The following is a 140,236-nucleotide window of genomic DNA, read 5'->3' as shown; positions in this document are numbered from 1 at the left end:
CTTCCTCCTATCATGACACTTCCTGTCTGCTTGTGAATGAATGTCTGGGCCAATATTGATGCATTCCAGTGAGAAAGGCATTTTAACCATCAGAAATGCTTCACCATTCCTTTATTTCCCAAATGATCACTGTCCTGGGTCATGGGGGTAAATAATCATTCAAGAGTGATAAGGTTAGGGGCAGCTAGGTGGCGCAGTGGATAGAGCACTGGCCTTGGAGTCAGGAGTACCTGAGTTCAAATCCGGCCTCAGACACTTAACACTTAGTAGCTGTGTGACCCTGGGCAAGTCATTTAACCCCAATTGCCTCACAAGAAAGAAAGAAAGAAAGAAAGAAAGAAAGAAAGAAAGAAAGAAAGAAAGAAAGAAAGAAAGAAAGAAAGAAAGAAAGAAAGAAAGAAAGAAAGAAAAGACAGGTTTGGTTCATGTTTAGGACCTCCCCTCAAAAAGGGGAATAGAAAGGTTCTCATTGTGCCATGTAAACTAGGTTATGACATAGTTATTTCCTCCACACACAAGAAATTCCAAACACAAGAGACCCACACATATTCACTCACTGAGAATTAAAACCCTAGTTGGGTGGGGTCTGGCCCAAGATGGAAGAGCATGTTCCCTGAGGGTTAGGGATATCTCATCAATCAGCCTTGACCTTCTACAGGGGTTGGGCCCTATATGAGGAAATAAAAAGCCTGGATCATAATTAATAATGGGTTATTAATATAATAGAAAATAATAATTGTTCTCATCACTAAAGTTTCCTTCACAAAAGTGTTTTCTTCTTTAGGCAAAATACTTACAGTTCCTTAAACTGATAACATAAGAATACATACATACATACATACATACATCCCATGGAGTAGGTTCAGAGCTGCCCTGCCTATTTCTAGCCCACCTTGTGTACTGACTTAGTGATAAAGGATTATGTCGAAGCAGGACCTTTGCTGGTCTCTTACCCTTTCCATGTCTGCAGAGGAGGGGCTGCATCAGTTTAAAGCAGAAAGGCAACATCTGGCTTGCTCTCTTACTTTCTGTCTCTGGAATGTATGAGGACTTGAAGACTTCTAGCCCACTTCCTCATTAAATGTCCACCCATGGGGGTTGATTTTCTCTTGTCAGGGGCATCCCCTTTTACAAAGGCATTTAAAGCATTCAGTATCTCCATTGGGGGGTCTTTGGTTTTCCAAGAGAAACTACTAATCAGTGATTTATTATTAGCCAGTCTAATTAATCAATTGATTATCAATTACCCAGAAACTCTGTCTCTTGGGTTTTCATTTATCACAACAAACTGATCAGTCAGTATGGGTTAATAGGGGGAAAAAAGATAACCCTAGGTCTCTCTAACACAGGAAAAACTGCATGCTGGGAGATGCTGTTCTGTAAAGTAGGATGGAACCTTTTGGCTTGCCAGCCTCTCTCCAGAAGAGAAGATATCTATGACTGTGACTCCTGACAGGCAAGTGAAAAGATACCTTCCTGTATTTCCCTTGGCTTAAGGTGGAGGTGAGACTAGACTTCATGCTTCCACATGGGGAGTGTTTGACCTGAGTGTTGGCCTGGAAGTTCAGGCTCTTGGAGTTTAAGGGAGGTTTTCTTGTTTTGGTGAGGTAAGGAAGAAATGGAGATGCTCTGCTAGTGGAGTTCATCATAAATATCTCCTCTCTCCATAGTCAGATAGGACACATCTAGGGCCAAGGCAAGAGTCAGGTCAGATTGTACTAAACTCCCCCTGGCCTCAACCCTTACATACTTCAAGAGAACTCACAGGAAGGTAAGATTTTCCCTTCCCTTCTTTCTCAAAAGAACATATATAAATCCATAGCTTGTCTCTTTTCATGAAAGTTGTTTTCTTTCTGTTTAATCAGTGTTAATAATGACTGTATAAAGCTAGAGGAAGGGAAGGATCAAATATTAAGTACCTACTTTGTGGTAGACACATACTACTGTATGGTAAGTGTTTTACAAATATCATCTCATTTGATCCTCACAGCCCTAGGAGGTTGATGCTATTATCATTCCCTTTTGTTTTTTGGTTTTTTTGGGGGTTTTTTGTGGGGCAATGGAGGTTAAGTGACTTGCCCAGGGTCACACAGCCAGTAAGTTTCAAGTGTCTAAGGCCAGATTTGAACTCAGGAACTCCTGAATCCAGGGCCGGTGCTTTATCCACTGTGCCACCTAGCTGCCCCTATCATTCCCTTTTTATAGTTGAAGAAACTGAGGCAGAAAAAGGTTAAGTGACTTACCCAGGGTCACACAGCTAGTAAATGTCTAGATGTCAGATTTGAAATCAGGACTTCCCGACTCTAGCCCAGCATTCTATCTATTGCTCCATTATAACCGATCTGGTTTAAGTGCTTAATTATTTGCAAAATTGTTTATTTTTGTTTAATTATTTATGAAAAGAGAGTTACCAAAAGAGAGGAAAAATTATTTTAAATATACATATTATAGATACATCATATATTATCACATATATCACAGATAATATAGATATATTATAAATAGATATAGGTATTATATACATACATACATTTATACACATATACACACATTATTTATATAATTTTAATGTTATATATTTATTTTACATAGTATATATAGAAATAATATATGTGAGTATATGTTTGTGTGTATATATGTACATAGGGATTTTATATGTACATACATGTGTATATGCATATATATATGTATATGCATGTGTATATATGTATGTGTGTGTGTGTGTATATATATATATTCTCTTTCCTCCCCCCTATATATATATATATTGGGGGGAGGAAAGAGAATTTAATATCTTCCTACCAAAATCATCAGGATTCTGTCTTGATTGGAGAGTCAGGCTAAATACAAGAATATATTAATGGTTGTATTTTATAAAGTCCTCAGAGTAAAGTAAAGTTGAATATTGGGTTTTATGTTGACAAAAGTATGGATCATAAATAAGTAGATAGAAGGGATAGAAGGATGTTGGGTCAGTGTAGAACAGATTTTCCCTCAGAGGCAGGAGCCTCAGACAAGTTTCCTCTCCTCTTTATCATCTCCTGGCAGAGTCACCAGCCCCATCGAACCCTGAGTCAAGCCTAGATAACAAACATTTATTAAGAACTTACTGTGCAAAGTGGAAAACATAAATTACCATAGGGAAAAAACTGCTGGGAAAATTGGAAATCAGTCTGGCAGAAATTAGGTTAAAACCAATATCTTACATCTTTCTAAAAGGATACAAGACCTCAGTATTAAAGATCATACTAGGGGCAGCTAGGTGGCGCAGTGGATAGAGCACCCGTCCTGGATTCAGGAGTACTTAAATTCAAATCCGGCCTCAGACACTTAACAATTACTAGCTGTGTGACCCTAGGCAAGTCACTTAATCCCAATTGCCTCACCAAAATAAATAAATAAATAAAAAGATCATACTATAAAAAAGATTAGAAGAGAAATAGATCATATACTTCTCCTAGGTATGGGCAGGAGAAGTTTTCTTAACCAAACAAGAGATAGAGGTGATTACAAAAGATAAAATAGATAACTTTGATTATATGAAACTGAAAAGCTTTTATACAGACAAAACTAATGCACCTAGGATAAGAAGGGAAGTGGTTGAATGAGGAAGTATCTTTTAATCAAATTTCTCTGATAAGAGTTTAGTATCTGACATATTATATATTACTGATAATCATTTCCCAATAGATAAATGTTCAAAGAATATAAACAAATAGTTCTCAAAAGAGGAACCAGAAAGTACAACCACATAAAAAAATGTTCCAAATCATAGAAATGCAAATCAAAACAATGCTGAGGTTTGACTCACCCTGAAAATTAGCAAAATGACCAAAAACTGGCAATAGTCAATGCTGGAGGGGTTGTGGAATGATAAATACACTAATGCATTGTTGGTGGAGTTGTGAACTGTTACAACCATTTTGGAAAACAATTTAGAATGAGGTAAATAAAGTGACTAAAATGTCCATGACCTTTGAACCAGAAACTCCATTACTGGCCTTATATTCCAAGAAACCTTTCTATATGCCAGGTACTCAAGCCACTGAGTGAGAAGGGAGATGAAGCTATTGACCAAAGGAAGATCTTACCCCTCAGGAAGGTTCCATATGCACAAAAATATAGGTAGCAGCAGTTTTTGTAGTAGAAAAAGAAAGATTGTACATATATAACCTGTATCAGATTTCTTGCCCTCTTGGGGAGGGGGAAGGGAAGGGAGGGAGAAAATTTTGGCACTCAAAATCTTAGAAAAATGAATATTGATATGTCTTGATCAACCATGATGGACTTGATTCTTCTCAGCAATATAACAGTACAAGATAGTTCCAAAGCACTCATGATGGAAAAGGCTCTCCAAATCCAGGAAAAGAAAAACTGTGGAATATGGATGCAGATTGAACCATACTATTTCTTTTGTTTTTGGTGCTGTTGTTTTTCTTTTTTTGAGGTTTTTCCTTTTTGCTCTGATTCTTCTCTTATAACATGACTAATGAAGAAATATGTTTAATGTTATTGTACATATATAACCTATATCAGATTACTTGCTGTCTTAGGGAGGGGAGGAGGGAGGAGAGGGAGGGAAAAAAATTTGAAAATAGAAATCTTATAAAAAACAAAAGTTGAAAACTATCTCTACATGTAACTGGAAAATAAAATACTTTTATAACTTAAAAAAAGAATGAAATAAAAAAAAGAAAAATGAATGTTGAAAACTATCTTTACATGTAACTGGAAAAAATAAAATACTATTAAGATTGGGGAAAAAAGAAAAGGGAAAGAAAGAAAATACATATCCATTAAATGGGGAATGTCTAAATAAGTTATAGTATAACAACAACACAATGGTTGACATTGAATGCTATGAAATGATAACGACCAAGCTTGGCCCCAAAAAAGAGATATGAAAAAGCATCTTCCCCCATTACTTTGCAGATTCAGGGATGAGATATCACATGTAATGCCAGACTTTTTAAATGTGTTGGTTAATTTTACAGAATTGTTTGCCCCCTTTTATTATTCTTTGTTATAAGGAATGAGCCTCTTTAAAGGATACACTGGGAAATTTTGATGATGCAAAAAATTAAAGATATTAATAAAAATTTATCTCAAGCAATTATTATTGTAGGTCATCTGCACTCCTGTCCGTGCAATGAATGATTGGCTTCAGTGATGCTGGATCCTAGCAGAGGGGGCATGGGATTGACAAGGGAATGATCTCCCTGGGTAGTCATGTGCTCACAAGCATAGCATTCTTGATGAGACATGCAATAACTTCCAGGGCAAAGACAACAAGTATGATAGGTTTAACCAATATGATACAAGCAATAAAATCCAGCAGTGTTATGTCATACAAAACTATATCCTCTGGAAAATTGGCACCCTTTCTTCAAGAGGGAAGATGAGGGGAAAAAATGAATGCAAATGATCTTATCAGCTAATTTAAAATGGCAACAGACATCTTGGATGACTACACCTGAGAAATCTATTTTAATTATAATCCTGAACCCAGTAAGCCATATCACTTCTGTGGTTAGGGAACAGAGGGAGGGATGTTAGCAATGATGGAACAGAATAGTGGATTGTCCAGAATTCAAAAGGTGAAAAGGGTTGGCTAAGCATTGTAACAAGCACATTAAGAGATGGAGAAGGCAGTAAATATTTTACCATTGAAGAGTCCTCTTCATTTGGGGATTCTTTGGGGGATAGTTTAAGTTCAATGATGTGTAGCACTGTTGTATTGAACTTAACCAGCTCTTCTGGTTGGCTTCCTTCACATTGCAAACCCTCTTCCCCTAGGTCCTTAAGTATTTAGCAAGATGGATTAGTCCCTTCCAGAGGAGGAAATAGACAATTTACTATTTTTATCCACCCCCCCCCCAAAAAAGGAATGGTTTAATAGTTTATAATAAACTGCTTTAGAAAAGTTGGAAAGAATATCTAATTCTTTTTGATAACTCCCTCCAACTTTGTTCAAGATTAGGGCCAGAGAAGATTGCTTCTCATTTGGGTTCTAGGGACCCTCAATTTCCTGTGGGTACCCACTCCTATTATTAGGATTGAGGAAGGTATTTATATGGGTAATATACAAAACAAAAAATATCCATAACACTTATTTTTAAAGAGAAAGAAAAAACACAAAAGATTATGGGGAAAACCAGTAAAACTTTTGGGAAATACTTATTTGGATTACATTGGATTCGATTTGTAAGGCAGCATAGCGTACTGCAAAGCATTTGGATTTAGAAGAGACCAGGATTTTAATTCCATCTCCGATCTCATTTGAATTAGAATCACTGCTGACCCTTAGTTATATTACCATGGGCAAGTTACTTGAAGCTCAGTTTCCTCATCTGTAAAACTGAGATAATAATTATAATAATTTCTATTTCACGGGGTTGGTGTGAACCTCAAATTGCAATAATGTATGTAAAGAGCTTTGCAAACCTTAAAGCGTTCTTTGTTTTTAGAAACGGACACAGTCACACAGGTAAAAGTGAACACAGATACACCCACTTCCACAAATAACACCCATTTACATTCACATATGCTCTAATATTCCGACATCCTCATAGGCAGCATTTACTATGCAGGTCCGGAAAACGACGCAAAGAGGTACCTGGTTTGGACTTCTCAGCTGCAGCTAGACACTGTCCCCTGCTGGATGCTTTAGGCATGGCACCCTGCCTGTTCTGGGCCTTTCCCCATTTCCACGAAGAATGGGGAAAGGGAAGCTTTCTTCAGCACTGAGTCACCCGTAATATCTGTACATAATGAAGGAAAGTCTAGGAGTAGGAGATGAGGGTGAAAAAAGATAAATTGGCTTGTTGGCTGCAGAAGTTTCAAAACATTGCTCTGAGACTGGGGATCCTGGACTCCTGGGTTGCACGTCAGACCCTACCCCTGGGACTTAGTTTCTCCCTCCTGCACTTTAAAGATGGGCTGGTGATGTCACTTTGATAAAACGCTTAGCAGGCCTCGGGCCCGCTATATAAAATATAGTTTTATATGCAATGTCAATCTTTGACCAGGAGAGGGCGTTAAACAGCATGTTCTCCCCTCCTTTTCCCCATTTCTCATTTCTTTTTTTTAAGTTTTATTTTTTCGATTAACAAGCATTCCTTTTCTCTACCTCACATCCTCCCCCACCAACCGAAAAAAAAAAAGAAGAAAAACAAAACACTTAATCAATACAAATTAGTCAAGCAAAACAAATCCCCTTCATTGGCCATGTCCAAAAAGTGTATACGTCTCATTCTGCACCCGGAGTCCATCACCTCTCTGTCAGGAGGTGGGTAGCATGCTTCGTCATCAGCCCTCTAGAATCGTTCCCACTTTTTTCCTTTGCCTATTCGACTCCCCTCCCTTTCTCTTCCCTCTTCTCCCTTTACTTCCTCCCTTCCTTCCCCACCCCCAAACGCCTTCTGGAGGCGGTGCCGAAGACGCTGGCGGGAGGGAGAAGGAGCGGCGCAATTCCCCAGGGCTGGAAGTGGCGCCACGCTGGGTAGTGAGGACTCTAGAGTACAGATTTATAAACCCGGAAGCTGGGCCGCCTAGTTAGAGATTAACTAGCTGGAAAGACTTCTTCCTTCCCTCTCACCACTCATCTCCCCCACCCCCCTGAGTCTTCTAGTCCCCTAAGGCCTACGTAGTCTTCAGGGGTCTGCACTGAGAATGTCTGCGTAGGAGGGAAGGAAGGAGAGGAGGAGAAAAGAGGGCAGCCTCTTTGTCGCCCAAACCCTGGGGACTTTAAATGCATTAATACCCAATACTACAATTCCTCTGCTTAGTAACAGTCTCTGTCCACGTCTCACCTTCTGATCTCCATGTCCTCTGTATTTCAGAGGCAGTCCTCTGCCCACTCCCTTCTGTGTTAAGAGGAGGATCCAGAGATCAAGATTATATGGTCAGAACAAATCCCCTGTGTTCATCCTTTTGAGGCAACTTCAAAAGGTGGGGGTGGGATTGCTGACTGATCCTTCCTCATCCCATGCAAATCAATCCTTTCCTCTCCTTTCCACTTACTTTGAGCTATTGAAAACCAAGTAGCAAGTACCTACCTCTTCCTGGATTTTTGAACCTTATCTGTGCTTCAGTTTTTCTCTCAGTAAAATGAGATTTAGATCTAAGCAAATGGAGCCTTCAGTGCTTTAATTAAAACAGTTACAAGCAAAATCAATATAGTAAAGGATATGTCTGGGAAAGGCCTCTAGACATTTGCTGAAAGTGTTAAAAGTAGATCAAGGGAATATCAAACATAACATATTTGAGTTTCAGCAAGGCACTTGACTGTCTCAATATCTGGATGGAGAGACGCAGGCTGGATAATATTACAGTTAGATGGGGTTAGAATAGTTGAACAACTGGATCCAAAGATAGTGGATTAATTGTATCCATATTAATCTTGAAAGATGTCTTTAATGAAGTCACACAGGGCTGTTTTGGGGGGTCTTGTTCAACCTTTTGTCATGGGAGGATTATGGGCCCTGGTCACCCCAACAATTCTCTGGGGGTTCAAGGAACCTTTTCCTTGAAACCTCAGGGGTTTTCCCTTGAAATCAAGTAGGCCTCTCCTTGAACACAATCAAGGACACACACACTCACCTAACAGAGATAAGCGGCACAGATTGGACTGAGCATGCTCCAGGACCATCACCCCACATTCCAGTCCTCCTAAGCATCTGGATGAGGTAATCCAGGAGAAGACCACCTGGAACCGCCCATCAGCAGACTGCTTAGACCCATCAGGACAAAGTTGACACCCACCACCAGATCTCTCACGAGGGATTCTTCCTACCACAGCGCAACTCGGGAAGACCACCAGCCCCTCACCCAATAAGAGACTCTTACCAACCCCCCATCTAAACCCTATAAAATGGCACCCCACAAGTCAGTTGGGGGGAAAGCGTTTTGTTCTGGCAAAACCTTCCTCCTGGCCGGTTTCTCTTGTACCCCAATAAACCTGTTCTCTTATTCCTGATTAGGTCTTGTGCGAGAGTGTAATTCTTTACAGAGGAATCCTAAGGACCCACGTGCTTTCTCCTATCGGTTTCCCCTTATCAGTATGTAGTATGACTTGTGTATCAGCTTATTTAAATAATTAGCTCCTTTTTAAGCCTAGGGCCACCTAGATCCACATGGTTCCCTCGTTGCCTGCTTTTTGAGAGTTTTATTAGTCAAAAAAGTTAATAGTAAAATCACAATCATCCCAAGTTGCCAGTTAGGAAAAGTCCTAACATTTCAGAAAAAGTTTGGCTTAATTTATATTTAAATCTATTTCTAGTTAACACTTGGTCTCTTTGTGAGGCAACAATCAGGTTAGCAGAAACATTTATGTAAAGAAAAAGCACAGTATATTATAGTATTTGTTGATAGAAAGGAATTTTCTTGGAACTTGGATATGAACAAGTCCTCCAATCAGAATAAGCTTTCTGTTAGATCTAGTTCTGGTGTGTTCAATTCCCACCTAACAAAGGTTAACTATTCTCAAGTGGGGATGGCCAATCAGTAATTAATGGATTCCCCACCCTTGGAAAATACAGCAGAAAAAGGTAAGCTGCCTTTGGATGCATTAATAAAAACATATAGTCCAGAACAGGGGAGATTAGGGTTCCACTGTATTCCTTCCTGCTATCTTATTCACTTCTGGGTACCATGTTTTAAAAGACACTGACAAACTGGGTCAAGTCTCTAGAGGATGACCAGGATAGTGAGATGAAAGGGTTAAAGGAAGAAGCTTTAAAGCAAGAACAACTTATTTGGAGAAGAGAAGCCTCAAGGAAAATATAATGCCTGTTTTCAAGTATTCAGAAGGGTCCTCCTATGGAGAAGGAATTAGACTTGAAGTATTTATCTCCATAGGAGGACCCTTCTGAATATTTGAAAGCAAGCATTGACTGGGGTCAGTGGTTGAAAAGAAGAGAGGGATATTCGGCCTGTTATAAGAAATAACTTGCAGAGTAAAATGAGCAGAATCAGGAGAATATTGTATATTGTAACTGCAATTTTGTTAAAAAAATAACTGTGAATGACTAAACTATTCTGAGTAATATGAACATTTAAATCTATAAAAGACTTTTAAGGAATGTGTTTCATGGTTCCATATAGATATCTATAGCAAATGTTGGCTTTCTCTAACTCAGGATGGGGAAAGAGGGAGGGAGACAACTCGGAACTTAAAATATAACAAAAAATACACATAAGATAAAAAATTACTGTCTAATAACTAGACTTACCCAATAACAGAAGAAAGTGACTCATTCTTAGGGACATTGAATAGATTTTTGGGTTGGCCAGCGGATTTGACTTTTGAGGTCCCTTCTATTAAACCCATCCCTCTTTTTTCCCCATGGTGCTTTAGTTTGGGAAAAAGAGCAGGAGTGTGTTTTCAATGGCAAATTTCAGGGCTGGACATGAAGATTCCTGGGGAGGGGATGTTGAAAGAGGCCCATTCAGCTTTCTGTGGGCTGTGAGCCCTCTAGTGGCTATCTTTGATAAAGCAGGTCTTGGGGGGGGGGGGAGGACAGGAAAGTTCTTTACCAACAAGGCTCCTCAGAGTTTGGTCCTTATAAGTAAAGCAAGCATACCCATGTCATTTCCACAGATAATTTTAATTGAATGCAGTTTTCTAATAAATATGTTTTGTTACCATATATTTTATGGGATGAATATAGGATAATAGATTTCAGAGTTTGGAGACCCTTTGAGATACTGTAGTCCCACTGCCTTAATTTTGCATATGGGGAAATTGAAGCAAAGATCATTTATCCAAAGTCACACAGGAAGTAAATATAAGAGCTGTGATTCAAACAGAAGTACCATGATTCCAACATCCTCTGACTCCAAATCTCATATGTTTTCCAGTGCATTATACTGTTTCATACCAGAAGAGCACTTTCTTTCAAGGGGCAGCTAGGTGGTACAGTGGATAAAGCACTGGCCCTGGATTCAGGAGGACCTGAGTTCAAATTTGGCCTCAGGCACTTGACACTTACTAGCTGTGTGACCCTGGGCAAGTCACTTAGCCCTCATTGCCCCGCCCCCCCCAACCAAAAGATGTTTCTTTCATCTTGTGTCTTTATGGAATTCCATTAAATCTATCCCAGCCAGGTAAAGTTGTGTCTTTCATATTTTTGTCATTATTTTTCAGTTGTTTCAGTCATGTCTGACTCATCATGACTCCATTTTGGATTTTCTTGGCAAAAATACTGGAGTGGTTTTGCCATTTCCTTCTCCAGCTCATTTTAAAGATGAGGAAACTGAGGCAAACAGGGTTAAGTGATTTTTCCAGGATCATACAGCTAGTAAATGTTTGAGGATGGAACTCAGGTCTTCCTAACTCCAGGCCTGGAACTCTATCCACTGTTCTACCTAGCTACCCCAAAGAAGGAACTTCTACATTCTTCTCCCCCTTCTCTTTGCCGGTTTCTGTTTTTAGTGTCAATTGTAGTGTCTTAGATTCAGAGCTGGAAGGGACTACAGAAATAATGTTACTCAAAGATTCCTAACCTGGAGTCCATGAACTTCTTGTGTGTTTTTTTGTTTTTGTTTTTGTTTTTTTAGTGAGGCATATATGTGTGTGTGTGTATTTACATCTTTTGTTTGTAACAAATTCTCTTATGAATGTATCCTTCCCTTCCCTATTGAGTAATCTTGATAACAAAGAATTTCTTTTTTTTAAGTGAGGCAATTGGGGTTAAGTGACTTGCCCAGGGTCACACAACTAGTACGTGTTAAGTGTCTGAGGCCAGATTTGAACTCAGGTACTCCTGACTTCAGGGCCAGTGCTCTATCTACTTCGCCACCTAGCTGCCCCCAAATAATTTCAAAAAGAAAAAGAAACAGCTGTCTGCAAGACCAACCAATATATCAATTGTGTCCAATAGTATATGTAATATTCCACATCCATAACCTTCTGCTTCTGCAAAGAAGGGAAAACAGTGAATTTTCTAAATTCTTCTCCAGAGCAAAGTTTATCATCATAATTTTGCAGTATTCAGTTTCAGGTTTTTTTCTTTCTATTTCTATTCTTGTCACTGTGTGTGCACATGTGTGCCTGTATGCCTGTGTGTGTGTTTCTGCTTCTTTTTGCCTTATAGAATCATAGATTTAAGAATTTGGAAGGAACTTCAATAACCCATACATACAAAGATGGAATATCTACTATAATATACCCACCAAATAACTGTCCAGCCTCTACTTGGTCTTCCCATGTTTCTCTAAATTCTTAATATTTGTTACTTCCTTTAGCAATATTCCATTATATTAATGTATCACATTTTTAATCATCCTCCAATTGATGGATTTCTTCTTTGTTTCTAGTTCCTTTCTACCACAAAAGTGCTGTTTATATATATTTGGGTATGTATGGGACCTTTCTGTATGTCTTTGACCTTGCTGAGATATATGCCTAGCAGAGGTATCTCCTGAAAGGATATGGGCATTTTAGGCGTTTTAAACAATAATAATTCCTTATTCCTTATTTTTATTTTTATTTAATAGGACTTTATTTTATCCAATTACAGTATACAATTTTCAACATTCATTTTTTAAAAAAAGATTTTGAGTTCCAAAAATTTTTCCTGGGGCGGCTAGGTGGTGCAGTGGATAAAGCACTGGCCCTGGATTCAGGAGTTCCTGAGTTCAAATCTGGCCTCAGACACTTGACACTTACTAGCTGTGTGACCTTGGGCAAGTCACTTAACCCCCATTGCCCTGCAAAAAAAAAAAATTTCCCTTTCTCTCCTTCCCCCTCTCCAAGACAGCAAGTAATCTGATATAGGTTATGTGTGTGCAATCATGTAAAACATATTTTTACACCTAAATGCTTTTGAAAATGACTAGATCAATTCACAGTTCCACCAACTGTAAATCAGTGTGCATATCTATCCAAAGCCACTAAACCTTGACTACTTTCATTTTTTGTCATCTTTGCCAATGAATTGAAGGTGCTATGAAAGCTCAAAGTTGTTTTGATTTGCATTTCTCTTGTTATTACTTATTTGGAGCAATCTTTTTTTTTTTTGAGCAATATTTTGTATAGTAGCTTTTGGTTTGCAATTCTTGTGGGAATTATTTGTTCAAGTCCTCTGACCACTTATCCATTAAGGAATGTGCCTTTTTCTTGTGTTTGTTCTTTGTATAGCTTGGATATCAGACCCTTATCAGAGACATTTGATACAAAGATTTTGTTCAATGTGCACCTCTTCTTATACTAATTGCACTGATTTTACTTATGCAAAAGTTTTTGAATTTCATATAAGAGATTGCCTCATAGTAGAAACAGCTAGTGGTGCAATAGATAAGAGTGCTGACCCTGGAATCAGGAAGAGCTCAGTTCAAGTCCAGCTTCAAACACTAACTGTGAACCTAGACAATTAACCTCAGTTAATAGAACCTACCTTTCAGAGAGGACATAGTAGGCATTATATAAATGTTTATTCTATTCATATAATTGAAATTATCTCTTAGACCCCTTCTATCACTTCTTTGGTTAAGAACTCTCCAGCTGGGGAATGGCTGAACAAGTGGCATATGATTGTGATGGAATACTATTGTACTATGAGAAACGATGGACAGAATGGTGTCAGAAAAAACTTGGGAAGTCTTACATGAACTGATGCAAAATGAAGTGAACACAACCAGGAGAACATTTTATACAGTAACATCAAGTTGTAATGATGATCAGCTGTGGAAGACTTGGCTACTCTGGGGGCAGCTAGACAATGCAGTGGCTAAAGTATCAGCCCTGGATTCAGGAGAACCTGAGTTCAAATCAGGCCTCAGACACTTGATACTTAATAGCTGTGTGACCCTGGGCAATCACTTAATCCTCATTTCCCCAGAAAAAAAAAAGACTTAGCTACTCTACTCAAGATAATGATAGAAGACAATTCCAAAGGACCCTTTATCCACCTCCAGAGAGAGAACTCATGAATTCTGAGTGCACATTGAAGCATATTTTTTCGCTTTATTTTTCTTGTGTGTGTGTGTTTTCTTTTACAACATGGCTAATATGGAAATATGTTTTGGATGACTTCACATGTATAATCATATTGTTTGCCTTTTCAAGAGGTGGGGGAGAGGTAGGAGGAAGAGAATTTGAAACTCAAAAAAATTGTAAAATTAATGTGAAGTTTTTAATGCAATTGAGAAGTATTTGATGAAATAAATAAATATATACATATATTTTTTAAAAGAATTCAACACACACAAATTCACACAGCCATAGCTATGACATAACACGATCTTATTTTTTTTAATTTACATATGCCTTTTGAGCTTGTGACATGTTAGTAAGGAAAGAAATAAGCATTTATATAGCACCTGCTATGTACCAGGCTCTGCACTAAGTGCTTCACAAATATTATCTCATAGTACAAGATGTTGGTCTAAACCTTTTCTTTTCTTTTTATTTTGTGCTATGGTACTTGTGGTATTTGGGCTGTGCTAGTACTGAGTATGTTTATGCCAGAGTTCCTGAGTTATTGCATTGGCTTTCTAATGGATGCTTCCTGCCTCTTTTCTCTGCCCTTTCCATCTAACAATCCCATCACTTTCATATTTTGGTTTTTTTTTTAAGTGAGGCAATTGGGGTTAAGTGACTTGCCCAGGGTCACACAGCTAGTATGTGTTAAGTGTCTGAGGCCGGATTTGAACTCAGGTACTTCTGACTCCAGGGCCGGTGCTCTATCCACTGCGCCACCTAGCTGCCCCCCATCACTTTCATATTAATTATATTCCTTAAGCCTAGATTTGGAATGTCACTACTCTTCTCAAAACTACTTCAGAAGTCCTGAGTCCAATTTAAACTCCTTTGCCTGGCATTCAAGGCCTTCTGAAATTAAGCATCACTTTCCTCTACACTCAGAATGCTCCACCCAGACCAAGCCAGACTGAATGGTTTTCTCTTCCCCTAATACAATTTACATTATCCTACCTCTCTGCCTTTGCATACTTCTTTTCCTATGCCAGGAATCTCCTCCTTTCCCCAAAACAAACTAAAATATCATTTCTTCCAGGAAACTTTCCTAAGTTCTCCCAGTTGCCAACAACCTTCTCCCCCGAGATCTCACATAGAAATTGATCGGTACTTCTCTAATGTGCTGATTATGCAATGTTGTTTATTATTTACCTACTACATATGTATCTATGTTTGCATTTTGTCCTCCCAATAGACTAAACTCCATGAGGGGAAGAATTATGTCTTTACAAAGAAATCAAAGCTATCTGTAGTCATATGAAAAAATACTCTAGATCACTATTGATCAAAGAAATGCACCCCTATCAGAGTGGCAAATATAATTTTAAAAAAGGAAAATTTTGGATGTTGGACGGGATGTGGGAAAGCTGGGATGCTAATCCACTCTTGGTGGAGTTGTGAACTGATCCAGCCATTCTGGAGAACAATTTGAAAGTATGCCTAAAGGGCTATAAAACTGTGCATACCCTTTGATCCAGCAATACTACTGCTAGGTTTATATCCTAAAAATACCCCCCAAAAGAGAAAAAGACCTATTTGTACAAAAATACTTATAGCAGCTCTTTTTGTGGTGGCTAAAAATTGGAAATCAGAGGAATGCCCATCAATTGGGGAATGACTAAACAAGCTGTGGCATATGATGGTGATGGAATATTATTGTGCTATAAGAAATGACAAGCAGGATGATTTCAGAAAGGCCTGAAAAGACTTGTATGAACTGATCTATAGTGAAGTGAGAAGAACCAAGAGAACATTGTGCACAGAAACAGCAATATTATTTAATGAAGAACTGTGAATGACTTAACTATTCTCAGCAATACAATGATCTGAGACAATCTCAAAGCACTGTTGATGAAACACACTATCCACCTCCAAAGAAAGAACTGGTATTGATTGAATACAGACTGAAGCATGCTATTTTTCACTTTCTTTCATTTTTTAATTTTATTCAAGTTTTCTTGTACAAAATGACTAATATGGTAATGTTTTACATAATTGCACATGTATAGCCCCTATCTGATTGCTTACCACCTCAGAGAGAGGGAAAGGGAGAGAAGGAAGGAGGGATAAAATTTGGAACTCAAAACTTTAAATAAAAACGTTTATTATTTTTAAAAAATAAAAAACTGTCTTTACATCTCCCCCAGTACAGTTTTATACACAAAAGGCACTTAATGCGTGTTCATTAAAACGACTTGTTTGTGTATACTTATGGGGCCAGACTCCAAATTATTGTGTTGTTTTTCTCACCTTGAGTCAATATCACTTTTGGCCTAACCTGAGAGGGGTTTTGTTTGGAGTTTTTCACTAATTAACAATAAATTAATCAACAAATATGGTTGGTCTAAGTGCTTCCTCAAAATGGACATTCTTGGAATATATGAACTAGTCATGGGATATAAATATGATGAAATACTTTTGTTCTGAACTCTTATACTATTCTGAGCTCTTATAAGCATAATTACCAACCAGCAGTCCAGAAGACTGATGAGCAAACATGCTAACCCCCTCCTGATAGAGAGGTGAAGGACTCAAAATGCAAAATGAAACTATTATTTTTTAGCCATGACCAATGTAAAAAGTTGTTTTCATTGATTACAAATGTTTATAATGGGATTTTTTTCTTGTGTTCCCAGTGGGGGAGGGTTTAGGAGGTAGGAGGGTGAGAAGGGGGACCTTGGCTGATACGTGCATGTGTGTATGTTGGGAACCCTGATCAATACAATGACCAATGACAATTCCTGAGGACTCATGATGGAGCTTTGTGCCTACCTCCTGACAGAGAGGTGATGGACTCAGAATGCAGATTGAGACTTTTTAAGACATAGCCAAGGAGGAATGTTTTGTTTATCTATATGACAGCAGGGTGTTTTTTTCTTGTTTTCTCAATTTGGGGTAGAGTGAGAAAACCAGGAAGAGAGAGAAAACTGATTTTTGATTAAAAATATGATAAGGGGCAGTTAGGTGGTGCAGTGGTAGAGCACCGGCCCTGGATTCAGGAGGACCTGAGTTCAAATCTGGCCTCAGACACCTGATACTTACTAGCTGTGTGACCCTGGGCAAGTCACTTAACCCTCATTGCCCAGCAAAAAAAGAAGAAGAAGAAGAAGAAGAAGAAGAAGAAGAAGAAGAAGAAGAAGAAGAAGAAGAAGAAGAAGAAGAAGAAAATATAATGATATTTAGTTTTTAGAAATGGAGGTTTTTAGGAAGACTCACCAATTCCCATTGGAAGTGGCTATGGGAGTGGAAGTATCTTCCAGGGTAAGAAGGCTACTTGGAGCATGGAAAAATCTGGAGAGTCAGGAATGGAGCTGGGAGAAGAGAAGATTTATTTATTCCCTTTAGGGTAAAGTAGAAGAGGGAAGGAGGAACACCTGCCTTCATCAGACTCAAAATCTTTCTGCCATCAAAATTGTGTTGGGTAGAATCAACAGCCTGAGTTTTTAATGTCTGCATTTTTTTCTGTCTTCTCATTTTGTCAGGCTATTTCTTGACTTTTAACTCCTTCTTAAAGTGGGACACTGCTTCCAGAGCACACTGTCTCACACTTCAGGGGGTCCCAGGTGGTACAATTTAAGGAAAGGCACGTTTTACACTCCCCTGGTCTGTGCTCTGGTCTATAAGTAACCACAGGCCTGCTTGCTCTTTAACCCAGGAACAGAATACTGTTTCATTGTGGTTGTAAGCTCTGGGTGTGCCTGTACTCCTCACCCACCTGGGCTGCCACTCAAGACTGTTCAACCTGAGTTTTTAAAATACAGTCCTTCATCATGCTGTTCCTCAGGTACCTCACTAATCCCCAGCCCCTTCCCAATAGCCAGGCATTATGAGTATTTACTTAAATGGGTGATGAATATCTGATTTTCCTAACCATGGTCACCTCTTTGAAGTGCATCCTCTCTTCCATGAAGCCCACCATGACAAATTCCACCTGGGAGTTCACTTCTATATTGAGTCCCTTAAGAATTTGAGGATTCATATGATGCTTTACTTATGATGCCTTTCTGTCATTTTATGTCTTCCCTATCTCTCCTCCCTTCCCACCCCTCTTCCTTTCCAGGGGCAGGAATTGTCTCTTCCATCAGAATGAGGTCAGGGACTGTGCCACCTCCATTCAGAATCAGAATTCCTCTATTTTGCTATTTATTTTCTTCCCAAGTACTCAGGGCCAAGCTATATATATTCAATGCTTAATCACTGTGGATGAGCATAGATCTCACTTGCTAGCTCCTTTATTTAAAAAGGTGAGGGGGGTGGACAGCTAGGTGGCACAGTGGATAGAGCACCGGCCCTGGAGTCAGGAGTATCTGAGTTCAAATCCGACCTCAGACACTTAACACTTACTAGCTGTGTGACCCTGGGCAAGTCACTTAACCCCAACTGCCTCACTAAAAAAAAAAAAAGGTGAGGGGGCAGCTACATGGTGCAGTGGATAAAGCACTGGCCCTGGATTCAAGAGGACTTGAGTTCAAATCCAGCTTCAGACACTTTACATTTACTAGCTGTGTGACCATGGGAAAGTGACTTAATCCTCATTGCCCTGCACAAAAAAAGAAAAGAAAAGAAAAAAAGACTAATTTTCTCTTCATCAGAATGGTCCTTGAATATTTATTCTAATCCTTCCCCTGAATTCTACTCTCCCCTTAGTATACCTGTAAGTCAGTAGTAATGAAGTAGGAAAACTATGTAAATTTAGACTGTGATAGTAGAGAGACCACTAAGCTGAGGATTTGGAGGCCTAGCTCCTCTACCAACTTATTGTGTCATCTTTAAGCAAGTAACTTAACTTTTCTAGTGCTCAGTCTTGAAAGAAACGAGTTCCTGAAAGCCAAAAATTCCAGTGCAAATTTTCATTTGTTTGTTTCAGAGGACTGAACTAGGCACTAGATAATTTGGTTCCTAGGTCTTTAAATGACCTTGGATAAGTTTCTTCCACCTGGATCTCTCTTCTTCCATCTGTCAAATGAGGACATTCCCAAACAGATAAAATGTCAAAGGACCACAAATGGAATCTAGTGATCATCTAGTCTAGTGGTTCTCAAAATGTCGTCTTGGGGGGGGGGCAGCTAGGTGGCACAGTGGATAAAGCACTGGCCCTTTCTGGCCCCAGACACTTGACATTTACTAGCTGTGTGACCCTGGGCAAGCCACTTAGCCCCCATTGCCCCACACAAAAAAATGTAGTCTGGGGACTCCTGGGAGTCCCTGAGATCTTTTCAGAGAGCCCATGAGGTCAAAACTATTTCCATAATATTGTCAAAATGTTTTCATTTTTAATACTGTAAATGTATTTTGGGGAAGGTCCTCAATAATTTTGAAGAGTATAAAGTGGTCCTGAGACCAAAAATTTGAGAACTGCTGAGCTAGTTCCCTCATTTTATAGATGAGGAAATAAAAGCCCAGAGAGGGAAGTGACTTGTTCAAACTCACACAGCTGGAAAGTGGCAGAGCTGCATGATGAAAAAAAAAAATATATATATCATTTGATTCCAAGTCTACTAACTCCAAACTGGGGGGAAGGGTTTCCTTATACACAACTCTGATTGCCTTCAACTGTCTGGTATTCTTCAGGCCAGTGGAGGGGAATGGAATAAAAGGTTGAGGGACCCAGAACAAGGTGCTGAGGAGATGGGTTAGGGCTGAGGTACAAGTGCTTTCAGGCTCTGATCATGGCAAAACAGACTGAGCAATGGGTAGAGGGAAAGGGGATTTGGAACCTTAAGAAGAGTAGGGTCAAGCAGTCCCATGCCTCCCAGAATTTCCTAGTCACCTTTTCTGTCCCATCTATATGCCTTCTCCCTGCTCTCTGGGTTCTCTGGTCTTTCACAGATACATTCCAACTTCCAAGCACAGCTTAGGTCTTTTCACACAGCTTTCCCTTGCTTCTTAACATTTCCTCCTTTCTGTGTCTCTGTTTCTGTCTCTCTGTCTCGGTCTCTTTCTCCTCCCACTTGTTTTGCTTTATCTGCATCTCTAAGAACACCCTAACGTGTAGATATCTATGTCCTTGCTTCTTTCGGTCTCTATTTTCTTCCCATACCCCCCAATCCCAATTCTTTTGCCCTCTCTGTCTCTATCTCTCTCTTTCTGTCTCTCTCTTTCTCACTGTCTCTCTGGCTGTTTCTCTGTCTGTGTGTCTGTCTCTGCCTCTATCTCACTCTCTAGCTCTCTGTCTCTGTCTGAATCCCCTAAGGTGTAGGTGTCTATCTGCTTGTCTGTTGAGTCTCTATTTTTTCTGCCTGTGTCTCTGTCTGTCTGTCTTCCTCCCTCTCTCCTTCCCTCCCTCCCCCCACTCTCTCTCTCTCTCTCTCTCTCTCTCTCTCTCTCTCTCTCTCTCTCTCTCTCTCTCTCTCTCTCTCTCTTTCTCTCTCTCTCACACGAGACCACTCCCTTTTCCCACTCTCTACTCTCTTTAGGGCTTGGGGACCTGTCTTTACGCCTTTCCCCAAACACATTAGTAAGATGATACATTAGAATCGCTGAGCTTTAGGGTAGAGGGATGGCAGTTTCATAAAACCCCTCAGCCAGAGCCTACAGAAGGTTGGTCTGGAAGCTGAGCTCTCTCTGCGCAACTGAGTCTAAGCTCATCTGACCTTCGACCTCGACCGGGGGAAGGGGAAATGGAGGGGGTGGTAAGGTGAAGCCCCTTCAAGCAGAGACAGCAGCCTCCAAAGGCGGGGAAGGGGGCCTAGGGAGAGAGCTGAGACCTACCCGGGCCCTGCTTTCAACCCCTCCCCTTCCCCTACTAGCCTGCCAGATGAGCTGTCCAACTAGTTGGGCCCCTTTCTGTCCATCCCGCCGGCGGCAGCGTCGCCTCAGACATTGACACTGCGCAGAGTGGAGCCATAAAGAGGAGGGGGAGGAAGCTAGGGGACGGTGACCCAAGGCTAGGGAGCCAGAGTCTCCCGACTATAGAGCCTCGGGCCATTATCCCACCTCCTCAGCTGCCGGGGACCAGACAACGTGAGCCGGACTCTGAGCCTGGTTTCCTCTCCAATGTTTAGAGGATTGAAAGGTCAATCGGGTGCTGCAGGTAAGGGGTATTCGGGTGGATCTCACGCGGATATTGGCAGAGAGTTGGTAGAGCAGGGGAGAGACCGCTTTCTGCTCCGACCCCGCCCTCCTCTCCCCACCCCCAACTCGAAGACGTGGAATCGGCTGCCTCTGGACGAGTGGAACTGCAGGGACAGAACAGAGGTGGGGTTCAAGGATGGATGGTGTGGAGGAAAGAGTATGTGTATGGGGGCGGGAGGTGTGTCGGACTCGCTTAAACCGCATCTGTAACCTTGAGCCCTAGGCCTAACCCGCCGCCCTCTCCTCTCCTCGGCCCACAGAGCTCCCTCGGATATCGAGCGCATTTCCGAGCCCTCTCCTTCGTCCCTAGTGTGCATGGGGTGGGGGTGGGGGGGGCGGAGAGAGAAGAGAAAGGAACTGGGGACCAGTAACACCCCCCCTTCCCCCCGCCCAGCTCCCTCACGGCATCAGGTTCTGTTTTCCAAAGAAAAGCTCGCTATCCCCGCATCCCCCCTAGGACTACGACGGAACGAAAGATGGGGAGACATCTTCCTAAGAGAATCTCTACCCCACCCCCGCCCCCAAACCCCCGCCGGGCTTCAGAAAGGCTTCATAGCCTCCGTCTTCCCAACTACAATCTCGAGTTCAAAGCAGGTTCTGGGAGACATAGATCTCGTTTCCTCAGACATTCGAGGAGATGAGATATTGGGGATGCGGTCAGGAGGGAAAAAAAAAGATTTGTTTTGTTTTGTTTTTCTCCCCCTCCTTGTTTGTTTGTTTGATTGATTGGTTTTGTTGGTAAATCTTGCTTAAGCCCGCGTATCTATTTTTCGGCTTCTGGGCCTTACTCCATGCTTTTCACTGGGTGGTGTAAATGGTTTATTCAAGGCCCCCCAAAATCTTCGCCAGACCCGGGCGGAAAGGAGGTTGAGGCCTCTCCTGCCCTGGGATTGTGTTACCGAGAAGGAAGGAATCTGTTGCCTGGGGTGCGGGGGTGGGGGGGGGGACGGCGAACAGCTGGCGCTGTAGGAACATTCCCGAGTCTGTATCGGGGTGGAATGGAGCCCCAATATAGCCATTTAAGCTGAGGTCTTGATGAGAACCGTGGATCGCGCTCCGTAGATTACGATGTGGTTGCTCCGGCTTGGGAGGGTGTAGAGAGGGGTGTATAGGTCTACATCCTTATTTAGATGCATACGTGTTTGTTTAGCTGTAGAAAGAAGACGGCTGTGTGGCTACGTATGAGTATGATACAATATAGACAAGGCCTTGTGGAATTCAGGTGGGGCATATACTTAGTGCAGCTGCTGTTTAAGGAGAATACAGTGAATCGGTGGCTTTGTGTATGGATGCCTCGGGTTGATAGTCTAGTGTGCCATATAATATAATGTGGATACACTAGCTATTATAGATCGATCGATAGCTAGATAGATTGATAGATATACACTTATACTTTATGTTAGATACAGAAACACATCTGTCAATACAATATCTGATTTGTCTATGCCTATCGAAAGTCAAGTTTGTTGGAACTTTAATATCCCATTTACATTTAATGTGGCTTGCTGTGGTATCCCTCCAATCTGAGGAGATCCAGGAAGGTTCAGAATTTCAGAATGTTGACATCTAAAGCAAGCCGGGAAAGTTTTCAACCTTGTCCTGAAAGTTGGAAAAAGGTTTTCAGCCTGTTGGGTCTTTGGACCATGCCATCCCTCACCGCCACCCTGGAAAACCAAGAATCTATTGATTAACAAAAAATAATTCTCCATATCTAACTATTTTGGAGTAGCTGCCCACTTCCTTCACTATACAGAAGGTCGTGGAGCCCGTACTCCTCTCTCTGACCTATTCTAAATATATTCCATTGTATTGTTCTCTCCTCATCCACCTGGAAACTGGCCACATAGCTGGCTTTACTGTGCTCCAAGCAAGTGCCAATCCCTTCGATGAAAACCAACTCCAGTCCCCTAACACCTTCTTCCCCCCACCTCAAAAAAGGAGATACTGAAAGAAGTCTGGGACCTTTCTGCTTAAAACCGGAGTCTGAGAGCTTCTCAAAATCCTTTTCGAAGGAGCCCGTTCTGCTCCCTCTTAAAGCCCCTTGACTGGGTTGGTTTTCTCTAGTTTTCTCCATTTTGCTTTGTTTTCCAAATCCAGCATCCCAGAGGAAAATAATTCACAGTCTAAAACAAGGGAGAACCCCAAGCAAAGAGAAACTCTTCAGGGCTTTCTGTTACCAAGGGAAGCTTTCTTGCTGAGGAAGGGGCTTCATTTAGGTTTTTCTCTCCCACTGATCTGGTGAATTTGGTCTTCCTAAAAATCAATTTCTTTCTTTCCCCTCTCCTTCCAACTACCCAACTGAAAAAGGATAGGTCAGACTAGAACCTTGTATTTAGAGAAAAAAGGCTAATTATTGGGGCCCTATGCTTTCTCGAGGCCACAGCAGCGGCTTCTCTCTCTCCTTTCAAGGACTGTTTGCTTTCTCTTTTTGTCCTTTCCTTTCGGTAAAGTCTTGGGGTGGGTGAGAAGCAGGGGGTTATTGAGGGGAGGGGTAGATCCTGGGACTTGTCCACCTCAGTGCCACTAAACCCTTATAATTTTGTTCATGTTGTCAGATTATCCGGGATCCAACCTTCGGTTCTCCCTAAACTAAGGTGGTGGTCTTTTTGGAATGTTTGTTTTTAGCAATTATCTGCTTCTACTCTCAACTCCAAAAGGAAGGGGAGAATTGGGACATGAAGCCCGGTAATCTGGACTGAAAGAGCATTCTGCTGCCAACACCTTTCTTCCTCAGCCTCGACTATTCCAGAGTGAAAAGATTTGCCAGGGTGTGCTTTTGAGCAATCCGGATTGGCCATGGCTGTTTCAATTGGTACACCTTCACTCTCCACCTGGCTCAGAATTTTGGCCTTCAGTAGAACCTAAGCCAAAAAGAGTCAAAGGCAATCACTGACTCGGAAGGGGAGTTTTCTCAGAAGGACTGAGAAGCCTTTGGACCTGAGAGTGTAGGCTGTGAAGGTTATCACTGACGACTTTCCTCTCTAAGCTTGCTTGCTCTTCTCTCCCAGTTCCCACCTTGTACGAACCTGGTGCAGAAATTGTATTTAGAGCTGGAAGGGAACTTGGAAATAGCCTAACCCAATTCCTTCATACTTGGCTTTGGGACCCTAGGTATAGTGAAGTGGTAGTGACAGGGGAGGTGGGTGGAAAGAGATGGAGAAAGAGAGAGAGGGGTGAATTGCCCAGAAGGCCCTAAAACGACGTCATGAAAAATCTAAGAATTATGCTTGGTAACTTGGATGTAGTGCCTGAGCATGGCTGCTTTCCTCTTTTCGGTTTACTTTGGATGCTTTGGTGATGGAGACAAACGGAGTGAGTTTGCAGGTCTTGGGATCAAACTTGGCTGTTTAACTCCACTGAAGTGGTGATAGGAGGCAAGCAGATTAGCAGTTCTGCTCTCTTCCTTAGGATTTGACTACGAATTTGAACTGGGCCTTTACTTCTCAACCGCGAAGATTCTAGTTTCTTAAACAGAGAAAGGCGGTTCCTTTACCTCCTGGATGGCCCAAGGCATTTTACTTTGGGGGTAGTGGGGTTGGGCCCGGGCAGGCAGACTGTGTATCATTGAAGCAGCTTGAAGGAATGTACGGGTAGGAAAAAAAACCAGGGTCCAGGGGAGGGGAGTGGCGGTGTCTAATAGTCATGGGGCTCTGGATCTTATCTATCCATTTTCCTTTACATATAGATATTAGGATCTTGACCTTACCTGCTTTTCACGGTTAGGCCGGGTCTTTATGGCCCCAGTGATCCGAACAATTGGATTCATATTCTTAGCCAGCTCACTCAGGCCGAAGTGAGACCTGAACCAAGCGCCACACTGTCGGGCCTCTCAGTTTTAGACTATCCCTGGTCAGGGTTTGTGGGAGGGGCCGCAGCGCCCTGAACTCCTTTTTGGAGAGGGAGGGGAGGGAGGTTTTACTAAGGAAGCCCTAACTGGAGCTGCCCCGATATTGAAGAATAAAGAATTTTCAGCCCTCAGAAAGCCAGTCAAGTTTCCCATCTAGACTGACACCAGGGGACAGACTGTATCGGAAAAGTCAGGCAGCGATTGGCCAGGGCGCCGGAAGCCGCTTGTACTTCTTTTCTGAGAAATAAATCAATTCCCAGAGATCTGGTCCATGAAAGAAAGAAAGAAAGAAAGAAAGAGAGAGAGAGAGAGAGAGAGAGAGAGAGAGAGAGAGAGAGAGAGAGAAAGAAAGAAAGAGAAAGGAAGGAAGGAAGGAAGAAAGAAAGAAAGAAAGAAAGAAAGAAAGAAAAAGAAACAAGAAAAGAAAAAATGTATTAGAACCTGGCTTTCCAAACCTCCTTCTAAGGTTTATCTGAGCTTTCCTTGCAGGAACCTAGGCGTTAATTTCTAGAGGGCAAAGCAATTCCTTTCTCTCCCTCAAGTTGAGCCTCCTTTTCCTTCACTAGTTTCCCCAACCCCCGCCAATATCAGAACCTAGTGATCAGCCAAACTGCAATGCGGGTTTTCTCACCTCCTTTACACCAGGAGGTAAGGGCGGGGGGGGGGGGGGTTTGGCATGCTCAGTTCCTGCCCCTGTGCAGAGCGAGGGTAGAACGGGGACTCGTACTGCAGGTTTGTCAGGGAGAAGTGAGATCCCGGTGCAACTCCTTTCTCCAGGCTCGCGGCCGATTACAAGGTCCGTGCTCCCTTCCCCGGGACTGAAATCGCCTGGGGTCCAAAGCGGCCTACGAATCCCGACGGCTCGGGCCCGGCGGATCAGCCTGCAAAAGGGAGTGTCCGCGCAGCCACGGGTTTGAGAAGCGCGGTGGAGATCCTCAAGCACACCACAGGCCAGAGCTCCAACTGTTGCCTAACCAAATGCAGAAAGAAATAGAAAACATCCCAGAGGCTGGGAGAACCCTTAGCGAGGTCCGGAGGCTGCCAGGTCGGAAATGGAAAGGAAGCCCAAGGTGGGTATTAGCTAGGGAAACATTCTGCTCCCCGCTCCCCAATCCTGACCCCCTCAACCGCACTAGGGAGGACCCTTGCAAGCCGGACCTAGTGAGAGGCAGGAGCCGTTAGTTCGACTCCCATGAAGGCGGAGTTTTCTCAGTAAAATCCAGATGTTTCTCTTTAAACGGAAAAGAAGAATACATCGGCCTTGCTCGTAGAGAATGAAAGAGAAGGGAAACCGGGGAAAGAGTATTAGTGCTGTGATCACTCTTCTTCGGAGGAAGCTAGTGGCTTTGGGAAAAGGCAGATTAAGACCTAAAGAGAGTTTGCCAGAGGGGGGAAATCAACCTCCCCCTACCCTTCACTGCCTAAGCCCAGACAGGGACCACTGGGTGACCAGCAAACGATACATTGTGACAGAAAGGAAGGAGGGAGAGGAAAGAGCTCTCACTCTAGCCGCCGCAGGAATGAGGGGTAGGAGGCGGGGTTCCCCTCTGCTGACGCCCTAGGCGGGATGTTAGAGACCAACAGTTGGAAGGCCCGCTGACAGACACCTGTATACAGGCTTTCTTTCCCCCCTCCCTTCTTTCCTTGGGTGCCCAGATGGGCGAGTAGGTTCCTTTCTCGATGCCTTCTTCAGAGAGCTTGGAGTTGGTTCAGTCCCTTTCTCTAAGACCACAAAGACCACTTGGTAGCAGTTAGCGAAAGCAAGGAATTTCAGCAGGCCGAGAGAGACTAACGTTCCCAGTTCTCCTTCTGACTTCGTTTTTCCCTTCCCTGGGTGAATTTCAGACCCTTCAGATGAAAGATAAATAAATAAACAAGCTAAAAAATTTGCATTGTCCCTGTAGTCCGGGCCACTTCATCCGCCCTAAACTGGGCTATTAATCAGATGCCATTAAGGAGCCAGAGGAGCTTTAATTGGCCCGTTCGGATGAAAGAGGGGGGCCCTGAGGAGGCTATTAAAATAATAATAATGATGGGGAAATGCAACCACGGCTCGGCCTGGCCCCTCCCCGTGTGCCCCGGGCTCCCGCTGGGTCCAGCCGCCTACTTAGCTCAGGGTTTTTCTCCGCTAGCTTCTAACAGGCCTCTTGCTCTGTGTCTCAATTTGTTTCTCTCTCTCCTCTCGCTCCTTTTTTCTCTTTCTCGTTTCTATTCATCTCTATTTCTGTCTGGGGCTCACCCCTCCACCTTCCCCCTTCGCTTAGTTTCCAGCCCTGGAAACCCTTAAGGTCAAGGCGAAAATTAGCATGTCACTATCTGGGCCCCTGGCTACCTGAGAGCCTAAACCACCAGCCAGCCTAGTTGCCACGTGGGAATTAGAGCCGAGATTACAACCCAGAGAAAAAGCCTATGAGCAAGGGCAAGGAGCCCTTTTGTGCCCGCATGTGGACAGACACAGAAATACCAAATACAACTGAGGTTAGGGCAAATGGAAATGCATTCCTTTTTAAATTCAGGGAATTCTCTACAGAATTAGGGGGGAAATTTAGAATACATTATACACGTGACTTTGTCTTCTGTCCCTGTGTCCAAACACGGGAAGAAGAGTGTGCTTTGTAAGTGTACCCCGAATCTGAAATTTGTAGTGAAGATCCGAGTGTAGCAGTGCATGTAGTTTTATGTGGCTATATTTTATTCATTAATAATAAATTTATTGGCCAGGGCGCCAATATTTATTTATATAAGAACTTTCCAGACACTTATCCATAAGACAAATAGAGCTAAAAGACATGTACAAAAGCATAGATTCTCTTGTTATTATATATACAGATGCATATGCATAACTATGTAAGTATGCCCACAAAACAGATATACATATTTTTTCTAGACCTGTTATTTTATTGGTTTACCTTTTTACCTACCAGTAAAGGCAATCCCTCCAATGATGGTCATTCATAATCTCACTATAATTTAGAATTTTATAGAATTGCCTGGGGGCACTTCTAATTTGTCATTTACCCTTGGTCAAATAAGGTCAATGTCAGAGGCAGGATTAGAACTCAGGGTCTTCCTGACTCTATGACCTCCCTCTGTCCTCTAAGCTAGATTCCCTCTCACATATATGTGCATATTGGGTATGTATACACATACATATGCACTATTACATGGCTATATATACATACATATGCATGTATATATCAGTGTTTTCGTATCTGCACGCTTCCTCTCCACTATTTAGTGGACATGACTGTGGACAAAATAAAATTATTATTATTAATAATAAGCAACTGATGTCCCATTCTCTGTTGCTGAGCTTCCCTGGATTTAGATCAAGCATCAGAAGCAAAAATACAGAGGACCCACTAATACATTTCCAATTTAGTGGAAATCAACAGATCCTGAGACCTTGCTGGCAAAGCTTTGGTGAGCTCAGGGTCACTGCTATTTCTGACTCATTGAATAGGACTTAAGTGGAAGATCTATACTATGTCAGTCTGTGTATATTATACTATTATACACACACAGGTATCTCACTGTCACTCATACTACACACAATACCAAAAAGCTGCTTTAAAATAAAAGGGAAAGGGGGCAGCTAGGTGGCACAGTGGATAAAGCACCGACCCTGGATTCAGGAGTTCCTGAGTTCAAATCCGGCCTCAGACACTTGACACTTACTAGCTGTGTGACCCTGGGCAAGTCACTTAACCCCCCATTGCCCTGCAAAAAATAAGTAAATAAATAAATAAAATAAAAGGGAAAGCGCAAATGCTTCGATATACTAAGGGTTCATTATCACTTTCGCCTTCTCTGTTATTATTATGGATGATAACCACCCTGAGTCTGGGCAGCCTGACAAAAATACATATATAATTCACGTTTGTGCACATAGGATGTAAGCGAGAATACACAAGTATAGCTATAATAATATTATATGTAATATAAAGAGGCCTTTATTCATGTCTTTGCTGCATCTCCTGTATTTCTATGGGATATTTTGATTCCGGAAGTGCCTGAAACTTTTAAAAATAAATGTCTTGGGGCAGCTAGATGGCGCAGTGTATAGAGCACCGGCCCTGGAGTCAGGAGTACCTGAGTTCAAATCCGGCCTCAGACACTTAAGACTTACTAGCTGTGTGACCCTGGGCAAGTCACAAGTGTCTGAGGCCAGATTTGAACTCAGGTCTTCCAGACTCCAGGCTCCACACTATTACACAGATGCTATTCAGTGTTAAGTGACTACTTAACCCCAATTGCCTCAGTAGAAAATAAATAAATAAATAAACAAACAAATAAATAAATGTCTTAAAAATAGGATCTATGGGCATTCCCTTTTTTGCCTCAGAAACTCATAGCGTTAGTGCAGCCCCAGCCAAGCCTAGCCCAGCCATGCCAGGAGAAGACCGGGAGGTGAGCAAAAGAAACTTGAGTCTGGCTTCGAGGTTTGGAAAGTGTGCAAAGAAAGGTCCGTAGAGGTGAAGCCTTTAGCTCTGCCTAGGACGACATCAGGTCAAGGAGTGTCTTTGCCTTCGCTTCCCTCAAAATTCGATACTTTTTTTTTTGGTGAGGCAATTGGGGTTAAGTGACTTGCCCAGGGTCACATAGCTAGTAAGTGTCAAGTATCTGAGGTCGGATTTGAACTCAAGTCCTCCTGAATCCAGGGCCGGTGCTCTATCCATTGCGCCACCTAGCTGCCCCGATACCATTTCTTCTTAAGCGGGGCAGCTCTCCTTGGTAGGATACCCCAAGACTCTTATTCTGATCAGGAAAGGAGGCTTGCTGCTATACGTTCTTGGAAAAGTAATGTTTTATTTTCCTCATATCTAAGATTCCTTCCATTTTATGGAGTCTTTGGTTTTACTTGGCGCTAAATTAAGAGGTGTCCGCCTGCTAGAAAGATTACTTCTTTGACTTAAACCAAACTGATGGTCAAAATGTAGGTTCCAAAGACTTTGATCCGGGACTTGAGACATCAAATTGGCTATCTGTATTAACTCATCTAACTCACCCATTTCCTTAGCCTCCTCACATCAGATCAGTCAGAAATGTCTACCGGACGCCAATGCCACCTGTTGAAAAGAAGAAGATTTCATGTACAATCTTCGTTTCCCTGATGCCAACTAGTAGCTATGATGGATCTCGCCCCCCCTCCCCCGCCCCACGCCACACACCCATTTTGACTGGTTGATTGACTGAATTAGCCCAATCACCTGCCTGCTTAGGGTTCTTGGGGAACATAAATTTTTGTTTGTTTGTTTTCTGGAAGGAGGGGGTTAAGGAAGAAAAGCTTATTCTCCCACCTCTCCCGGCTTCCTCTCCGATTGCAAATAGGCTATGCAAATAAGTACTTCTCTTCATCTTCCTGGAAGCCATACCCGGCTCCCCCGCCTCCTCGCTCCATTTGTGAAATTGAACTGCGCGCATCTGGATCGCCTCAGCACCGAGACATAAAAACCAGACTCCTTTCAGCTATTATAAGTTCGGCTCCTCGGCGTCAGCTAAGGAGACTCGCTTCCTTTTCTAGGGCTTAGTCTAGACGGTGCCCGGAAAAAGGCAGTGATCCAATGAGTTCAGGTCAATACTAGCAACTCCCCCTTTCCCCAAAGGAAAAGGCCTACCTATATTGTATCAACCTGGATATTTAAAAAAGTGGTTTGGGTCATGCGTGACTCCAATCGTTCCCTCTGTTCTCCCCTTTCTTTCAGTCTGTAAGCCCTGCTGGTGTAGGCAAAACAGGAGTCAGGAGATCAGAACCCTGGGTTCAAATTCCCTCCCGATTCTTAACTTGCTGCTCAAATGAACAATTTATTTCCAAGTTGTGGGCCTCAGTTTTCTTATCTGCAAAAAAAAAGTATTGGAATAGTTAACGATTTTTCTATGTTCCTGAACTTTTACCTAAACGGGTTTTCTATAGTGCTAAGTGAAATAAATGGTGGTTAGGTGAATGATTCAGCCCTCTCCCCCTACTCCAATTAAAAAAAAAAGCCCCCAACTGCATGAACTGGTTTTCTTCGGCCTTGAACGCCTGACCTAAATGGTCTTTAATTAGAGCAGAAGAAAATATATCTGGGTTTTCCTTCCTCCCTCTAGTGCTCCAGAACTTTGCTAATTAAAAAAACCACACTAATTTCGTGCTTTTGAGAACTTCCGACAGAGGTTCTGCAGCCTCCAGTCATCTCGGTGACTGCCCCTCCTTTGCGTCTCCTGTCCCCTTCCCCCATAGGTTTGAGAGTTACCAAGCCAAGGATCGGATCTCCGAGGTGGAGTTGGCCTCATTTTGGCAAACAAAGGAGGAAACTCCTTCTCCACCACCCCCGCCCCTGTCTGCCTCCCGCTCTCAGTTCTCCAGAGGTAGGTCTTTGGACCTGAAGGCGACACACGTGTCTTTCTCTGGGATTGGCCAGAAGTTGCAGCCACAGCAGGTTCGTCCCCCTTTTCGCATCACAGGAGGTGAGCTTCCGGCAGGGGAGAGATCTAACTGTCCTCGAAAAGAGAGTTAAGAGTCACGTCCCCTCCAAGGATAAGTTCGTCGCTGCTTGTCTGGAGCATACTGGAGGTGTTTCAGGTTGAATCTTTTCACTGTCCATTCCGACGCTTTACTGTTGGATAGACCCAGGCTGAGTCACTGTAGGAAGGCGCCAGGATTTACTCTTATCACTTAAAATGAGTCTCTGCAGAAATTGCGCAGGGAATGAGTATTTTTCCCTGTAGGTGTCCTTCCGAATCAACGTTATAAAATCATTCATTCACTTTTCCTCCCAAATAATTCCACTCATGTATGAATCTGGGCTCTGGAGTACTTGGTTCCATACACACACACACACACACACACACACACACCTTTTCTCTAAGAAGGTGTGTGTGTGTGTGTGGGGGGGGGTGCTGTACATGCTTAGTCCCGCACCTGAAATTGGGTAATTGAGGTAGTGGTCTAAACAGTTCCAATGGAGAGAGAACACCCCAAAACACGCGCCTTTCGCCCATCTCCATCAAGGGGCATTTCAGTCTTAAGTAGGTTTGTGCCTGAGTGAATGTTCCAGATAATTGCCTCAATCCTCCCATTCACTCAGTGGGTGTAGACATGGATCATTAATGTTTCCAGTGTCAGGGACTTCGGGGAACGACGTTTTAAGTGAAATCCTCTTTGCTTCCTTGGGTGTGGGAGTACTGCGGACTTTTGATTTAATCATTGCTTCCATTTAGGCACAGCTCCGTAACTTACGGTTTTAAGAGAGTTGCCTGAACGCACAGGGATATTTGTCCTGGGAAGTATAGCAGGCAGCACTTGAACTCAGGTCTTCCTGAACCTAAGACCGATCTGCTAGTCAATCCTGCCTCTCATCAGGGGATATTGGAAAAAGCCAGGAAGTATACTGACCGTAGGTCCCATACACCATCGTAGGTTCTTACCTGTGTACAGCCTGATTCTTTTTTTTTTTTTGGTGAGGCAATTGGGGTTAAGTGACTTGCCCAGGGTCACACAGCTAGTAAGTGTCAAGTGTCTGAGGCCAGATTTGAACTCAGGTCATCCTGACTCCAGGGCTGGTGCTGTATCCACTGTGCCACCTAGCTGTCCCCAGCCTGATTCTTTCTGAAGCACTTCTGTGGAGTGTTGATTCTTTGCACCTACCCTGTTTTTTTATTATGTCTTCCATGTTCGAACAGAAACCTGGTCTTACTGGAGAAAAGAAATGAAGAACCTTAGGATTTAGGAAACAGGAAATCAGGTGTAGGAATTTTGTTGTTATTGCTGCTTTTGTACTGTCGTTTCTGACTCTTTGTGACCCCCATTTGGGATTTTCTTAGCAAAGATACTGGAGTGCTTTGCTTGTTCCTTCTTTGGCTCATTTTACAGATGAGGAAACTGAGACAAACAGGGTTAAGGGACTTGCCCAGGGTCACACAGCTAGTAAGTGTCTGAGGCCAGATTTGAACTCAGGTCTTCCAGACTCCAGGCTCCACACTATTACACAGATGCTCCATAGGGGTTTTACTTCTCACATAACTAAGAAAGCTGTTGTATCAGTCTCTGAAAGTGTGTGGAGAACTTCGAAAATTAAACAGACTAATCAGATTCTGAAACACATTTGGCCAAAAGATAAATAATTGAGAAGGAAGAGATATTTGCATTGGATTGTCCTGATAATTGTCCCAATTTCACTTCCTTTTGCATTCCTAATATTACACCTTTCCCTACCCCCACTGCCCCATGGGAAAAGCTACATTTTCCTGCACATAGGTGTGAAAATAAGTTACCTGAAGAATTGCTCAGGAGCCAGAAGGGATGCTGATGTTCATACTTGAGCATCACGGAGAAGAGTACTTCTTTTCTCTGATTAGAAAGCATTTCTGGATTTTTTAAAAACTCAGAACAGAAGGGTCCCTAATCATCCTAGTTCCTTACTTCTGTGGGACCCTCACATCTGCTCTCATTTGCTTAGCTTCCTCAAATCATCCCACCTGATCCCCTCCCCACAATCCTGATTTAGTTTTTTGTTTGTTTGTTTTGCTTTGAGGGATGCCCTTCACCTTTTGCCTTGCTGTATAGGAATACACTGAATGAAGGTGGCTTCATTCTTTGGGGTTTGCATGGCAAATATTGCCTCTCAAAGCTAGTGAGGGGTGCAGTGGTGGCCAGGAGGACCCTACCTTTTTTTCTCCAATTCACCTGGATCCTGGGAGTGAGCCTCAGAGTTTGTCAGCAATAGGCTTCAGGAAAAGACAGGTCCTTCCTTTCTTTTACTGACTTTTAGGCCAAATGCCTATGGACTTGGATGCTGCCCATGTCAATTTGGAAGGGACACCCAGAGTATAAGATATTGACCCTCTCTTTACCTTGGCATCATTTCTAGGTGTGATAGCAATGTAGAGTTTCTGTACTTCGAGGGGAGGGAAGAGAAGAGGTGCTCATCTCTCTCCACACTCCTTGGATCTGGAGCCAGCCAGTATCATTAGGATAAGATACTTTTTTGCCATCTCTTCCTCTATTTCTTTAACACTCCCCCAAGACCTTCTTCCAGGAGTTCTCTCCCAGGCTTAGTTCTCAGTTCCAGTTGAGGCTTCCCCTTTCTCTGGTAGGATGAATCCCACGGAAGGGAATGAGCAATTTCTTATTTTCCTTCTCTTCCTTCTCAAACTCCCCCCCCCCAACCCCAAACACCACTGGACCCCATGTCCAGAAGGCTTCTTTTAAGGGTTTCATAAAAATTCCTAGCATTTTCTACATAGGAAAAAAGAGAAAGCAAACGTTTTGAAAAACATTTAAAGGGAAGGCTACATTTATTGAAATAATTCCCCTATTTGGCAGTGGATTGTGAAGTGATGGTGATGATCTATCTTTTTGCCCCAAGGTCTAACTCTAGAGTGTCCGATTTTTTTGTTGTTGTTGTGACCCCTGGTAAACCTCCCGTTCTTCTATCTTTGCCTCTGTCTTTCTCTGTAAAAAGACGGGAGTGTCGAGAATAGAAGTCTCCACCTCTGAGGACAACCTATGAAAAAATTTAGCTTTGAGTCCTAGTTCTGCTATTTGGAATCTCAGAATCATAGACTCTAGAACTGGAGAGGGGGCCTTGCAAATCATCTAGTCCCAAACCTCTAATTTTACAGGTGAGGAAACTTCAGCCCAGAGTGACCTGCCCAAGGTCTCACAGGAATTCCAACTCAAGTCCTTTCACTTCAAGTACAATGCTCTTGCCACCACCCACATCTATCCAGTACGACAACTTAACTTTCTGGGCCTCAATGTCCTCATCTGTAAAATGAGAAGGTTTGACCACAGGATTTTGGGGGGTTCTTCCTAGCCCTGACATTCTAGGAGTCTATGGCTGTTTCCTCCCTCCCAACCCTCCTCCTCCACCCCCAAGTTGCTTAACTATGTTTGTCTTGCTTGGCAGAGGGCACCAAAGGCGATGTCCCAGGGGACAACTGGCTAAACTCCAGATTAGGGCGGCCAGAGAAAAAGGAGTCCCTGCAACAAACACCAGATCTTGGAGCTGGAGAAAGAATTCCGTTTTAGTATGTACCTGACTCGCGAGCGCCGCCTAGAGATCAGCTGCAGCGTCAACTTGACTGATAGACAAATGAAAATCTGGTTCCAGAACCGGAGAATGAAAATGAAAAAACCGAGTCCCAACCACAGGGGAGCGTCATCCCTGGCAGTGCTGTTCTCCCTGTGATGGGGACGCAGCCAGCTTTCGTGAGCTTGTATACGTGAGCGGGCAGGTCCGGGATTCGGGTGAGAGATGGAGAAGGGAGAGGAGCTGGATGTACAACTGCTGGGGGTGTTAGAAGCGATCTCTTCTAGGGGCTTCAGGGCAGAAGGAGCAGAAACACTGTTCTTCTGGTCCATCTCTACACTCTGAGTCACCTCACGACCTGGATCATATACTTTTCTTCTCCCCAAACAATAACTTCAATCACAATAACAATCACTTGCATTTGCATAGCGCTTCACAGTTAGAAAGCACTTTCATATTCTGTATCTCATCTACTCTTTTCAACAACCCCGTGGGGTTATGATTCCCGTTTTGCAGATGAGAAAATAATCTCAGAGAGCTGAAGTCGATTCCCTTCTCTGAGTCCTATTTTCTCTGGGGGGAAAAATGAGGTATTTGAACTAAATGCTTTCTAAATTCTCTTCCCCCAGGACCCTGCTTTGGATCAAGTTGTTATTCAGTTAATGAAGGGGAATGGGAAAAGGTGATGTTCCCCTGAATTATAATAGCTTGGTTCTCTGCAAATCCCAATTTTTCCTGCTGATTTCCTAGATTGGGGGGGGGAACACAATTGTTGGGGGGAGGGAGTATTCAGACTTTTAAAAATGAAACATTGTCTACACTTCTCTAGTTGCTGCTGAATGTCTCCATACCTACACCTCTTTGGTGGTTTTGTTTGGAGAAGTTGACCTGTCTGGTTTTTTATGTAATGAGAAATACAGTACTTAAGTGGTTTTGGACTATCACAAAGCTATATTAGGGTCAGATATCTATGCAACCAGAAGACAATTGCCAAAACACTTATTATGTAGAGGTGGCTAAGGACATTCTGTCTAGCCCCTATGGCTTCATCATTTGGACAACCTGAATCCATATAATGGCCGGATAGTCTTGGTCTCTGCTCTTGGATGCCAACCATTCCCAGGGGCAGTGCTGGTGAATGGGGAGACTGCTAAGAAGACATCATAACAATATTTTTAATTAAAAATATATAGCATAACAAAGAGTTAAATAAACAACTGAGATCCTGGAATGGGAAGGGATAGATAGTTCAGGGCTCTTTGTATATCCTGCAATCTTCATGTTTGTGTGGGTAGAAACAGCTTCCTGTTTGAAAGCTATTCAAGAATGCTCTCTCTCTCTCTCTCTCTCTCTCTCTCTCTCTCTCTCTCTCTCTCTCTCACTCACACACACACACACACACACACACACACACACACACACACACACAATCTGTCTGTCTGATTTGTAAGCTTGTCCCTGTCATTCCCCCATGTGTGTTCCTTTCCCTCTGTCTTTCTCCATCCCCTTTCTCTTCCCCTCTCTGAAGAGACAGAAGGAAATTGCCCTCCAACACCCTTCCCCATTCTGTCTATAAGACATCATGGAGAATTAGCAATTATCAGGCAAGTCCAAGAAGAGTAGTCCAATAATGTGAATTTTTCTGGTGCCCAAGCTCCCCTCCTTTTTTTTTCCTGATAGAAATAAAAGCAGCCACCTGGCCCTTCCCAGCCTTTACTAAACAAACAATAAAACCCACTTTAGCCACAATTGCCCAGAAAATCAAGGCCCCAGTGATGGGTTCATGGATTTCAGTGCTCAGAGTGTGTACATGAAGGGGCAGATAAGAGGAAGGGGTCCATGAAAGCTGTAACCACCTTTTTTTTTTTCAATCCACAGTAGTGCTAGTACTTCAGTTACCTTCTGACCCCAGGATCCCACATGTAGGCACATACGCTTGGGAAACTGTCACTCGTGGAAGGTAAATAATTGGGATCCACCTTCATCTTTTTTCCCCTTGAAATATTGGGATCCTGTGGTCAAAGGATGGGGTGGCTGGAATGATAGGGATAAATGAGTGGATTCCTTCACTTTGTTGGTGTAGTTTTAGCTTCGATTTGGTCCCCTCTACCCAGCCAAAGTCATCAGAAGAATCGAGCTGAAAAGGTTCAGTGAAAAAGTGGGTTTGTTTCGTCAAAAGTATCCTTAAAATTCTCTCAACTCCCCTTTGCCCCTTGTGCCTACTTGGACTGGCCCCCAAGCAAGTGTGCTTTTCCTTTCTCCAGAGAAACAAAAGAAAATCAATGGTTACTTCCCCTTCCCCGACCCCAGCCCCCCCCCCCCAAAAAAAAACTAACAACGAAAACAAAGCCTAGCCAATAACAAAAACTACTGTGGAGGCAAAAAAGTAGGGTATTTGATATGAGGCATCCTAATTGGCCAGAATCCAGCCGTGGGTCTAATCACTCATCCTGTATCTTCCCTTTTGCCTTTAGGAACCCGGATCTTTCCCAAAATCCTTTTTCTTCAGGAGGACCCCTAAAACCTGTCCCACCCACCTGAAACCAGCTCCTCCGTGCAAAGCAAATGTCCATCTACACTAGCAAAGCAATGAATCAAGGCAAGGATTTTAATGATTTCCTCTCCATCCACCAAAAAAAAAAGTTAAAAAATTCATTTTCCATTGAAAATTTTATATAACTGAAGTTAAAATGGTGAGGGTGGAGGGAGTCTGCCTGGAAACACCCTCAGGTCTCTGCTCCACTGATAGGAGGAAATATGAGATATGTAGTTTCCAACTGAATGGAGTCAAGAGTCAAGCTCTCCACACCCCAATGGATCTCAGGCCCCGAGTCTGACTCAGGGGTCTGGCTCACAGTGGACGTTTTTTCCCCCTATTTTTTCCACTGTTTCATGAGCCAAAGATCTGGCACTAAAGCTCCATCAGTCTGTCTCCTGTCCCTTCCTCCTCTCATTCCCTACATTGCTGGTTAGGACTGGGCCAAACCTCTTTTGAAAACATTTAGCAGCGTCAAAAAGGTGGGGGCAGCGGGGGACGGTTAAGTCAATATTCTAAAGGGGGCCAGAGCTGGTTTTTTCTCTCAGTACAAAGTACTATCTTCAGAGAAGAAAAGGATCAAGGCTGGTCCTTCTATTTCTCGATCGTAAATTTGTTTCCCCTTCTTTTTAGCCTTCCCTACCCCCCCAACTCCCAACCTCCAGTTGCTTTTCTTTTCTCCGCTCGAGGGGATGTAAACTGTTGGAAGTTCATCAACACGGTGAACTTTTATTGTATTTCCGGTACCTTAGATTTATACTTCGGCCCCACCGGGGCAGGGGGAGTGGAGGGGGAAGGCTGAGGCTTTGAGTTAGGTCTGGCTCTGTCTCCCAGTGGACTTCCTCGACTAGGCATTGCCCTTCACTCCCTTAGAGCGCTATCCTTTCTCAAAAACTTGAAGTTGGGGGTGGAGAGCTGGTAGGTGGATTTAATTCCTATACTCTTGGGCACTTTTAATAACTTGAACCCTCCTCTCTCCAACTCTCCACCACCGCATCGGCTCAGGTAAGTCGCGTACTTCCTTGAGCAAAGCACAGCTACCCAAGTTGTGTTGCTTTTAGGTGGGGGAGAGAGAATAGTCTGTGTGGGGATGCATTGTGAGTTTGGGGAGAGGATCAGTGGGGGAGAAGTGTCTGGAAATTGAGGTCAGGAAGAAAATGAAAGTAATTCTCTATTCCCCACTTTCCAGTCATAGTCCAAAGCTCCTGTTGAAAATGATACTTTTAATATTCGACCCAATTGCTCTTCCTCTCCTAATGGAAACTCCTGACCCATCTCTTCTGAAGAACATCCCAAACCCTAACCAGCTTGCCAAACTTTTCATTCTTTTACATGCTTTTTGGTCTCCCCTTGTGAATCTTCTCTGGGTGCCTGCTTCTCTGCTCTTCTGTGTGTCTCTCGATCTTTGACTTTCCCCAACTCATCTCAATGTGGGAAACAGGCTGAAGATTTCAGGCACTGGGCTGTCCACCACATGAATTCTCCCGGTTTGAACAACTCAGTAGCTTGGGGAGACAGTTAAATATAAACTTGAAGGCCAAATGACAAGTGTAGTTGCCCCTTGACTTCACCTGGTTTGTTGTTGTTTTGTTGTTTTGACGTCTTTTAATCTTTTGAGACCAAAAGTCGCTAGTTGGAAAGATTAGATGTGAAGACAAGGTGGGAAACCACCAACCATCATAGTCAAGGGAAAATCAGGGATCGCCCTGGCTGTCAAGTTGCCCCTGCCTGTTTCACTTCAACCTAGCTGAGAATCTTTGGGGGAAAGAAGAGAGGAGGGTGACGCCCCTGGCAAATATGAAATCATTTTGCTTCTGATTTCCTGCCTCAGAATCTATTCTTTTGTTGCTTTTGTTTCCTAGCAACTGTTTTCTATTAAGAAAGAGGACCGAGGGAAAAAGTTTTAACTCGCAACTGATGTCAGACAAAATGGCCCCGGAGGCCTCGCCTTGGGTCAGCCAAGTCCCTGACCCAGAGCGCAGATGAGAACTGCTCAGTGGGTTAGGTAGTTTCCTGTTGTTGGGCCTAGATTTCTAAACACAAGAACATCAAACCACCTGATTCACTGCAGTTACTGCTCCTCGGTCAGCCTGGGAGGGTCTGGGAGCCGGGCAGGCACAAAGCGGAAGAGGGAGAGAACAGAGAGATCTAGCACCAGCTAAAGTTGGGGGAAGAACATGCTGGAAGAGAACAGAATTGGACACAAGCTTCCTCCTGCTTATTCATTCATTCTCTTCTCTCTCTCTCTCTCTCTCTCTCTCTCTCTCTCTCTCTCTCTCTCTCTCTCTCTCTCTCTCTCTCTCTTTCTCTCCCCTCTCCTTTCCTCTCTTCTCCTCTCCTCTCCCCCCTCTCTCTCTGTCTCTCTCTTTTTCTTCAAGTGGAGCTGGGAGTGGTACCAGAATGAGTGGAGGTCGTCCTTGGACTTGTCAAGCCCCAGTGGTGAAATTCTCAACAGGATCCGAATTCACCAAACTAGATCGCTGTGTTGCTGGAGGTGATGTCGCTATCCCTCACCTTTCACGGGGTTGGCAACTGAAGAATTAAGGGACACCAGTGAGAAAGTTTTTGTTCATTCTCGGCCTCCCAACAGCTAAATAAGCCCCAAATTCCTAACCTTCAGGGTCAAATGTGCCAATGAAATGTGATTCCCACATTTTTCAAATCCATTACTGATTCTCTTGAAGAAGCCCCAAATGCTCTAGAAGGTCTATGGACTGAACTCAGAACCCAGAAATGATTTTTTCCCCTTCCTAGGGAGGTAATTTAACCTAAAATCGTAGGAAGTCAGTCTAGTTTTGTCTCCTTAGCAAGTAGGAGACCAATATCTCCCCTACAAATGGAGGAGGGTCAGAGCAGAGAGTTTTCAGAGCAACCGCAAGGTCAAGCAGGACTTGAGGGATTTTGCAAACTCTAGGGTTGTGGGATTTAATATCCTGGGATCCCCAATACAGGAGAAACGTGGAAGGTTCCTGCCTTTTCCTTTCCTAGAGAGGGCACTCAGCTCCCCACAATTTCTGAGTAATTTCTTTCTTTCGACAGTGGGATACAAAAGTGACTTTTCCAACTGGTCAGCCATTCCAGCGGCTGGATCAGTCCTCATTTTCATAGTCTATATCCGAAACTTGGTTCCAAAGAAGTCAGTGAGTCCGAGAGAAGGGAAACTTCGCTAGAAAAGACGGATAAAATTTCTTGAAAAAGACTCGGTGTTGCATGGGGCCAAGCCCAGCTCCTGAGTGAAAGACCTTAGACGGCAAGGCAGAGATTGGGGCTGAGGTTTGTAAGGAGCTCCCAGATTTTAGGGTTTTTCAAGTTACTACGGCTCTCTGTCCATAGGGTTATTAAATTGTAGGATGCCGAACCGATGCGGGGTGGGGGTGGGGGTGCCGAGGAAGTCAGAAAGCATAAAGGACTTTGTTTCCAGCCCTCCCAGTCCTCAACTGCCCCAGGCGGAGAGACGGGAGCAAAGAGAGTAAGCAGTTCGGAGGAACAAGTAAGAGAGGTCTCCAGCCCAGGGTGCGACACGTGGAAATTTCTGATCTCTGATTAAAAAACCCTAAGAAAAAACAATTTTTAAGTCACACCCGCTTTTTCAAAGGGTACGAGAGACAGTCTTCCCCCAGAATTCTCCTCCAAAGACATATTCTCTTCCAACTCTGGGGCGCAAGGGTTCGGGAAAGAAGTCAGAGTTTTTCATTTCCCTAAACCTGTCTTTTCTCTGTCCTTTCTTTCGGACCATTTCAGCTCCTATAAAGTTTTCGTTTGGCTCAGTGATTGCCTTCCACCCCCAACGGCCTTCGACCGCCCCCCCCCCCGCCCCCAAACACCAACCCCTCCTGGAAAAGCACTGAAAGAAAAAAAAAAGAGGAAGGGGAGGGAGAGAAATAAAGAATCTTTGGAAAGCAGAGAGGTTTACGACAACCACAGGTTTTATGGAAGTCATTCTGTAATAACCTTTTACCTGGAGCGAATCTTTCCCCGCCCAGCCTGCTCGCCTTCCCTCCCCAGTCTCCGTTTGGTTCCTCTAATCCCTCACCCAAAGATACAATGGCTCCCCCTTCATCTTCCTCCCACAGCCCAGAAGCTGGTTGGGACACTTAAAATTGGTACAAGTATCTGGAAGTCTCTGCAGAGGGATTTTGCACATACCGGGGTATATTCTCTGCTACATGAAAGTGTGCAATGGTTATAGCACGCCCAACCTTTGGAGCATATCTTTTTGAAACCACAAAATTCCTTAGTGTCTTCTTTCCTGTACTCCAAGAGAGAAATGTCCTCCAGGCTTTTTGGGTCCCCCAACATAACTGATACGGGAGCAGAGCCTAGACAGAGAAACCCGGACCAGCTGAAGGCCAGTGTGTGCCAGATCTTAAGTGGCACATGAAGAGCTTCTAGGTAGACTTACCTAGCCAGCACATGTATGCACATGTATGTGTATCCTTATGCATATATGTGATTTTTAATAAAAAGGGACAATTAGGGTCCATTCCTGCACATACATTAAAATAAACAGATTCCTCTGCCCTTTGCATGTGCAGGGTTTGTAGAGAAGAAAAATACCGCTAAATCCCCCAATCTCATGTGCCCATTTGTGTGCATTTCATTCACTTACAAAGAAAGGTCTGTGGATCTGAATTCTATTAAGAACCAAGACAGATATACATAGATAGCCAATACATACGCGTGTATAACATCCGTTTTGGGGGCTTGCAATCAGATACAGACTACAAAGTAGTGAGATTGGTGTCTGATTTTCCTTTGTGTTTTTTTGTAGGAACTCTCTCAATACTTTATGATCAAATTGTAAACATATAAATTCGCATGTATTTGCACCATATAGAGAATATTTTGTTTATACACGTGGAAGCTCAGAGGTTAGACACATTCAGATACCCAGTCCAGCAAACTTTATTAAGTATCTACTAATGTGAAAGGTACATACATATGCGCATATAAATTTATCAATACCATATATCTATACAATAGAATGTTGAGGGGGCACATTATGTACAAATGTACAAGTTTAATTGTTATACATACATAAGTCACTATCTGTTCTGTAGTTGCACTCTATTATTTTCAGTACATATTTCATAGATGCATATATATATAATTAAATAGTAGTCAGTTGGACTATAAACATACATTTATTTTTTAATTCTTTTCCACGCTTATTTATTATATACTCGTGCATTATATATAATGTATGTATTATAGCAGAGTGCCTTACAGAAATTGTAGGCACTAGATAAATGCTTGTTGATATGACACACATAATATATATAGTATGCTTGCATTTTTGTTAGTTTGTGGTTTCCTTCCTTGCTTTCTTACCTTCCTTCTTTTCTTCTTCCATTCCTTCCCTTCCTTTACTTCTTTCCTTCCTTTCCTGTCCTTCCCACTCTCCCTTCTTTTTGTTCTTCCTTTTTTTTTTTCCGGTCATTCGGTCTCACTGTCTCTCTTTCTCTCCCTGGATGTCATCAAGGGAATCTTCAAGCACTCAGCCAGAGATCCTAGCATGAACTCACCCGAGGTCCCTTGCCCAGTGTCTCCGACTCCATTCTTCTCAAAGATTCCAGCCTATGGGCCCTCAAATGGATGGAGAGAGTCAAACGGGAAGATGTTCTGGTTTCCATAAGGGGCCTTTCCCTCGCTTCCAATCCCAGCTGACTGTGTTCAGACACAGATTCTATGGAGAAATAGCAAGAGTATGAGAGAGAAAACGGGTCTTCTGCCTATAAAATAAAAGATATTTTGATCTTTAGGATTTTTTGCTGTGTTGGTGGGGGGAGGGGAAGAAAGTGCTTGATCACCTTATTAGGACAAGATAATTCAGGACTTAAGTTGCTCTCTAGAAAGAGCCTTTCAGAGGCCAATTCTGGGCTTCTAAAGCCATATTTAACAGTAGCAATAAGGATAACAATTATGATTGATCTCATTGGAAGAGAAATAAGATTTCTGCTCTGCATCCAGGGCCCCACAGTCATAGCCCCCTCTCCTCCCCAGAAGACAAGGTGACTTGCATAGACATTTATAATTCAGAGCTTTCTGTCTTTAAGAAGTTTTCTAGGCCTAGATTTCACTTTTCTTTTGGTCTGCACCCACTCCCCAATCCAAATGAAAATTGCGGAGGGCTCCAGAACCCAGGAGTCCCTATTTGGAGCATTTTCCATAAGGCTCTGCCTGGAATTCCTCTACCCCTCAAAGGTTCTTAGGGGGTGGATTCAGTTGCAAACCTTCAGTTGGAGCAAATTACACACACACACACACACACACACACACACAACTGAAGTGGAAGCTGCAGATTCCCCCAAAGAAGGCGGAAAGAGGGAGAGAAGCCTGCAGTCCCCTCATAACCACGTTTCCCTGTTAGGGTTCCCACGAAGAATTTCGCTAGAATCCCAGAGCAGGAGTCCCTCTAACCCATGCTGACTACCCTAACCCAGACGCCAAACTCGAAAAGAAACCTTCATCTCTTAGGACTTTTCAGGTTTGCTCCAATTTCTCTGGGAGTAAGGAGAAGAGAGGTCCTAAGCCTTACAGCCCTCTTTCCTCTGCCCCTGTTAAATCCTAAATGACAACCTCCTTTTTGCGCAGTACCCCCTGTTTTTTTTTAAATGAAGTTTGCTAGTCGAAATAGGCTACGGGGACTCTGGCGTCCTGAAGGCGGAAGAACAGAGGCTAGCAGCAGGCGAGAACAGAAGGGCTAAGGAGCCTCAGGAGAAAATAGCCCAACAGATCAGCTCGGCTTCGTGAGTATATATCCAGCCATATATCCATCCATCCATATATATACACACAAATACATACATATGTGTATGTGTGTGTGTGTGTGTGTGTGTGTATTCCAGCCTCCAGCCTCCAGCCTCCACGTCCGTTTGGGCTCTAATTTATATACTACAGAAAATTATATACTCAGCCCTGCCATGGTTCATAACGCGGTTATTTATAGGAGGGGAGGAGAGATTTTTTCCCCCTCGGGAATATATTTATTACAGGTAAGCCGGCAGCAGGCTCCATCCGTCTCGCAAATAGGGAACAGGTGTTTAAGTTTAATATTGATTCAGGACGGCTCTTTGCTCGGCGTTCTCCCTCTCTGCCTCTGCTCCAGGCTCGATGCGCCTTTCCCTGAGTCTGCGAAGAATCCCTGCGTCAGTTAGGGGCAAAAACCACCGGGATCCTTCTCCCACAGGAGCCTGGGGAAAACCCCGCAGACCTTAATGTTCGTGGGCCCTGAGTCCATTGGTCGGTAGCCCTCGGGAGAGCTAGGTTGGAGGAGGAGTAGACGGGGGTGGGGATGGTGGGGCAGTACTAGATACTAGGATTGATCTTTAAAAAATCATTTTGGAATCGCCATCATAGAAAGAAATATGGCGCTTCGCCCTCGTATTTCACATGTAATGACACGAGATGGCTTCATTTGGAAAGGAAAAAGGGGGGAAGCGAGGAAGAAGGGCAAAATCGCCCCCCTAAAGATGGCCTGAAGGCAGCAAAAAAATCGAAAAATCATAAGTTGGAATGACCCTATATCCTTTTGTTAAGGGGGCCTGAGGTAACAGGGCTAACAGAGAGGCATGGAACTGGAGACGGCTTGCTCTAATTCCCCCGGCCTGCTCAAGACTCTTCTTGCGGCAGAAAGGATTAAGCTTTTCAAGACATTGCTTGTTCCGTCCACTGAGACTTTCAGCACCTCACTTTTCAAACACCCCACAACAGCGACCCTGAAAAAAAACACCCTGACTCAAAATAATTATATTGCAATAAAGTTCCCTCTCTGCTCCTCCTCCCCTTCCTCCACACCACACTTTCCTAGAGTAGATCCCAAACTTCTTGGAGCTCCCCAAATTAAGGAGCAGGCCCCTGAGGGTTTTCCTAGAAGGAAGAAGAGAGGAAGTTTGGAGAGATGGGAGACACACCAAGGTGTTGGTCGGGCTTCTCAAGTGCCCGCGAAGTTTATGTCAATTAAATGGGCTCTTCGGAAGCGCCGGCTGGGCTGCCAGGGAGGTGGGAGGCCATTTCTCCAACCTATTCTCGGCTGCCTCACAAGGGGGTGTGGAGGGATGTGGTAGTCTGCCTTAGAGAAGCCGAGCCAGAGAGAAAGGTGGGGAGAGGACCTGTTCTTCCCTCATTTTCCATTGCTGCCTCAAATTGTGGGACTAGGGGCCTCAAGGACAAGTGGGAAAGAGCAAATAGCTACTTTCCAACCCAAAGGTGCAGCTCACATTGGGGACCTATATCCCTCACCCTTCCCTTATCCAACTGGAGTGATCCCCAAAGTACTGACCAATAACCCTTCACATGACGGGACTGGATTAACTTTTGTGGGCTGGGGGCATGGAGAGGTATAAACCACAGGGAAGTTCTCCCAGCATCCCGGTCTAGGGCACCTAACCTCCATCTCTCCAGGGCAAAATCGGCGGCATCGCATTAAGTTTTTATTAAACTATTTACCCGGCGCAAGTTTCCCGTGTCCAGCTTACTCCTTTCACTTTATTTTACTAACCCATTAAACTCAGGATGGACTCTGACTTCAAGCAGGGGAGCTACTGGTTCCCCCTTCTCTTCCGTTGCTGTTATTTGAGAGTTTTTTGGGGGGAAGTGTCTTTCCTCCGTTATTAAGGGAGGCCGAGCGCTTAGGGCTGTCAATCCCGCTCCTCCCAAAATAAGCGTAGTAAAGATTTTTAAAGCCAAGCCACCTATTTCCCCCCAGAACGCCCCACTTTGGATCTCTTTCCGTGCGTGTCTCTATCTCCTCTTTCATTAGCTTATCCAGTTTCTCTCCAATCTCAAACGACTCAGCTTTTAAATAAGAACAAATTCATATTTGAGCAGCTTGGAAAAGGGAAAGGAGACCTTGGCAGGGCTGGGAGAGTGAGGGGTGGGAGTGTGAAGGAGCGGAAACCATCTATTTTTTAATTATTCCTTAGGATCTCTCCGGCTGCTCTCCAGGCTGGGGCCCTTTCCCTTTGCGACCCGCCAGGGGAGAGTGCTGAGCAGCCAGTCCCTGCGACGAAGCACACAGCTCTCTCCGCCTGCTCCCCTACCCCCGCCCATGTTGAGAGTTAACCCCCCTTCCTCCAAAGGGGGGGACCCCGGGCGGCCGGCGGCTCAGGCTGAGGTTACGTGGTCGCTGGAGCCCTGACGTGTTGCCACATTGCATAAAACAATTCATCCTTGATATGGAATGCAGCGCGGATGACAGCGGGAGCGCAGCCCCCTCGCTCGATTGATTTACGTCGAAGCTGACGCTTTATCAGGCAGTCGGAAAAACTTTGACCAATCATTTTGCAAGAAGCGCCGAGCCCGGCTGCTCAACTGTACTTTGTTGGCTGAGAAGTTGAGCAGGGGGTGGGGGTGGGTGGGTGGGGGGTTGGGGGGTCGCGTCCAAACCCTCAGACCTGTCCTGTAGCCACCTCTCCCGATATAGGGCGCCTCCGCGCTAGTGCTTCCCTTCACTGAAAACGCTCCCTGTATAATGTCTGAGAATGTCCATTTCTGGGACGCTTAGCAGTTATTATGTTGACTCGATCATAAGTCACGAGAGTGAAGACGCGCCTCCAGCCAAGTTTCCTTCCGGCCAATACACGAGTCCTCGCCAAGCCGGCCACGCGGAGCATCTCGAATTCCCCTCCTGTAGTTTCCAGCCCAAAGCTCCTGTCTTCAGCGCCTCGTGGACGCCTTTGAGCCCTCACTCGTCCGGGAGCCTCCCTTCCGTCTACCACCCGTATATCCAACACCAGAGCGTCCCGCCTTCGGAGAGCAGGTATCTCCGCACCTGGTTGGAGCCGGTGCCCAGGAGCGAGGGGGGGCCCGGGCAGCCCCTGGTGAAAGCCGAGCCGCTGCTGGGGGGCTCAGGGGAGCTCCTTAAGCAGGGCACCCCGGAGTACAATTTAGAAACTTCGTCCGGAAGGGAAGCTATCCTATCTAATCAAAGACCCGGCTACGGAGACAATAAACTTTGTGAAGGAAGCGAAGACAAAGAGAGGCCTGATCAAAGTAAGTTATAAAAAGTGAGGAAATGCCAAGGCAGCTAGAGAGAGAAGGGTGGGAGGGAGGAGGTGGAGAGGTGGGAGGGAGGTAATAAACCCCGGACAATGTAAAGTTACAACGGTGTCGGGCGAAGAGAGAGTGAGAAAGGAAGGAGGGCGGGATACTCGGAAGTGGGGCAGGCCAACTACCCTGGGAGGCGGGAAAGGGGGTAGATGTGTCAGTGCCCTTAAAATGCTAGGGGGAGCTTTGTCCAGGAGATAAAGACAAGCTGGACCAGTTTCCCGAGTTCTGTCTTCCCTCCCTCTGTCTTTCTCTTCCGTACTCAAAGGTGGGGATCTACTGACTGGCCTGGAGCGAAGTTGGAGGGGAGAGGGCCACTGAACTGGCGAGGAGAGTCAGGGACCAGGGGGCGCAAAACAAGGAGTAAGGGGAACCTGGGGAAGCTTCAAAGAGATCCTTGGCCCCGAGCCTTAACCTGCTAAGTTCCCTCTGGCTGTGAAAGTGTGTGCATGGGGAGGGGTCTAGGGACAGCTAGAACGCTCGGTTTCTTTAAATTAAATTCACTGTCGGTAAAATGAATATTTCTGAGCCACGCGCAAACAGTAAAAACAAACAAACAGCAAAGAGGGGAAGGACTGGAGGGAGGGAGGGAGGGAGGGAGGGAGGGAGGGAGGGAGGGGGCGCCTCATTAGGGTTTTATTTGCAATCCAACAGCTTGGTGAATTGTTCAAACTGGATCACGCGCCGCTTCCGTCCCCTGTTTGGGGGAGGGAGGGAGGGAAAGATGAAGGAAAGGGACAAAAACAACCAAGCAATAATAATACCCGATTTCCTCCCTCAATCCATCCCAACCTTTCCAACTCTGCCTCGCCAGCTCCCCCTCCGGGTAGGGAGTTGATGTGGGCACGGGCGCAGCAAGCCAGAAGGGAAGCCTCGCGCCTCCTGGATATCCTCCTGGTCCCTCTGCGCTCGAGCCAGTCCCACATCGTCTATGCTTTCTTTTCAGTTGAGGATTATTCACTTTACTCAACCTCAAACTTCTCCCTTAGGGGTGCCCCCGCCCACTGCCCTCTGAGGGCTGTATCATTATGTCTTAGTTGGAACCTCAGGGGGCTGCTCTAAACTTTCCTGGACCTATAGCTCCTGATACAAAGGTTGAAATCCCAAAGTTATCGTGGAGAGCTGATGGACTTTACTGGGTGTGAGGGGGCTAAAGGAGAGTTTAGCTTCTCTGGAAGGAACTTGTCCTGCCCTTCTCCCCCTCCCCTTCCAAAAAAACCCTAAACCAGGAATACCCCTGTTCAGAATTTTTCAGTCCTTCAGAAGTAGCAAGTCCCCTGGTATTGCCTGTCCCCGTTTTTGAGATCGTGTAGGGGAAGTAAGGTAGGAGGTACTTGGGCAGAAAACATGCCTCCAAACAATAAACAAAGCCGAGACGAGACGTGACTCTCTCTCTCTCTCTCTCTCTCTCTCTCTCTCTCTCTCTCTCTCTCTCTCTCTCTCTCTCTCTCTCTCTCTCTCTCTCTCTCCCTCCGTTGGGGCAGAGGATACAATTTGCAGTCCTGGCTCCCCTCTGTCTGATTCCCCATAGTTTTTCCACGCCAGAGTGGTCTGGAGAGGGATGGCAATAAGGGGTGGGGGAGCAGGAGGTGGCTCATCAGGGTTAGAGCTGGGGTCAGCTCTGCTGGAAAAGACGACTCCCCCAACCCTCTCTCTCCATTCCCCCTGGAACTGGCCGGACTGAGAGGGAAAGAGTCTGTATTTTAGGAGGACACCCACACAGCCTCCCCCTAAACTCCAAAATCGGCCTCGAAATCCCATTAAAGAGAGGGAGCAGCTTCGCCAGCATCAATTATTAACAGCTTTCTTCCTCTTTAATATTTAATGCTGCTCCATGTCCCAGCCCAGTCAATCACATTAAGGAAATAGCGCAGCAAATTGGTGAGACACGGTACTTATAGCGTCAGATTAACCGGATTATTTTAAAATATTCAGGGCATTCCATTTCGGGAGAGGAAATCAGCCCAGGCCGGCTGTTGTTCTCCATTGGTTCAGCTTTTATTTCGAGAATTCGAAAAGAATCGTAGGGAGAAAGAGGCAGAGAAGAGGGTCTTCTCTTAGTTTTTGTTTTGTTTCTTCCCCCCCCCATTCCTCTCCCCTTTTTTTCCCACCCTTTCGTACAATGTGGGCACTGGACAAAGTAGGTTGTGTGTGTGTGTGTGTGTGTGTGTGTGCTGTGTTGGGGGAGACTTGAGACCAGGGCTCATGCTCCCCTTCCCCGCCCCCTCAATTTCCCGGCATATTTTCTCTGAACCTTGGCTTAACCAAACTCTGAGGCCTAGAGAGGCCAAGGTGAGAATATTGCAATCATAAGTTATTTCAGAGCCACCGGCAAAGTCGCGTGGGTTGGAGCTGACAAATGGTTTCAATTGGAATATGTGTGCCAATACACTCGTGTGCCTGGGTGTTTGTGAGTTTGGGTGTCCGTGTGTGTGTTTTGACACGAACACCCAAGTCCCGTGAGGCTTGGCAAGGGTTCAGGGCAATTTCCATAATGAAGGAAAGTTGGTATTGAGGAGAATTCAGCTGTCTGAACTGCCAAACCTCTGCCCCCTGTCAAAAATATCCCCCTTATCGTTCTCTCTCATCCCTCCCTGCTCCTTTACAGTTTTCTAATCCTGAGCACTACAGAAGAGAGCTCTTCGTCCTATCCCGTTTAGAAAAGAGCTTTGGTCTGTTGGAAAGTGTTAGAGATTTGTGCTGGGGGAGGAAGAGGCGCGGGCTCTGTCCCAGTCGGGAGATCTGAATCAGGAAAATGTCATAAAGCACTATGTTATCGTGTGTTGTCATTATTTATTATTATTATTAATAGTTTCTTAGTGGTCCCTTTTAGGTGATTTCCCAACTCCAGGTGATGACTTGGGGGTGGGGGTGGAAAAGGACATATGAACTGGATATTCATTGTCCCCTTGAAGAACCGAGGCCCAGAATGCATGTGGAGTATTGACAGGAGGGGCACAGGCCAGGGACTATATCCTGAAACTCTAAAGGTTGGGGGAATCGATTCTCTCCCTGGCCATCTTTTCTCTTCCTCTCTTTTGATTCTATCGCTCCTTCTCTTTCAGCCAACCCCTCTGCCAACTGGTTGCATGCCCGCTCCTCCAGGAAAAAGCGATGCCCTTACACCAAATACCAGACGCTGGAATTAGAGAAGGAGTTTCTATTCAATATGTATCTCACCAGGGACCGTAGGCACGAGGTGGCCAGACTCCTCAACTTGAGTGAGAGACAAGTCAAAATCTGGTTTCAGAACCGACGGATGAAAATGAAGAAAATGAATAAGGAACAAGGCAAAGAATAGACAGCTCGACCCTCCCACCCCCTTCCCACGCCCTCACTTACCCCCTCACTTCCATCGAATCTTATTTATAAGCGATGGTCGCAACAAGATGCTACCAGAGTTTCAATCATGTAAACGCGGAGGGGGTCCCTCTTACTCTACCGCAGACTTTTTCTGCGCCCAAAGCCTGGTTTCACACTTCTCCTCCTCCTTTGGGCTCCCCGGCTTCCTCGCTGAAGATGCTTTGGGGAACTCCAGAATGGAGCAGTAGAAGTGGGGACAGGGCGGGTAGTTGGTTTAAAAAGTAGATGTAACCAGTTCAGATCCTTTTAGCAGATGGAAAAAATATGTCCCAAATCAGTCTGGCCTCCTCCTTCCGTCCCTGTAGTGGGTTAGGACACCACTGTTGCTGGCCACACGGAAACCCGCCCTTGGAGACCCTTCGACATATAAGCCCGATAGATTCCTGTATAATACACAGGTGAATACCGCATGAAGGACAGACCATACTGTTATAACTGCGGGCTGCTCACACACAAACGCAGACAGTTCATACACAGAATACACACCCCTACATAAACACCTATACATACCTGAACATGCTTCCCTCAAATTAAATAAACGCAGGCACAGGGACATACAATTATACTTAAGCCTCGCAGGATCTCCCTCCAGGACGCAGCTCCGCCAAAGGATCGGGTAAAACTACCGCCTCCTCGACCCCCAGATACATACCAGGAGTTGTTCTTAGAATTGAAGATTCATTCGTTTCTCACTTACTCACAGAAGACCCACTCGTTTATTCGGACAAACACATACACCCACCAGAAAAATGCTACCCAGAGCTAAAAGCTGGGGTGGGCTGCGCGAAGAGCAAAGTGGCGCTCGTCCGAATTCCCCTGTCTCCAGGTCCCCAACCTAGCTCCCTGACAGGTTCCTGGTACCGTTATGCTAAAGATAGGCCAACTACCGGCTCCTTTCTTTCCATCTTCCTCTTGTTTCCCCGTATCTCCATTTTTGTTTTGTTCTGTGTTGGGAAATACCAGTCACTGTCCTGCAGCCTTCCCAGCTCGGAGCACTTCCCCCAGCCCCTGAACCTCGAAATAGTCCAGTCCCAGCCCGGACAAACTGTCTAATTAATACCTTGGAGAGTAAACCCAGCTCCCTCCATTCACTTCACCGAGCACTCTATTCACCGAGGCAAGGCCGGGAGACTCGGATTTGTAATTTATTGTGAATCGATTCCCTTCTCGCTCCCTTCCAAGAGGAGCTGTGAGTGACAAAACTGAGTTCTGACTCCAGTAAAGACCCGCGGAGGTCTTCTCCTTTTCCTTCATACCGCTTTGTTTCTGCTCCAACATGTCCGCAAAACGCCAGTGGAATCTGAGGATTCCCGAAGTTTCCTCTCCGAAGGGAATGGTCGGTCAGTCTGTGTTCCATCTCGCCGTGGATAAAGAACCCCGAGACCCTCTGGGTTTTGCAGAGGATCCGGACTCAGTCCCGGACTTGAGATCACCATTGTACCAGGGCGCCTTCCCCCGGGCCTAGTCCCGGGTGGAAAGAACGAATGGAAGTCTTCAGAGAGATAAACTGACGCTTTCTTTCCGTCCCTCTTTCGTCCCTCCCCGGGCCCGCATTCCCCAAACCAGGTTTTGGAGGAACCGTCTCTCCTTGTTCCCCGGCTGGCTGCTCGGAGGGGGAACTCACTTAGAACTTTTTTGCTATGTCGGTGGGTGTTGTAATGTTGTGTCAGTGTTTGTGGTTTTTTGGAGGTGACCATGCCTCCTGATTTCGGTTGACACTTATTTGGGGGAGGGGGGTGGGGAAGAAGAGGGGAAGGGAAGGGGTGAGCGCAGAGCTCAGTGTTCGTTTTGGAAGAAAAAAGAGGGAAAATCCCCCCAAAATATATATATATATATCTCAAAATAAATCTCTTTTGCGTGCATCTCTTGTCTCTCCTCTCACCCGCCTAAGCCGTTGCCTTATTCCCGGGAAGGCTGATTGGAGGGGAAAAAATTATCAGATTTCTCTGAGGTGGAACCCCCTTAACACTACATAAGGAGAGATAGGGAGCTGCTGTCCTTTCCCACCGCCACCGTTTCCACTCCTAGAAACCATGGGCTCTATGTTTGCTCTCAGGGACAGAGCTTCTAAATTCTGAAGCCAGGGCCCCAATCTTGTGAAGGGGAGAAAGGAGGGGATATGGAAGAAATGGTCCTAGGGTTGGGAGAGCGCTGATTTCTCCCTCTTAGGTTCTTCACAGCCACCCACATCCCGAGCTAGAGGAATCCTTGCTACTTTCCTCCAGTCTAAACTGTTTTACTTGGACTAACAACAATCTAAATACCGGCTTCTCTCTTCTTCCGGTTTCCTTCTTGTCTTGAACAAATTATGTTCATGCTAAGAATGTCACCTTCAGGTAGTCAGAAATAAATAAATGAGGAGTAACTATTTAAGGCCCTGTAATATTACTTCCCTCCCAGTGTAGATAGTCCCACTCCTTCTCTAGGATCAGCTTTCCTTAACTGGTTTGCTGTAAGCGGGAATTTCTAGAGTCGAAAGAGAAGACCTGTTTCTTCCAGGTTTCTCTAGGAGAACCAGTCTCTTCAGAACGTCCATGGAATTATTCCAGTGTCCCATCCTCTCGGAAAAAAAAAATGGGTCTCTACCAGGCCGAGGGGGTCTCCCATTTGGATTCATTTGGAAAGGTCCTCTCTTCCCTCTTTCTTTTCTGTCTCCCTTCACTTAGCCTGGACAGCCTTTTCAGGGCATGAGATTTGGGGTACTTTGTAAGGATGCCTTCTTTGGGATTTTTATTTTCCTTTGCCTTGCCTCAACTACAGGCAGCAGTTAAGGGGTGTACTCTTAGAAAGAATGAGAGACTTCTGGGGACATGTAGGGTCTGGGGTGTTGTTTTTCCCCCCAGGACCCCTTTCAAGAACCATGGGTTTGGATTCTTGAGGTTTTGTTTCTCCTCTCTCTGCTGGATTTAGATTTCCTCTTAACCGTGGAGCACCCCCCACCCCAATCCCTTCTAACTAGAAGTTTCTAATTATTTTGGTGCGGTCCCAACTGCCTGGGTTGGCCTGATCTGGGTGTACCAGTGAGTCTTGAATCTCTGACCTTAGTCCAAGCTGTTCCTTGACCAGCTGATTCCAGAGGTCCCTTTCTTACTAGGAGTTGTGAGAGGAGGGAGGGAACTCGGGAATGAGGAGCTCAGAAAATTAAATGGAGGCCTACTCCCCTCAAATTAAGGAAAAATAAATAAATGAGAATGAGAACTATTAAGGGAAAGAAATCTAGAAGTCTGTGTTAAGGGACTTCCTTCACACCCCGTGGATGTTCTAAGTAATAGAAAATATAGGTTTTTATTATATATCGTAGAAAATATATTACATGCATAGTAATTGGCCCCGGTCCTGCTGATGCAGCTCTGTGGTCGGCAGATAGCGCTGAGTTCTTCTCCACTGAAACCCAGTGAGGAGAGCGGACATCAGCAGGAAACAGAACTGGAGAACCAGAGAAAGGGACTTCTCCGCAGTGGCGCCGGGGTCCCACGGATGGGAGGTGTCTACTTTGAAGGGGAAAACAAAGAGGGGAGAGATGACTTGTGAAGGAAAGAAGATTGGGAAGTCACTTGTCACTGAAGAGAGGGAAAAATACAGGGAGAGAGAGAGGGACGCAAAGAGACCCCGAGAGCGAATTCAATGCAGTGTGCGCTGCAGTAAAAGAATATGACCGCTATAAAACTTTATAGCGTAGAAATTTCTGAAGGTTAAGAAACTAAATAGCAGCAAAGCAAACAGTGAGCGGAAACTTTCCGGTTCTCCCAAATTGACGCTGGGGCTGGGGCGGGGGGAGGGTGTACCGGGGAGGGCAGGGGCTACATCTGTGGACACCTCGAAGTTTCACACACACATACGCGGGGTGGCGTAGGGTGTAGGTTGAGATGAGGGGTAAGAGGCAACAAGGAAAAAAAGAAAAGGGGGGAGGAGGGAAGGGGACTTTGTTGTCACAGACGCTTTAGATATTGCATTCCGGACTCATCTCTTTGTTCTCCCCCCCCCCCCCTTCCTCCCTCCCACTTAGCAACTGCAGGCTCCTAGAATCGAGAGTCATAAACGGACCTACACACACACACACACACACACACACACACACACACACACACGTTAAGGCGAGACGTCTGGATTGGGGCAGGCTCTGATCTATTTACAGCCCCTCTCCCCTCTGGTCCTCTCCGTCCCTTCTTCCCAATAGAAAGCCCAATTGTTTAGTCTCAGGATTCGAAACAATTGTGTGGCTTTTCAAAAGCGCTCATTCCACACCGCCCCCCACCCTCCCCAACCCTTGTATGGTCCATAAACAGTGCAGCGCTGGATGCTTCCAGGCAGAAGGGGCGGGGGAGAGAATGAGGAGAAAACAGCTTATGTCTTCTTTTATTTTGTCTTTTATTTATTTTTTGCCTATCCCCAAAACCTCATGAACCGTTTCCTGATTTCAACTCTTTCTCTTCCTCTCGCGTTCTTCCTCCCTTTGCAAATAACGAAAGATTGTGGGGTTTTGGTTTGTGTTGTTGTTTGTTGTTTGTTTGTTTGTTTTTTTTTCCCCTTCGTTCCTTTCCCTTCTTTCCCGCAACCAGGTTGGACAGCTGCCCCGGGTCGAACCTTGTCGAGGGTAGACCGCTAGATGGCGCCCTTGCTCCACGCTAAAATCCCCGGAGCGCTGGCTCTAGGGCACCCGGGCTTCAAACATCACTTTAGTCGCCCCAAAAGCTAGTAAATTGCACATTTACCGAAAGTCATGAATAATTTGAACGTAATAAAAATATCGGGCTAATTGTGGTCATTTCCAATTTTTTTCCATATATATAACATATAATCTATCTATCTATCTATCTATCTATCTATCTATCTATCTATCTATCTATCTATATAATATAAATATTTGTCCCCACCTTTCCTAGGAAATAAGTAATTAGAATCCCACTAAGAGGAGAAATCTAACCCTGTTTACAAAAGTGGAAGGTTTGGGAGGGGGTTGAAAAAATGTGTTCAAATGAACATTCAACTACGAATAAGGTGTCCAGATAAATGTAAGGCAGCAGGTTCCAAGGTATAGGATATTTTACGGATATAAATTTTTAGGGTATAAATATTTAGGGGTCCCTAGACATGGAGAAGCACTGGTGAAAAAGGGTTATGAAAAGGAAAAAAGTCCAAAGGCGTTAGGGAGAAGGCATCTTCAGGGGAAAGCTTGATTTCTAGGGTCTGGACGATGGGGACTTGTGCCTGGTTGCAGGAAAGGTTGGCTGAGGAGGAAACAGGCCAAGCAATGATCCTTTCCCAAGGTTGGGAGCAAAGGCGTTTGTGGGATACTCTCTGGAATTCTGTTCCTCTTGCAATAAGGGAGCTAGGGGAGGGGTCTCTGAAATACAAGGGATTTGAAATGTTTGTCAGCCTCTTTACAACATCTGTCTAGCCACCTTACCTACTTACCTGCCTGCCTGCCTGCCTGCCCACCTATCTATATAGATATTCTAAGGTTCCTGGGGCTTCCAAAAGGCTGTTCTCCCTGGAACTGAGGGGGGTAATTTAGACTTCTCCTGTTCGAATGTCCACTACGAGAACATTGGTGTTTGAAAAAGTTCTTTTCTGTGTGGGGGGTTTTGTTTTTTTCTTAAAGATCTTGATGGTTGAGTCTGTCTGGTTCCATCAAGCAGAGACACTGGGCTACTTAGCTATTGGAATCTTGGGGGTACTTGGGAGTGATGGAGGAGAGCAAGCTGTTGCCTTTTTTGCTACTTTAAGGTCAGAAGTCTTGATTTGGAGAGATCTGGGTTAGGGGATTATCCTCTTGGGATCCTGTCCTTGACTCCGCACGATCAGGCTTCCCAAGCGATTCTCCAGTCCTTCCCCAATTCCGGGTCTACCCTACCCTACCCCCGAGAGCCGAATGAGAGGGCCTTGACCCTACGGCATTGGTTAGCACAGGAATTCCCCTGTCTGCAAATTCAACTTTCCCCTCAGTTTATACCTCTCTAATAAATCTGGCCTCCATTGGGTATTTATAAATTCTCTTCTCTCACTCTTCCTTGTTTTCTCTTATAATAGAAACATTTTCTTTTCTTCGGGAATCTCGGTTACAGTAGTGGGATGATTTAGGAGGAGCCTTCCCTGCTTGTGGTGAGTTCCTGCCTTGCTGGTGAGTTCACTCCACGCCTTAGCCATAAAGCTTCCGAACTTGATAAAAATGCTAACTTCCTACAACACTCTTACCTCTTTCCCTCCAGTTTTCGCTGGCTACCTTCATTCTCTGAGCCCCCCTTTGTCTCCTCTCCTTTTCTCCGATCCCTTTCCCTCTACATTTTTCTTGCCTCCCTCTCCCATTCTCCGGAATCCACTATTGAGTTTCTCCTGGAAATTCTGCAGCCGCTGAGATGGCAGGGGTGGAGGAGACGTTCAGAACGAGATGAGGTGAGGGCGAGGGGTACTCAAAGAGAGTAGCCCTTCTAATTTTAAACCAGAGCGATAAGTCGGGGAAGGGAAGGGAAGGATGTCCGAAGGGTTCTGAAAAACAGGCCTAAGCCCATTTCGGAGAAGTGTATAGGAAGCTATTTGAGGTCAATTAAAACAAAACGAAAACGCTAATGTCTTGGATACAAATCCATTTAATTTCCCTTTCCCACCCCCCTGCAAGGCAAACGATCTCAAGAAAGAGATGGACCCTCTAGTGCCCGGGAGGGCAAGGGCACTCCATGGTAGTCAGAGAGGAAGCAGAGAAAGGGGCACATTGAATGCTAATAGGTCCTGGTCATTAGGACTACATTCAGGCCTCAGCAACTGTTCCTTATAATGCCTTTCGCAGGGTCGGGTTTTCTGGGCCAAGTGGAACCCGGTTGTAGATAGAAGATTCGGAGAGTGTGCAAACCTCCCTTTCTCCCCTTCCCCCCTCCCCCCATACATACACCTTACCTATCCTATCCATCCTATCAGGAGGTGGCAGCGGCCTACGGGGATCTATTCTCTGGCCCTCTCCTAAATAAACCATCCCCTCCGGCTTACAGTCGGAGCTCAAAGACGCCCCCAGTATTGGGCAATCGAGGTCGGCTCCAAAGCTGGAGAGCCAGCTGGTACCCCGAAAGATAGCTGGTCCTTTCCTCCCTTTGATAGGTTGCTTTTGAATGGGAAGGATCCCATTTGGTTTGGGGTAGGAATGTAATACGCAGTATTATATGAGAAGCCAAAACGGGGAGAAGAGGGTGGCAAAAACAGTTCAGGTATTGAACTGGGAAGTATGGGTGCCGGCCCTTGGTCCTTTATGGGATTGGGGACAGCCCGACTGTGCCATCTCAGACACGAAAAATACGTCCCTAAAAGCGCTGAGTCGGAGAGCCTTCTGGAGTCTGTCCCCACATATACCCTCCCTCTCCTCCAGCCCTCCCCCTTCCTTATTTCCCCCACTCAGTGCTGAGATTGTGCAAAACTGCGGTGTCTGCAGTCGCGGGGCGAACTTTGCTCCATGCTCCAGCTTCGGTAAAGTTTCTCCTTCCTTTCCCCACCTTGCCTCCCTCCTCTACCCTCTCCCAGCCCCTCCCATAGCTTCTCCTCTCCTGAGTATCTGGTATTTAAAAAAAAAAAAAAAGGGAAGAAAAGCTCCGTAGAGTGGAGACGAATCTGGGTTGGGGGGGGGGGGGGAGAGCAGTCTTGGGGTTGGAGGAAAGACCCCCAGCTCCTGCAACAGGAAGGGGGCAAATCCCCTGCCAAAGTTGCCGATCGTGCCGGAAAAGCCATAATCATTTTAATTTTGCCATTGACACCCCCAACATCTAGCAATAAGGCGGAGGGGGCCGATCGAAGCCGCGATTTTATAGCTGTAGAGGAAGGAACTCGTAAAATGCTAACAGCTTTTATGCGCTCTGGTATAAACAACAACAACAGCCTCGGCTTTATGGCGTTTTATAGTTTGTTAAAGAGTTTACAGCCGTTTTTGGGGGCCCTATTACAAAGCCAATTCCCTCCATATGATAGTTAAACCTTTATCAATAATAAGGAAATTGATCATTAAAACCTTAAATATGACGACCTCGTTTGTTTTAAAATATGTTTAGGAGAAGGAGCTGTATGATTTGATAACTTGTATTAAAATACCAATTACATTTATAGGACCTTTTAAAACTCGGCGCAATTAAACCGTGTTCTTTTACAGTTTTCCAAAGCGACCCTGACATTTAGAAAGACTCCAACTGCCTCGTTAAAATCGCGAAATTAACAGCGGGCCCTGACGCCTCCCAGTTTTTTTTCCCTTTCCCTTTCCACGACTCCCCCACATCATTCTTTGGGGGTGGTCCTCGAAGGTATTTGATTTGTTGTGAGGCTAGATATATCTCATTAATGTAGGTAGTTAAACATATTTAATCCGCTCTCTCTCTCTCTCTCTCTCTCTCTCTCTCTCTCTCTCTCTCTCTCTCTCTCTCTCTTTCCTTTTCCTCTCCTTAAGTGTTCTCTCTCTCCTCTCCTCTCCTCTCTCTCTCTCTCTCTCTCTCTCTCTCTCTCTCTCTCTCTCTCTCTCTCTCTCTCTCTCTCTCTCTCTCTCTCTCTCTCACCCTCCCTCCCTCCCTCTCCCTCTCGCTCTCGCCACCGCGCCGCGCTCGCTCGCTTGCTCAGTCCGGGAGGAGTACCGAGAAGCCAATAGGATGAGGGGTCTCTAATGGATGCAAATGATCATGAAAAGACAGTGCAAAATATGAAAGAACTCATTTGCAGGGAAGTAAATCACCGAAAACTGTTTATGAACTGCCGTCCCTTCTCCGAAATGTAAAGCGAGGAACTCTTTAAGTGGCGGTATATTTTTGTTTGGGGGGTGGGGGGGTGGGGGGGAGGGAGGGTGAGTCTTCGCTACCATGCAAGCTTAGATTTTTTTTTTGACGATTATCCTGTCCTTTTATATTCCTGGAAATCACAACAAAGTGTTGCGGCTTCGAGATCTTCTTCGCCTTTTCTTTTTTTTTTTTTTTTCCTCTTGTTCCTTTCCCTCTCCTTGCCTGGTGAGGGGCACTAGAGCCGGTGATTCGTGTTTTTTTTTTCTCTCTCCCTCCCTTTCCCCCTCCCCACCCCCTCCCCAATAACCCCCAACACCGACGCCGCCACCAAAAATTCAATAAAATGAGCTCCTATTTCGTCAACTCACTGTTCTCCAAATACAAAACTGGGGAGTCCCTGCGCCCCAACTATTATGACTGCGGGTTCGCCCAGGATTTGGGCGGAAGACCCACCGTGGTGTATGGACCCAGTACCGGAGGCAGCTTCCAGCATCCGACGCAAATTCAGGAATTCTATCACGGGGCGTCCTCGCTCTCCACGTCCCCGTACCAGCAGAACCCGTGCGCGGTGGCTTGTCATGGGGATCCGAGCAACTTCTACGGTTACGACCCGCTGCAGAGACAGACGCTCTTCGGGGCCCAGGACTCGGACCTGGTGCAGTATGCCGACTGCAAGCTCGCCGCCGCCAACGGCCTTGGGGAAGAAGCGGAGGGCTCGGAGCAGAGCCCTTCTCCCACGCAGCTCTTCCCCTGGATGCGACCGCAAGGTGAGGATGCAGAAAAAGCAAGGAGTGAGGCAAGAAAGGAGGGAGGGAGGGAGGCAAGAAGGACCAGCCGGCAGACGGCCGAGGGCAGGGAAAAACAGCCAGTCAAGGGGTACTAAGCCAGGGAGAGGGAGATTTTGTGATTGCATGCGTGTGTTTTTACTAAAGAGGATAGCTAAAAGACATTTCCTGAATCCATAAACCCCCCAACCTTTCTACTGCTTTTCTTCTTCCATCTATTTTTGTAAACTGTTTTATGGGGCTTATGGAGACAGGGTGATGGGAGTGGGGCTGGGGGGGGGGGGATGGAGGACTCTCAACTTTTGCACTTGTAAATTGCTTTATAGTTTAATTACCCTGAAGAAACTTTTCTTCTCGGGGTAGAGGCTCTGGGGGCTTTTCAAGGTGGGTCGATTACCCCCCCCATTTAAAAAAATTCTCTCTTCTCCACCTCCTTCTTTCCAAAGTTTATGGCGCATTTAAATGATTAGAAACCCCATAGCCCTGCCCGAAGAGGGCTCTGGGAGGTGTGTGTGGGGAGCTGTCCCCCTTTTTTCTCCCACTTCCTTTGACTCGGTTGTATCTGACCACCCCTGCCCCTTCACCCCATATACATTTCCTACTCCCTCTGCTGACCGTTGCCTCCACCCCCATCCCCCCTACCCATCTCCCCCCACCCCTTGTCGAGTGTAAGATTCTGTCTTTATTGTACTCTTTTCCTAAGCCTGTTTCACGTATCTTTCAACCTTCTCTTCCTCTCTCCCCCCTCCCACCCTTCTATTCCCATCTCCCCTCCCCTCTCTCTCCGCTCTTTCCCCACTCCCAGCAGCCGCCGGACGCAGGCGAGGCAGACAAACCTACAGTCGCTACCAGACACTGGAGCTGGAAAAGGAGTTTCTGTTTAATCCTTATCTGACTCGCAAGCGGCGGATCGAGGTGTCGCATGCCCTGGGACTGACAGAGAGACAAGTCAAAATCTGGTTCCAGAACCGGAGAATGAAGTGGAAAAAGGAGAACAACAAAGATAAGTTTCCCAGCAGCAAGTGCGAGCAGGAAGAGTTGGAAAAACAGAAAATGGAACGGGCCCAGGAGGCGGAGGAAGAGGGGGAAGGACAGAAAGCAGACAAAAAATAGGCTTTGCCGACAGACTGCGAGGGACGGTGGATGGATTGGTCGTTCGACACCCCTTCCCTTCCTTTTCCTTCCCTTCCCTAGTGGCGCCAGGGAGCCAGCAAGCCCAACTCCACCACCCTGCCCCCCCCTCCCTGCTCCTAGTCACCCCGCTCTGGCTGTAATCAGGCTGTATGCATCACCTTTCCTGATCGACCTTTGATACAACCGAACTATATGCAAAGAGCAAGTTATTCTAAGCAGGTTAGCTGTGAGGCAGCTTTCTCCGCCTATGCCCGTTGTTTCTAGTGGTAGTGTATTGTACTAGCTTCTGTATACCATAACTGTGAGTTCTCTTTGAGTTTCTTCCTTTTCTCTAAACGGGGCCAAAAAAATTATTAGAAAAAAAAACACAAAGGCCTCCCCCCGCTTTCAATGCTAGAGTCCCTTCTGTAAAAATTGGCATTGTGCAATTATGATTTTTTTCTTTTCGTGGTTCTTTGTATTGACTGAGGTATCTATTTCTGATAAGTCATCCCAACAACATGAAACTGCCTATTTATGCTGTAGTTATCTCTGTCTCTCTTTCTCTCCCCGTCTTCATTGCCCCGATCCTTCCTTTCCCCCCTCCTCTTTCCCCCATCCCTGCTTCCCTCTCGCTCGCTTTTTTTCTCCCTTTGGTTGACAATTTCGTCTTAAGTGTTTCTCAAAAGAGGTTACTTTAGTTAGCATGCGCACAGTGGAACAATTGTTAAAGTGTTCTTAGGTTTACTGTGAAGAGAATGTATCCTGTATCCGTGAATTGCTTTATGGGGGGGAGGGGGGACTAATTATATATTTTGTTGTGCCTCTATACTTTGTTCTGTTGTCTGCGCCTGAAAAGGGCGGAAGAGTTACAATAAAGTTTACAAGCGAGAACCCGTGACAAGACGGGGGCTGCTCTGTATCATTCGCTCCAGGATGCCTCAGAGAGCTAGGGGGACCCAGGCAGGGGGCTTGGCCAGCGGCGCCCAGTCCCAGGAGCAGAAGAGGCGGGGAAGTGGGGGAGGGTGAGAGGGGGAACTGGAGGCAGGTGGTGGGAGCCCTGGGGCCTGAGGGGGATTTGGGGTGAGGGAACCGTTCTGTTTGATTGGAGAGCTCTGGGACTGTTGGGAAAGGGGGGGGTGTTGATGCGGTCTGAGCCAAGGGAATTCCTCTCCCTGTTTCCTCCTCGGCCCCTGGGTTTGCCCTCCTGCCCCCTGAGAAGGAGGCTACTGGCCTAGACTGTGGGACATTGGGGATTGTGTCTGCGGTCTCCCCCCCCCCCTTTGTCTAAGTATTTGTCCTCTGTGTCTATGTGTCTGTATAGCCAGAGGGCCGGGAAGGTGACGGAGAGGGAGGCCCCAGATACACCGAGATATTTCCATTTTCCTAGGTTCGAGGAAGACAGCTGTGGGGGGAGAGGGGCAAACGAAGGATATTTCTTCTCCTTCGTCTCCTTCTCAGGAAACAGGTACCTTCCTAAGGCTCAAAGATCTGTCCTCTGCTCTCAGAGCAGCAGCTGGCTGGCCTCTTCCCTTCAGCTCTAATATTCCTGAGAAAGGAGCTTTCCTGCCTGCCTTGTGGAACAAGGGGATCAGTATGCTCAGGACCTTCCCCCTCACTTCCCTCCCCCCGCTTTTCTTCTTTTTCTTCTTCTTCTTCTTCTCTCTCTTTTTTTAAAGCTACATGAAGACCGAGAACTGCTGCTCTAATGCAGTCCAACGCCTGTGGCCCGGAATACATAAATATAGCGTTGAATGTCATTAAAAAAAGAGTGAAGTATTGGTTATCAATGGACTCATTTGTCTGGAGGGGAGAGGGAAGAGTGGGGAGGGGAGCGCTTCAAGGATGGCTTTTCCCTTGGCCCCCCTTCCTCCTCTCCTAAGCTCCGGAGGGAGGAGAATCAGGACCATCTCCCCCAAAGACAGAGAGAGATTCGCCGGGATCAATAAAGATCTAAGAGTTGCTTTTCACGTCCATTCGTTTCTCTCTTTTTTTTTCTGTTCCCAGCCGGCGGTGGGGGCAGAAGGGATAGCTCCCGGTGCCCGACATTCGTGTGTGTGCATGAGTGTGCATGAAGGTGCCTGTGGCGAGGGGGAGGGGGGGTCTGAGTCTTACCCTAGCCTAGCCTGGCTCGCACCCCCTCTTCGGGGGCTCCCGAGGGCCCCCACCTTGTCCCCGGAGCCCGGCCGGCGGCCCCCGCGCGCCCCCTCCCGGGGCCCCCTCTGCCGAGCCTGGGTGCAGAGGGCTTGGGCCCTCCATTCATTATTGATCATATTTTATAAACCCAACGCCACCACAATTTTTTCCACATTACCGGGAGCCGTGGGGAGGCTGGCCGGCCATTGGAGGAGACGTCGTCACGTGGGCTGGAGTCACGTGGCCCACCGAGGAAAAAGGGGGTCCTTTTTGGTGTAAATCTGGACTCTAATTCCGTAATATATCAAGGAATCTCGTAAAACCGACACTAAAACGTCCCTGCCTACAAATCATCCGGCCAAATTATGAGTTCATTGTATTATGCGAATGCTTTATTTTCTAAATATCCAGCCGCAAGTTCGGTTTTCCCTCCCGGAGTCTTCCCCGAACAAACTTCTTGCGCTTTCGCACCCAACGCCCAGCGCCCGGGCTATGGAGCGGGCTCGGGCGCCTCCTTCGCCGCCTCCATGCCGGGCTTGTACCCCAACGGGGGGGGGATGGCGGGGCAGAGCGCAGCCGGCGTCTACACTGCCGGCTACGGGCTGGAGGCGGGTTCCTTCAACATGCACTGCGCACCCTTTGAGCAAAACCTCTCCGTGATGTGTCCCGGCGACTCTGCCAAGGCAGGCGGCGGCAAGGACCAGAGGGAGTCCGACTTGGCCGCGGAAAGTAATTTCCGGATCTACCCGTGGATGCGGAGCACAGGTAATCCTCCAATTCGAGGAATCAGAATGAAAGAAGGAAAAAAAACCCACCCAATCCCCACCCCATCCCTGACCCCCACCCGTCTTCTTTTTCTTTCCCTTCCTCCCCCCCCCAAGGTTGTCTTCTGACACCTCCACCCACCCCCTCACCACCCTCCCCCTCCTGTTGTCTACTGGAGACTGGACTACTTTTCTGCGGCTGCAGGATAGGTCTTTCCTGAGGGTCTCTAAAACCTCGACCCTGGCCTGAACCTCCAATTCGTATATATCTCTTGCACTGTATAGGGCCTTTTGCCTTTCCGAAAGGACGGCTCTCCTCTCTCCCTGGCTCTAGAGCCCCTTAGCTCACCGCGTCCACACACATTCCCCCCCCCCTTCCCTTCCTTTTAGCTTTAAATATTAATCAGCTGCGCCAGGACTGGCTCGGGGGAGGCAGTTTGTCTGGGTGAGAAAGGCTGGGGTTTGTAGGAATAATAGCCATTAGGTTTCCCCCTCCCCTCGTCAGTCCTAGTATCCCACCCACCCCATTTCCCTGTTGGTGATTTCATCTCCCTGGGTGTGTCGTCCCCCCCCCCCCCGTCTTGAAAGGGTCGGGGGAGGGGAGGGGAAAGGAGAATGGCAGCTCAGAGACAAGCCCCCCCCCACCTTCCCAGCCAACCCTTCTCACCCATTATTCTAATTTGGGTGGGCGTCAGGATAATTAGAAGTAGGTTCCCTAAACCGCGATGGAGGAGGTTAAGGGAGGCCCAGGAAGAGAAGAAATAGAGAAAGGGGGCTCAGGTCTGCTTGGGGACCCAGCAGTTTGAGAGGAAGAGGGAAAATGAGAAACATGAGGAGGGGCCACCCTCCATGAATTTGGGGTAAAAGGGACATTAGAAGCCTCCCAGAGTCAGCCATCAACCTTGGTGTCTCAGGTGTATTCCTGCCCTATCTCATTCATCCCAGCCTGGGAGGTGCTGTCAGTTACAGAGAAGAAATAAATGGCCAACAAGTTTGCCAATTTCGTTAAAAGAAAAAAAAAAAACCCTGCCAGCGTATAGAGCCTAAAGCCAATGAACAAAACTGGTCCCCAGGAGAATTTTCAACAACAGACCAAGTGTGGAGGATGGCCCCAGGGAGCTGAGGGGGAACTCATTCATTCCTGGAAAGCTCAATTCTTGAAGGGTCTCCATCAGCCTCTCCCTGCCCCCACACCGCTCAGAAGAGGTCAGTGTTGGTAACTTCCTTGGCTTTCTTTATTCAGAGGGAGAATTTGGACTCTTGGCTCACTTGTTTTTGAGGGGGTAGTAGGGGCTTGGCCTAAGAGTGTGTTAGGGGTAATGTTGGGAAACATAGAGATCTGGCCCTGGGCACTTTGAGAGTACTGCTCCCTGCTTGGTCAAATCTGCAATTCCTAGATGATTATTGGTGGTCAAATTCCCCATTACCTGCTCTATAATTCATCTGTGTTTACAGTTGATTTATCAAAGCCCAAGTTTTCTGCTCGTAAACTTTTCAGCTGGCTTTTATCTGACTTTAAATTAGGGCCTCTTGGCCCCCACCACTACCCCCTACATCCTTTGCAAACTGCCTGGCCCAGAGACCTCCCTTAACCCAGCTCCAACTACACCACCCTCAAAGGGACTGGAGTCTTTATCGTGACTGGGTATGTGTAGTGGGGGTAGGAATTCTGCCTGGACTGGTAAGATCTCTCCTATCTTGACTATTCACCTTCCAAGAATACTTAATAACGGTTCTAGGCTGCTCTCCCTCTCATTTCCCCTTCCACAAGCTCAGCTCACACCAGTAATTTCTTTGGAGTGCTCCACTGGGAGAGCTGGCATGTGGGGAGTGTGAGAGGCCTGGCAAGATCTTTCCATGAAATAGCTACTGGAAAATAATAATAAACCCAATGCAAACCAACTCCAGGCCTCCATCTGTCGTCCTTTCCTATTGAACTTAGCCTTCATGTCTTCCAAAAAAACTGCAGGGCCTGGGAAACTTTGGAGTCCTTTTGTCTACTCTTCCCCTCAAAGAGAAATAAATAAATGTTGTGGACCTGTAGGCTCCTTCCCTGGATACTCCAATTCTGGGGGTCCTTCTTCTGGCCTTTTAGGTTTTTCCAGACTGCAGGAAAAGCAGAGGCCTCTGAGTCCCAGAGAGAGCGGGGAGATTGATCTGGGAAAGAATCCTTATTACTAAGTGGTGGGGGACTCCCCATAAAAAGAGGGGTATGTGTGCAAAATTAATCCATTACCCTGGGATAAATTAGACCTTCTCAGGCTCTCCCTAGGAGAACGAGTCACTGATTATCTGAATCAAATGGGTCTGTAGAAATGCGTATGTGCCTTTGATGTTAAAGGGAAGTTTGGGTGAATTAACCGGAGTTTTTGGAAAGTGGGTTTGAGTTCAGAAGGGAAAGAAAGGTCTTAAGTCTGCTCTATTATGAATTAAAAGTAGGAGGTTTGTGGTGCGGTGAATAGGAGAGTAAAAGTGACACCTGAACGGTTTCGGTAGCTGATTCCCTTTCTTTGCCTCAATTTACTTCTTAGGGACAGACCGCAAAAGAGGCCGACAGACATACACCCGCTACCAGACCCTGGAGCTGGAGAAAGAGTTTCACTACAATCGCTACCTGACCCGGAGAAGACGCATCGAGATCGCGCACGCCCTGTGCCTGACCGAGAGACAGATCAAAATCTGGTTCCAGAACCGACGGATGAAATGGAAAAAGGAGAACAAGACCACTTGCCCCAGCTCCAACAACCAAGACAAGCCAGAGGCTGAGGAAGATGAGGAGGAGTGAGAGACAGAGAAAAAAAGAGAAAAGGAGAGGGGGGGAGGTAAGGGAGAAAGAGAGAGAGAGAGAGAGAGAGAGAGAGAGAGAGAGAGAGAGAGAGAGAGAGAGAGAGAGAGAGAGAGAGAGAGAGGACTCTACTCCATAAAATGAACCAGGAAAATGAAGAAAAAAAATAGACTATTTAAAAGGGAGAGTGTAAGAGAGCGTGTGAAAGAGAGAGGTCAACCTTCATGGTTTCTTAACACTGAAAAAAAATACTACCTATATTAAAGTCCATTCGGGGTTTGTTTTGTATATTAGGAGAATAATATCTACCTACCTGTTATGTTGTTTTTCGGACTATACCGTTTCTTTTCTATTGTGGGTCTATTGTAAGGTCTTTGTAAAACTTCCTGTTTGTATTCACCCTTTAACGGTATCTTTGTGGACTTTGGGTCTGGCGTAATATGTGATTCTTCCCCCACCCCCAACTCTCAGTCCTGCCCTTCCCGGAACCCCATCCATTTCTTTCAGAGTAGAAGTCTCTGAAAAAGCTGTTTAGAGAGATACTTTGTGTATATAATGCTTAGGAAACGGGAAGAAAAGCAGTTTCTCATACCTGTGTCTCTTACCCTACTTCTTCCGCCCCCGCCTTCCCCACTCCCCCCACTCCCGTTCCTGTTCGTGGCAGTGCCGTGATCGTCTGTAAATTCTATATGTTTGAAAGGGATTAAAAATATAATAAAAATAAAACAAAACGAAACGAAATAAAAACAAAACAAGGGGCCATTTTCCTGTGTCTCTACAAATATGTGTAGTCTACAAAATATCTGGGCAACTGGGCCTTCTCAGCCTCAACCTCTCCTAGACCTGGCTTCATTTGGTGCGTGTATTTTTTTAAAGTACCTTTTCTTTTTGGAGCTGAGGCCTGGGAAGCAGGTATTTCTCTTCCCAAGGGTCTTCCTCCCACATTTTCCCCTATCCTTTCCCTAAATCGCTAAGTCTTAGGTCCCCCTTCCAGACCTATGATCTTTTATCTGTTACCATTTGCTCTTTTTTTCCCGTCTTTAAACGAAGTCTGAAAATCATAATAAAACAATACACGAAAAAGAAGGAACAAACTAAATTCTAGGCCTCAAAAAAGCAAATAATAAAGGAGAGAAGGGAGAGACTGAAAAATGAAGCAGTAAGAAAAATAAAACACGTGTTGGTTTTTTTCTCCCAAATCACCCCGAGAGGACGATGCAGGGAAGAAGACTTGGTTGGTTTTGTGTGGAGATGACTTTATTGCAGACCGAAAGTCCTTATTTTATTAGCGCCAAATCCTGTTCCACATCAAAGTAGGGAAAGCCAATGAAGGCAATTAGACGGGGAAATCAAGTGCCTCAAACCAGCTTCCTTTTATTAACCGCCTTCCTGAGCAAGCTCTGTTTCGGCCTTAATTTCTTTGATTTGATTTCATTATGTTTCCACTGGCAAGGGGGGGGGGGGATAGATGGAAGAAAGGGGAGAAAAAAAAGAAAGAAAAGAAAAGGAAAAATTAGAGAAAAGAAAAGGAGAAATGAGAGAAAAGAAAGAGGTAGACTTGGGGGTTGAGGAGCAGGACAGTTGGAGACTGGATTCCTTAGACCAGGGAGGCAACCGCAATGCGACAGTCGGGGAGGGCCTCCGTGCTCCTAGTGGCTCCCCACTTCCTCAGCTCTGTTTCTGATGGTCCCCAGAATGGTCGTTCTCCCTTGAATCTATCTGAAGAAAGAGAACAGAAATAAGTTCTTTGTTTTCCTCCTGGTCTAAATCCTGCAAAACATCCATGAGTGTTGGGGAGCCCAGCGGAATGAATATATATGCATGTATGTGCGCATATATACACAGATACACACACATGCATGTATATGTATGCATAATGCATATACACATGCATACATTATACACACATTTATATGATTATTTCTAATAAGAAATATAATCATTCTCAAGCAGAGGTTTCCAGCAGTGCCAAAGTAAGTTGGGCATCCACATGAATTGTAGGGTATATTATTAAATCATCTAGATTAATTTTATATTAACTTCAAAAAAGCACCAAAAGTAGGGGAAAGGAAAGCAGGGACGAATGGAGGAAATAATATTCGAGGGGACCTTCAAAAACCATCCTTTAAATTTTGCTTTTTCTTTTAAAGGAGTCTAAATCCTCCATTTCATTCCCAAAGTCTCCAAAATCCCACTGGCAGGCCTGGATTTCCTCCTGAAATCTTGCCTTTCCACTGTGGCCTTAAAGTCGTCATGCCTGGTCTATCTATACCCGATCACCTAAAGGTGAATTTCAGGGGTTCATGTGAGACAGTTTGGGGGGGTGTCAGGCCTAAGCCGCTCGCTACTACTACCTCTATCCCGATTTGCGTTATTCCTTCTCCTGCAGGGGAGAATTTGGGCTAAGATCGAGAGAGCAAGGGCTTTTGGGGCGCTCACTCCGGCGGCTGTCTCCAGCCTGTTGGCTAGCATTCCATAAGCAGATTTCGGGGTGTGGTAAAGGGAAATGGGGGGTTAGAATACTATGCGGTAACCCTTTGAAGCTTTCACTATTGTCTAGAATTGTAACCGCAAACAATATACATCTATGTGTGTGTGTATATATATATACATATACATACATATACACACATACATATATATGAAAAATGATTGGGGGGAGTGTTGTGGTGTTTTTTAAAATATAATTTAGTGGTGGGGGGTGGATCCTTAGGGAACGAGAATAAGCAGAAGAGACTTCCTTTCACATCTCGCCTCCCTGGTGTTCCTCTGCTCTAAACCCCTTCCCCCAAATCCTCGCCCCTTCTTTTATTGGGGGTGACCCAAAAAAGAAGAAGGAGAAAAGAAGATGGCGACGGAGAAAAGGACTGCTGTTGGAGCAGCCATGAAGAAATGCAATAAATTCCTTGTTGTTTTATGAAAATTTACAACTTTGTGATAGAAGTTTATGAGTGGTTGAATCCAGCGATTGGCCAGCGCCGGTCATGTGGACGGGCAATCGCGAACATGAACTTTTATCATTTCCCTGGTGGTTATAATGCAGTATTCTTTTGGACACCACACCTTGGGTCGGAGCAGTGTCGTCCTTTAGGGCTCTCGTCTCTTTATATATATATATTTTTTTTACTTCGAATATCAGCTCAATAGGCTGAAGGAAGAGAGAAAAAAGGAGAGAGAGAGAGAGAGAGAGAGAGAGAGAGAGAGAGAGAGAGAGAGAGAGAGAGAGAGAGAGAGAGAGGGAGAGAGAGAGAGAGAGAGAGAGAGAGAGAAGAGGGGGAGACAGGGAGAGAAGGGGGGGTGATTATTACACAAAAGAGAGAGAACCAAAAATAATTTTAATTTCTCAGCTAATTTGCTTGCTGATTTGGGATTTTTAGTAGCCATGGAGGGAAAATGGAAAATCTGCCCGGACCGCAGCCTGATACCATTTTTCAAAGCGAGAACTTACTCCATTTTCTATGCAAATGACAGAAACGCAAGGAGCTCTCTCCCAAGTCACAGAGAGGGAAGCGACGGCTCTCAGGTTGGGACAATATTATCTAGACGCTGAACGATAAACCGAACGCTTCTCCCCCCTCCCCACACCCCTTTTATCCCAGAGAAAAAAAAAATATGCGGTCGTCAAAGGTAAGGGAACGCTCTGCGTTTTGTTTTTCTACCTTTCGTTTCTAATGATTTTTTTTCTTGAACTTGTTGATGTGCCCAATCCCATCCCCTCACTTCCACTCCTCCTTCCGAAGGTGGATCTGAACCCCCAGGCTCAGGGTAAATGGAGAACACAATTTCCAGGGAATTCTTTTGCACAGAGAGAGGGGCGATAGTCGGTTATAGAATGGAAGGAGGGAGAATAAGAGACAGTGAAAAGAATACGAGGAAAGATTTTATATCTATATCTATAGATCTATCTATCTATCTATCTATCTATCTATATAGTAGAGAAAAAGAAAATGGGGAGAGAATACAAGAGGGTTGGGTGGGAGATTTACGCTCTCTGTGGTTTAAGTATACAACCAGTTCTTACCTCACTAGACTCTGAGGGTTCAAGTCCCCCTTCACCCCCTTCTTAATTGTACCAGTAGAGTTTTCTTCCCTGACGCTTTCAAAGGCGTCCAGGTGGAGTTGGCACGGGAAACAGGCTGGATTGGGGAAGATCCCTGGAGGCCCCGATTCCGAAGAGGGCGGCAGGAGCTGGGACCCTGTCTAAGGGTGGGGAACTGGCTGAGGAGAGACAGAAAGAGGGGGAAAATAATGAGTTCAAATTAATAGCTTCATTATTTCCTTTCTGGGAAGATTCTGACATTAAAAGTGATGGGGGAGGGGCAGGAAGAAGATACCTGAACTGAAAAAGAAAGAGAACAGAATATTCCAAAGGTTTTGCCCATCCCCAGTTATCGTGTGATCTATGCTATGTACGTTATTGCATATATAATGCTCGCGTCATTTGTTATATGGTACTTTGCATTGATATTTGTTGCTGTGTGTGGGTGAAATATTGATTTTTTGAGTATTCTTTGCCAGTGGTTCTAAAAATTCATGGGCTTGAACGTTATGGAGTTTTTTGTTTGTTTGTTTTGTTTTTTTAATGAAATTGTTTCTATAGCGAATGTAGCTAGAGACACAAATGCCTGATTTGCCACAGTGGAGTCTGCTAACCTCTGGGGCAGGAAATCGGGGTGGATTCCGACTTTTCTGTCTCTCAGCTCAGGCAGGAAAACTGTCTATGTGGCTTTTGATTCTTATTTTCCAAAGACGTCTCTCTCCTCACCATGGAATAGGAGGAGATCAGGGTTAGCGAAGGGGGTTCTGAAAATAACTGTGGGGTCGAAGGAGGCGTGAACTGAGGCTTGAGGCATTAAAAATGGCATCTGGGGTCTCCTTGTACGGAAGCTAAAGAGAACTGAGCCATGTGACGTGTGAGTATGGAGGCCAGGATGGATTGGGAGCTAGTGCGGTCTGTGGGTGTGCGGTATGCACTCCCTCCCCCCACCCCACCACCTCATTCCTCAAGACTAGACACAAGGTATCTCGTATCTTCCTCACTACCTTGCGTTTCTCCTACTTGGGAGTAAAGAAATGGAAAAGGAGTGGGAATATCTGGTCCTAATCGTATTTCAGGGCACCCCCAAAGAGCGGGCTGCGGTAGCCACTTGTGGCAGCAGAGATGTTAAAGAGTGGGGCTGGCGAACCTGGGGTGCGCCTCCATGATGCTCTGGTGGCCCAGGTCGACTGAATGTCTGTTCGATAAGCCGGGTAAGTGGCTGGCTCAGGAATGTTCGGCGTATAAACACGGCATTTGTTGTATATTTTAAAGAAGGAGAAAAAAAAAAACAACAGCGAAACGGAAGGTCCTTTTCTCTGGAAGCCCTGGTGGGTTATAAATCGCCCTTTTAACAGTTCGCTTTGGCCCAAATTATGCAGTTTGCTGCCATCTACTGTCCAGAAAGAGACAGCTTCCCACTATTTAAGATACTTGCCTTGACTGAATTCTGTCGAAACTACTGGGTGCAACAGTGGAAGCTGCGGGTATTGAGATTTTCGCTCCTTCCCTTTTCTGTTTATTTTCTTCACAAGCCTCTCTCTCTCTCTCTCTCTCTCTCTCTCTCTCTCTCTCTCTCTCTCTCTCTCTCTCCTCCACCCTCTTCATGACTCACCAACCTATTTCCTAAGGCAAAGGAATTTCTTCCTTCCGTCTGCCCTTTACCTCAATAGAGCCCAAGTCACGAGTGTCTATGAAACTCATTTCTTTGATACGGATTTATTAAAGAAATCATGTTGCACTGAGATGGGGAGGAGAGAGAGAGAGAGAGAGAGAGAGAGAGAGAGAGAGAGAGAGAGAGAGAGAGAGAGAGAGAGAGAAAGTTTAGAAATTAAAGACACAGAAGTTGGAACGGTCGGCGGAGGTTGGGAAGGTATTGGTGCAGGTTGAGAGGAGACGGGTGATTGGAGGTTGACTGATATTCAGCTGCTAAAAGTTTATTTTATTTTCGTGCTGGCCAAGTGGGCCAAAACCAGGAGGACGGGAACGTGGGGCTCCTCTGGAGGCTGCGGGCCCAGGGCAGTTACAGTTGGTTGTCAAAAGACAGACTGGGTTTGTTTTTTTTCCTCGGTTGGCCAGTACATTTTACTGGTTCTTTGGGGGTGGAGGGGAGAATAACGCAGAGTTTCCTGGCAACTATTGGTGTCTAAAATGGTTCGTCGCTTTCTACTCCTCCCCCATTCCCCTCTAGAAGGTGAAATGAATGCAAATCGTGCTTAAGAAAAATATATCCAGTGTATGTGTATATGGTTGTTTGTATGAAGAGAGAAATTAATAATAAATAGTTTGCTCATTTTTCCCCTGCAGAACCTCCTTCCCCTTAACCGTGAAATATTTTGCCAAAGGCATTATTGGGATGTGGGGAAGCAGTGCTTATATGGGCACTTTTGGATTTTTGCCCCAGTCTCTTGAGTTACTGATTAGCTCAGTTCTTTCACAACTGCCAGAAAGCAAGCTTTGCCTGCTTCCTTTCAAGGTGCAATCTACCCCTTAGTTCTTGGCCAGGGTCTTAGCTCTGGGGAATGAGGGGTGATTGGTAGTTGTGATGAATTTCTTCCCCCAAAAAACTTCAAAACATGACTTAGGGTTAGAGAGTCTCAGCAATACCTCAGAATAAAGTGATTCAGGGTCTCAACTACCTGGACTAGGAGGAGCAGAAAATGGGAGAGAGGAAGAGGGAGAAATTGCAGGGATTTTCCCTGTAGAGACTGTTGGAAGGGGCACCCCTGTTGTTCTCTGGTTGTTCAGGGCTCTCTAACTAGAGCCTCTGTCCTTTCAAGAGCCTTGTTCATGTGAGTAGACTTTATGGCCTCAATAAGTCCCCTGATTTAAGGCCACCGCTGTGTTCTCACTTGAGGGAGCTGAGGGAGGAAGGGGATTTAAAAGGCTCTATTCCTTGTCTACTGGAAGGGAAAACTCAGCTTCTACTTTCAGGATTATCATGGGATGAAGGTGAGGGTGAGGGTGAGGGTAAGGGTGAGAGTGAGAAAGAGGATGAGGATGAGGATCGGGAAGTGAATAAGGCCTCATATCTGTGATTCTAGGGTTTAGAGCAATCTGGAAGAGGAGTGGAGAAAGAGAGAAAGGGATGAGCTTCGTGTAAGCACCCCCAAGGAAAATAAGAGAGTCCCAGTGCCAATTTCCATAATGCAAATTAGGTCTTTGTATGGCATTTTAGAATTTAGGACAATTTTATGGAAAACTCTTATCTAATATTTCCCTGTGCTATTCTGCCTTTGTTTTCCATAAATTCACAGATTCTGCTGTAATCCAGAGTGGCCCCCCAGTTTAAGAATAGTATTGGGAGGCAGCAGAATTTCCTGGTGGGATTGGGTGACTAAAAGACCAATTAAAGTCCCTTAGCCCAAGGAAGGTTGGGCATCCTGGAGAAATCTAGTGACTCAAGAGAAGGTAGCCAAGGGAATGCAGTCTTTCCCATTTCAACGTATTCCCTCTTTTCTTCTTTTCTAAACCAGATGTAGGTAGATGTATACTAGGCAAGGAAGCACAATTTAGGAGAAACTAATAGGAAACACAAATGCTTGTGTATGTACATGGCCAGAGTATGCTATATTCAAAATTAACCCTACATATTCCCATATAGCTAAACTAGATAGATGGTAGTGTTATAAGATTAATATATATATATAGGGATTTTTAATCTTTTTCTGTCGACCCCTTTGACAGTCTAGGGAAGTCTATAGATCCTTTCTCGTAATAATGGTTTTAAATGATTGTAGGAAGTGCGAAATTTCAATTAGAGATTAATAATAAAGATATATTTTCCCCCATCAAAGTTCACAGACCACCTGAAATCTACTTACAATCCCTTAAAAGGTCAGTGGACCCCAGGTTAAGACACACACCCCCTCCTAGGTGCATGTGTGCAGATCTATGTGTGTATATACTTCAGACTTTGGCACATACACACACACTGTTTTGTACACATTTGTAGACTGAGTTACAGACCCGTGGAGATACTCCCAACAGGCACAATTGTATGTACGTGTCTATTAACTTATGCATCCGCATCTACAGACAGATCGACACAGCTACAAACAGATACACTAAGATTTGGCTCCAGAGCCTATTGCGGCTCAGACCGAGCACTCCCGGCCTGGTCTTTATCCCAAACAAACGGATCAGACGAATAAACGCCCATAAATACCTCTCGGCTTAGATAAGAGCAATGAGCCGCAATTTTCTTTCATGGCCGGCTCCAGGCGCCCCTGGACCCCGGCAGTTGCGACTGACAGCCCGACAGGCAACTGGCGAGAGTCGTGGGGAATTTAGAGATTATTGTTGTTGTTGATGTTAGCATTTTCCCATCTCTTCCTCCCTCTCCCTCCAGTTCTTATAACTCCTAGAAAACAAGCCACAACCACCCCCAAGCTGCGAAGACCAAATATCAATGCCTTCGAATGATAATAAATTGAGAGAAAGGGGTGAAGGCTAGAGGGCTGCTGTCGGTGGAACTGTCCTCAATCCCAGGTGGTCTTTGGGGGGGAGGGAGGGGGAGGGGAACATACAGCATCTTTCCCTTACTCTCTCCAGAAACTCAAATAGTTCTCATCACCACCAAATAGAAAAAATCGGTTGGATTAGTTACTCATTCAGTTATCAGGAATTCCAACTGTCCAATGGGAATGGGGAGATGTCAGATCGATAACTGTCTTTTGGCTTCCTTCCCCCTCCACCTTTCTTCAATTCTTTTTGTTTTGGTTTTGTTCCTTAAATCTTCTAAGTCTTATAAAAATGACAAACTGGAGCTGGAGACCAGAGAACTAAAGAGCTTGGGGGGAAAGTCGGGTATAAAAGCCTGAAAGTTCTCTATGTCCTTTGATATCTCCGCTGCCGCTTTTCTTCTAACCAACTTTTCCACCTACAACACACCTTCCCTCCAACCTCCACACACTAAGTCAGCCCTGTGGCCCGTGGTTTTCTCCTGCCTCCCCTGCCACGGCCATTCCTTTCCTAAACGGTTGCTCTTACTTGGGCGAGGGTCCGGTTCCCACACAAAGCGAGACCGTGACGAGAGGCGAGCTAGACACTGACTAGGCAGTTAAGCAAAGATAAGCGGAGTTCACCCTCTGCTGTCTAGGCTGCTTTTCCCCGATTGTCTAGGGGTGGCCCGTACTCCCGAAGAGCTCTTGTCTGTGACAAGAGTGACTCCCCTCGTGTAAACAGAATGTTTTAAAATTTATTAACGTTGCAATATGCGTCCAGATTTACAAATACTCAGCTTCTCTGGAGAGGAAAAGGGAAAGAGGTAGGGATGTGACAAGACTGTGTCCAAAGCTTGGATAGCAAGCTTTTAGAGTTGCATAACCTAAAGGACAAGGAATGGAGCAGAGTGTGTGAGAGAGAGGCAGATAGATAGACCCAGAAGGGATTTGAAATTGCTGGGGATGGATAATTGGGGCTGGGTAGGGAGGGGAAATCCGAATGTATTTTCTCGATTATTCCACGTAAGGCTAGTCCAAATTATAAACCCTACCTCCCCCTTCACTAAACAATCAAAACACCAGAGGATAGATTCTCTAAAACCTATACCAGCTCCTACAAGAAAACTGGAGGGGGAGAAGATTTGGTTGCGGCAATTCCCTGTCCCCTAGGAGCACGGAAGAATTTGAGGAGACAAGACCAAGTGGCGGGAAATTGTCAGCACTTTATTGACCTTTTAAAAAAATTCTAATGCCCTGAGCGTTCTCAAAGCTCTTGGGGTGGGGGGGGATGTTAAGAATTTATGGGCTAGATATCTAACTTTCTTGGAAGGTGGAGAGGAGTGACGAAGGACAGAATCTAGAACAGAGAGATAAAATCCAGGGAAGGGTCCCCTTCTTGACTTCTCACCCCTCTGACTACGGAAAGGGGAAAAGCTAACACTCCTACTTCCAGTTCCCCTACCTTTGCAAAAGTGAGAGACATTTCTGCGACCGCAACCTTTCTCTAGGGAGGAGGGGGACTGTGGCCCAGAGGGTACGGTCTAAAGGGTACGGTCCAGGACGGGGTACCCTCCATTCCCCCCACAACCACCACACGCACCTTCTTGACGGTTTCGCCCCCCCCCTCCTCCCCAGCAGCTGGGCTCCAACTGGCTGATTCCACTCCCCCTGTCCCCCAACACACAAAGAGTTGGGGAGAGGCAGGAATTCGAGACCGGGGCTGGACGGAGAGCTGGCGATCAGATAAACAGGAAAGACGATTTTTGAAACCAAGGCCGCGGTTTCCCCCCCCTCCTCTCTCTCTTCCTGAGAGCGAAGCTAATTAGACAGCTGAGAACTCCGCTCCCCTCCTACCTCCATTTAAAAAAAAAGAAGAAGAAAGAAAAAAAGGAATAAAACCTTTTCTCTTCAGTCCATCTCAACGGGGTACTCGAACCTTCCTTCCCCACACATTCCCCTTGGGGAAACGGGGGTCAGGAGGACCGCAGGGGTTAACTTTTCTTAGAACAATTAACTTTTCCCCATCTCGTTTGGTGGAGAGGAAGGGGAGGAACAGGAGCAGGAATATATTTATTTCATCATTCTGAGATGGGGGGGGTAGTCTCTGTTCCAAGTCTCCCCTAACCTCCTCCCACCCCACCCCCACCTCTTAGCGGTAACAGACGCCTCTTTCGCAGCTCCTACGTAGGTGGGGAAGGGTGCGTTCTGTTTCTGTTGTTGAGTGAGAGCAAAAGAGAGAGTGAGACAGAGAGAGTGACAGAGAGAGGGAGTGACAGAGAGAGAACACGAGAGAGAGAGAGAGAGAGAGAGAGAGAGAGAGAGAGAGAGAGAGGAAGAAGAAGAAAAAAAGAGGTTGATAGGTTTGTGCGCCGGGGTCCCTCGTGCGAGCCCTGCTCCTCATGGGTGCTATTTGGCAATTCCTGCTTCTGCTATTGGTCAGTGTTTGATCATATGGTTGTATTTCCTTCTGTCCCTCACTGGCACCTCGCCATCCCCCTTCAGCTAAAACCCAATCTCGGATATACTACTAATAGCTAAGGCGCTCGGACTATAAAACACAACAAATCATAAAAGCCCGCTCAGCAGCACCGGCCGCGCCTCCCCTCCCAATGAGTTCCTATTTTGTGAACTCCACCTTCCCGGTTACTCTGTCCAACGGACAGGAGTCGTTCCTGGGTCAGCTCCCGCTGTACTCCTCGGGCTATGCGGATCCTTTAAGACACTACCCCGCGGCGTATGGGACCGGGGCGGTCCAGGACAAGGGCTTTGCCTCTTCTTCCTACTACCCACCGGCGAGCGGGGGCTATGCCCGGGCTGCGGCTTGTGACTACGGGCCAGCCGGCTTCTATAGGGAGAAAGAGTCTGCCTGCGCTCTCTCCAGCGGCGAAGAGCCTGCCCCCTTCCACCCCGAGTCGAGGAAGTCAGACTGCGCCCAAGACAAAAATGTTTTCGGAGAGAGTGAGGAGCAGAAGTGTTCCACGCCTGTCTATCCTTGGATGCAGCGGATGAATTCATGCAACAGTGAGTGGGGCTTTTCAATACTTTTTTCCCTCCCCCTGACCCTTTAGCCTGTCTGGGCCTGTGGGGTCCTGTCCCTCCCCACAGGAACAGGAAACAATCCCGGGCTTTCTTCAAGCATTCACCACCCCTCCCTCTTAGGCCAGGGGACTCCCCCCAGAAAGGTGTCTTTTGAGGGGGGAGGGGTTCCAGGTATGCATAGAGTGAAGATGGGTCTCTGTCTCTTCTAACAGTTGGAGTTCTAAACTTTGTAGTCCCTCCCTTCCTAGACAGTCAGAGAGAGGCACTGGGGGGCGGGGGAGGGGAGTCGGAGAGAAGAGAAGGGAAGATTACCACTGAGGAGGAAAGATCCCTGCTACCTGCCTTTCTCATCTTCCCCCTTTTCATGACCCCCTTCCCGTATTCGCACGTAGCCGGCCCCATTAGCAATGAATGGAATGAATCATGTCTTGGTCGGGAGCAGGAGGAAGGCAGGCAGTGGAAACTGAGGAAAAGAAGGTTGAGGCTAGGGGTCTGAACTCCATGGAGTGTAGAGGTAATTCTCAAGAGGAAAGGTAGAAAAGGTGTATCATAGAGACCCTGTCTCCTCATCATCAAGGGGATAAGGAGAGACAGAGAGAAGTGTCTGTATCAGATCAGATTATTTGTTGTCTTTAAGTCCCAAATTGATGTCCATTAGCAGGACACGAAAGTGTTGGACCGTTAATGCAGAGTATCACGGATCGATTCACGTCATTGTGGATTAAATGGTCAAATCTATCACCAGTTGGGATGGGGTGGGGGGGAAGCTAGCCATCTGGAAGTGAAGTGGAAGAGGTGGAGGGGTGGAAGAGGCACAAACACCTGGCTAGCGCAATCTCCCCACCCCTCCCAGCAGCTTTGTGGCCTCAGGTAGGATCCCCCCCACAGCCACGAAAGCGACAAACTCCCCAAAGTACCCAAATCGAGATAAGGAAGAAGGAACTGAGAACAAACCAATGAGATCAGGAGGTTAGAGGGTAGGTAGAGAGGGAGATGGCCTATGGAGGGAGGGGGAACCATGTCAGGGCCAGGAGAGAAGGCATCCCCACTCCTCTGAAGTCAGGATCCCTAGAGAGGAGGGGACAGAGAGAGGGTGACCGTGTCCTAATGTCTTCTTTCCATGTAACAGGTTCTTCTTTTGGGCCCAGCGGGCGGCGAGGCCGTCAGACATACACCCGCTACCAGACCCTGGAACTGGAGAAGGAGTTCCACTACAATCGCTACCTGACCCGGAGAAGACGTATCGAGATCGCGCACGCCCTGTGCCTGACCGAGAGACAGATCAAAATCTGGTTCCAGAACCGACGGATGAAATGGAAGAAGGAGAACAAGATGCTCAACTCTTCCCAGCTCAGCCCGGAGGCAGAGGAAGAAAAGCCCACAGAGTGATCTACAGGAAGGACCGGGCCGGAGGGAGGGAGGGAGGGAAGGAAAGTGAAGAGGAATGGCAGGGGAGGCGGCTGAGGTGGGGGAAACGAAAATGAGCATCATATTATCAGATGCCTTCGTGGGAGGGAGCAGTAAGGGGGTGGGCGAGAGATTCTTAAGCACCTCAGAGAGAGGCCGGACTAATTCCATCCCCTGCGGAGCTCCCACCCTGCAGATCTCTCCTGTCAGCTGCTAGCCACTAGAGCCCCAGATAGGCCCCCACTCCACGGCTTCTGCTTCGTCTCTTACATCTCTAACCCTCTCACGAAAGCTACCTGGGGTCCCTAGTTTGTGTACTCCGGCTGAGGACCGAAAGAAACTCGCTCATGTTGTGTTTCCCGGAAGCAAAGCAGATCGCTGTTTTCCGTGTCTTGTCTTCATTTTGTACAGTGTCCCATGCACGGTTAAATTAGAAATTTGGTTTCCCTTTTGAGAGGGGAGGTCTCGGGGGGGGGGCCTCCCCTGTCCCCCAGACCTGTCGCCTCTTCCCCTCCCCCCTTAATCCACTGGAAGGAGCACAGACTACCTAGGAGGAAGAAGAGGAGCAGCCGCAGAAGAAAAACAAAGTTCTATTTTATTAATTTTTCTATGTGTTGTGTTTGTAGTTTTGTCTTAGCTCTCCGACGTGAAATACTGCGGTAATAATAATAATAATAATAATGATAATAATAAAAATGTGAAAACTCGGCCGGTCGTTGACACCCCCCCCCCTTCCCACTTCTTTCTTTCCGGGGAAAAATAACCCTCAGACTGTCTGAAGAAAGTCCCAATGGGCCGCCGGCTGCTTGCAAGTAAACCCCGATGTAACGCCCAGATTCTCCGGCGGGGTCACTCGCTTGGCTCGGATCAGGCCGATAGTCTGGGCAAGACAGAATTCAGAAATTACAGTTGAGACAGATATATTTAATCCCATCCCCTGAGTCTCCTTCCCCAATCCGCTTCTCTTGGTCACATTTCACATTAGCTCCAACATCACCGCGGACTCTGGGATAGCATTCACAGTCTGAAGTACGGCTTTCCCCTTTCTTTTCTGCTCCCCTATTTTGTCTCCATCCCGACAATTGCGTTAAGGAATCCCATCCCCACCCCACCCCCATATACATTATAAATCCGAGGAACAAGGGGGAGTGATTCCCCCAAGGCTTAGAGGAAGGCTCGCCAATGCTGGGGCTACATCTTTCCAACATCTGTTCTCTTCTTTCTCTTTCTCAAACCTCGGGGCCTCTGTCAAAGACTGTCTAACCTCATCCCCCTCCCGCTCGCCCTTCCCGCCTTCTAGTCTCTTACTTGCTTTTTGATAATGAACCCAGGGCCAGATCAGGACCCTGAAATCTGGGCCGAGAAGATCAGGGCCCCCGGAATAAAAACAGCTATAGAGAAAGAAGCTTCGTGAGTTGAGTTCTTCCTCTTCCCTCCCACTCTCCTGCTTCTTCCCCAGTCTGGGGAGGCACAGAGGAGACGTGGAAAGACTGGTTTCTTGCCTGCCTAGCTTTGAGGTTTGGGGTAGAGGATTTGGTTTCCGCTTTTCTCTTCAATCCCTGGTCAAAGCAGCCAATTCATCTGCGACTTGCAAACAGGAAGCTTGAATGGCTGGGAGAGCTTCACTACGATTTTTTTTACCCGTTTCTTAGAGCAAAGGGTGAACAGGGAAAATGATAGGGAAGGGAAGTTGCCCTCTGCTCCCTCACAAAACACCTAGCCTGGCCTGTCACTTTCCTCCTACCACAAAATAGGAATGATTTCCTTCCTTCCTTCCTCCCCTTTCCTTTCTTTCCTTCCTTCCTTCTTTCTTTCCCTCCTTCCTTCCCTCCTTTCCTTCCTTCCCTTCCTTCCTTCCTTCCTTCCTTTCTTCCTTCCTTTTTTCTTTCTCTCTTTCTTTCTTTCTTTCTTTCTTTCTTTCTTTCTTTCTTTCTTTCTTTCTTTCTTTCCTTCTTTAGGCAGAAGCTGCCTCAGCTTTAGGACATTCTGTGATCGCTGGGGATCTTTTCAAAGTCCCTAGTTATTATAATTGTGTCACTTTCAATATGGCACATAATTACGATTTGCAAGCAAGCTCTAAAAATTCCAAAACCGCCTGGAAAGCCAAAAAAAAGCGTTGCAGGAGTTCAGAAGCTCAATTCTACCAAGCTCCACTGGATAGTGGACAGGTAGAAAAGGAAAAGTAGTTCTGGGGTCCTTTTTAGACCCCAAAAGGGGTTTGGAACCTCGGTACCTCTTTTCTCTTCCAATTCACTTTCTAGAGGTTTCACCAGCATCCACATTCTGAAATCTTCATTCTTCCATTCAAATTAACTCTCGTCTACTTATCTCACTATTCTCCAGCCACCACCACCCCTCGCTATCTCCTTCACAATCGACTTGACTTGCTTCTGTATTTCACCTTTTCCCTTCCCCTGGATAAGATCGGAGTTTGGGGTAAGAATAGAGGGCAGGAGTCAAGTCCAGATTTTACTGGAAGGTAAAAGGGCTTGCTTGCTTTTCTGGAAGTCCCTTCTATAGTCTCCAAATCCTTTTCCATCTCTACCCTAATACTTACAAGATTTCGAACCAAGACCAAGATTGGATTCTCCCACTCTTGGACCCTTACGGAAAATCTGTTGAAATAGTTATTTCACGCATATTCTCCCTTCCCCCCCTGGGAAAAAACACGGGAGTTAGGGGACTAAGAGAAAAGAATAAATTAGTATTCTGAGCTTCCTATGCACATTTTAAAAGGGGAGATAACAGAAGATGGAGTAAGGTCCCTCCTGTAGGAAGGGTCAACTCAACACTATTCTCAAATGATTGTACTTTCCTCATCTTTGCTCTTTTCCTCAGTCCCTTTTCCTCTTTCCTCAAGGGAGGTAGGCTGCCGCCATCACTGCCGCCGCGTGCACTTCCGACTGTCGCCGGGAGGTGGCGCGCTATGCTAAGAGGCTGCCTCGAACCTTCTCCCTGTTTCTCCCCTTCGGTTTTTTTTTTTTTTTTTTTGGAAGGCTTGCATTGAATCGGCCCTAACGATTCTCAGATCGTCATTATTTGTAACCATAGAGCATGAATTACCTCTTGAGGTCATCAGCGAGAATTTACGACTGGTCAACAAAAGCACGTGATTCCCCAACGCCCCCCCATCCCCCCTTCTTACCCCCCCCATATTTGGCCGCATACATAGCAAAACGAAGTACAGTGCATTGCTATAATTCATTAATACATCATAAATCGTGAAGCACAGGGTTATAACGACCACGATCCACAAATCAAGCCCTCCAAAATAACCCAAATGAGCTCTTACTTTGTAAACTCGTTCTCGGGGCGCTATCCAAATGGCCCGGACTATCAGTTGCTAAATTATGGCAGTAGCAGCTCTTTGAACGGTTCTTACAGGGATTCTGCTACCATGCATACCAGCTCTTACGGCTACAATTACAATGGGATGGATCTCAGCATCAACCGCTCCTCAGCCTCCTCCAGCCACTTTGGGGCGGTGGGGGAGACCTCGCGTGCCTTCCCCTCGCCCGGCCAGGAGTCCCGGTTCAGGCAGGCTTCAAGCTGCTCCCTGTCCTCTCCTGAGTCCCTGCCCTGCTCCAACAGCGACAACCACGGAGGCAAGCCCTCTGCCTCGTCCCCCTCGGACCAGGCGACCTCTGCCAGTTCCAACACCAATTTTACAGAAATAGACGAGACCAGCGCGTCCTCGGAGCCCGAAGAAGCAAGCCAGTTAAATAACGGCAGCTTAAGCCGAGCCCAGACAGAACCCATCGCGACCTCCACAGCGACAACGGAGGGACAGACTCCACAAATATTCCCCTGGATGAGGAAGCTGCACATTAGCCACGGTATATTTTCGCTTTTTTGTTTTTCCTTGGGGGGTGGGAAGAAAATCGCGTCTGTTTTCTGATCTTATGTTTGAGGGAAGATGAGATAATGTTGATTTAAAAATATACATGTTTAAAATATATTTTAAGGGAGTGAGGTCTGAGAGGATGTCTCTGTAGGGAGGGGGGAGAATCAGACGAGCTTTTCATGGGGGAGGGTGTATTTTAAAAAATTATTTTTATAGGTTGGGTTACTCTTTTCTCCTGGCCATATTTTCTTGGTGTTGAGGGGTGGGGGTGATGTTGCCTATGAAATCATCCTGTGCCGTCCCCCCCCCACCCCCCAATATTAGGTGAATCGTTGCCGGGTGAGAAAGGCGGAGGCAAGGGAGGGGGGAGAGGAAGAGATAAAATGGCTCTATCGGGGCAAAAGTCCGGCTGTCTCCTCTCCTCCGGGGCGAGCCGAGGACGAAAACCCAGGCAAAAGGCGAGGCAGGGAGAGGGGAGTGAGAGTAGACAAAGCGAGCTTAATTCGCCTGCAGAGATGGATGCTGGAGGGGGGTTGGGGGGGGCGCGCTGAAAACCAGCCAGGGTTTCGGTGTCTGTAGGGGAAGAGAAGGAATTTCAAGGCATTGGTGAGCTGGGTGCAGGGCACGCTAGGGTCCCCCCCCACCAAGATATCTCCTCCCCTTAACCGGAATAACCTTGCAGTCTCGCTACCCTGTTGTCTGTCTGCTCCAGATATGACCGGCCCGGATGGGAAAAGGGCACGGACCGCTTACACTCGCTACCAGACCCTGGAGTTGGAGAAAGAGTTTCACTTCAATAGGTATCTCACCCGCCGGCGGAGGATAGAGATCGCCCACGCTCTCTGCCTCTCGGAGCGACAGATTAAGATCTGGTTTCAGAACCGCCGGATGAAATGGAAGAAAGATAACAAACTGAAGAGCATGAGTTTGGCTACTGCGGGCAGCGCCTTCCAGCCCTAGATTCTGGAGGAGCCCAAACCCACAGCCAACACCCCCACCTCCCAGTCCCTCCACACACAGTCAGTCTCCAGGCGCCGGCCTCTTCCTTTCTGTCGCTCTCTGTGGACTTAGAACCGATTCCTAATGCGGTAGAAGCGAACGCGCCACAGCGTTGCTATGGCTTGAGATTTTTCGTTCGGTCTTAGGTCCTCCTGCCCCTTTCCTACCTTCCCACAACCTCCTTGGACTGGTTATTATTGTTATTATAATTAATAATTATTATTATTTCCTAACCCGCGCCCTCCTCTACCCTATCAGTGTTTCTGAATGTTCGTGTCCGTGATTGCTTCCCCCCCCCAAAGGAAAGAAACTCGCATGTTTAATGTGAATTCCCCTCCCCCTTCTGTGTTCTAACTTATTTATAAAAGGAGGATGGATGCATTTGCGTTTATAGCTTGGAATCTCTGTACTTGAACTGCAGTTGGGTCTAGGTGGGGGCCTGGGATAGGAGAGAGTCTTTCAGTGAGGATGAGAGCAAGATAATCTCAGATTAACTGCCAATATAGAATATATATATTCTCCCCCCCTCCTCCTTCTCCCCATTAGGCCTGGGTTTCCCTAATCCCAAGTGGGACTGCGACAGAGGGATAGGCCTGGGACTGGTCAGAAGGGGATATTAAGGTGCGAGTCTCAGTCTCAGCAAAAGAAGCCCGGGCCTGAGACTTTGAGGAGACCAAAAATTAAATAAATAAATAAATAAAATAAAGGGGGAGAGAAGCCTGATGAAATGGAAAATCTAGGTGTCTAACAGGCCACTCTCCAAGGCCCCAGAGTGTGTAAATATTGGAATACTTAGGTTTGGGTGCACCCTCTCCCCAATCCTCCTGCCCCCAAGACCATTTGTAGTCAGCCGAGTGGATGCTGTGTTCTGTGTGAAACCTGTCTTTGCCGGACCGTCTCAGTGATACGCTTTTTGTATTTGTTTGTAGCCTTTCTTGAAGTCGAATAAACGTCTCTCCTACTCCACCTCCCTCATCCTGGTCTTTTCTTGTCTGGGCCTCTCTCATCGGTCCAGCAAAACAAAAGCAAAAACACAACCCACCAATATAATCCCCAAATGCTCTCTCTCGGTTTGGCGGGAGAAGGGTCCTTCCTTTCTGCCCCTTTCCTGATCCCCAACACTGTCCTCCACTTATCCATGCTCAGTCCCACTCTCTTCCCTTTCTGTCTTAGGCTGAAGGACAGATTTATTCCCTGCTTGACTACTGAAAGGCCCCCAAAGCCAAACTTAAACGACTGGCAAGAAAGAAGGCCAGGCTGGTACCGCTTTTGGTCTCTTTCACTAACTAGTCTCCAAAAAGTCCCCTTGGAATATCCTCAGGAAAGTCAATTTAGGCCTAAGTCCTCTGGCTTGAGGGCCTGCTCTTCTTTGGAGTTGGCTTAAGGAAAGGGGGTAAGAGAATTGTGGCCAAATTTGAGCCCCCAAATCCCATTATCATTTGCCTCCCGCCAAATGAAATTTGGTTAGATTTCAATGGTGTTCTCTTGGTTGTTTCCCATCTCTCCTACCCTCATCCTCTTCTCTCTCTCTCTCTCTCTCTCTCTCTCTCTCTCTCTCTCTCTCTCTCTCTCTCTCTCTCTCTCTCTCCCAGGATACCTTAGTGGAACCTTGCTCCTGATGAGTAGGGGGTACCCCTCTTATCCCTCCCATGCCCTGCCTCAGCCTTCGCTGGCCCAGAGCCAGGGCTTCCAAAAGCCAGCCTCCGCCCGCCGCAAGTAAAGTCGAGTCAGATCACTTACCCAGCTCAATCTCTCCCTTCTTAGCCAAACTTCTTACAGGACTTGGGGGGAGGGGGGAGGGAGAGCTAGGGAGGCGACTGGTCGAGAGTCCAGGAGCGTCTGTTCGCCCCCCTTTTCCCTCCCCCCCCTTTATTTTTTTTTCCTTTATCGATAGCAAACTATCCCAAAAGTCGCTATGACATTTAGATGTCAAATGGATAGGGGTTTTATCTCGAAGTTAGATCGTAAAAATCGCCGAGAAGTCAGACAGATACCCCTCACTGGCTCGAGAAAGTCACGTGAGGTCCATAAAGTTAGTTTTATGGTTTTGGGGAGTTGACACCGCGCGGTATATTTCACATTCTCGAGAATGTAAGTGACACTTTAACTGCTCGCAGTGGCGGGGAAGGGGGCAGAGGTAGGTGAGCTCTCTCCCAGCTGAGAAGAGCAGAGGGCCCGGCCTCATCAGCAGCTAAGGCGGCGGCGGCAGCGGAGGGAGGCCCGAGGCCCAGCGTTCACCAAAGTAAGTCCAGTTCCTTTCCCTCTCTCCTTGGTGTTTTAGGGCAACTGGGGCTTGGGGGTTGGATGAGAAGAGGGTGGGGGAAGGGTAGCTTTCACGGCTGTTGAGCGTTATTGCGGGGCACTTTGGCCTTGTTCTGCCCCCAGTCCTAACTGGCAGGCTAGCCAGAGGAGGGAGGGGGCCTCTGTGAAGGTCCAAAATCTGGGGCGTTGTCAATTGTTTGTTTGGGGGAGTGTCTCTCGAGAGGTTGGGGGGAACTTTTCCAGCGCCATGTCAACTTTGAGGTTGAGGCACCCAGCCAGCTTTTGGATAGGGACAGAACCTGCAAAGTTCCCGCAAACTTGGGGAGCAAGTTCGAATGAGACTGATGGCAGAAGATTCTGACCTGGGGGTTGTCGAAAGTTTGAGTGCTAGAAATCTGGGGTCACTCCTCTTCCTCAAAGTAAAGAAATTTGTGTAATTCGTCCGCCTCAGGGTATGGGGAAAGTTGTCTCCACTACGCTCACCCCAGAGGAGTGATCTAGGAGAAGATACTCTATGTAGAGTTCTGCAGCCACTTGGCCCTGGGCGCTATTAGACACTATTGGTTTCGTGTGGTTCAACTCTCCGCCCGTAGAGTTCTATTACCTCAACCTACACCCCCATGCCTGAGCTCTATTTATGCTCTTTCAGGGTCACTCCCAATGACTTTTCAGGGTTAGAAGCACAGACTTTCTGATTCTGAAAGAACCCCTCTGGTCTTCAAGCGCAGTGGGGCTGGGGAGACGGGAAATGTGAAGGAAGGGAGGAGAACCTGTCCAACTAGGGCGAACCTGTCCAACGGTACTCTTATCCCGGACTGCTCTAAATAGGGATAGGCGGCTGCTTTTTAGTTTGGAGACCTTGGAGAAAATGAAGCAAACTCTCTGAAAGTCCTTCAAGGAAAATGAATGTGAATTTTTCAGAGAAGAAAAGGACGGAGAGTTAGGAGAAAAAACAAGGCGAGATGTTTTCCTCTTCTCTCTATTCCCTTCTTTTCTAACTAACTCCCTTCATCCAGAAGGTCTTTTTATTTTTCTGCCAGAGAACGAGGGAGCATATAATATCTCAGATTTTGATTTCTTATTCAGGCAAGTTCCAAAGTGCAGTATTCTTTACCTGGAGGCCTGAAGGCCTTCCCTCTGCCTGAACCCCTTCCCTCAACTCTCCTGTTTCCTGACCCACCCCACCACCCACTTACTCCCCACCCAATCATTGCGTTGTTATTTCAAGTTTCAATCATTCAACCTTCTCTCTGGTTATGGGGTGGAACTGGAGATGGAGGGACTTGGAGGAATTCTAGGTATTTAATTTCTCTGAGAGACTCAAACACCTCCGACAGGGAAGCAGGTCCTATCTCCATTTCCTACCTAAAATAATAATTTCCTTCCTCACCTTTCCCCCATCTGTCTTTCATTCCCTCTCTGGTTTCCACAAACTACAAAAGGATGGAAGGTAGGATAGGAATGGATTTTGAGGTGGTTGCCGTCTGGATTCTCATCTCCCAGTTCAAAGAAAAATCTCTCCCAAAACACATTGGTCTCTGTGCTTAGTATGAAAAGTGGGATCACAGAAAATTATATTTTAAAATAATTAACCCTACCTCCTACTCCTATTAGAACCTGTTCACCACTACTATTTAAATCCTAAATCGTTTTTCTGAGGATCTGCTTTTTTTTTTAAGATACCCTTCTGCAATCTCTCCCCTCCTCAGTCAGGAAAGTTAGAGCATTTGGGGGAAAATCTGGAGATACAGAAATGAAAACTCTCCTTTCCCCCCACCCCCATCTAGCTCACTAAACCTCTTGGAAGAATACTGATTTCTTGTGTCCACCCCACCCCCAATACTGCCCCTGAAAACATGCCCTCTCTATAATGCTTCTTATTATCCATCCCTGCCAGAGGTTTCTTGTGAGCCACAAGACAGAGAGCCTGAGGCTTGTACTAGAGATAATTTTTTTCTCCCAAACATAAGTTCTGCAAACTCTGATAAAGAGCTGTTGAGCAGGGCATCCCAGGGACATCTGCTGGAGATATCAGGACAGATTTCCCGGAATGGTGAAGAGCAGCCTGGTATAAGACTGCCTGCTTCCTCCTGTGAGGTCCAGACAGAAACCACTAATATGCCCCTTTTTCAATCTATCAGAAGATTCCTCTAAAGCTCTCTTATACCTATTTCTTTTCCTTCTTTTCTTTCCTTACATTCTTTATCCTACATTATGTAGTAAATCAGTGCCCTTCTTTGCTTCCCTCACCCAAATTAGGATGTGTTTTAAGAGAGGGAAGAGGTATTTAAGTTAGGAGCTGTTCACTGCAATTTAACCCACTCTGAGCCAGGTGCTCCCACCTTCCCCACTAAACTGTTGCTTCAGTCCCTTTTTGGAGTTTTCCTGGCCTCCCATCCTTTTTGCATTTTCCTTTCTATCTCCTATTTAGATTGGGCCTCTTCTCTTGATCCAGACCTAGAACTCTCTTGCTTACTTTGTTCAGTGGAGGGTCTGACTCTCCTCTCAAGTGACTTCATTTGTAGGGTTCAGGATTCATCACCTTTCCTAGAGGAAAAGGAATAAAAGGAGAAGTAAACCTTAGTATCTGGTTTGCTTCTCTTTTGAATTCATCCTAACACTCAGCCTTCAGAAGTTCCAATTTGGTATTTTGATTTTGTTTTCTTTATTTTTCTCATTGGCATGGGAGGGGAAGTAAGAAGTGTAAACAGGAAAGGGAACTCCTGAACATAGTTTGGATATGGCCCATATTTCATTGTTTCCTCTCCTTAATGGAAAACAGAGGACACAACATGTCAGTGGCTGAAGGACACAGCAGAGATCCTCAAGTTGTTCCTGGAAAGGGGTTATTGGCAGAGAGTTTGGGGGACATGGAATGACTCCCATAGAAACACCCTTTAGTTCAATTTCCTCTTCTTATCTCCTTTTCCCCTGTTCCTTTAGGTCTGAATTTTTGTCTGAGGAAGGAAGCTGGAGATTCTGGGAGGGGGGCAATTTCCAATTGGGAAATACTGTCTGGTCCAGCCTTACCTTTATCCAGCTGAAACCCTTTCTTGCCAGAGGGAGGAGAAAAGGGGAAGGAGAGAACGGGGAAACCTGGACCTTTGTTGAATAAACTAGCCTTCCTTGGGGAAGTTGGGCTTTATTGCTTCAGTCTAGTAAACAAAAGAGGCAACTACCTGGGCTCTTTCGGTAGCATTTCCCCTTCCCTCTTATTTCTTGGTATAATCAGATTTCGAGGGCCCAGGAATCTTTCTATTGAGGTGTTTATCGATTGGTGAAGCACTGTTACCCATCTATATTAATTAAGCCAGATTCGAGCCTAGAATTGGAGAGGTTTAGGGTGGCACCCCAAGGAGAATTAGTTCTTCCTTATACCCTCACAGATTTAGAAGGACTAGATTGGGCCCCCACAATAATGGAGCTAATTCATCCTAAAATTCTGAGTCCCATCAACCCGCCACCCAACTCTAGGTGTCAGCCACAACTCAGGTACCATATAAGCATTTCAGGTGTTGATTCAAATTCCATTTCCTCTCTCCAACCCTTCTTCCTTCCCATAGGCCTTTCTTAACTTGTCATCCCTTTTAGTTCGAAAAGGAAGGATTCAATCATCTTTCTACCAGACAGAATAGTCTTTCCTTTTGGTTTGTGTCTCCACGAAAAACCCACTTTCTCTCCCATTTCTGTGGACGCTATCCCCCTGTGTCCCAGTTCTCAGGCACATCTTCCCTGAACCTCAAACTTCCTGAAGGTAAGACACAGGTTTGATAGCTGTTGGGTGTTGTTGTTGTGTTGTTGTTGTTGTTTTAATGACCCTCCCTCCAAAAGTGATTAAAATCTGTTAAAGGATTTAATTAAGAGAATTAAATGAAAAGGAAGAAGACACAAATGAGTTGGAAAAAAACACACCAAAGCTATTCTGAACGATTAAATCGCCATTTTAACACTATAATGGAGTTTGCACCCTGAAAGGGGAAATCAACGCTCATATCTCATCAATAATTCATAGAGTCCGGGATCACGCGGAGGTCAGCAGACGGGGCAGGAGAGGCTGGCTACGTGGGGCTCCAAGCCCGGCTCCCTGAATACATTAGCCGTAGCCACTCGCTTTAGCCCTGGCTGCGGGGTCAGCGCCGGCGCAACCTCCAAGCCTGGTGCAGGGGGTGGTTGGTGTGGAGTAGGGAAAGGGGGCAGGGCTTTTTCCCCCTGGGGGTGTGATCTCGTTCCTTTTTTCTATGCGGTTGTATGACGAAAATGGGAGCCATATCTGGATCAGAGTCGGTTCAGGGAAATGGCGACTTAAAGGGGGACGTTATAAGTGTGTGCGCACCCAGTCGATTTGAGGTGGGAAGGAAAAGAGCGAAAATATCGCTCCCTAGTTGTTTATTTTTCTCCCCTCCCCCCTTTCACTTTGTCCTCTTCTCTTTCCCCTTTCTCCCTTTCTCCTTCCTTCACTGGATTTTTGTCTCTTCAGTAATTTCTACCATCTCCCTGGAATTCCTTCCTCAGGAACTCGTGCTCCTAGGTTCCTCTTCCAGGAAACAACAGAAAAGATAGGTCGAGGGAAGGGTACCTTGCTCTGCAAATACTCCCCAATTCACTACACATTCTAATCCTCCTGAATGGACATGGGTTTTCTTTCTCGATAGTCCTTTCTAATACCGCCTTGCCCAGGCTGGCCAAGCCTGACTGAGGAGTCCGCAGCTTCTGCACCTATTGGGCCTTAAACTCTAGGGGAGGGGCAAGGAAAGTTTCCTCTGTGCTCCTCTTCAGACCGTCTCCTGGTTCTCTGTGCCTCATAATTCTGATCTAGGAAGCAAAGAGATTTTTGCTTGTAGGGAGAGGACCTTATTTTCCTTCATCCCGCTCATCTCGAAGGGTGAAATAGTTCTTGGGAGAGAACCAGTTGAGAAGGGAGGAAGCAGTCACTAGGCGAATTATTTTGAAGGGAAGTGGAGGAAGAGTCTGTTGGGTATGTGCACCTCTTCCCTTCTCTCCTTTCCCAATGAGGGGCAACAAAACAACTTCGATAATTCTGGTCTCCCCAGGGCCTCTCCGCCAGAAATCCTCTGAACTGGGATAAAAGGGCGGGAGTGAGGGATATGATCCTCAGGAACCCAAAGGGAAAAGAGGGAAACTTTATTTTCCCTCCTCTGGAGGGGGGAGGGGTGGGGAAAGATGAATAACGAGATGTTATTTGGGGAGAAAAAGGATCGAAAGCTGTGACTTCCTAGTGCTGTTGATCTGGGTAGAAATTTTCACCCGAGGCAGAAGCTGTAACGTCCCGGAGCTACCAGTAGAGTCCGCCTCAGACCAAGTTCACAGCCAGGCAGAGTTGGCGTCTGCGTTAAGGGGCCGCAAAATGTTGCCTCTTCTGTTTCTCTACCCCGCTTTCCTGTCCCTACAACCCAGGCAAGAACTTTAGGGCTCCCTGCCTATACATCTCCCACCCCCTAGCCATCCTTCCAGAAGAAATAGCGCCCTCCCACTTCCAACAGTGCCCCTGCCACTCTTCATCCCCAAAAGAAATAAATTCCTAGATCACCACAAGGGCTATATGAATTTCCAGTGAAATAAAATTAAAAATGTAATCCCCTAAATCTCTTTTAGCAAACAATTTGATAGTGTTAAGGAGGGGGTGTGGGTGGGAGAGATACACTAGATGAAAGTAGCAATGTCACTTTTCTATCACCACAACAACCAGAGACTTTGATGGAACAGGCAGGAATATCGGTTAATGTCTTTGGGAAATTATTACATTTCACAAGGAAAATGTTAAACCACGAATTCTTCTCCCTACCAAGATTTGAGGACCAGAATGGAGGGATTAGAGAGGAGGAAGGGGGTGGAGAGAAACATATTCCATTTGGGTTCGTGGAGTAGGAAGAAGAGAATTCGACCTTGGGGTGCTTGTTAAGTTGGCATTATTTCTGGAAAGGTCACAAAGTTGGAGGGTCAAAAGTTTACGATGTTCATGAAACAGTGTAGAGCTGAGAACGTGTCTAGTTGAAGAGGCTATGTAAAGGGTGAGGGGAGTCGCGGGCTGGAGGAAGAGGGGGCGCTATTTGTGGAAAAGAAATAAAATAAACAGCTAGTGAGGTAAGGTAAGAAGGACTGAATGGAGGCAGGGGCTTGGAGAGACCACAGCAGGAGACAAGGCAGAGACAGGGAGTGGAAGAAATGGGGTAGTTGAGGAGGCAGCAGGCAGGAATAGGGTGAGAGCAAGAATAGTGACATTTCCCTGAAAATAGTGCTGAAGGAGGTGTGTGTTTTGGTGGAAGTAGGGCTGGGAAATGTGGAAGGGGGAGAGAGATGAATTTTTAGATTAGAAAGGACCTCAAGTGCCTAATCCTAAATCCTATTTTTCTCCTCAAGATAATCTTTGCTATACTGTAAGAGAAATTAATTAAAACTTACCCAGTCACACACATTTATTAAATCCAATTAGAGAGAAGTCCCTGTAGGACAGTAACAAGAGCCAAACGAAGTCTTCAAAAAGGTGAAGACCCAAAATATGTTGATGGCGATGATGATGACATCATTATTAACATTATTTTGGCCCTAGTGAAGGACTGATTTAACAACTCCCTCCTGTTCATCTCCAAGACTCTGCAGTCTCCCTGAAGGGGAATCCTAGTGAAATACAGTCAAAGAGGAGGGTGAGGATGGGGGAAGGGGAAGATGAATATTATATCCTCAACTGGGTAGACATCAGAACCCCTCCTTTGTATCTCTTGGTTTCCTTCTTTGATCTCCCCGAACTTTGAAGCCCCGCTAATTTCTTTACTTCCCTCAAATTTCTTTCAGTCAAATTCCCTACCTAGTTCCACATTTGCAAAGGGGAAAAGCAAGAAGGAAGATTATCCTCCAGACATTTATCTCCTGCACTTGTAACAAGCCAACAGAAATGAATCTTCAACACACCCTATAGAATTTAATTTATAGGTCAAACGATTGTGTATATATATACATACATATATGTATATATACATATATATGTATATTGTGTATATATATATATACATATACATATATATACTTAGAGAAGGGCTGTAATTATAACATCGACGCATGTGCTTCTTGTAGTCATAGAAACGAATGTCTGTTACATTACACTATGCCATCACATTATTTTATGAGTATTTAATATATGAAAGCCTGGAGTGTGCTTGCATGACGATAATCCTAGGGGTTTTTTTTACTTTATATTACACTCTTGAGTTTGAGATAAGTCGAGGAGTAGAGGGAAAGGGGCAAGGATGCTGTTAAAATCTAGCTTGACTTTGTCTTTTGATTAAACTACTGGTCTCCTTTCCTTTCTCACTGCCTTTTCTCATTCTCCCGGATATCTCAGAAGGGCCTGGGCTAGCTCCCTTGGAATTCGGGAAACGGGAAAGGAGAAGGGAACCCCTGAGAGGTGGCAGGCTCAATGTCTCTCTTTTCTCTGCCTTTCCCTTTCTGTGCTGTGCCTGGGGGTTTCGTTGTATTTCAGAGTTGGGAATGAGGACAAGAAAAGACCGACAGTGGATAGGTGGAAATGGATTTGAATGGTACAGTGTTTCTCAAATGACAATCTGTCTGCTCCCGGTCAGAATCAAGAGGGATGTGGCACAATTCTGTCATTTATTTGGCTCCGGAATTCTGCTACTGAAAATTCGGCATCCCGAAACTCGTTTCGACCTGTGGGGAACAGGTAGATCTCACTTCTCTTAGCCTTCCTTTTATGGCCTTTCCCTTTCCATCAGAATCAGACAGAGAAAAGGGAGAGGGAATGAGATTCGCAATCTAAAATATATCTATCTCACCAGTACTACGAGAAAGAAAGGTAAATATCCCCTTGCATTTGAAATGCTTCCACTATCTGCTCCCTGGTGTAAAGGATGAGAACGGATTTTTTAAAAGGAAAAGAAGAAATCCAATCTCTTAAAAACCCAATGTATTCTCTGTAATTAATGTAACTAAAAATGACTCTCCAATGTCCCTGAACTTTCCCACCCCATTTGGCCCATTACCTCTATGTCATTTCCGCAAATTCCCCAGGAATCCGACTCGCCCGGGGACTGGGGAAGTAGGCAATGGGTTCCCCCTAACGCGTAAGGACCTGTGGCCTTAAAAAATACTGAGGAGAAGGTAGGCGTATGTGGTGCTCTCAGGGAAGGAAGGATGCCCTGGAGATGTAAGGGCAGTAGTGGGGGGCTGGGGGACAAGGAGTCAATCAGTCAGTCAATAGCTGTTTGCCAGATTCCTTCAGGTCCAAACACCCCCATATTTCCGGCTTCCCCTCGCTCTTTACGAACTTCCCGATTCTGCAGCTCGACTCTGCCTGGGCGACCCAGCCCCGGGAGAAAATGCCCAGGCCCCCAAACTCTCGTGCCCTCGGTGGAAGCAAGTCCCAGGGCCAAAAATTAGATCTGATTACTCGAAAATGACAGCGGCTGCTGCGGTAGCATGTAGGGTAGGACGGGTTTGTGTCCAAATGTGGGTATTAAAGAAGGATGGGGGGAGGTGGAGAATTGGAAGTGACCGGCTCTGGAGAAAATTCAAGCCGGCGAGGAAGAGCTGAATAAAATTCCTGCCATGTCATTTTTCTCCCAAGTAATGACCTGAGTAAAATTCAATATGACCGAGCGAACTATGTGAGCGTATTATAGAAACGGCCTGCTAGTGGGAGAGGCCGGGAGAGGGGTGAAACGTAGGTCACGGCGTCTAACAGATATTAAAATGTTCAGGAGACTCGTGACACGCCTAGCTGTTTAACAAAGACTGCCAAAGTATGAGATTAATACGAAAACTTGCGGCTTCAAAAACAAAACACACCCCAAAAAAAAGTCCTATTCTAGCCTCGGAGGGGGCCTGGGACTGACTGGTTCTCCTCGTAGTCGCGGTTCCGTCCGCCTCTCCCACAATAGTGGAAAAGGAGAGCTTATCTTATCGAGAAAAGAGAAGGGAGGACCTAACCCGACAGCTGTGAGTATTCCTGACTCCCCCTGCAGCCTTTCTTCTACCCCCTTCCCTCTGATCCCCTCTCCCTGCCTCTCCCTCCTAGCTGAACTGGGCTGCGGAGCGGTGCTGGAGAGGTTGCGGAGGAGGGTGCAATGGCTCGCACCGCTTGGCCCCCCTCTCGGGTTGACATAAGGTATGTCTGCGGGAGGAGGCGGAGAAGCTGGAAAGAGGTCACGCTCTCAACCTGTGGCTTTCGGAGAGAGGTGCAAGCGGAGAAGAGCGAGGGAGGCGGAGGGAGATGGACACTGGCCTTTTAGTATCAACATGATTATTTTCTGAAGTGAATCTCGATCTCAGATGAAATCGGTTCTAAAAGTTACTGAGGAATCTTTCTTTCCTTCTCTGAGTGCGTGTCAGGATTGTGCGTGGAGTTTGGGGTGGGGGAGGCCTGGAATCATCCTGGCAGGTGTTTAGTCCTAGGAGGGAGGTTAGCAGGGTTAGCGGGCTCCATGGCCAGGCCCTAAATTCTCTTTACCGAACTCGGTTTTCTGTGCGGTTGTCACAACCAAAAAGCGAAGGTTGAGTATCACTCCCGACGCTCCCTGGAGTGAAAACGGAGGGGACGCGATCTTCCCCACTCCCCCAGCCGGTTCCCCTTTTGAAATGGAGAGCGGTGGAGATACCCCAGCTGCAGATCCGTCTTCCTAAACTTCCGAAATGCCGACGGGTTTATGAGCAAAGGGTCTAGTTGAAAAGGAAAGAATATATGGGGTGTGGGGAATGGACTGGAGGAGGTGAGGATTGAGGACCAGGACTGGTGGAGGCCTTGGAGCCCAGTACAAGATAGAGCACAGCTTCTCATAAGACTTCGAAAGGTCCATGGTAAACGCTAGGGGTGCTGGAGATGTTCCTATCATTCCCCTTTTGTCTGCTGTCCAGGGCAAACTCAAATATCCCTGAATCCTCCATAGCAAATTGGAGTTACCTAAATAATCCGAGTATGAAAAAAGCAATAACAATCACGACCTTTGTAGCCATTGGTTTTAAAGGGTCTAAGGAAATTCAGGATTAAATAATGTTCCTTCGGAGTATGATAGTGTCACGTGGGGAAGAAAGGGACAAGAGAATTGTAAACTCTTTGATTTGAAATAAGGGATCTAAAATGAGAGAAGGGTGAGCAAATTTCAATCCTGCCTTATGTGAGTCTCTCAATATACCAAATCAGAGGCTTTGTCCTTCTGAAAACACAGAAGTTCCCTGAGTATTTATTGAGGGAGTTATTATTGGTGTTATTGTTGCTGTCCTCATTTAGAGAATACAACATTTTCTAAGGCTCAGGGACTGTGTAGAGAATTTACTGTTATAATACGGACATTTTAAGCGATGGAAAGGGTTTCCAGTCACTCTTCAAATTTCCTATACCTAGTAAAGATCTACAGAGAGATTTGAGAATCACCTGGGAGGTAGGGATGGGGAGGGAAGGAAGGGGAAAAATAGTGTTCAATTCCTTCTAATGCATGGATTCTTAACTCTTTGTTTCATCGGCCCTTTGGCAGTCTGCTAAAACCAATGAAGCATCTTTCAGAATAATGTTTTTAAAGCAGTTGAAGGAAATAATAAAATTGAGTTTAAAGTTAGTGGAAAGAAAAATGTATTTTCCCCATCCAAGTTTACAGACCCTCTGAAATATAGCCATTCACTCTTGGGGAATTTGTGGACCCCAGGTTTAGAAACTCATTCCCCCGAATCTCATAGCTTGGAGCCCATCCTCATAGCAGAATTTGGGAGACGGCTGAAAACAATTTGCAGATCATTCCAATACCTGCTCTACTCTTCTCTATTTCTTCCCCTATTCTGGAATTCTTTTCTGTCAGAGAAGCCAGGTGGCTTGAATGCATGGCAGTTTAGACATCACTGACTGGAAGGGATGAGGGCCTGGAACTGGGGAATCAGAGAGACTTCTTTCTCTCCTCATAGAATATTCTCTCTCCTCACTCCGTTCTCTTCCAAATAGAGAAGGGCGGGGGCTGCTGCATCATCTGGCTGAATATTTTATTGTTTTACATCGCCCCTCGTTCGGAAATGGAACGCCTTTGATCTTTTTCTCAGGTTGTAAACGGAATTGCCCATCATTAAATACCCACGGCCCCATCTGCTTCACCTCCCTGCCTTTTTCTTTACAGCTGTTTCTCTCTTTTTACAATAGATTTTTTTAAAAGGACTTTTATGACACCCTCTCCCCTTCCATTCTGTCGCCCCTTCTTCCTCTTCTTTCCTCTGAAAAGCTCCAGAGAAAACAACTATCGAGATATTCGTTTGTTTGAGAGCCAAAGGACAAAACGGGAGAAAGGAGCACCAGTTTTTCTGTGTGTGGCGATTGGTGTTTTGGGTTTTTGTTTTTATTTTTTGTTTGGGTTTTTTTGTTGTTGTTGTTTTCTGCTTTTCTTTCTTTTTAATAAAAAGTCATCTGGGGGCGGGGGACGAGAAGGAGGGAAGCCAAAGGGGATAAATTTTGACTTTTGCTCCTCAGCCTTTGGGTGACCTTTCCTTCTTTTGTACTTAGCCAATGTTTACGTCTCATAATTCATGCGCCTGGGAGTTGAACAGCTTACGGTCTTAGCTCGCGTGCATTTTCGGAATCAGCCGCATCTATTTCCAGGGGTTGGAAGAGGAGTGACACCCTATAATACACGCTAAGCGAACCGCCCTTCCGGGTCCTCAAAGCGCCTTGCTCTGTCCTCACCTCTCAAACAAACCAGGCATAAAGCCAAACCAAACCAGACCAATCGCTATCCCCGCCCCCAACCCCCCCCCAAAACAAAACAAAACAAAACAAAACAAAACAAACAAAAAAAACGAAGACTGCTCAGAGTAAACGAACTGAAGGATTTCTATGCCAAGAAGATTTCTCTGTCTTCTGTATATACCCTGTAGATCCGAATTTGTGTAAGGAATTTTGTGGTCACAAATTCGTATCTAGGGGAATATGTAGTTGACATAAACACTCCGCTCATTTTTTTTCCCAGAAGAGAAAATTAAAATTCTAGAATAAAGAGGATCCAGTGATGTGACCAGAAGGGCGCTTTTTTTTCTATGATTATTGAGTATCTATGCCTCTTTCTTGCTCTCCTTATTGGAGGAGATTTTTATCTACCTGAGGTCTCAGCTCCTTGCCCTAGGGAACAGCCGGCTTCTTCCCTCCTGTTACCTCTTATAGCTCTTTCTTAGGACAGCAGAGTTAAAAGATCTCTCTTTCCTTGCCCTGTCACACACGCACACATATATACATACATATATAGGTATATACATATACGTGAATGGGGAGACAGCATCAAGGATAAAAATTAAACGATCGGGTTGTTGACTTGGAAAAGGAAAGAGATGGAAGCTGGTCTCCTCAAATATGTATTTCTTTCTAAGGGAGCTTGGGGTGGGGGAGTAGGTGTCTCTTCAACTTTCTGCTCCAAATGAGATGCTGCCATTTAAACACAATTGATATAAACAATTACAAAATACTTGGGGTGGGGAGTGTCACTCCTAGGGCTTCAACAGACCACATCAGACGTACTATTAGCATTCCGGTCCTCACTATTGCCAGTCCTAAATCAGTACTTCTCCGAGAGATTGTTAGTACTTCTCAGATGTATCTGATATTAAAAAATTATTGCTCGTTTAATGCTCAAAGGTCCTAATTTTCATATCCAGTCTCCCCACACACACACACTCTTTTTTTCCCCCTCGAAGGTCGCTTCTTGACTCTGGAGTAAGGTGGGGGAGTGAGGGGTGGGAGGAGTGGAGACAGAGGGACAGACTGACAAGATCAGCTTAATAGAGCAGCTAAATGCGATTTGGAAGGCGAAGTATCCCCGAATTAGTGGATGAATTTCCTATCGATCCGCAACTGGTTCAATTCATCTCTGCCAACCCCCTCAGTACACCCGGGCGGCTCCGACGCCTTGTCTCTCCACCATCACCACCACCCCCTTCCCACACCCCCCTGGAGAAAGAAGAGAACTGAGCCGGAGAGACACCTTCCCATTCCCTTCTCCACCCCTAACTGAACTGCCTTCTCCAGGGATAATCTAGATTCCACCACCCCACCCCCATTTCTCTTCTTGGGACCTCAGATTTTGGGGGGTCAAAAAAGCCCTTCTGCTCCTTAAGGTGAAAGACTGTGGGGAAGGATTATGAGGGCAGAGACAGAACCCCTCCCCCCACCTTAGAGGGGAAGCTTCAATGGTGGGGTGCTTCCTTCATCACCCCAAATTCTCCCTCTTTGCACCCGATCCCCCAAGGACCTGAAGAGGGAAAGAAGGGGAGGAGATCGCACACGCATTGGCCCTATGTAAATAGTGGCGATGGGGGTGAGGGTGGGGGGAGAGCAGAAGGGGGGAGAAAAAACCCTTTCTGTGCTGCAGCTATTTGGCTAGAGTAGGGTCCGGGTGAACAGATTTCCTTATCCGGGAATCGCCGCCGAAGCGGCTATTGGCTCGGGGGATCACGTGGCCCCCTAACTTAGTTCACTTGACAGTAAGTAGGTGGGCTTTCGGAAACAGGAAAACGAGTCAGGGATCGGAATAAATTTTAGTATATTTTGTGGGCAATTCCCAGAAATTAATGGCTATGAGTTCTTTTTTGATCAACTCCAACTATGTGGATCCCAAGTTCCCTCCCTGCGAGGAATATTCACAGAGCGATTACCTACCCAGCAACCACTCGCCCGGGTACTACGGCAGCGGCCAGAGGCGAGAGAGCAGCTTCCAGCACGAGGCGGGGTACGGGCGGCGGGCGGCTTGCACCGTGCAGACCTATGCGTCCTGTCAAGAGCCGGGCCACCCGCCGCCGACGGTGCTGTCCCCGAGGGCTCCAGTCCAGCCGCAGGCGGGAGCCCTTCTCCCTGAGCCCGGCCAGCGCTGTGAGGCGGTCAGCCCCAGCCCCCCGCCACCGCCCTGTGGTCAAAACCCTCTCCACCCCAGCCCATCCCACTCCTCTTGCAAAGAGCCCGTAGTCTATCCCTGGATGCGGAAAGTTCACGTGAGCACCGGTAAGTGACTGAAATGCACTTTCCTTTCCACACCCCCCTTTCCTCCCCCCTCCCCAACACTTCTTTAGCTTTATATTGAGGGGAACCTCCAAGTCATAGGGAGGGGGAGAAGAAGGGGGAAAGCCAATTGCCCCCGTTGTAAAATCGCCATTCCGGGAGATTTACTGTCGCCTGTTTTCAGAGCCATATAATTACATCCCCCATAAATTTTTATGGCCTGCTTGGCCCCGCGCCTTTGAAGTCAGTTCCTCATCCTCTGCGCGGTTCTCACCAGCGACTTTTTCTCCCGGGAGGAGCAGCTTTAAGTGAAGTTTGATGTTGGGGGTGGGGGTTATGGGTGGGAAGAAGGAGGGGGGGGGAACCCAGTAATTTGTATTTAAGTAGTGGGTTGAGTCAACTCGGTGTATTTATTTTTCCCCTTCCTCTCCTCGCTTCCCGTCTCCTTGGTCCCGGGAACGAGGCAAAAGTTTCTCCCCAGCCAGGCGCCGCCTGGAATCTGGGAGCTGGGAAAGAGGAGGGGGAAAAATTTAGAGAAACCTCTAGACAACCCCCCTCCGTCCCCGTCTTGGCCACACTCCTTCAACCAGGGGCAACTAGACTAGAAGAGAAGGGTACGGATTGGATCCAAGTGAAGGAAGACACTTCCTCACTCTCCTCCACAAAACTTTGAGGTTCCGCCTCCCCTTCTTCCTATGGGAACACTCTCACTTCTCTTTTACGGAGGTTTCCCTCCTCCCACTGCCCCAAGGTTGGGTGGGGTAGGAAGGGTGGGAGATAGTGTGTGTTTGTGTGTACAGAAGGGATTTCAGCCCACCCCTCCAGTGTAATAAAACTTTCTTTTTCTTCCTTTGTGTGTGTGTGTGTGTGTGTTTGTGTGTGTGTGTCTGTCCAGTAAATCCCAATTACAACGGAGGGGAGCCAAAGCGCTCCCGGACAGCTTACACCCGCCAGCAAGTCTTGGAGCTGGAGAAGGAGTTTCACTATAACCGCTACCTGACCCGGAGGCGGAGGGTGGAAATCGCTCACTCCCTCTGTCTATCTGAGCGCCAGATAAAGATCTGGTTCCAGAACCGCCGGATGAAATGGAAAAAAGACCACAAATTACCCAACACGAAGATCCGATCGAGCACGTCGGGGTCGTCTGGAGGGGCCCAGAGTCGAGTCAATGCAACCCCCACCTCACTATAACGCTCCCGCTCAGGGAGGGGAGACCTTGGATTATGGGGGTGGGAGTGGAGATTGGTGGGAGGGTAAGGGGGGAGGAGAAAAAGTGGGAGGGCAGTGGTGCTTAGGATCAGGAAATTTTGTCTCTGAAGAAAAAAAATAACAATAATAATAATAAAGAGAGGAGGGGGAGGGGAATCTTATTTATAGCAAGAACAGAAGAGGGGGCAGAAGTGGCCCCCAGAAGCACAGAGTTCGTGTTTTCTTCCATTTTTCCTTTTTTTGAGAAAAAAAAAAGAGGTGGAGAAGAAGGCTACAGATACTAGTTTTCAGATTTGGCGAAGATGGATCCATGTTTCATCTTTAATCACGCCAACCTCAGGCCCATTTGTCATGCTCAGTCTGCCGGAGAGAGGACGGACTCTCTGCCTGCCATTACCTCGACAACCAGCGTTCCCGCTAACAAATGAGGCTCTTTTTCTTGAAGACGGACTGGATTTTCTCCCCCCCCCCTCCCCCCACCCCATCCCAGGCACCCAACGAAAGCATATTCAGACAACTAGATAGAGCAATTTTTTGTTTTTGTTTTTGTTTTGGGTTGGTTTTCTTTTCTTTTTTTTTGCGACGGTTAAAGAAAAAAAATTCTGACTCACTTAACACCCCTCCCCTCCCCCAGCTACTATTGCTCAGTATGATGTCTGGTAACTCTCCTTCCTACGTGTTGCATAGGGATGTGATCTGAGAGTGCTGAAGGGAGGGAGGAAAGAGAGGAAGTGGAAAGGCCAGGGATGAGGGTAGGGGTGAAGTGGCACCACTGCACCCAGAAGGGAAATTGAGGCTAAGGGAGAAAAAAGGAGACTAAGAATGTAAAGTGCGTTTGCAACCCCTGCTAATGAAGGCACTGGCAGGTTAATTACCTTGCTTGTGAAGGCTAGGAACCTGCTTAGATTAGTAACATTGCCCTAATACACAAGGACCCTGGAACTCTGATTTCTCTCTTTCTGAGAGGCTCTTCCTGAGGCAGGGGCCTCCACTTACGAACAGTCAGTCCGTTTTCCGACCGAGAATGTGACCCAGCAACCAGAACTCTGTGCCCCGGTCTGTTGGGAAGAAGGTGCTCTGGGCCTTCGGACAGTTTGTTGTTGTCGTCTTCTCGTCGTTTTTTGTTTTGTTTTGTTTTTTAAATGATGCTGATTAAGAATATGAACATTTTATTTTATTTTGTGTGCGTCCTCTCCGTGTTCTCTTCCTGACATTCCAAATCATTCCTGTTGCAATGCCAATTGGCTCCCTTCAGGAGCAGAAAGATACCTCTATGGCAGTCAGTGTGAAATTTCCCATGACGTGTTCATAGTGAAAATAGAAATAAATTTTGGTTCCCTTGTGACTAGCTCGGCTGTGTTTTTGTTAAAGCCTTGATGTAACTCTAAGGATACAGGTGATGTGACCTCTGTTAGAAACTGAATGATAAGCATATTATTAGAATAGGCCAAAGATTTTTCAATGCCTGATAAAAACAATATTTCTGGTCCAATTGAACCCACATAACAGTAGTCAGCTTTTGTTGTTGTCTTTTTCTTTCTTTTTGTTTTTTGGGGTGGTGGTGGTGTTTGTGCACTCCTGTTTTGTTTGGATTTTATTTCCAAAAATTCGTCAGGAGGGCCAAGTCATCTCCCTAACTGGGGAGTTTAAAAAAGGATTAATGGTACAGCACAAGAAACTTAAATCCCCTAGGACTTTGATACCATGATTTATTTGTTCTAAGCAGAGAGAATGTCGTTCTGTGGAGTCACTCCCAACAATCTTTACTTTGGACACTAAAGTTTCTAAGGCAGTGAATCAGTTCCCCAAAGAGTCAGGCCTCCCTTCCTCCGATTTGGGAAGGTACTATTCTCCTCCGAGGTGTTTAACGCCTTAATGAGTCTAATTTTTTGCACAGATGTTTCTCGGTGTTTGCAGGTTTTCGGAGGATTTTTATATTACAAAGGAGCCGGCCGGTGCCATAGCTCAAACTCTGACAAGCAAATAGATAATCAAGAAGACGAATGGCCTCTTTTGTGAAGCTCCCCTCTTGTATTAATTTTCATTTTCTTTCTCATAGAAAGTATCGAAACAGAGATTGGGGGACCAAATAGCATTGGGGCTCTGAAGGTCCACTTGCCCCCAGACTGGTTTTTTTGTTTGTTTTGTTGGGGTTTTTGGTGTTTTGAGGAGGGAGCTATGGAGAAGGAGGGCAACAATTGATTCTTTAGTGTAATGTCCGAGGACACAGCCTTGACTTATGAAGGACGTTAATTCTTAAAGCCAGTCCTTACTATGACCTCCCAGCCCTAATTGTAGCTAAGGTCGCCTACCATTCCCAAAGAGGAAGTTAGCTATCTTAAGTAGCATTGTTACTTTGTGGCATCTTCCTTAGTCCAATAAAAAGTCCTTAATTTCCTCCCTGGTGTGGTGTGTATGACTCTGAATCACCTGGAACATGCTGGGGCTTGGGAGTCGGTGGGCAAGAGGGTCAGTTAGACTCAGCCAGGCTGGGGAAATAGGGAGAGGGGTTCAGGGGCCCACGTTTGGTGGCCTAGGGGACTGACTGTTCGAATTGGCCCAGCTCTCTCTCGCGCGCTCGCCGGTGGAATGTCGGACAAAAAGGAAACTTGTCTCGGTGCTGGAGATGAGAGGGAGAGGCTTTGTTTCGGCTAAAAACGAAATGCTGGGTTTAGATGCTCGGAAATGCAGCCCTTAATGCCAGAAAAAAAAATAGTTCTTAAAAAGCATATGCCCCCAGGAATGCTCTTCTATAGAAGCGAATCAAAGCTGTCCCCTGGAAGGTATGAATAGGATCGTAGGAGAAAAAAAAAGGATTTCTATGGGACCTAAAGTTCACAGCCATTCTGTGTAGACAAGAGCTAAGAAAAATGCGAGAATTATACAGAAAACCATTAATCACTTCTTTTCTTTAAATACGTATCCTCTCTCCTTTGTTATTATTCCACAGCAAATCTCCGCAGACCGTCTGTTGGGGGAAAAAAGTGTTAGCCGCCTCTCCAGGATCTTCGAGGGGGAAAAATTTGGAACCATAAAGTTGAAAACTTTTTTCTCTCAGTTTGGAAGAAGGCGGTCAACATGAATGGGATCCGTGGAGCCCAGGCGAGAGAAGAGAGACCCAAAGGTAACAATGCGGTGTCTTTGGCTGGAAGGTTTCTGATGGTTTTATGAGCCCTTTTAACAAACCAGTTGAAATAATCTCCTGTTTCTCCTCCTCTTTCTTTTAAAAGTATCTGAGCTGTATTTTTTTTTTTACGGTGACGGCTTAGTACAGTTTGGTTTCTTTTATTTTGACGGATACTTTGGGGAGGGCAAAACCTGACAACTGGAGATTGTTTGAACTGAAGGTTGAGGTGTCAGGACCCCTGAAAAATTTCAGAAAGGGGGTTGTATGAGGTTGTTTCAGAAGTGATTTCTGGTGTTACAATTTTCAGGCTTGGCCCAGAAAAAATCATGTGTATATGGTATATATGTATATGTACATTTTCACACAGAGACATAAGTATGTGTATATACATACATATATATCCATACATACCTTCTAGAAATCCACACAGAGGCATGTATATGTATATGGCTTTTTCCTTTTGTTTACCTTTTGAAAACAGAAATCTTAGCTGTTCTGCCACTGATTCCTTAATATGGATCTGAGTCATAATGTTAATTTACTGATTTCTCTGCTTTGTGTGTGTCTATTTTGTCATTTAAATGAATGTGTGTTCATCTCTAGAAAAAAAAGAAGCTGATTAGTTCACTGGAGAGGCTGTTATTCAGCTGTTAAATATCACCCTTCCTTTTTTTTCTTAAAGAAAAGAAAAAGAAAAGGCATTTATTAAATTTTAAGGATACAAACACACAAAAATGAAGACAATCCCTGTCCTCAAGTAGCTTACATTCTAGTAGGTTCCCACCCCACCTTACTTCCCCTTCTCTCCTCCTTCTAGGTCTTCCTTAAAAAATTTTTTTTTGGAGGTTCAGAGTTATTTTAGGATCCAAGGCTCCCTGGGGAGTGAGAAACAAACAAGTTTACTAGTCAGATTTTGGGGCTGCTTTATCAGTTTGTATAAATGAAGGGAGAGAAGGAGGAGGGGGAGAGAGAGAGAGAGAGAGAGAGAGAGAGAGAGAGAGAGAGAGAGAGAGAGAGAGAGAGAGAGTTCATGGAGAGGCCACATTTTCTAGGCGATTAGCTCAGTATTATAACCAGAGAATGACCTCGGAAGCCCCTTGACCTCTCCGAGACTGGACATTGTGCTGTGTAACATCTCCAATCTAGGACAGGGAGGAATGGAGGGAGATTCACCCCTCCAGATGGAGAGAGGAGGCTTCTGTAGGACTATAGAACAGCTTTCCCAACCCTTGCTAGCTCCCATCTTCATTTCTACTATTTTAAAAATACTCTAATATTATCCCTTGGATAATTTTATTCACTGAAGGAGGATAGTTAAGAAGGTTTTTAGCTGGAGGGGTAGAAATGGAGGAAGGGAGAAAGAGGAATCTGTTCATATTCTTTCACTGTACCCTTTGGCTTTAGCATCTCTGCTCCAGAGGGTCTGTCTCTTGCCCTCCACTCACTCCCCTCCCCATTTCCCTGTGCTTTGTATTAAAGAAGTGCTGGGAGAAAAGACAAAGACAAAGGGAGGGGAGATGGGGAGAGGTGCAGGCAGGCCTCATAAGGCAAAGGGATAAGGAACACCTGGGTTCCAGTCCTGATCAACAATGCTGCAGGTCTTTCTCACAGTACACAATACATTCTCAGAAATTCTTTTGTTTAGAAGCTATGCCTTTCTTGCCCATAGGCTTTTGCCTTCTCAGCATCCTCTCCTTTCATAGACATCACCTTACATACAATTAACATCTCCCAATTCCTTGCCCGGGGAAGCTATGTGCGGAAGATAGGAAGTGGAAACCTTCTCTTTGTGGCAAATTGTTCTAGGTAGGTCCTCAGACCAGCTGAAGAGCCTTCTAACAGAGAAGCCATAGATTATCAGACAATAACCAAGTCATAAGAATTATATATGAATATAGCCCCTCAGAATAGCAACTTTTTTGGGGGGTTCCTCAAAAGCCACCTGAAGTAATCTGGCTTCTTATAGACTGAGACAAAGACTATCCCAGGCAGAGACAATGATAGAGACTGGAAGCTCAAATGGACTGGGGACCATTTGCCTTAGCTGGGAGTGTGATGGTAGGAATTTGATGGTAGATGTTCCATGATTTGGGGAGTCTACTGTACATTCTTTTCTGCACCCACATGAACAAGGAGCAAGACGGCAATCTTTATTTAGTGACCCCTCCCAATAGTGGTTAGTTGAGAGCTCCTCAAAGGCTAGTTTCAGATCAGCAACTAGTGTTTGCTGGGTGGGTTAGGGGTGAGAATAAAAAAAAATAAGTTCCCTGTTTAGACTCTAAACTCCTTCCTTTCCCTAGGCCTCGATAGTAACAAACTGCAGATATATACTTAGAGACAGAATCCACAAAGAAGCTCCACAATGAAGAAATGGAGGCATAGAGAGAGGAACCTGCAGCTATACAAAGTAACACAAAAACCACATGAGATATAAAGAGGAGGGATTGGGGTCAGAAAATCCTAAGGACTCTCTTTACATGGTTTGAGAATCCAGAATCAGGAAAAAAGAACCAATATGTTTCCAGTGATTTGAGGGTCTTGGGTATCTTAGGGTGCCCAGATTTCCTTTTTTTGTAGTCTGGCCTCCCCCCAGGTTGGGATTGCAATAGCCTCCTCCTCATCTCACCCCATTAACAAAGGGACACCTCAGTTTCTTTCTGCAGCTGGAAAGACCAAGCTGCTCTAGAGATTCAGGCTTGGGGCCATCCTCCTTCAGAACACTTTCCACTTTAGATCCAGGCAGAAATCTCAGCATCCATTCGGGGCTCCTCCAGATTGTTTATCTCCTCTCCTCCTTACCCCAAATTTTTCTTCATCCCTAACACCTCCCCCACGCTAGTTCCTCCACGCCAGCCTGGGCAACCCAGGGTAAAACAAACCGAGATTGCAGAAAGGAAGGTACGGGGGTCGGGGTCAGGAAGGGCTGTGGATTCGGGTTAACCGGGAGAGGCTGAGCAGGCCCAGGGCAAAAGGTCTTGGTGAGTCTCCCTGAAAAACTTCGGCTTCGGGGAGGATCTGCCTGGAACACAGAGTTGGGAAGTTTCCCAGCGTGAGTTGAGCGCTGACGGATTTGTGATAGCCCATAAAACCGGCGCGTTCAGATCCGTAAATCAATCTCTCCTCTCAGCTATATAATCGTCCGTTTTATCGGCCGGGAGAAACCGCTCAGCTTGGAGCTGGGCGGATTGTTTATTTTGATCGCCGCCTTTTCCATTCTTGGAACTGAGTGTGTGCATTTTAACCAAGGCCGCTGGGAAGGCTTGCTTTTCCTTTTATTGAATATTTCTTCCCTGCTTTGTTGCTGGTTGTGCTATCTTGAAGGATGTTCCAGATATCGACCAATATTGCTGCTGCTTTTTTTTTCCCTCGAAATATCATAGATGTTTTGGAATTTGATGAGGGCACTTTTCTTTTTTGGAGCAAGGGAATGCACCAATTTGGTGGTTTGATTTCAAGAAACTTGGAAAGTGCTTAGTAGGGGAGGGGATGTTAGTGACTTTATATCATTTTATATCGTTGTCAGTGGGTGCCGGTATGTATGTGGAAACAAGAGGTTGGCCTAATTCAATAGTTTACGTGTTTATAATTGGGACAATAAAGTTTGTTCTCCATTTGCCGATCCTGTAGTGTGGTGTGGCCATCGGACACCTTCACCAATTGATGGGTTAAAGAGGGAGATAGTTGGTGGTTGAAAGAATACTGGACTGGCTATCTGCTGAGGGTGACTGCAGCTTGTTGGAATTTTCGGTTTAGAGGGTGTAGTTGACATTCAGAATGTTGTTTATTAAGTGTAACTGTGTTTGTGAAAGTCTTCCCTTGCTTTGGTTTTTGTCCAGGCATCCCAAACAAAACAATGGCAAGGGAGACACCTTGTCCCTCCAGTCTCCCCTCAGCCCGGTTCATTTTCTGAGATTTCCCCTTGTCGCTGAAGCTGCGTTTAGGCAGTACTCAGAGTAAAGAGCTGAAGATAAGAAAGGGAATGTTAGTCAAGTACGGTCTTTTTCTGGCCCCCCCTTCCGTCCCCCCTCCCCCCGTGTTTTTGTTTTGTCCTATTGTTTGTGGTTATTCCTCACACAGAGGATGAATTTTACCTGGGTAAAGGGGAAGACTTTAATTGACTTCTGCTTGCTTACACATTTTAAAGTTTTTAAGATTGAGGTGTGTGTGTGTGTGTGTATCCCCAGAATGAATTTCTCCTTTGACCTTCTTACTATTCCCTTTTTTTTCTCTTTTATATTTGAGCTGACTCCTTTGTGTTGGAAGGACTCTCTCTCTCTCTCTCTCTCTCTCTCTCTCTCTCTCTCTCTCTCTCTCCCTTACTCACACTTTTGTTTTCTAACACCTGGGAAATAGGGAAGGTTAGGACTCTGGACTTCAAAGTCTCTTTCTTGTCCCTCACCCTCCCAAGAGTTTCAGATCTGCAGCTGTCCTGTGTTCCGTTGTGGGGGTGTCAGGAGGGGGTGGGGTAGGACAGAGACAGAAGTGTGATATAGGTAGAAAGGTTTGCATCTGTGTCCTTTGTGCTGATGTCCCTGTCCTGCTCTTTGTCTCTGGAGCTTGCTCGTGTCCAGTTATTTGGTTTAGATTCCTTTAATAGCAATGAAAACTTAAAAGTCTTCATGTTGGAAGACTCTTTTGTGGAGATGCCTGTGACTGCTTTCCATCTTATATACTCCCCCCCCCCCGACCCCCGTTAGAAACTGAAATAAAGGAGGCTTTAAAAAATGGGGAAAAGCAGAAGCCCCGGCTAGTCATGGCTTAGTCTCTTTAAAATCTGGAACTTGAGAGATTTCTCCCCTTGAGGACATGTTGCTGTTTATGGAGGGGAGAATGGCAAAATATGCAGGGATAGTAAAAGTGTTGGTGAGACATTTCTAAAATATGTAAAGTACAATCAGAAGTCTGAGAAACTCTTTCTAGTTGGAGTGGGTTCCGGCGGCCCCCACTCCTACCCAACTAGGCACCTATCCAGACTATATTTTTGTATCTCTACAGAGGCAGAGGTAGGAAAAGTAGAAGATATGGGTTCCGTCTTGAGTGTTAGACATCTATAGGTGAATTTAGAAAAGAGGAGAAAACTCAGCTAAGGTTCTATTGGTGGGGATTTTTTTTCTTGGAGGGGAGACCTATTTTGGAGTGGGGGAAAATCCTCCTCCTGAAAGGGGAAGGTCAGAGTGGTCCTTTGAGCCTGAAATCGAAAGACCCCCTTCCCCCTCCTGGTCACGTGATTCATTAAATAATTAATGCAGAGGTTGCAGAATAGATATGTATTCGTCAGGAAAATCGCAGACATGGTCTCCCTGTTTCTGACGTGCAATTCAACTGTCCTTTAAAAAACAAGCCTATATCCCGAGAAAAAAGAGAGAGAGGGAGAGAGAGAAAAAGAGAGGGAGACAGCAATAAAAGAGCCCCGAGAGCCGGAGCCACAACGTGGGCTGGGTTATTGTAAGTAGAAGGGATTTCTCACTACCTACCGTGTCTTATATGTCCATGTAAATTTATTGTTTGTTATTAATGTTATTGTCGTAAAATGTGACAAATAGCCATCTTCATTTCCTGCCATTTCTCTTCACATGGTGCTATGTGTATTTATACCCATTGAGGCATCGCCTAGATATTTTAGGAATATTTCTCTCTCTCTCTCTCTCTCTCTCTCTCTCTCTCTCTCTCTCTCTCTCTCTCTCTCCAACCTTTTCTTGATTTATTGCAATATGGATGTCAGTTCTCTACCGGTATGCCCTGCCATTGTGTGTATGCGCGTCTGTGTGTGTTTGTGAGCTAGTTGTGGTGTTTATGGCCGCTTCTCCGATAAATCATTTCTCACAGAAAATGATGTGGAAGCGGTGCTGTTTCAGTGATGGGGAGAGAGAGGTTTTCTGAGTCTCTTCCACCCTGTCTGCCCTGCTCCCCGGAGTTGATTATTTCAGAAAATTTACAGTAATATATCAGCAGTTAATATGAAAGCTCTATAGCTGGAGGTCTTAAATTATAGCATCTGTGATTATCAATTAAGGCGAAATTTGTATAAATTTGGTAAACTGGGAATGCCTCATTGGCATATAAACCCAGTAAAAGACCACGACCTAATATAAAAATTACATCTTCGAGCCCGATATTACCAGCATTCCTTCACGAGACGTAGCCTCATTTTTCATCATTTTTCCAGTAGGAGGATGGTTTCTGGGATCAGAGAGTCAAGGGTGTTTGCACCCAGCTCTCCTGGAAAAAGGAGCTGTTGAGCAAAAGGGACTTAGAGGCTAGGAAAGAGAGATTGTTTTATATAAATTCTTTTTCATTGATTCAGTCAAAGCTGAAATCCTCTATAACTGGGGTATAGGATCCCAAGAAGGAAACCAAGTTGTGGTTGAGGTTGTGATTGTTGCTGTTCTGTGACTGTGTGTTTATGAGTGAGTGTTGAAGAGAGCCTGCCTAGGAGATGGAAAGACAATAGAAGTGGAGGGAGAAGTGTCCTGAGAGAAATCGAGTCCAGCAGGAGGTTGATGCCCTAGGCTCCCCCACCTCCTTGGTAACAAAACAAGGAAATGAATTCACAGCCCATCAGCCTTCCTCCAACCTCCTGAAACAAAGGAAGTTCCTTTGATAGTTAGTTCGCTGCCGGACCCTGATTAGCAGGCGCTGGGATGGGTGTGGGGTAGGGTGAAGTAGGGTTGGGGTACAGTTTCCAAAGTTTCCCTAGAATGGAGGTGTCTTTGAACAGGGAGAGAGAGAGCAGTTGAAGAGTATTCGGATTGGGCTGAGTTCAGTGTCCCCCTCCCCCAGCATAGTGGGGTCCAGCCTTTGTCAGGTGGGAGTCTGGGAGGCTAGGGAGTCGATCACTTTCACTCAGAGATCCAAGCCTCTTGGTATCCCCACAAAGAGCAGTCAGGGAAAGAAACGAGGAATTCTGATCATCTTGGCCAGCACCTTGTCTGAGTTTCAGAAAGTTGGACTAAGTAAGAACTGGAGATTTAAGTTATTCTGGCACATCCCCAGTTCTGAAGCTCCCCAACCTCTAACTTCCCCCTTCATTACCCCACTTCCTCTGGCCTTTCCCTTTTGCCTCCTTCTCTGTCTCCTCATTCCTCTCTGGACCTTCACTAACCAACTTTACCACCACTATTAGTGATGATATTTAACTCTGCCAGCATAAACCTTTATGTAGTAAAAATCAGAGCAACTGGACGACTAACTCTTAATTATTCATGACTTAAAATAGGCCGAGAGTGGCTCTTGGCAGCCCCCCCCCATGCCCCCATCCTTCTCTGTCGTACCCCATGTTCCTTTCCACGTTCGCCTCCAAATTGATTTTGACCATTTTATTTTTAGGGGGAGATTCGGAGGATGAAAAATTGTCCCAGGGAGGCAACGCTCCTATCGATCTGAATTTGGTAGTCTTGGAGGGTGGTAGAGTGGGTAAAAAGAAGATGGCTGGGATCCAGTAAGTGGGGGTGAAGTTGATCATTTGACTACTCCCCCAGCTCAAGATCATTGGTTCCATTGTATGTGTGTGTGGGGGGGGCGGTTTGCTAATTTCAGGTTAGCCTTTTAGGAGTTGGTAACAGAAGGAATGGTGGAACCCTATACTGGGGAAGGTAGTAAAGGCTAGAGTATGTAGAAAATGGCCCTTCCAGCTTTTTTTCCTTCCCCCCTTTGCCCCTTATAGAAGCCCTGACCTTCTCAGTGTCTTTGGGATTTTAGGAAAGCATGCGAGTGCCCCCCCCCCACGCACACCATGTTGATGGAAAGCAGCAACCGCCTTTCTGCATTCTCTCCTTATCCTGCCTCTCTAGAGAGTTTGGTGGAAATGGGGAAGGTCACCCCCAACCCAGGGTTCTCTATTGCTCAGGTCAATGGCCAAAGTCAGGCTTGTGGTCTCTGAGAAGGATGAATTGTGTTCTTTTGAGAGGAGGAGGGAGAGGAAAGAAAAAAAGAACTGGATAACATTGTTTCAGTGCTTTAATTCAATTGGTTTCAGATGGATAGAGAATAGAATTAGCGTGTGGGGCAGTTTTGTGTGGATAAGGGGAAGGAGGTAGGGAACTCAGAAGCTAGGTTCCCAGGTCATTCTGGAGGCACCTGTAGCAGGAAGTCTCATTTCTCTTGGCCTTCCCCCACCCCTAAATTCCTTTTCCAGACAACTTCCTCTGAGCTGCATCAATCCCATGACATCAAGGTGTATTCTACCCCTCAATTTTCCTTTGATATCCTCTCAACCCCACTCAGGCCTTTGTCTATTCTCCTTCAAACCTGGGTGGGATATGGTTCCAACACCTTCTCCTTAACCTAAAACAGAAGCACAAATTCTCCAAGACACAATGGCCATGAGGGCCAAGCCACTCTCTCACCATGATCTCTTCTGTTACCTTTGAACAGCTTGAATCTCATTAATGTTCTAGTTTAGGGATGCAATGACCAATACAAGCACTCTAGATTGCTTTCCCAAAATAATGGAATTCAAATCAAGTAATCCCTCTCCTTTTTCCTTAATTATTTGAGCTGAGTCAAATATGAAATAAATCTGCCCCTAACAAAGTCTTCCCCTCACTTCTTCTGAGTTGTCCAGGACAAAGACTTGGGTCTACTGGGAACAATTCAGGAAAGAAATTCCTGACACACTCCAGCATACATTTATTTTTGTTCCCTTCTCTTAAATAAAGTCTATTATTATCCCAGAACCATCCAGAAGGCCTTAAAGTACCAGTTCTGGAAGATTTTTTAGGTAAAAGAAATAATGTACTGGGGAAGAAAGAGGGAGAAAAATCTGATTAATTTTTCCCTAGAGAAGAGATTGTAGGACTGAGCCCAAGGTGAGGAAAAGGAGAGGAGACAAAGGCTGAGTAGAGAAAGATGTAAATTACACACTAACACACACATACATATCTCAGAGCCTATTCCTAAGTACATGTAAAAATAGCTTAGAAAAAAAAAAACTTAGACACTTCCCCCCTTTCAAGTACACATATACTAACACAGCGCCAGAATTCAGACACCATTACTTTCCCATCCTCACTTCCACACACATACACCCCCCAAAGAGAGAAAGAGACATACAGAGACAGACAGGCAGATAGACAGAGAGACAGAAAGACAGAGGGAAAGAGAGAGAGAGCAGTCTGAATCCCTTAGACTTTCTTTAGTAATTGTGGGGGGAATCTAGAGGAGGTTGTTAGATTTTGAAAGTGTCCATCTCAAATAATATTTCCTTTTCCTCTTCCCTGTCTTCTATCTAGTGAAAAGAAAAGTCATTTCAGAATCAAAAGTCATAAATCAATTATGGAACTAGTACTAGGAAGAGGTGGTGGGAACTGGATTCAGGACACAGGCTGGGGGTGAAAATTGAAATGTCAGAGAACTATGTGAACTGATTCAGGACATATCTTACAATAGTAAAAACCATAACAACAACAACAATAAAGGCCTCAATAAAAACAGAACTAGTACCCTAACTCTCGATCCTGCCCCACAGCTTTCTGTGGGTAAAGCCCTCTGACTCTTTCCCGAAAAGGGAGGGGGAAGAAGACCCCCTATACTCTCACTTTTGTGCTTCTAAAAGGCCAAACCCATCTTTTCATTATGGACCAGAAGGACAATATATACATATTCAACATAAAACCTTCCCTTTCAATTCTAGTATGTATCCCACCATGCCATTCTCTTCCCTCAGTCTACTCAGGATGAAGTAACTGAGGTATGGAACTCTCTCCCTTCCTTTTTCTTCTGGTTTCCCTTCACTAGAATTAACTCCTACCTCTCTCATCTCTCTTCCTGTGTGCCTCTCTCTTTTTTCTCTCTCTCTCTGTATCTCTGCTCTCCTCTCCCTGTTCTTTCCTTGCTCTCTCTCTCTCTCTCTCTCTCTCTCTCTCTCTCTCTCTCTCTCTCTCTCTCTCCCTCTCCCTCTCTCTCTCTCTCTCCCTCCCTCCCTCCCTCTCTCCCTCTTTCTCTCTCTCCCCTCTCCTCTCTCTCTCTCTCTCTCTCTCTCTCTCTCTCTCTCTCTCTCTCTCTCTCTCTCTCTCTCTCTCTTTCTCAGTTTTTCTCCCCCTCTCTTTCTCTGTCTTTCCACATCTCCCTCTATCTCTCCCCTACACTCCAATCCCCTTTTCCTTCTCTTGGCAAAAAAAGAAAAGAGAGAAAGACATCTAAAACTCCATATCCCAATTCCAGAAAAAGTAAAGGGGAAATAGAAACTTCCTTCATCCCCCCCCCCCATTAGACACACACACACACAGAGTCCGTTTGACTCTTTCCGCCCCCCTTCCTTCCATGTGGACTGGACGGACATATGGAACCTATTCGGCCTGGTGACATTGAAGAGAGGCCAGCCTAGTCCTGCCCTTCACTATGGCGCCCCGTTTGGTTCTCCTCTCGTCTCCGTGCCCCGTGTCAGTCACCATTATCCTTTTCTTGCGACATTTAGGCCTTTATAAAGAGCAGCGGCTCTTTCTCCGTGCCAGGCTGGGCCAGGGGCGCATGAGTCCTAGAGTCCGGAGCTCCTTCGACAGCACCCTCCAACCTGTGCAGCCAAAGTCAGGGGAGTTTAGTATGGGCAGAGGGGTGGAGGTCCGGGGAAGAAAGAGGGCAGGCAGGCTCCTTTCTTTTATTCTTTCTTTCCCCTAAGATCTCTGCCTAAAGCAGTGTGTCTCAGTCTAAGTTTCTCCGAAAACCCAAACAAAGCATGGGAGAGGGTTGGGGGTGGGGTACAGGGTGAAATTGCATCCGGGACTCTCTCCCTCAACTCCGCTGGAAGTATCGGAGTTGATTTGGTTTTAATGATGATGATGATGGTGGCGGCAGCGATGCTGAAGGGCTGGGGCCCTGCAGTCGCCGCCACCGCCCCTCAAGTCCTCGCGTGCTCCGGGATACTCCTTCTCCTTCTCCGGAGGCCCTAGTGAGAAGCCACGCAGGTAAGTGAATGCAGTGCCTGAAGTTATAAGAACCTAGTCTCGGAATTCATACCCGGTTCCGCGTATCATTCGGGGCTGAGAACTCTAAGAGCCGAATTCCCAGCGCCCACGGGAAACCCACCCGCGGACCAGCCACTGGGCCTTTGTCCTCCAGCAGTAACTAGCCTGCGGGACAGTTAACTCTGGGAGTTAGAGATCCGGGCAATGGAGTGTCTATATGTAAGTATGTGCCTGTGTGTGTTTGTGTCCCGGGAAGGCTGAGGTGGGGGTGGGGTAGGGTGGGGGGGTCGCGCTCTGGCTCTGTTTTTTTTCCCACGAATTTAGCAGATCTACGGGGGAAAGCCTCTGAGTTTTGTTCCGAAGGCATTTGTTGAGACTTTTCGCACCTCTCTGGCTATCTGAAAACGAAACTACAATACGGGCCGCCGAGCCTCTCCTAGGCAGGGTGTTAAGGCAAGAAGGTAGGGGATCGGTTGATTTATGGCTCTGCCGAAACTGTGTTTACTCGCTTCCTGCTCTGGGAACCCAAAACCAAACAGAACTCAGGCAAAAAGAAGAAGAAGAAGAAGAAGAAGAAGAAGAAGAAGAAGAAGAAGAAGAAGAAGAAGAAGAAGAAGAAGAAGAAGAAGAAGAAGAAGAAGAAGGAAAAAAAAACCCTTTCTCCCCAAAGTGGGCGGCGGCGAGCTCCCCTCTCTTGCTTTGGGACTTATTTTACCAGATGTGGGGATATCGTGGGAATCTTCTCTCTTTCCACGGATGGTTGAATGGACGGATAGATGGATGGGTGGTGGTGGTGATGGTAGTGGTGGTGATGGTAGTGGTAGTAGTCTCTGTGTATGTGTGTAAATCTAGGAAGAGGAAAAGGATTTGCCACTCTCCCCCCCCCCCCCAATCGATGGGGAATTTATCGTTGGACATTTATTCTTGGTTTTCTTGCAAATTTTTCTCCCTGTGGGTGTGTTTTTCTGCTTGCAGTAGTTACGATACTGTTTTAGATATCCGCAGACACATATATTGCGAAACAACACACACATGTGTATCTATATAGCTATTCCTCCCTTTTCTTCCCCAGACACGTACTGAAAATGCCAAGACCTGGCTAGAAAACAGCATTGGGATCCTAGCGCTATCTTTCTGTCCCCCTACTCTCTGTCTCGGTCTACAGGCTTCTGATCTTCACTTTGAATCTTTAACCCGGGCGTGGGCGGCGGAGCTGAGGGATTTGGAAGATCTTTTGAGTAGAAAGGAAAACCGGGGAGAGAGTGGTGGAAGAACAGAGAATATGGCTGATGGGTTTGAAGATGTGTTCTTTCTCTGTTTGTATTTGTTCAAGAGGCTAACTCACCATGTCCCTTTTTCCTGTTTGGAGGAAGAGGGAGAAGGAGAAGGAAAAGGAGAGGGAGAGAGAGGAAGAAGATAGAAAGAGATGGAGATAGAGACAAAAAGTTTTGCCCCTCCAGTCGCCCATCTCCGCAGGCGAAGTAGTAGTTATTGGTCCCGGCCCAGACACCCGGCTTTGGTTAGAAATTGCTTTGCATTAAATTTTCTCAGCCGCAGAATTATCTTTCCTCGCCTCCAGCTAAACTTGCATTTTTTACCAGAAGCTTGCTCCATGTGCACCAATGAAATCTGAGAGGAAGCCACCCGGCCCTAAGTGGCCGTAATTTAATTGATTTTATCATAAATCATCAACTTGATGAAGAACCCGAGGTTTCATTGAAGTAAATTGATATTAATGGGCGTTTCTTGAAATTCAAACTCCCAGCATTGTTGAGGGATCTTGGGTTGGGGAGGCGAACTGCTTATTTCCCAAGAAGCTTTGGGAACGGGTCTCAAGGCAGAATATTACAGCTTGGCAGAGTCTGAGCCCCAGAAGAGGGGGAAAAGGGGCAGGAAAGCAGGGGGAGAGGTACGTCCACCCTCAGCCTGCTTTCCAGTGATTTTGTGGGGGTTAGGGGCTCGGACAGTGGAGAGTTTCTGAGAGACCTTTCAGCCCAGCCTAGCAAGAGAGAAGAGGGATGCAGTGAGAAAGAAAACAGGGAGAGGAATCTAAATCAACTGGAAGATTGCTTGTTTTGAGCAGAAAGCGGGTTAATATGAATGTTTACAGGAAAAAATGGTGGTTTGGGGGGAGGAGGTTGGAAGAAGGGGAGAAGAAAGGTCCTGGATAGGCACAATAGGAGCATTGATTCCCTGTTAAAAATTGCCAGTTCGAGGTTTTCTCCTCCAATTAAAAATTAATTATTTACCGAGTGAGGATGCTACTGCACCGAATGGCGCTTTTGATATGGTGATGAGCTTGGGAAATCAGTACCCTTTGCAGTAGAGCAATGAGACCAAAGCCCACACAAAGTTTGTATGTGTTTGTGTGTAATTGGGTAGTTGTTTGCGTGGAGCTCTTGACGAGGGAATAAATATTCTATAATTAGTCAAAATATTATCCTTTCGTTTTATTGAATAGATATGGATCTATTAATTCCTTATTAACTCTTATTATTTGCACCCACACAAATATTGCAGATTTATGCAACATTTCCTTACTATTCTATACGTAACTACACTATAAATATCATTTCTGATGTGTGTAAAGCTCTATGAATACGGACTACTTCATGGATGTATATAGCTACACATAAGTCACTAGGTATATACAGTGTGTTCTAAAAGTCTTATTGCAGTTTTGAACCATTAAAGCTTAACATTGCACTAAGAATTTTGGGATACCTTGAATATATATGTTTGTATATAATGCATATATGTTTTGAGTGTGTATCTTTCACAGAAAGTATTAAATACTAAATTTTGTGGGTCACATGATACAAATTCTGCATAGGTAGCATAGTTCCTTATGTAAATCAAGCCATTTCATAGAATTTGAACCCCAGACTCCAGCTCTTTCTTCGTTGCTTGCTCTCTCAGGTTTCATTTTTAGCCACCATTGTGAATGTTCTTAGACAGAGCAGGATGGAGATAGAATATTAGGTTTAGGTAATAGAGACAGAGATGGTTAGGAGAAGGCCAAGTGAACTGAATGAGGTTGGAAGTCTCACTGGATCTTGGACTGAGCCTTCTAAAGGGTGAGCAACCTTTCAAAAGAGAAAGTTTCCTACTCTCTAATTTGACCTCTTACCTACCCAATACAGGAAATAGGTCAGTGTAACGTATTAGGTCTCTGGAAGGAGATGCTCAGAATAGAATGAAGTTATTCCAGGAGGTGCCCCAGGTAACTGCCACTGCTTTAAAGATAGACTCAAATTTGAGGAGGGGAGGGCCAGAGGGCTTAGGATGGTTTGTAACTCCCCCTCCTCCCCAATCATTTAACTGCCTAAAATACCTCTCTAGGGCCAGAGTTGAAAGGAAGACTGCTTTCTGGAACTATGGGTGGCTAGAGAATAGAGTGACCATAAGGCTGGGAGCTGGGGATATGGAGGAAGAGAAGGGAAGTGGAGATAAGTTTGATACATGGGGAACTTTATAGAGAGATCACTGAAAAGCGTTGGGGCAATCTATAGGGGGTAATGTCGAGGAAGAAGAGACATGGTTGGTTCTCCCCCTTCCTTTCTCTCCACCATCCCCCTCCCCCACCATAGGATTTAGACTTGTCAGAACACTAAGCTCAAACCGTCTTTAGGGGTTCCAAAGAATTTGAGGCTTCTGAGTGGAAATGTCAAATAATCCATTTTCTAAATTCTTACCACTGGAACCCCCAACCCCAATAATTAACTGGGGGAAAACAAGAAAGGAACAGAGACAGAGATACACATGGCGACAGAGGTAGCTAGTCCATGGGCAGGAGGGGGAGAGGAGGCAGGCCGATTGGGACCCAGTAATTTGCCCTAAGCGGATTGTCATAGGATCCCAGGCTCCGGGTTTTATATTTGGAGGCAATTCAAAAGTACTTCCGTTGATTGGTCATTAATCCGGTGAGTTATTGTCTGCTAAACAGAGGTCACTGGGAGAGAGACATCTAATCTGTCAGGAGAAGTCTGGCTCAAACACTTTCTTGGTCTGGGCTCCTGCTTCTACCTTTTCCCATTTCCTCTGTTTCCTCTTTCTTTCTCCTTGTGTGGGTCGGTGTCTATTTTAATGTGTTTTCTCTTCACCTTCTCTTCTTCACGAGGAGACTCGCAGAGACTGGACTGCCTCTTCCTTTTAGCTCTATGCCCCTTTGTCTTGGGGGCTCTCGGGGCTTAGTCGGGGGAGGGGTTACCGAGGCTTTAGATGGACTATCTTCCCTCTCCCCACCTCTCACACCCTCTATCGCACATGGACCCAGGCACAAAGAGGGCATCTCCCATTTAAAGGGGCACTCATCCTCTAAGGCTCACGTTTCCATCTTTCAAACCTCCGAATCTTCATTCCTCAAAATTCCATTGTTGAAACGGGCGACTCTTCTGAGAGTTTATTGGTCTTGGCTGACCTCTTGAAAATCTCAACATGTTTTATATAAAATTGAACAATAAGGCCTTACCCAGATATTGTATGATGCTTTGGGGGGGGCATTTGTTTTGTTTTGTTTCTACTGCCCTGGGCAAGAGAGGTTCGGATGTGTTTTTAACACATGGCTGCAATTCTTTCTCTGCTTGGAGGTTACTGTTTCTGCGTGGTCAGGTCCCTGCTGTCCTCTGGTTTGGAAGGTGCTCGGGGAGAGCTTCAGAAGTAAGGTGCCATCTATTCTTGTATTCTTTTGTTCCAGATCACCCAGTAGTAGCTGGCGCGATTCCCCCCCTTCCCGCCCCCCCCCCAGGAGGTGGAAGTGGGGACAGAGATCTTAATGCCTAGAACCGTCCTTCGGTGCCAAGTCCTTCCTCCCTCCCCCCACCTTTCCCACTGCCGACTTGGAGATCTTTATTCATACGGTAGAGGGGATTATTACTATTATTATTTTTAAAGGATCTTCGATAACCTAAGGCCAATGGAGCAAGGGGAGGGGAAGCTGTGTGTGCACGTAATAAATTTTTTTAAATTATTGCAAAAGGTCTCTGAGGCCCCTCAGCTCTGCCTGCCATCTCAACTTCAGAAGGGGCTTTCCCAATTTGGCCACGGGCCTGCTTTGGATCAAGGGAGGTGGCAGATCCCGCCTCATCGGTTCCCCGGGAGAGGCTTGTACCTCGTTCTATGGTCACAGGAACGAAAAAGCGGGTTTAAAGAAAAAAATTTAGGGGTTTCTAAAATTAATTTTTTTCGTTTCCCCTCCTCCAGTCTGTTTACTGGAATGAGAGATGGGAAAGGGCTTTGTTGATATCTGGGAAAGTCTCTAACTGATATTGATATCTTGAAAAGTTTTAGTTGTGAATGTGTGTGGGGTGGGAAAAGCACAGGACAGGGAGAAATCGGTCATTTTTCTCTCTCTGGTGAACGAATCTGGGGCCAAGTATGAGGTAAAGGAAAGAGTTATGCCTTTTGGTCCAGCCCGGTTATTTAATAGTAAGAACTTTTGTTTTTTTAAAGGGTGGGGGAGTATAGATTTTTGAGTTAGAAATATTAATCACTTTATGTTTCTCTCTCAACCTCTCTTCTCCCCAATTAAAAACAACAACAACAACCAAACCAAAGTTTCCTTTATCAGAAATTTGTTCTCTAACCGCTGAAACCGAGCAGTGGATTGTTTTTCTTCAGTTCTGTGCTACTTAAGCTTAGAGAGTCTCACTCTTGAGTTCTAGTTTAGAGGTTCCTCTAAAATGGAAGCATTTTCCCTTTCTGCATCTCTTCTCTCCCTCGTCTCCACCTCCTGAAGGACTTCAAACTCATTTGTGTCTAGTTTGCCACTTCTCTCTTCCAGTTTTCCCCCCATCAACTTTTCACTAGGTTTTGAGAGCTGGAGGTAAGAGAAGTTTAACCGGTGCCTGGGAAACAGAGACCAGAAACTTCAGATAAAATAATCACTATCCCAGGTTGGGTGTTCTCTCCCTAGGATATCACAACCTCCATCAACTCCACATCTTTATCGGCAATGGGATTTAAGGGGAATCTTTTAGCATTTCCTTTAAAACCTGGTAAATTTTAATATCCCCATCAACTCTTGGGCACTGCAAAATACATTATTCCCTGCATTCCCTTCACAGGTCCTCCAAAAATGAACTTAATATCAGCCACTATGCAATCAAGGAGGTCCTAATGATCTTTTCAAACCAAGTGTAGCCTTTAATATTGATTTATTTTTTCTTGTAATTTCCCCTTCCCTAGCCCCTTTCTTCGTCTCCCTTCTCTGACAAAAAGAAACTGTAAGTTGTTGAGTGCCTTTTATCACAGCGCCAAAGGATAAGGTATCTGACATAGGCTTCTCGAGAACTCTTCTTCCCAGCAGCCACAACTGTAGATATAGGTCATCTCCTGTTCTTACTCTGCAGCAGCCCAGGACCTCTTACAAACATTAAAGAGTGAATAAATACGCCCTCAAATCACCCCAGTATCTCTGTGCCCACCTTCCTTCTGAAAAATATGTAAAGACCCCTTTCTCTGGGGTAACAAGAACAAAAAAGTACCTTACCAGCTCAAGTCAGAGACTAAAGAAGTCCATATGCTTCAGAGATCTTGTCATTTTTGTTATAACAACAATAATCAGTAGTAGTAGTAGTAATAGTAGTAGTAGTAGTAGTAGTAGTAGTAGTAGTAGTAGTAGTAGTAGTAGTAGTAGTAGTAGTAGTATTTTAGAGAGTGAATCAAGAGTGGGGTATTTTTAAAAGTGCCTTTTATTTCTCAGTTTCTTAAAATTACCTAGCCCTTCATCCCCTATCTTTGAGTCAGTTCTTATGTGCAAATGGAGTTTCAGAAGATGGGGGGACCCTCTGGTGGGGGCACTTGCATTTCCTCTAACCAACCCCATCAGTGTCCATAAGGGTATAACAGACTCTGTGCAGAATATTTGCTTTTTCCTGGACTCCAGACATGTAGTGACCCTAAAAATTTATTTTAGAGGTCACTGAGGTATGTGTATTGAGAGAGACTGAGGGAGATTTTCTAGTAACATTGTTTAAAAAGATGAAATGGTTTCCACCCCAAAAATATCTTCTCTTCCCAACTCTTCCTCTGCCCCCCCCCCACATACCCTTTCCCCTCTTCCAACTACCAACTTTGTGAGAAGTCGAAGGGTATCCACCAGGCCTTATATCCAAAAGTGTCCGATCTTGCTGTGATTGCTTCTGTTGTTATTGATGCTGATTCTATCTCTACCCCTTGGGAAGTAGAAGAGATGACCCAAAAGAAAGTCCGTAGGAGCTGCATGGGCTAGTGGAACACAAAAGCAGAAAGGATCGGTCCCAACCCATTCTGGGCCAGAAAAATTGTCTGGATCTGTTGCCTGATGTTCTAGCCTTGAGAGATGGGTTTGGGGTAGGAGTGGACTTGGGAACCTCCTGAGAGAAATGAATTTGCCCACGATCAAAAGTAGAGGCTCTAGTGGGTGGGAGGCAGGGGATGGGGTCCTGCATAATCCTCATCGGACTGGGGAGGGAGGGAACAATAAGTGTAAAGAGTCCCTCTTCTAGATTGCCAGTCTTCCCAAATCGTGCTTCCGAGGGGGATGTCCAAAGTGGGGGAGATCGAAAGGAAGAAAGAGAATGAAAGGGGGAGGGGGGAAGGGAGGGAGGGAGAGAGAGAGAGAGAGAGAGAGAGAGAGAGAGAGAGAGAGAGAGAGAGAGATGCTTTTCATTCTTTCATTTAATCCTCCTAAATTCAGAGTCAGCAGTTAGGCAAAGTCTAAACCTCCCTTTTTGTGTTCTGTTTCTTTTCTTTCCCCCTAAAGGGAATTAGTCCTCCGCTGGGAACCCCAGTCACACATACCCCCCTCCCTAAATCTGCAGACACCTACATTCTTGGCTCCTGTCCTCCTCCTACGCAGCTCCAGCCTCGGCTTCTTTTCCTGCCCCTACACGAAATCCGTCGTAAGAGAAAGTTTCGCTTTTGCAGTTACTCTGCTTTACCAAGAGAGCCCATAAATCTTGGGTGGCCTGGAGAAACAAGCAGGTCTGTCCTTCTTAATAGTCGTCGTCCTAGTAGTAATAACAAAACCCTCTCCTTTGCTTTTTCTTAAGTCATTTTACTGTCTTCTTCTGTCCTTAGAAGTGTAAATGTGCTCTCTCTTCTCCTTCACCTCCTTTTCTATCCTCTGTCAGTCAAGAGGTGAGAATATTAACAGACTCAACTTCAGAGCGAAGTTCCTCAAGTCTTCGGTCGCCCTACCTCATCCTGACGCTACGACCTCCTCCTTTTGTCCCCCTTGTTTCGACCCCCTTCCCCCAACCCTCATATTGGTGTGTGTGCGTACGCGTCTGTGTTTAAATCATCAGTCACCCGCTTGCTGTCTGTTCACATTAAAAAAAAAAAAGGAGGGGGGAGCTATGTTTTAAAAAAAGATCCTTGTGCTCCCCCCCTTCCCTCTAGTTGGAGTTGGAAGGAGAGTCTACCTAGAGATTTAGGGGGAGGGAAGAAGTGTAGGAAGGGAAGGAATGAGAAAAGGAAGAGACAGGGAAAAGAAGGAAGAGAGGCAGAGATAGACAGGCAGATGGAGAGACAAGACCAAAAGAGGATTCAAACTATTAAAAAACAACCACAAAACTCGGTGTGTTCAGATTAATGAGGATTCGCACCCAATAGTCACACCCAAGAACCCAGAGCCAGCTCTGGCTAGGCCTCAGTCCACTACTGTGTCTAATTAGCATAATGTTTCACTAGTGACGCTGCGTTCGGTGGGGGGTGGAGGGGGTGGTCGGGGGAAGCATGAAAACTCACTCTACCCACTTTCCCCGGGGCTTCTCCCTCCCTAGCCCCCCAAATCTTGCACTTATGTTTTAATCACCTGTATTCTGTTTTGTTTTAACCCTACACTCTCTTCCCCCTTCCCACATTTTGGGGGGGGGGGGAAGAGAAGAAAAAAAAAACATTCCCCCCCCCCTTCCTTCCGTATCAGGCATCTAAGCCTGGGAAGGGGAGAGGTGGGGGGTGTGTGTATGTAGGCTTGTGTGTGTCTGTGTGGGTTTTTTTTTTTTTCCCTGTGCAAAAGCAGAGGCCATTGTTATCGGAGAGTAGGGCGTACCAGTCTTATAGGGCAACCAGATTGTGGAGACTTGTCCGTTCGCGAGCCTGGAACCGGATTCTCCGCGAGCTGCCGAACCACCTTTCGCCTCTTCTATTTTTGTCCTACTCCCCCCCCCCCTCCCTCCTCCGCACCCCCCCCCCCCCCGTAAGCGGAGTGAATTGAAACGGACGCACCGCGGCTCCTGCGACCGGCCCCTCTGGCTCCCCAGCCGGGGTTCCTCTTTTGGGTGGGGGGGGAGGGGGGATGTAGCTTTAAACAGTGGCTTTTTTTTTTTTTTTTGCCTTCAAGCTGGGGAGATTTCTCGCCTACCGCTCGCGCTGGGGCTCGATGTGAATATATATTATGTCTGCCTGTTCTCCCCTCGTCGGTGGCTAAGGTAAGCTGGACTGAAATAGGCTATCAGTTTGTGAATGGCGGAGAGTATGTCTCAATGATTTATGGCCCATATGACTGCGATCTCGGTTCAAGAAGAGTTCACAAGCTTTAGGCTTCCTTCCACGCAGCGAGTCTCTCTCTCTCTCTCTCTCTCTCTCTCTCTCTCTCTCTCTCTCTCTCTCTCTCTCTCTCTCTCTCCCTCTCTCTCCCTCCCTCCCTCCTTCTCCCTCTCCCTCCTTCTCTCTTTTTCTCTCAACCTTTCTCTTTCTGTCTTCTCCTTTCTCTCCTCTTTTCTTTTCGTACCTATCTTTTGGCCTGAATTTTTTGCCAGACTCTGCTTGGAAGACTGGAATGCATCTCTCCATCTCCATCTCTCTCTCTCTCTCTCTCTCTCTCTCTCTCTCTCTCTCTCTCTCTCTCTCTCTCCCCCCTATTATTTTCTTTTTCTTTGCTTTCTTTCCTTCATTCCTTCTTTCTTTTTTTTCCCAAATCCTTTATTTCCTCCCAGGTTGCCCATCGGCCTGTGCCTTCTCTAGGGGGGCTCCTGTCCTCTCCCGAGCTATTGTTAAACCTCCAGACTCCAGTGGCAAGGGGGATTGCTCGGAGCTGAATGGCTTTCTTGGAGGGGAGTTGGTTGCTTCCCTCCTTATCAAGGCCCTGGGGGGAAGCTGAGGGAGACCTGTCACCTTCCTGAAGAACCAGATGGAGAATTGAATTTTTCCAATATGGAGTAAGGGAAAATACACACATTTGGCTCTCTATAACGATGGCTTACTGCCCCCCCCAACCCCATTCTTCTTCCCTCCTCCCTCCGCCGGCTTTCTCCTAGGCTTTTCCTATCTACCTACCCTAAACTATGATCCCCTCGGAGGTCCTCTCCCCGGCTGACCAGGCCTCGGCGCTCCCTGGCGGAGAGACAATCTCAGAAAAGCACAGCAGCCGAGTTGTGAAGCCGCTTTTTAATTCGGTTAGCTCTGGAAACCAAACTTGGAACAGAGGGAAGCGCCCGAGTCTGATCCGCACAGCCCGGGTCTGTAGCCGGGGTAGACTCCTTGGAAGAGGCCTCCAGTGACTAGTTATCACCCTGGACAATTTTCTATTCTCTTCCTTCGGCAATGATCTCGATCCTTCACGGCGGCAGCGAAGACTGAGGAGCTTCCCTGGAGGCGGGTGGAGAGCTGAATTTTCCAAACATCTCAGCTTTTCTTCCCCTCCGGTTTATTCTCTTCTCTTTCTCTCTCTCTCTCTCTCTCTCTCTCTCTCTCTCTCTCTCTCTCTCTCTCTCTCTCTCTCTCTCTCTCTCTCTCTCCCCTTTTTTGTTCTATCTCCCTTCTTCTTCAGCTAAGACACACACTCCAGGCCTTGCTGCTGCAAGGTTGTTGATTCTTTTTGGGGGGAATGGTGGTCAGCGGGTTTAGGAGACATTCGAAGAGTTGATCGGCCTTAGGCTTCCATCCAAATTATTATGATTATTAATATTATTGTTATTACTGTAATAATAATCTAGACAAAATAAAACTCCTTCTAGAGCCAACTCCCCTCCCTTTCAGTTTGTATTCAGTTTCCCTCCCCGATCTATTAATAACAAACTCAGCTGATACGTATTAATTAATTCACCCTTCAGCCAGGGCTGCTCCAAAGCTCATTTGGGCTAAATCATAATAATAATAGTGTTGCTAACAATAAAGAGCTGTGTTACCCGGGTCAGAAGTACTTTTCTCGGTGAGATCCCGCTTTCTTTCCAGACCTGTGTCCTTCCCAAAATAGAAATTCACCCCCAGAATTCAATCCACATTCTAGGGTTAATCAGTGTTTATTCGTTATAACTGCTATTGAGGGTATTCTTGGTGGAGGAGCAAGGCAAGGCAAAAGGGAGACAGTCTTCCCTTTTCTTTCTCCTTTAAAGGTTTTTGTTTTGTTTTGTTTTAGATAAGTATTACTTAAAATGAGTTTACCTATCACAAATAAACGTGTTATAAAAGGTCAGCTTGCAGAATTTTATCTTGTCTTCAGGAGAAAATAGAGCCAAAACAAAGTTGCGGGTTTTTCCCTTATTAAAAGTCCGCAGCAGCTTGCAACTTTATTTATCTGCCATTTTCTTGAAAAGCAACACAACTAAGAATAGGGATTTTTTTTTGGTTTGTTTTGGGAAAAAGAGTTGGGCTTCTTTGGGATCTTTTAACATAAGCTAGCAGGAAGAACTCAACTTCTAGTACCAGGAGTCACTGCTTTGTTGATATTCTCTAGCAAGTCATTTTCTGTTTGAGGAAAGGCCATCCTCCACCTCACTTGGTAGAAAAATCCAGCAGCTGTACAATTCTCTTCTTTTTTCTCTTTTCTTTTTTCTCTTCTTTCTCTCCTTCCTAAGAAAACGGGGGAGGGGAAGGGAAGGGGATAGGGGGACACGAAGGCACAGAGAGAAGAAAACAAGAGGTGGAGAAAACTGGCACCAAATGGCAAGGCACCAATTGGTAGGGAAAAGGTAAATGAACTATCCAACAAGGATCTGGGATCTCCGAAAGTGAGACCGTTGACCTCTGTCCAGTCTTGGCTGAGTAAGGGATTTGGCCAGATTCAGAAGAAAATGTAGAGAAAAGGAGAAAACTTGGGGAGAAGGCTAAAAACTTAAGAGAGTTATGTCATGCCGGTTGGGGCGGTTTTATTTCGGGAGATTGCCTGCTGAACTTGCTTCTCCGTCCTGTCTGGATCGAACGCACTGCCTCACTTGGCAGGCTTAAGTCCCTGCTTGGTTGAAGGAGATTTGAAAATGGACAAGGAGACTGGGAGGGCTCATATTGGGATGATGATGGTGATGAAGAGGATGACGGCGCTTTTATTTCAGAGTCTCCCTGCTTTCCCACTCCAACCCCCCTTAGCCACGGACACAGCTTAACACCCTATCCTACACTTGAGGGGAGGAGTAAGAGGAGGAGAGAGGTCAAAGGCTATTCCACAGGAGAGAGGGGAAAAGACATCACTTGAAGTTAGCTGAGTCTGTGAGATCTAGGACATTCCGAAATCAGCATTCTCACCGTTTTTAATAGGGGATGAAATTTCTTTCTTTTTTTTCTGCATTAAAATAAAATCCTCCAGAAATTCAGCATCAGGTCAGGAAGGCAGCCCCAGCATCTGCTTCAGGGAGGCTGGCGGGGTGGGGGGAGAAAAAACCCTATTGATGTCAGCTCGCTTTTCAGCGCTTAAGATGGATTCGAGACCCAGTCTTCTCCCCTTGTTTCTCCTTTCTCGCCCCGCAGGTCAGCCGCTTCCAACAGACCACGGGAGGAGGGGGGTGGAGGGGGGGGGGTCCGGCACATCACGTGACCCCGGGGTGCCAATGTCCAGTCCTGAGGGTATCAGGCCCTCGCAAATTGCCACCCGCCACCCAGGGCTCGTACAGCGATGCAGAAAGCGACCTACTACGACAACACAGCAGCACTGTTCGGAGGTTATTCCTACCCTGGCAGCAATGGCTTCGGTTACGACGGGCCCACCCAACCCCCCTTCCAATCCGCCACTCATTTGGAAGGAGACTACCAGCGTTCGGCCTGCTCACTCCAGGCTCTGGGCAACACGGCCCCTCATGGCAAAAGCAAAGAGTTGAACGGCAGCTGTATGAGGCCTGGCTTGGCGCCGGAGCACCACTCGGCCCCCCCTCCGGGTTCGCCCCCTCCCAATGCCACCCCAAGCAGCACCAGTAGCAACAGCAATAATGCCAGTGGGCCCAGCAAAAACGCTCCCCCCAAATGCGGCCCCGGCTCCAACTCCACCCTCAGCAAACAGATTTTTCCCTGGATGAAAGAGTCGAGGCAAAACTCCAAACTGAAAAACAGCTCCCCCAGCACAGGTATTGCCCCTCCCTCTCTCTGCCTTATTGTGATTTCTATTATTGTGATTATTAGTCTTGCCAGGATCCACTCAGAACTTTCCACGTGGCAAACTACACAGGGAGGGAAAGGAGTGGGAAGAAGGGTCAGGTAACAGGGGACTACTGCCTTGGTAAGGGTAGTGTACCACTTCAATTTAACTGACACCGGCATCCACTTACATCCTTATCTAAGACACCCCCTCCCAACTCTCCCCCTCTCACCTCCAAACACATTTACTTCATTGCATCAAAAGCCCCAGAAGTCGAAAAATCAGGCCTAGGAGCATAGGTCTGTGGGACAGTGTAGAAAAGCAGTCCAACAGCCCCTGAGCGGCCCCCAAGCCGATTGATTATTATTAAGTATGATTATTGCGGGTATTAATCACAGTCACTGAGGTGTCCCAGCCGCCTGCCAACCCCATCTACTCTTACAGTGACACTGAGTCTGTCCCACCCGGCTTTGGGGTTCCCAGATTCCCAATGTGGCCTTCACTCTACACCCTTCGTTAGTACTCTCCAGGATTTTATTTTTTCAGAGATGAAGGAGGGAAGACTTGAGAGTGGGAGGAGAGGAGAGGAGCGAGAGAAGGGGAGAAGGGGGGGGGGGCGGAGAATAATCCAGTCATAAATAAATGGCCGTACAGCTTGTGTCTGCGTGACATGATCAAATTTTCATAAGCTAGGGCATCGAGTGGAGAACAGGTCTCTTAATAAATGCCACTATTATGGAGTGTCCGCTAATGCGACGGGTGCGGGGGGGGGGGGAAGGGGGAGGGCGAGAGGAAGCTCAGAGCCGGGGCCTGGATTTATTAAGAAACGATGCATTCAATTTCGGCGTGTACAGTAATTATCTTTTATTTCATTTTCTCCCCCCACCCCCCAATCCGGCAGAAAGCTGCGGCGGCGGCAGTGGCAGTGGTGGAAGCGGCGGAGGCGGAGGAGGTGGGGGTGGCGGGGGAGGCGGGGGAGGGGACAAGAGCCCGCCGGGATCCTCTGCCTCCAAACGAGCCCGGACAGCCTACACCAGTGCTCAGCTGGTGGAGCTGGAGAAAGAGTTTCATTTCAATCGCTACCTGTGCCGGCCCCGCCGGGTGGAGATGGCCAACTTACTCAACCTGAGCGAGCGCCAGATCAAGATTTGGTTCCAGAACCGGCGGATGAAGTATAAGAAGGACCAGAAGTCCAAGGGGTTGGGCTCGTCTTCCGGGGGCCCATCTCCGGCCGGCAGCCCCCCTCAGCCCATGCAATCTACAGCGGGCTTCATGAACGCCTTACATACCATGACCTCCAGCTATGAGACCCCGTCCCCTCCTGCCTTCGGCAAACCCCACCAGAATGCCTATGCTTTGCCGTCGAACTACCAACCGCCACTCAAGGGCTGTGCCGCCCCGCAGAAGTACACGCCCAACCCCGCGCCTACCGAGTACGAAACCCATGTCCTCCAAGGCAACGGGGGAGCCTACGGTACACCGAGCATGCAAAGCAGCCCAGTGTACGTCGGGGGGGGCGGGTACGTGGATCCACTGCCGCCCCCTGCCGGCCCCTCCCTGTATGGCCTCAACCACCTGTCCCACCACGCGTCGGGGAACCTGGACTACAACGGGGCGCCCCCTATGGCCCCCAGCCAGCACCACGGACCTTGCGACCCACACCCCACCTACACAGACCTTTCTTCTCACCATGCGCCTCCTCAGGGTAGAATCCAAGAAGCGCCCAAATTGACACACCTGTGATGGGAGAAGTGAGGGTGGTGGGATGGAGGAGCACAAAGAGGAAAGAGGGTGTGGGAAAGAGCCAGCAAGACTGAGATTGCCCAGAGGTGACGGAGAGGACAGGGGGGAGGATTCCAGGGACAGGGAGTTTCTCTGTGAATAAGGGTCAGGGGGTGAGGGAAGAGTATTGCCTCACTCTCCCAGGTCCCCACATCACAAAATTTGCGTTCAAACTCTTACCTCCTTCTACCTGCCAATTAAATAACCGAATCCAGACCAGGCTAGAGATGTTGCCCCTCTCCATCCCCGTTCCCTGCCCCCACTTTCCCTAGTAACTCCAAAGCTCCAATACAACTTTTAGTTAGAATGCCGTGGGGGTGGGGGTGGGGGTGGGGGTGGAGCAAGAGAAGCTCAGAAAATTGGAGGTGAGGGTTGTGGAGAAGCACACTTTAAAAGCAGAGAAGAGGATGACTTAGCAAAAGGCAACCAAACTACTTACCTCCCACCTTTTTGACCATGCCAGATATCTTCTTAATTCTCTCTCTTTTTAAAAAGAAAACATTCACAAATATTTCAACCCCCAGGGCACAGAATGGGCACTAACTCCTCCATTCTCTTAGCACCTTCAAAATCTGCATCCTCCCTTTCATGTGGGCCTTATCTAAGACCACCCTCACTCCTCCCTTCCTCTCTTTTCCTCCCCCTTCACCCTATTTGTTAGCCCTACATCCTTTTCCAGGATTTTAAGATCTACATACCTGGTGATTTCCCCCATTACAATTTTCAGTGGCCTCAGGGATGCTGAGAGATCCTGAAAGTTATAACTGCCTATATTATAAAGATATAGCTATATTTTTTTCTTTGAAAAATGGCTGAGGAGCAAAGGTAGGCCTGGGGCAGGCAAGTTGTCAGGTCTAAATATTCGTCTGTCCTCCCCTGCCCCCACTTTATCACTCTCCAGTCCAATTACCACATCCTCCCTCCTCTCTTTAGGGCTCATCACAAAAAGCAATCCAGACACAAGAGGTTAGAAGCTTTTTCTTTATTATTATTATTTGCTTATTCTCTTGACTTAACGTGAAAACAGGGTATATTTGAACAAACTGTATGTCCCAGGGCCTGAGCTGATGCCAGAGCCTTTGGTATGTGCTGGCCTAATGCTCCTAACTGGGATACCATTGTTGCACTTAGAGTTTACATTTTAATGGATATAAAAACAACTGTGAGAGACGCTTGGGCCAGCAGAATCCAGGCGTTGCTCTAAAAGTGTGTGTTCTAGTGAACATTTTCATATATATTTATTGGTTATAGGCTGTTAAAATATTTTCCTTTTTTGTATTATTTATCCCCCTACCTAACATTATGTATTTATATGAGGGACAAAAGAAAATTGTACTTTTTTTCTTTTAGTATTTACTTGTTATAAAAGACGTTGTGTTTCCTGTCGTAAAACCTTTTTATTTTAATTATTACTGTACCCTAGGAAAGAGCCGTAGATTTTATGTTACCCTCGTACTTACGAGCAATTGTAATTAGTTCTCTTAAAGGCATGAACTCAGCTCCTAATCGTCTCTGTATAGTCCTGAATTTGTAGACTTAGAGTTACTCCCTCTTGGAAATCTTTGTTCTTAGGAGTTACTTTTTCCTTACTAAAAAGGGTTGTCTGTCAAGCAATTCTTGAATAAACTTTCTGTTATCAATTTTACCTTGTCTCTTTGGTCCAATTGGTCAGACAACAATCAAACTGTGTACAGTGTTTCCAAATTTAAGAAGGGGATTGAAGATACTATTCTGCCTTTCTTTCCCACCCCCAATCCTAGCATCTTCCCCTTGCTCCTGAATCTCTCCTTTGAGTTCTGTTTGTTGGCAGTTGTAACATTCTGCCAACTTATTAAGTTGGTGCTTCCTTAACAAGCACTTGTACTCTTCTCTCAACAGTCTTCCTGCATTTGCCCAGCTACAACTCCCTCTCGCTGGCTTCATGCTTCTGTCTCTCCTCTCTCTGCTCTGGATAACAGCTCCATCTCCCTTCCAGCAACCTAAACTTCACAAGCCTTTTTCCGTTGCTACAAAGAAGGCGTCACGTGACCCTGGAGCCCAACTACCATTGGGTCTAGAATGAAAACAAAGGAAAATGATTAATCTTTTTTTTTTAATTAAATAAATAAATTCTAAGGCCTAGAGTTTTTAGGTCATAACGTTGCAACCGAAGTTAAATTAAATCTAATAAAAAAGGTGGAAGCAACCAATCTTTAAAAGGGAGAGGAGCAGTGGGTGCAGCTGCTAGGAGGCGAGGGGTAAGGGGAGACATTTGGGTCAGGAGAATAAATAAAATAATTCTTAGGCTTGTGGGCCTCTCGGTTTCCCCAATCCCGTTAAAAAAAATTCATTTATTAGTTGCGGTTCCATAAAAGTTTTATGATGTGGGAGCGAGGATAGAAAGCGTCTGTCAAAGATGAAATGTCAGCGTTGAATCGCCAGAGCCGAGAAGAGAGAGAGAGAGAGGACAGGGAGTCTGAAATATGGGGCTAATTCGTTGAAAGAAGCGATGGTGGATTTGCTGAAGAATTGCATAATTCTAATTGTAAGCGATGTGCTCGCATTGCTTAATTAGAAGCATATATTGTGTGTGTGTGTGTGTGTGTGTGTGTGTGTGTGTGTGCGCGCACGAGATGGGGAGGGGTGAAGGAGGGGCAAGTTTGATCCCCAGCCCCCAGCCTTAAAGCGAGGGCTAATTTTCATTTTTATGTTGCATCCAGACAGTCCAAGGTTAGTAATTACAGTCTTTATGCAACGATAAATAACAATAAAAAAGCAACCTGATTTCCCCTCCTGTTCGATGTAAGATTTTAACTGGACTAGGCTCATCCAAGCAGCAAGCAATTTGCCATTGGGTCACACTATAATCTAAAAGCGGGAGAGCGTGCAAAGTTTGATTGGGATCAAATAATGCTCAAGGGTTCCCCCCCCTCCCCATTCTCTCTCACTCTTTCTTCCTCTTCCCTGAATAACATTTTCTGGATGATGTAACTGGATGAAGCGCCATGTTAGAGGTTGGAGGGGGTGGGGTAGGGGGGCGGTGGAGGGACTATTTATCTAGCAAGAGAGAGAGGAGGAAGAGAGGTTTTTTGTTTGTTTATTTTTGTTTTTTAAGTGAAGGTTTGAAAACAAGAGTAACTGACTGTAGTACTGAATAGAATCGAGGAAAGATACGAGAGTATTTTTGGCGGGCTGTCTACCTGCTCTTCTGGAGATTTCAAGACCTCAGATATCTCTCCAGAGGCAGCGATTAAACTAAAATATCTCTGCTTTGTGAGTCCCAGTGCAGCTGGAAAATATGTCTCGGAGAATCTAGATCTTCCTTTGCTAAAGGCCCACCTCTACCTCTTTAATAAACAAATTTTACGCTGCTCTTTAATATGGGGGTAAAATCTGTCAGGAGGGGTTAGAGACAGCTCTTCATTATTCTTCATTCATTTCCTCTTCTTCATTTCTCCTCCTCCTCCTCCTCCTCCTATGAGAGCTCTCTATCCGAGCTGCAGAGAGAAAGCTGCCAAACTCACTAGGCCAACCCTAGAGAGCCTCCTAAGTCAACACCAAGAACTTTTCCTGTTCCCTATCTTTTCTTGAGGGATTGGCTGACTGTTGGACCCCTGCAGATTGTCTCTGAGACACCAAACCCCATCTTACCTAAGGGTTCGAAACTCCAAAAATGATAAAAAATGTAGGGAAGATTTTTAAAGAATACTAATATCTTCCTTACCCCCTCCCTCCTAAGAAAAGAATTCCAAAGACCAAAAACTCTTTTTCACTGACTTGAGCTCGAAACCTTAACTAGTTTTCCCAGATGCAAGCAACATGCTTTTTTAGAGATTCTGTGACTCCAATAGCCCCAAACTCTAAATTCTCCTCCACCCCATACACAACTCCTTCCGGAGCCCTCACTGCCCCTCCGTCCCCGCTCGCTTTGTGACTATTCTTTAGTCAGGGCGCTCCCTCCTCCCCCGATTCCATCTCTACGGCTCTCTTAAAATACTCACCGCCCACACGAATGTCTAATTGACAGAAAGTAAGTTCCTAGCTCGCGCGGCCCCAGCCGACTGGCCATTTCTCCCCTAGCCATCTCTTTCTCCTTCTCCTGCTTGCTGCTTGAAGTGGGAGGGGGGGGGTAGGAGAGGGGAGGGTGGGGAGCCTTGGGAGTTTTCCAGACTAACTTTCCCCTTGAGTTAGTGGCGTTTTCTCTTTCCTCATTTCCCATCTGCTACCCCGGGTCTCCCTGATTCACCTTTCTCCTTTTGCACTCCCCTCCCCCCCCCCTTTAAGAAGAGATCATGATTTTAGGCGTCTCCCTCTCCCTTTCCCAAAGAGCCAAATTCTTTGATGCGATAGGAGGGAGCTGTCAGAGAGCTAAGATTGATCGCCTCTTCTCCTCTCTGGTCCCTCTGACCTACTTATTTTTTAAAAATCTTCTCCAAAAACTGATTTTTTCAGTTTTTGCAGTGGCTTCTCATTATTTCCTATCAAATATTTTGGATTCAGCAACCACCCCACCCCCACCTTCAGCTTCACACACACATCTCATCCCTAAATTTTAATTAGTTCTCCAGGCTTTAAAAATCTTCTTTTCAAAACTCAGTAAGGGAATATGAGTTCACTTGTTCTCAATTTACTCCTTCAAAATAGTTTTAAAATGGGGCTGGAAAAATAAAAATCCAAGAGAAGATTCTTTCCTGGCAGAAAACAAAACCTCTCCCCAAAGCAATTTTTTTCGTGGGCCTAGAATTGTCTGTGGGTCTTTATGTTTCCTGTTAATCTTTCATGCATGATAGGTAAAAATAGAATAACAGGCATTTATGACTAATATAGTTTTCTTTTAAAAAAACTGGAGACATATATGTACAATATACATAAATGTGGAGCATATATATATACACATATGTATAAGACACAGAAATTGAATATAAGTATATCAAATATAGTTACCCATTAGAACTTTTGTACAGTCATAGAATTCCAAGGAACCTTGGGAAGATCTAATCATCTAACCCAATTCCCTTATTTTATAGAAGAGGAAACTGAGACCTAGTGAGGTGCAATGAGTTGCTCAGTCACACATAACAACTTAGTGACAAGACCTTGACTGAAACCTAATTCTTTTAACACCCAGTCCAGTATTAATTTTCCTTTACACCGTTCTGCCTCCCCAGTAATGTCTCTATATCTCAGTGCTTAGTGTCAGGGTTGAAGTCTATTGATCTTTGCAAGATTTAACCCTTGACTTTATGGGGTGGGTTGGAAAAAGGGTGATATTTGCTTCCCAGGGTGGAAATTTTCAAGAGAAAGTCCATTTTAAATTTCTCTTCCCGCCAGGTTTTGCTCCACAACCTGCTCCACTCTTTTAAAAAAGTTACTTTATTCTTGTTATTTATTCTTGTGTATTTATTTGGATGGGGGAGATAGACTTCTCCTGTGGGCAGCCTTCCCCCCCCCCCATCCCTCCCTACAAGTCTTTCCATTGACAGGAAGAATGTTTCGGTACTACTTTAGGAAAGAGGGGAAAATGGGGTGAGGGAGATATGAGGACCTCGGGGGATTGGCAGTGTCCACATCTCAGTCCTCTGGAGTTTTTGAATCAATTAAAGGAAAGAATGCTCTCTGTTTTCTACCAGGCCCCGGTGAGCGATTGGCCGAGGCCGGTCCCGTGACCGCGTATTGCCTGCAATTTCGGCCGAGTCTCGGGTTTAATAGAGAGAGTCCCCATACGCCTGTATTTATCAGCAATATGCAATTATAAAGGCCCGAAATAAAAAAAAAAAGAGGGAGAAAGAGAGAGCGAAATCTCCCTCCCCCTCCAACAACACCCCATCTGTAAACTGGGGGGGGAGGGGGGTTCCTTCCGATCCTCCCTTTCTGACACCCCCCTCCCCAGCAAGCCCCCTCCCCCACCCTGAGGCTGGGACCATTGAAAGCCATGAATTTTGAATTTGAGAGGGAGATTGGGTTTATAAACAGCCAGCCATCGCTCGCCGAGTGCCTGACTTCCTTCCCCGCTGTCTTGGAGACATTTCAAACTTCATCAATCAAGGAGTCGACATTAATTCCTCCTCCTCCTTTCGAGCAAACCATCCCCAGCCTCCAGCCGGGCGCCTCCACCCTTCAGAGACCCCGGAGTCAGAAGCGAACCGAGGATGGGCCGGCTCCGCCGCCGCCGCCACAGCCGTCTCTCCTCACAGCTCCCCTGGCCCCCGAATTCCCCTGGATGAAAGAGAAGAAATCGACCAAGAAACCCAGCCAATCGGCCTCATCCCCTGCCCCAGCTTCCTCTACAGTGCCGGCCTCTGGAGCTGGATCCCCCGCAGGTCAGTATAGTGGACTGGGGGCGTGGGTTGGGCAGTTTGATGGGAGTGGGGAGAAGCAGAAGGGTGGACATAGATCTGAGGTAGGCGTCTGGAGCGAGAAAGAGCTGTTGGGGTCTCTTCACCCAGTCCCCATCTTTCCCACAGACCAGGGAGTAGAATGAAAAGTCGGGGCCTGGACGATTAGTTTCCCTCCATGCCTATCCCAGGAGATTTTGAAAGACGGTTTTAAGGTTACTTTTCCTTTGGATGTCTTTGGGGGTTATTTCTACTAAAGGTTAAAAAGATATTTTATTTGCTTTTTCATTTCTTGGTGCAACGGCGTGAGCCTGGTATATTGGGGCATGGGCAAGGGGGAGAGCTGCTGGAAGTGAGTCTGGGGGAGGGGAAAGGAGAGCTTATCTCCCTACTCCTCCCCCAACTAGGTCCCTAAGAGCAGCTGAAAAATTTTAGCGCATCGGCAGAACTGTCTGTGGGGGTGGGGGTAGTGGGGTGCCTCGAAGTCTTATAATGGTAAATTAAAAGAGGGATCTTGCTTTTCCTCCGTTGTGAGAATGCTCCATAAACTATAGGCACATCCCCCCAGATCCTGTTCGAAAGGATCAGGAATCGCTTTTCTCTCCTTGCTGAGGGGTGGGAGTGGGGGACATGAGACGTTTTCCAAGCTTGGAATTCCTTTCCCATGGTCTTGCTTTGACCACGGATTCTTGCTGGACTTGGAGTGAGGTTCGAGAAGGGAAGAGGAGTGGAATAGCGGTACAGAGGCAGGGCCCTCCTTTTTTAAAAAAGGAAAGCGGGTGGGAGGGTTCATACTGAACCTCTCTCCACCAGGGGAGGAGGGCTTCATGCCGGCTGGATTGGTGGGAGACTTAGTGAAGGAGGGGAGCTGTATCCCCACTAACACTGATATAATTGGTGCGCTCCTCCCGCCCCCAGATACCACTGGACTTCAGGACGGAGGCGGCAGCGGGGCCCGGAGACTTCGCACAGCCTACACAAACACACAGCTGCTGGAGCTGGAGAAGGAATTCCATTTTAACAAATACCTGTGCCGGCCCCGCCGGGTGGAAATCGCGGCGCTGCTAGATTTGACAGAGAGGCAGGTCAAAGTATGGTTCCAGAACCGGCGAATGAAACACAAACGACAGAACCAGCATAAGGAACCTCTGGATGGCGAAGCCGCTTACCCTGGGACTCTGGAGGAGGGCAGCGATCCAGCGGAAGAGCCCGAGGGCAGCCCGGCCCTGGGTCAAGCTCTGGACGCCCCATTGCCGTCCCTAGGGGATAAAGAGGCCTGTTCTCTCCCCACCAAGTCCACCCTAGGTCAGTTAGGACCTCGGCTGCTGTCTGCCCCATCAGAGAATTCGAACGCTGAGAGCCCTCGGTATCCCGAGGACAGGCCAGGGGCGATCGAACCTGAGACACTCCTGGACGACTCATTCCCTGAGGGGCAAGATTCTCCCTTCTTGCCCGATCTCAACTTCTTTGCTTCAGATTCCTGCCTCCAGTTCTCGGGGGGGCTTTCCCCTAGCCTGCAAGGCTCCCTGGACAGTCCAGTCCGATTTTCTGAGGAAGATCTGGATTTCTTCACCAGCACGCTCCGAACCATCGACTTAGAACACCTACAATTCCAATAACACCCCTCCCCCAAACACACACCCCAACCACTTCCTCGCTCCTCCTGACCTCTTCACTTCGTACAAAGGAGTACTCTTTCTAGGTTAGAGGACTCCTTTCCCTTTCCCTCCCCTTTCCTCGTTTCCATAGGATCCTTTATAAGTTTTACTAAAAATTCAGTCATTATCGAATTAGAGTCTTATCCCTTTCCTTCTCCTCTCTCTAATTTATTAGACACTTGGACATCTCTTTTAAAAACCCACAGAAATCCTCTTGGTAAACCTCCAATGAAATCTCAGGAATAATAAAACTCGGGGGGGGGATGATTTCTTAAGAAGAAACAGAGGGACCTATTTTCCTCTTTTTTAAGTTTTAGATAGTAGACTATTTATTAAAATTCTTTAATAGGAAAAAGGGGAAAGTATTTATTGTATATTATTTTCATAGATTAAATAAATGTCTTTATTATACGAAAACGAGTAAGCGTTTGCCTTTGCGCGTAGGCGTTTTCTGACGCTCCACAATTTAGCCTAGTGGATTCCTTTTGTCTTAAGGGCTAGTTTCTTGCTTCTTTTCCAAGTCTAATCTGGGTATCTGTTATTGTGTTACTCTTTCCCCGGGTTGGAGGGCACGAGACCGATCTGTGTAGCAAAGTATTCGCATGGACGGGTGAAGTCCGGGTGCTACAAATTAGGCGTAGTGTATTGAACTCTGAATTCTTCTCTCAGGCAACAGAGAAAAATCGAGAGGGCCAAAGGTTTACTTAGAATGCTTGGGTTTCCCATCATCATCCCACCTCCATCTTTAAGACCCTCCGCATCTTGCAGGATTGGTTT

At 46.0% G+C, this 140,236-nt stretch overlaps 8 protein-coding genes across 9 annotated transcripts; all 8 read left to right on the top strand.

The window, feature by feature from the left end:
* Positions 1–46,933: 46,933 nt before the first annotated feature.
* On the top strand, positions 46,934–50,799 carry HOXB9 (homeobox B9). Its single transcript, XM_044005172.1, has 2 exons — positions 46,934–47,444; positions 50,564–50,799. Exons 1-2 carry the CDS (start codon positions 46,934–46,936, stop codon positions 50,797–50,799), a joined length of 747 nt encoding a protein of 248 aa, XP_043861107.1.
* An 8,871-nt stretch (positions 50,800–59,670) lies between these two features.
* HOXB8 (homeobox B8) lies at positions 59,671–62,375 on the top strand. Of its 2 annotated transcripts, none has more exons than XM_044004196.1 (2): positions 59,671–60,366; positions 61,193–62,375. In XM_044004196.1, the coding sequence occupies exons 1-2, from the start codon at positions 59,943–59,945 to the stop codon at positions 61,495–61,497; spliced, it is 729 nt and encodes a 242-aa protein (XP_043860131.1). In that variant the 5' UTR covers positions 59,671–59,942; the 3' UTR covers positions 61,498–62,375. The 2 variants fall into 2 exon arrangements, with proteins under 2 accessions (XP_043860131.1, XP_043860130.1); XM_044004195.1 differs by having other exon boundaries at positions 61,190–62,375.
* Positions 62,376–63,930: 1,555 nt separating this feature from the next.
* Positions 63,931–67,208, top strand: HOXB7 (homeobox B7). Its single transcript, XM_044004319.1, has 2 exons — positions 63,931–64,398; positions 66,929–67,208. The coding sequence occupies exons 1-2, from the start codon at positions 63,999–64,001 to the stop codon at positions 67,180–67,182; spliced, it is 654 nt and encodes a 217-aa protein (XP_043860254.1). The 5' UTR covers positions 63,931–63,998; the 3' UTR covers positions 67,183–67,208.
* A 10,829-nt stretch (positions 67,209–78,037) lies between these two features.
* Positions 78,038–80,104, top strand: HOXB6 (homeobox B6). The gene is made up of 2 exons (XM_044001708.1): positions 78,038–78,684; positions 79,832–80,104. Exons 1-2 carry the CDS (start codon positions 78,273–78,275, stop codon positions 80,089–80,091), a joined length of 672 nt encoding a protein of 223 aa, XP_043857643.1. The 5' UTR covers positions 78,038–78,272; the 3' UTR covers positions 80,092–80,104.
* Positions 80,105–83,314: 3,210 nt separating this feature from the next.
* HOXB5 (homeobox B5) lies at positions 83,315–85,875 on the top strand. The gene is made up of 2 exons (XM_044001706.1): positions 83,315–83,945; positions 84,666–85,875. The coding sequence occupies exons 1-2, from the start codon at positions 83,390–83,392 to the stop codon at positions 84,911–84,913; spliced, it is 804 nt and encodes a 267-aa protein (XP_043857641.1). The 5' UTR covers positions 83,315–83,389; the 3' UTR covers positions 84,914–85,875.
* A 14,836-nt stretch (positions 85,876–100,711) lies between these two features.
* On the top strand, positions 100,712–102,408 carry HOXB4 (homeobox B4). Its single transcript, XM_044001707.1, has 2 exons — positions 100,712–101,204; positions 102,097–102,408. The coding sequence occupies exons 1-2, from the start codon at positions 100,778–100,780 to the stop codon at positions 102,390–102,392; spliced, it is 723 nt and encodes a 240-aa protein (XP_043857642.1). The 5' UTR covers positions 100,712–100,777; the 3' UTR covers positions 102,393–102,408.
* An 8,449-nt stretch (positions 102,409–110,857) lies between these two features.
* HOXB3 (homeobox B3) lies at positions 110,858–133,086 on the top strand. Its single transcript, XM_044001703.1, has 3 exons — positions 110,858–110,982; positions 129,105–129,694; positions 130,607–133,086. The coding sequence occupies exons 2-3, from the start codon at positions 129,250–129,252 to the stop codon at positions 131,446–131,448; spliced, it is 1,287 nt and encodes a 428-aa protein (XP_043857638.1). The 5' UTR covers positions 110,858–110,982; positions 129,105–129,249; the 3' UTR covers positions 131,449–133,086.
* Positions 133,087–137,351: 4,265 nt separating this feature from the next.
* HOXB2 (homeobox B2) lies at positions 137,352–139,777 on the top strand. The gene is made up of 2 exons (XM_044001704.1): positions 137,352–137,786; positions 138,720–139,777. The coding sequence occupies exons 1-2, from the start codon at positions 137,399–137,401 to the stop codon at positions 139,418–139,420; spliced, it is 1,089 nt and encodes a 362-aa protein (XP_043857639.1). The 5' UTR covers positions 137,352–137,398; the 3' UTR covers positions 139,421–139,777.
* Positions 139,778–140,236: the final 459 nt, after the last annotated feature.

The sequence above is a fragment of the Dromiciops gliroides genome, chromosome 4 (genome assembly GCF_019393635.1).
Source record: "Dromiciops gliroides isolate mDroGli1 chromosome 4, mDroGli1.pri, whole genome shotgun sequence".
Lineage (NCBI taxonomy): Eukaryota > Metazoa > Chordata > Mammalia > Microbiotheria > Microbiotheriidae > Dromiciops > Dromiciops gliroides.
This window is presented reverse-complemented; position numbering and strand designations above follow the sequence as displayed.

What these genes read in the sequence shown, in the direction of transcription:
- HOXB9 (XM_044005172.1), top strand. Translation starts at nt 46,934, where the DNA reads ATGTCCATTTCTGGGACGCTTAGCAGTTATTATGTTGACTCGATCATA. An exon ending in CAAAGAGAGGCCTGATCAAA is followed by an intron (nt 47,445 to 50,563) that starts GTAAGTTATAAA and finishes CTTCTCTTTCAG; the next exon opens with CCAACCCCTCTGCCAACTGG.
- HOXB8 (XM_044004195.1), top strand. Translation starts at nt 59,943, where the DNA reads ATGAGCTCCTATTTCGTCAACTCACTGTTCTCCAAATACAAAACTGGG. An exon ending in CCCCTGGATGCGACCGCAAG is followed by an intron (nt 60,367 to 61,189) that starts GTGAGGATGCAG and finishes CCCCACTCCCAG; the next exon opens with CAGCCGCCGGACGCAGGCGA.
- HOXB7 (XM_044004319.1), top strand. Translation starts at nt 63,999, where the DNA reads ATGAGTTCATTGTATTATGCGAATGCTTTATTTTCTAAATATCCAGCC. An exon ending in CCCGTGGATGCGGAGCACAG is followed by an intron (nt 64,399 to 66,928) that starts GTAATCCTCCAA and finishes TTTACTTCTTAG; the next exon opens with GGACAGACCGCAAAAGAGGC.
- HOXB6 (XM_044001708.1), top strand. Translation starts at nt 78,273, where the DNA reads ATGAGTTCCTATTTTGTGAACTCCACCTTCCCGGTTACTCTGTCCAAC. An exon ending in GCGGATGAATTCATGCAACA is followed by an intron (nt 78,685 to 79,831) that starts GTGAGTGGGGCT and finishes TCCATGTAACAG; the next exon opens with GTTCTTCTTTTGGGCCCAGC.
- HOXB5 (XM_044001706.1), top strand. Translation starts at nt 83,390, where the DNA reads ATGAGCTCTTACTTTGTAAACTCGTTCTCGGGGCGCTATCCAAATGGC. An exon ending in GAAGCTGCACATTAGCCACG is followed by an intron (nt 83,946 to 84,665) that starts GTATATTTTCGC and finishes TGTCTGCTCCAG; the next exon opens with ATATGACCGGCCCGGATGGG.
- HOXB4 (XM_044001707.1), top strand. Translation starts at nt 100,778, where the DNA reads ATGGCTATGAGTTCTTTTTTGATCAACTCCAACTATGTGGATCCCAAG. An exon ending in GAAAGTTCACGTGAGCACCG is followed by an intron (nt 101,205 to 102,096) that starts GTAAGTGACTGA and finishes GTGTCTGTCCAG; the next exon opens with TAAATCCCAATTACAACGGA.
- HOXB3 (XM_044001703.1), top strand. Translation starts at nt 129,250, where the DNA reads ATGCAGAAAGCGACCTACTACGACAACACAGCAGCACTGTTCGGAGGT. An exon ending in AAACAGCTCCCCCAGCACAG is followed by an intron (nt 129,695 to 130,606) that starts GTATTGCCCCTC and finishes CCAATCCGGCAG; the next exon opens with AAAGCTGCGGCGGCGGCAGT.
- HOXB2 (XM_044001704.1), top strand. Translation starts at nt 137,399, where the DNA reads ATGAATTTTGAATTTGAGAGGGAGATTGGGTTTATAAACAGCCAGCCA. An exon ending in TGGAGCTGGATCCCCCGCAG is followed by an intron (nt 137,787 to 138,719) that starts GTCAGTATAGTG and finishes TCCCGCCCCCAG; the next exon opens with ATACCACTGGACTTCAGGAC.